The sequence below is a fragment of the Chanodichthys erythropterus genome, chromosome 20 (assembly GCF_024489055.1).
Source record: "Chanodichthys erythropterus isolate Z2021 chromosome 20, ASM2448905v1, whole genome shotgun sequence".
NCBI lineage: Eukaryota > Metazoa > Chordata > Actinopteri > Cypriniformes > Xenocyprididae > Chanodichthys > Chanodichthys erythropterus.
This window is the reverse complement of record NC_090240.1, coordinates 8,908,276-9,020,009: the sequence shown is the minus strand read 5'-3', so window position 1 is coordinate 9,020,009 and position 111,734 is coordinate 8,908,276. Positions and strand designations below refer to the sequence as shown.

The 111,734-nt window shown below is 38.4% G+C and overlaps 3 protein-coding genes and 1 long non-coding RNA gene across 8 annotated transcripts; all 4 read right to left on the bottom strand.

Moving 5' to 3' along the window:
- Window positions 1-6,901: 6,901 nt before the first annotated feature.
- On the bottom strand, window positions 6,902-14,405 carry LOC137009731 (complement C1q tumor necrosis factor-related protein 7). Its single transcript, XM_067372188.1, has 3 exons — window positions 14,271-14,405; window positions 11,730-11,969; window positions 6,902-8,531 (listed from the first exon to the last, which is right to left on the bottom strand). Exons 2-3 carry the CDS (start codon window positions 11,959-11,961, stop codon window positions 7,903-7,905), a joined length of 861 nt encoding a protein of 286 aa, XP_067228289.1. The 5' UTR covers window positions 11,962-11,969; window positions 14,271-14,405; the 3' UTR covers window positions 6,902-7,902.
- On the bottom strand, window positions 13,800-28,552 carry LOC137009726 (NACHT, LRR and PYD domains-containing protein 12-like). The gene is made up of 15 exons (XM_067372180.1): window positions 28,486-28,552; window positions 28,192-28,318; window positions 27,132-27,274; window positions 26,898-27,008; window positions 23,651-23,755; window positions 23,484-23,547; window positions 23,189-23,393; window positions 21,299-23,099; window positions 21,034-21,207; window positions 20,774-20,941; window positions 20,228-20,401; window positions 18,946-19,104; window positions 18,553-18,726; window positions 15,231-15,401; window positions 13,800-15,023 (listed from the first exon to the last, which is right to left on the bottom strand). Exons 3-15 carry the CDS (start codon window positions 27,236-27,238, stop codon window positions 14,864-14,866), a joined length of 3,573 nt encoding a protein of 1,190 aa, XP_067228281.1. The 5' UTR covers window positions 27,239-27,274; window positions 28,192-28,318; window positions 28,486-28,552; the 3' UTR covers window positions 13,800-14,863.
- A 424-nt stretch (window positions 28,553-28,976) lies between these two features.
- On the bottom strand, window positions 28,977-67,691 carry cpeb2 (cytoplasmic polyadenylation element binding protein 2). 5 transcript variants are annotated; one of them, XR_010892949.1, is made up of 12 exons: window positions 66,638-67,691; window positions 59,008-59,262; window positions 52,672-52,762; window positions 43,917-43,967; window positions 38,303-38,326; window positions 37,632-37,796; window positions 36,342-36,431; window positions 34,982-35,100; window positions 34,353-34,467; window positions 34,007-34,188; window positions 30,102-32,453; window positions 28,977-30,006 (listed from the first exon to the last, which is right to left on the bottom strand). XR_010892949.1 is itself a non-coding variant. In XM_067372182.1 (11 exons), exons 1-11 carry the CDS (start codon window positions 67,439-67,441, stop codon window positions 32,226-32,228), a joined length of 2,124 nt encoding a protein of 707 aa, XP_067228283.1. In that variant the 5' UTR covers window positions 67,442-67,691; the 3' UTR covers window positions 28,977-32,225. The 5 variants fall into 5 exon arrangements, 3 of the variants coding, with proteins under 3 accessions (XP_067228283.1, XP_067228284.1, XP_067228285.1); XR_010892950.1 differs by having other exon boundaries at window positions 30,108-32,453; XM_067372182.1 differs by having other exon boundaries at window positions 28,977-32,453.
- Window positions 67,692-73,834: 6,143 nt separating this feature from the next.
- Window positions 73,835-75,712, bottom strand: LOC137009498 (uncharacterized). Its single transcript, XR_010892905.1, has 5 exons — window positions 75,645-75,712; window positions 74,917-74,972; window positions 74,590-74,677; window positions 74,015-74,079; window positions 73,835-73,898 (listed from the first exon to the last, which is right to left on the bottom strand). It is a non-coding gene; the product is annotated as an uncharacterized lncRNA (long non-coding RNA).
- Between the last annotated feature and the right edge of the window lie 36,022 nt (window positions 75,713-111,734).

The window sequence follows — 111,734 nt, the reverse complement described above, 5'->3', positions numbered from 1 at the left end:
ATATTAAACTAAAACCAAAAGAACACGTCTGTAATATAGGAAAGAAAACACGTTTAAACACTTTTATTATTCTTGTTTATTTAAACAAAACCAACATTAAAGCAATCACAGTCTGAATGATATTATGATTAAACATTTAAAAAATGTTTAAAATCATATTTTAATAGAGATTTGACTACAGTTCAGTTCCAATAACAAACCTTACAGCCTGTTTTGATTTCATCTATTTATTGGACTGTATATTAAGATCACTAAATCCCTCACAAAAACTACTGCAATGTGCAAACAATCTTAGTGGAAGAAATCTGACCTCATTCAGTATTTTTGCTCCAGAAAATAGGCTCTGAAGCTGTTTCATCTTTTCTTAAAGAATGCAAAACCAACCAATTTGGTGAGTATACATTCACAGATTCTGTATGTTATTTGATCCTGTTCAGATGGTTGTATTTAGAATTCAGAGGGTGTTTTATACCCAGAGCTTTTTTCCCAAATGCACACTGTACCTTTGCATCACTCATATGAAGGCAGTAATACAGTACACTGATATTTAGTGTAAAACATTTTTTTACTATTCAATCTTCTGAAAAATTCTTGCCATAAAAAATTGTCTCACTATTTCTTATATGGTCCTTTCTACAGAATTGGTGCAAACTGCTGTCCCACAACCAAAAAGCACATTTAAAAAGCATTTAAGTAAAATTAACTAATATCCTTCTATTTATCTATTGAATCCCACAATAATATTTAAAATATTATTAAAAATCATCATTTATTGGATACTTTCAATTAGGAGGTGGCTGGTCTGAACCCTAACCCCTAAATTGTGAAAATGATATTGAAATAATTTTTGCAATTTTTTCCATTGTTATTTTTTAAAAATATATTTTATATTTATATTTTTTTAATTTTAGCCCCTTTTTCATAGTAGATAGGGACCATCATTTTGAGTTAAATGTGCTCAAAATCTGAAAATCTGTGGGTAACTTTAAGGAACATCACTACTAAACACCTTATTTTTTTCTTTTCTTTTTTTGCAACTAAGCAAACTTTTTTTGGTGTATTTCCATAAATTTTTGTTTTTATCTGTGTACAATGTCTAGATTACTATTGTAACCCCCGTTCCCTGAAGGAGGGAACGGAGACATTACATTGATACTGACGTAATGGGGGGGTCTTGCTTGGGAGCCCAATCACCTCCAAGGATACAAAACAAGCCAATGGGAATTGTCCAGTGAGATATGCATGCTGGACCACAACCCCGGCATCTGGGTATAAATAGGGCCGGCATACTCACCTTCATTCATATTTTTGCTGAGGTTCCAAGATAGGTATCTGGCCGCTCAGCGGTGACTCAGAGCTATGGCAAGGAGATGTAACATCTCCGTTCCCTCCTTCAGTACTGGACCTAGCACCGGACGACTCCGCCGCTTCTGGCTGCCACAGAATGCAGGAGGAACTCCACAGGGTTCACCATGTAGGGAACTGAACTGATGAGTAGAAAAAAGTGCTCACATTCCCTCATCCGAGGAAAATGGCACAGCAAGCGAACACCCGTGACTACCTACGTGATGACAGCACACGGGTGGACACCGTAATATCTCGCGAATGTGTTCGGTGTCGCCCAGACTGCAGCTCTGCAGATGTCTGCAACAGAGGCGCCGTGCGCCAACGCCCAGGAAGAAGCAACACCCCGAGTGAGCTCGCAACCCGAGGGGGCACGGCTCGCCTTAGGACTAGTAAGGAGGACTAGGACTTGTACCAAGATGATGGCATCCACTATCCAGTGGGCCAACCTCTGTTTGGAAACAGCCTTTCCCTTCTGCTGACCTCCAAAACAGACAAAGAGCTGCTCAGAGTTTCTGAAGCTCTGCATGCGGTCCACATAAATGCGCAAAGCACGAACGGGACACATCAACGCTAAGGCTGGGTTTGCCTCCTCCGGGGGCAGTGCTTGCAAGTTCACCACCTGGTCCCGGAAGGGAGTGGTGGGAACTTTGGGCACATATCCAGGATGAATTCCAGGCACGAATCGCTGACCGAAAATGCTTGTAGGTCCCCAACCCTCTTGAAGGAGGCGAGCGCGGTCAGGAGCACTGTCTTTAAAGACAAATGACTGAGAGGTCCCAAGAGGGAATGAGGTGAGGCATAGGGGGATTTAACCTCCTGGTGCCTCTGAGGAACCTGATGATCAGATCATGCTTTCCCAGTGACCACTCCAAGATGGAGGGGGACAGCCTCCGCTCCAAACCCTCTTGAAGGAAGGAAAGCACGGCACTAACCGGGCATTTCCAGGGGTTCTTCTCGGTGGGAAGAACACCACTCAGTGAACAGACTCCACTTCATGGCATAAGCGCACCTCATAGAGGGGGCTCTAGCCGAAGTGATAGTGTCAACTACCGCGGGCGGTAGGCCACTTAAGTCTTCTGCCTCCCGTCCAGAAACCACACATGGAGGTTGCACAGGTCGGGACATGGGTGCCATATGGTCCCATGTGCCAGGGATAGGCTTAGTTCTGGGAACCAGGTCCGGTTGGGCCAGTACGGCGCAACTAACAAGACCTGCTCCTCGTCCTCCCTGACCTTGCACAGTGTCAGTGCGAGAAGGCTCACTGAGGGAAATGCATATTTGTGTAGGTGTCAGCTGTGTGCCAGTGCATCTGTGCCGAGGGTCCCCTCGGTCAGGGAGTAAAACATCTGGCAGTGGGCAGATTCTTGAGAGGCAAACAGGTCTACCTGTGCCTCCCCGAATCGGCTCCAGATCAGCTGGACCACCTGGGGGTGGAGTCTCCACTCTCCTAGGAGCCTGAGCTGTCGTGAGAGCGCGTCGGCCGCACGATTGAGCTCGCCCGGGATGTAAGTGGCGCGCAGTGACCTGAGTCGGCGCTGACTCTAAAGGAGGAGATGGCGGGTGAGTTGTGACATGCGACGGGAGCGTAGATCACCCTGGTGGTTGATGTACGCTACGGTTGACGTGTTGTCCGTCCGGACTAGTACATGCTTGCCGTGCAGCAGCGGTCAAAACCGGCGCAGGGCAAGGAGTACTGCTAGCAACTTGAGGCAGTTGATGTGCCAGTGGCGTTGGGATCCTGTCCAGGAGCCCGACGCCGACTTACCACTGCATATGGCAGCCCAGCCGGTGGTGGAGGGATCAGTTGTGACAACAACAGGCCCGTAGAAAAGCAAGGTCTGACCACGGGCTGAATGTATGGCGACAACTCGGTGTGACGTCCACACGGAGTGAGCCATGGTGCCATGCCCACCTCGGGACTCGCTGTGAAGCCAGTGCTGAAGCGGTCTCATATGAAGCAATCCAAGCGCCGTGAGCATTGTTTCAGTGGTACTACTGTTTTCCACGAGAACGAGTTCAGGCAGTTCAGCACCCACTGTGCACGTTTGTTGGTGAGACGTGCTGTCATGTTGACCGAGCCCAGCTCCACACCGAGAAAAGAGATGCTCTGCATGGGGCAGAGCTTGCTCTTTTCCCATCTGGCCCAAAGCCCCAACTGGCTGAGGTGACTGAGCACCAAGTCCCTGTGTTCGCACAACTGCTCTCACAATTGGGCCCAAAATGAGCCAGTCGTCGAGGTAGTTGAGTATGTGAACGCCCACTTCCCTGAGCGGGGCAAGGGCCCCCTCTGCGACTTTGGTAAAGACGCGAGGTGACAGGGACAGCCCGAAGGGTAGGACCTTGTACTGATATGTTGACCCCTCGAACGCAAACCGCAGAAATGGTCTGTGTCGAGGGAGGATCAAGACATGAAAGTACGCGTCCTTCAGGTCGATTGCTGCAAACAAATCCTGGGTGCGAACGAATGTGAGGATGCATTTAAGTGTGAGCATCTTGAACGGGAGCCTGTGAAGGGCCCAATTCAAGACACGCAGATCCAAGATTGGCCGTAACCCCCCGCCTTTCTTGGGTACTATGAAGTACAGGCTGTAAAACCCAGATTTCATCTCAGCTGCATGGTCAGTCTCTTGTGTCCTTCGCAAAAAGGACCGCAATCTCCGCCCGCAGGACAGGGGTGTTTAGGCCTGTCACCAAAGTGAACCTGGGGGGACGCCTGGCGAACTGAATCATGTAGCCGAGACTGTCCAAATGAGCCAACGGGACAGTTGGGAAGGCGTAGCCACGCCCCCCCCCCCCCCAGCACCGTACGAGTGGAACCATCCGGACAGCAGAAGTACCCACAGGGGGGCAGCGTGGAGCATACCCCTCACAGTGAGGGCATGTACCATCCACGAGCACTGACTCAGCATGCTGTTTACCCAGACATGTGAGACATCGATCGTGGCCGTCAGAGGTGGTCAGGAAACGACCGCATCCAGAAACACATGGACAAAAAGACATCTTGAAAAAGATGCTGATCGCCTGTGCTTCGCCACCAGCCGAAGCACACAGGGATGAGTGTTGCACCATCCTGTTGATGGATGGTGCAATACCCACCATATGGGCCATCCACCCACCACTGAGCGTGCCTTCCCACCAGCCAGAGAGATCCGAGCAGCCACTGGAACAAAACAGGAAAAGCAATTAAAATTGCTGTTGATAGGAACTTGTCCTAAGCAATTAAAATTGCTGTTTTGCTCTCTCAGTATGAAATTCACTCTTAGAGATGAAAGGAAGATACGAACCGATCAGCTCCGAAGCAAAAGTATGAATGAAGGTGAGTATGCCGGGGGTGTGGTCCGGCATGTAAATCTCACTGGCCAATTCCCATTGGCTTGTTTTGTATCCTTGGAGGTGATTGGGCTCCCAAGCAAGACCCCCCCAGTACATCAGTATCGACGTAACATCAAACGTGAATGACTGAATGGGAACTGTACAGAACTGTGCTAGCTAACCATGTGCTGATTAGCATCTTTGAGCTGGATTCAAAAGTAGGCTACATAAAAAAATAAAGTATATTAAATGATCAAGATGTAATTATAGTGTTTGGTTCAATTTATTTTTTCAACATAATGAATCCTTAACTTTGAAATCAGTATGACAAATTGTATGCCTTTTACAAAGATTAGATTCAAAATACAACAAATCTCATAAATTAAACTTGAAATATTGTTAAAATTGTAATTGTTATTGATAAACTTTTGAAAACTTTTTTTCAAAAAATAGCAAAAAAAAAAAAAAAAAAAACTATTTACAAGGTAAATAATAGGCCAATGTAACTCTTCTTATTAAATTATTTATTATTGTGTTTCGGTAGTGACAAATTTGTGGAGAGGAAAAATATTCCAAAACTTTCTGAAAATAGAAATAACTGCACAATTACTAGAAATCTTTACCTTGGATATTATACAATTTGCATACATAAAAAAATTGTGGATAAAGACATGTTTTTCAAGATGTTTCCAACTCTGACTTTAAACCAATTCTGTAGAATGGCCCATATAGTCGGTGGCATATGGAGAAGAATTACTCACTAAAGGCCAATTCACACCACACAGACAAAATGCCAGTAAACATGTTGTGGTTTGTCTGATCAGTGTTACCCCTGTTGTCGTCTGTTGGTGTTGGTCAGGGTTTGTTTTCACCCGAGTGAACGTTCAATCAGCGTTTGTTGGTGTCAGTGTGAACATGTCAGTTATTTTTCATAAAACTCTAAATCCAATGGCCAGCTTGTTTGTTGGCAGTTGTGGCCGTTTGTCTGTGTGGTGTGAATTGGCCTTTAGTGTGTAATTCTTCTCCATATGCCACCGCCCATGCACAATCAAGTACAGAATTACAGGGATATTGGTCCAAACATCCCATTTATTCAAATTTAATATTTGAAATCAACCTGGAAACAAATGCTTGAATATTTCTTTTTATAAACAGATTTAAAAAAAAAAATAAAAATAAATTATTTTGAAATGTCCAGCATACTGAAAACAAATATTATATTACTCTAACACCCTTAGATCCACAGAGCTTTTGCTCAGGTCAGGGTCTCAGAACAGTCCAGATGGTCGAGATTTTTTCTCAGTCAAACTCCCATGACAAATTAAACTGAACTCAAATTACAAGAAGTGACTCATCGACACAATAAATCTTGCCCATGATACTCATCGACACAATAAATTGTGCCCATGATACCTACCAGAGGGCACTCCTCTAGACTCCTTTGCTTTCCTACCATGAACTAAATTTTCCATAACCCATTGCCTCATTAGGTTCAGCTGTGTCTCATTATCCTAAGCTCAACCTTTTAAAGCCCTGTGTCCTCACTCCCTCTTTGCAAAGTTGTTTTTTGGATTATCTACCCTGTGTTTTGACCATTTGCCTGTTTTTTGGATTATGATTGGAATTATGATTGGATTACCCTAATAAAATTGCATTTGGATCCTTAACCTCCGTGTCAGAGCAGTTTGTGACATATGAAGTCACACAGCAAAAAAATAATGTAGCATTGGCTGCCAAACAATGTCATTATGCATTTATTGGTCAGCAAATCAAACAATATATACTTTTGTACATTTTGTAGATAACCCAAGTTTTATGACAATCTAAATACTTTTACTAATAGATTTGTAACACAAAAAAAGGTAACTGTGAGTTTTTATCTCACAATTCAGACTTTTTTTCTCAGAATTGCGTGATATAAAGTTGCAATTGTAAGTTATAAAGTCAGAATTCTGAGATATAAACTCAATTTTAAGAAAAAAAGTCAGAATTGTAAAATATAAACTCACAATTTTCCAGTAAAAAGTCAAAATTGCAAGAAAATAAATTAGAATTGTGAGATATAAACTCACAATTGCAAGTTATAATTTCAGAATTGCATGATAAACTTGCAATTTTTTTTCACAACTATGAGTTTATATCTCCCAATTCTAACTTCATAAAATGCAACTGTGAGATTTAAACTCAGAGATAAAAAGTCACAATTACCTTTTTTTTCTTCTTTTTTTTTTTTTTTTTTTTTTTACAATTACAACAACTATCGTAAAACATGAAAACAGTCGTGGATCATCCAGGTAATGACAGGTTAAGATTCAAGGGTATGTAAATTTGAGTCAATTTTTATAAATTCAGTCATTTTGTCTTGTGGAGTATATGTAAACATCTGTTATGTGAAATAGCTTATTCAGTAAAATGCTAAATAATAACATGCAATTTTTATGATCCCTCTTATTTTGTTAAAATTATTAAAATGTTGCATATTCTGCAAGGATATGAAACTTAGGAGTAGAAATGTTGCTTAGGATGCTTTTGCAGACTGTCAGAGAATCACCAATTGCTGTTTACATTTATTGCCCATCACAGTTTACATTACTGTTTAAATGAAATAAATGACATCAAAATTCAAAGTAATCAATTTGGTAATCTAAAATACTAGAACTGTAATTTGATTACCACCCATTTAAAATGTAACTGTAATGAAATACAGTTACTCAAAATTAGTATTTTAAATACGTAACTAAGTTACATGTATTTCGTTACTCCCCAACCCTGTGTGTGTGTATATAAAAAGCCCACTTAAAACCGTTAGCATTAGGGATGGGTTCAAAAAGTGTGACATTAAGTGATCATAATTTGAGTGATTACCTTTTTCATATAGATCAATAATCAGCATATAAGAGTGTCAAAAAGGGATCTCATTCTTATTTGTATGATCGGTAATGACATAATTTTCAGCAGAAACTATTTTGTGTCAACAATATACATGGTGACTTCCAGCAAGTCAGATGTTCTTCTGTGCAAAAACAGCTGAATGGAACAGAATTTATGGTTCTTGAAACAAGTTTTGTACTGATTTTTTTTTTTTTTTTTTACATAACAACTGCTTTTTATAAATTAAAACAGTGTCTGGAAATGCAGTGTTCATGGCATGAAATGCTGAAAAAACAGCACAACCAAATCCAGGGTTAAAGACAGGGATGGACTGGCCATGGGTAGCACCATTTATTGGTGTTACCATAGCTGCTATTTGTAATCTTCTGCCAATGTATCCATATAGTTTGTATCTGCGTAAAGTAAAAACCCAGAGAACAGACTGTCAGTCCAGCTGGGGTCAGCAAACAGGCCATTCTGGTCCCTGTAGAAGATCTCCAGCCATACCTCATCCTCCGGGTTGAGAAACATCACGGTTGAGCCAGATGCCACGTCATGGTTTCCGGTGTTGGCATCAAAAGTCTTTATCCGGTACTGTCCGTTCTGGACCAGCCCAATGGCCAGGTGCTTGTTGGCCAGAGTGATGTCATAAGAAAAGTAGTATATTCCTGGGTATGCACAGATAAATTTTCCTGTCTCAGGGTTGTAGTGGCCACCTTCATTAAACAGGACTTTATTGAACTTGATAGGTGCTTGTTCAGTGGGGTAGCTACTGGTGATGCCTACAGAGAAAGCGGATTTGGGAACCAAACTTCCACATCTGCAGATACCTGGTTCTCCTGGAGGGCCACGTTTGCCCTTGTCACCCTTCTGTCCAAGACGTCCTGGAGGACCAGGAGGCCCCAAATCTCCAGGATCACCCTCAGGTCCACGCTTCCCAATGAAACCTCTCTCCCCACGCTCTCCAAGTTTTCCCGTTGGCCCGACTCGACCTCTAAGCCCTGAAACAAACATAGGCCTTTTAAAGATGCTGTTTTAGCAAAACCCTCTTAATCTACTTTGCATTTGCACTGGCCCAGTCTGAAATGATTGCCATTAATAATAAAAACCATCATGCTGTAACGATAGTGGTGTAGGCAACATGCATAAAAAATTAATATTTTAAATAGTCTTTAATAATAAATGCAGGAGGCCGCTAGGAGTACACAGGAGATAAACTACAAGGAACTAAATGAGATACAGTTGATAATTATAAGTAACCATAGAAACAAACAGGGACATAATCAGAATCCAAGAAAACTGAAATTAAAGAAACCAGGGAAAAAGGAACTAAATAAGAGTCCATAGAAACAAACATAGCCATTACTGTAGTCTCCCCCGCCAGAAAATGAATCCTCGCGCTGTAACTGTGAGTCCAAAAGTGTAGGGAGGAAGGGGTGCACTCTTGATGGACAATCTGGTTGGACCCTGGGGACCAACCGACAGAGGTAGAGCCGGAATTTGTGGAGACCCAGGTGGAGCAGACAGGGAGATAGACCAGCATGACATCCACGGCCTAGAAAAGGCTTATGGGACCAAGGTGGAGATGGGGGCTTGGTAAACCGAGGCGGTGACAGAGGGAGAGAGGACAATGGGAAAGTCAGAGGGAAGGAGAAGCCCGGTGGAGCTGAAGGGGTGTTGAATTGAAGCACAGCTAGAGACCTGGAAGACTGTGGTGGCGGCAGAGTGACAACTGACTAAGGCTGAGCCTGAGGATGAGGGAGCCTGGAGGAGTCCTAGGGCTGACAGACCATGGTGGAGACGAGGGAGTGCAGAGCCGACAGGGTGAGAGGCCGAGATGGAGTCATGGGCCTGGAGGAGTGAGGTAAATCTGAGGAATCCACATTATTGCACAGTGCTGGGGATCGGAAGGGCCGAGGCAGAGCCAGAGAGCTGGACTGAGCTGAGGAAGTACTCTGGACGGGACTGGTGGAAAAGGAGAAAGTTCAAGGGGACTAGGATGGGACCTGGATCCGCAGACCACCAATATCAGGCTGTAATCTGCTCTCGGCTCTGTGATGGACTGGGCAGTGGACACAAGCTCTGGGATTGACCTGGTGTCAGGCTCTGGCACCATGGTAGGAGTGGATTCCAGTGCTGGGTCCATGGCGGGCACGGGCGCGGGCTCTATCTCTGGTTCTATCATGGGCGCAGGCACTGGTTTGGAGTTTGAGAAACCCTTCACACACAGGTAAGCAGAAAGATAAGGATGCACCCCTCTCCAAGTGTAGCTCCCCATCTCTGGCAAATCCAAGAACAGGCCACTCTGCATGCTAACCCAATAGATTGTTTTAAGACTTCTGTCATCCAAATAATTTAGCCAGCTTACAAAATTGGAGGGAATATACCTCCTCTTTGTGGTGGAGGTTGGTGAAGGCTGGTGTTAAATCCATCTTTCTTTTTATATTTATACTTGTTTATTGGTCAGTTATTCTGTAATGATAGTGATGTAGGCAACCAGCACGAAAAAGGAATACTTTAAATAGTCTTTCATAATAAATACAGGAGATCACTAGGAGTACACAGGAGGTAAACAACACATGAAATAAAGACGACAATCATAACTGTTACACATATTCAGAATGTCACATGAGGTGATTTGAAAGGGGATGGAAATGTTAACTCGTTCTGGATTTCTAACAGGACTAGAAACCTGTCATTCATATCATAGACAAATTTCTTCAATTCAGTATTACATATCAAAGATTACTGAAGCAAACACAAACCAATGTTCTACTGCAGTGGTTCCCAAACCTGTCCTGGAGGACCCCCAGCCCTGCACATTTTGTGTGTCTCCATATTTCTGACACACCCATTTCAGGTCTTGCTCTCTGTACTAATGAGCACATGAGTTGAATCAGGTGTGATAGATGAGGGAGACATACAAAATGCGCAGGGCTGGGGGTTCTCCAGGACGGGTTTGGGAACCACTGTTCTACTGGGATTACATTTAGAGCAGGGGTGTCCAGTCCTGCTCCTGGAGGGCCACTGTACTACCAAGTCTGGCTTCAATTGAAATTGAACATACCTGAACTGAACCAGCTAATCAATGTCTTCAAGGTCTTCACTAGAAACTTGTGTTGAAGCAAAACTCTGAAAAACATTGGCTCTCCAGGACCAGGATTGGACACCTCTACACAAATGTACACACTTGTAAATAGATTGATCTTAGATCAGTAAGGTAGAGGGTATGTATGTGACGTCACAGGAGTCACTGCACTTACACCAACTGAGTGCAGAAAGAGTGAATGACAGCATTAGTGTTTAGCTTGCCACAGAAAAACCCACCTGAATCATGAAAGAGCCGTTGTGTGATTGACTATACAAATAACTTCAACAAGAAATCAGCCTTTCAACAGGAAATCAATCTTTTTACAGACTGCAGAAAGCTAGAGGAAATAGAAGTAAATGGGTCACTGCAATTCGCATTAACAACACACGTGAATTTGCCATTTTGTGTCATATATGTTGATGTTTGTGGTAAAACCATACCCTAGGTGTATTTATTCTTGGTCCTGGAGGGATACCTTCCTGCAGACTTCAGTTCGAACCCTGATCCAACACACCTGCCTGTCATTTCCAAGTAACTTGGTTATCTGCTTCAGGTGTGTTTGATTGGGGTTGAAGTTGAAGTCTGCAGGACAGTAGCTCACCAGGAGCAGATCTGGAGACCCCTGCCCTAGGTCATATATTGTATTGACTACTCATCAATTAAAAATCGGACATATTATATTTTGTGTAACTGTATTTTTTTTGTCAGAATTTAATATTATTTATTATTATTCGACATGGCAACATAATGATGGTATACTATTTAATAGATATATAAGTGATCCTCTGGCTTAAGGTATAGCTATATTGTACTGTATATATAGTTTTATCTAGTAGATGAAGCTTCAAGCTTCTGCTTGTATTTCCGCAGTGACAAAATCAGGTAACAGGTAATTTCATTGGTGAGGTCAGGGGTGTCCAATCCTGCTCGTGAAAAGCAATTGTCCTGCAGAGTTGAGCTTCAAAACACTTGCCTTGAAGTTTCTAGTGGTTCAAAAGAGCTTGATTAGCTGGTTCAGGTGTGTTTAATTGGAATTGGAGCTAAACTCTGCAGGACGGTGGCCGCCCAGGAGAAGACCGGACACCCCTGGATTAGGTAGTTCCTCTACCTGGGTCTCCTTTTTCTCCCTTTTCCCCCTTCCGTCCATCCCTCCCATCTCTTCCTGGGATTCCGACATGGCCATCCTCCCCAGGAGGCCCAGGGGGGCCGGTCTTTCCTGGTGCCCCTGGCAACCCTGGAATGCTGCAAATGAATTGAGGCAGGGCTCCTTTGGACCTGGCCCCCAGCAGCTGACCCATAATGCACTGAGAGAGACAGACCACACCCACAACTGTCCACATCCTTAGACCTAAGTAAAAAAAAAAAAAAAAAAGAAAAGAAAAGAGAAGGAATAAAAACAATGAACCAAATTGTTCACTCAAAGAAAGAATTTTCATTTTTGGCTGAACTATTCATTTAGTCTACTGATACTCAAATAAACTCTTCCACATGAAGATGAAGAGGATGATTAATGACCTCTAGAAATGAACACACAATAGTGACACTCTTAAAAAGGAAGAACTGCAAGTCTTGAAAGGGATGAAAGAGATGCCTTTTTCAATGGAAAAACAATGACATGAGCAGTTTATTATGATCATACCTCTCACTTTATCCCTGCCAAGTATTCCATAAGATCACATAATGTGTCCTAACGAATTCAGATGTGCACGGGCATGCAATTACCCAAAGCATGTGTTATACGTACACAAATAAGCACATATAAACTCTGAACTATTGCAGGGCTGTCTGTGTGTTGACAGATAACAGCATGGCATGGAGCTGGAGTGACGTTACAGACTCTGAATGATGATATGAGGCTCTGATCCAGCTCATTCCAGAGCTACAACATCACTGAACTGTGTCAGTAAGCAACACCAGTGCAAGACACTGCTAAATACTAGCAAATTATTCTGTTAATACTGCAAAAATAATTTTTTGTCTTGTTTTACTGTAAAAATACCTAAGAGTCCTTAAAATAAGATAGGCCTATATATTTAATCCTATTTTGCATTAAAATGCTATTAAGACTTGTAATTTGATTTTATGCATAAATTCCAGTGACAGTTGGTGAGATGCATGCTTAACACAAGAAAAAAAAGAAAGAAAAGCTTTTGATATTTCAATTTTTTGTGAATTTGTAATATTAACCTTAATTAAACTTTTAATATTTATTGGCAGATTTTCAGTGGTTTCAGTATTCAGGTTTGTAAAAGGCATCTGGTAATGCAAAGAGCAAACAAGCACATGTTGCTGTATTATTGGCCCAGAGAGTTGGACTTCATCCATACTGGTTTGCTCATCTTTGAATTGTCACTTGAATATTGAGATTACCTGATTTCCAGCACTTAACCAACCCCGCAACCTTGAATGCATTCACAATAAATAAATAAATGAATAAATGCACATTTGTATAGGACCATCTAAACAGGGAGGGTTTTAAGTAAAAACTAAACATAGCATTAAAATAACACAAATTAATGGCCAAGCATCCTCTCCGCTGCAGTAGTTTCAAATGATGTAAAACGAGTATGTTTGCATGGCGTTCTTTTGAAACGTTGACGCATTTTGCACTATGTGAAGTCTGTTTTTATATTGTTTATATTTATCAACACATTTACACACATTTTATTTTTTTACTCATTTTTTATTTACTATATGATGGTATATTTTGTTGTTTTTACTTGTTTGCGCACTTAAATTATCAGTAATCGTTATCAGTACACATTATCAGTGTATGACAAATTCATCAATCAGTACTTTTTAATGAATTCTTTAGTGCATTAAAAGTAAAAGTACTCAAGTAAAATTGAAAAGGAGTACTGGAGTAATATTGTAATAGGGCTTTTTCAAGTATTCAAGTACTTGATTTGTGTACATCGTCCACCACTGGTACAGTCTGATGAGTCCAGCACAGCTGTGAGCAACACACACATGTATATGCTCTTAAATCCAGTTTGTGATGGAGAATACAATGAAACATCTGTGATGATCCGCAGAAGTGTGAAACGATAGTACCAAACATCATCCTTTGAGACAAACACTGTTACGATGACAACAGACTCAACTCTGTCCAAACATTAAACTTTAATCTGTTTAAGGAACAGTTCATCCAAAAAAAATCTAATCTCTGTCATCATTTACTCACTCTAATATTGTTCCAACCCCATATGTTTTTTTGTTTTTTTTCTTTGGACCACAGAATGATTGAAAATGTTTTGAAGCAAGGTTTGTTCTTATTTTTTCATATAAAGTTATTTGGAGGCTAGAAAACTCCATGAAAGCACCTTAAAAGTATAACAGTGATCCATATGACTTGTGCTCAATACAGTATTTGCATGAGGAAAAAGACCCAAATCTGAGTTGTTACACATTCATTTCTTTAGTGTTACACAAGAAAAAAGGTCTCATGTGGGTTTGAACAACATGAGGGTGAATGAATTATAATGTGTGTGTAAACACAACACATGAAAAACATGAGACCTAATCTTAGCAAATAAACATCAAAATACAGCTTTTATTGAAAAGTTATAATGCACATCTCACAGTCGATAACAAAAACAGAAAAATACACTTTCTTTCAACTTGTTAAACAACAAGAACAGTAACTTGCCAGTAAGTTGCAGGATTGTTTTCGCCGTCTTGTTTGAGTCTTTCAGTAATGTCCTTTGCTATTTTGAATTCCTTAGTTGGAGCTGTGCCCTATTTTCTCGGCCTCAGATTCTGTTTTTTACTTTTTTTCTTTCTTCTGTACATCCACGATTGAGGCGAATGTTTGCAGCACATATGGCGTAATCATCTCTCTCTCTGACTTCTCTTTAGGGATCCTCATGCTTCTGTCTGTCTCTGAATCAGTGCATCTCTGCGAGATCTTTGCTGTGATTGTTCAGCCTTGCTGATTTACTGACTCTGAGAGACACGCCTCTCAGTGAGGTCACACGCTTGCCATGCCAATCACTCTCTACACAATGAACAATGAAGAATTTACTAACTGAAATTGCTGAGACAATAACATAAGCACAAACTGAAGCTCATTTGTACTTTATTATGTCTTCTGATTCAATGTAATTCTCATTGCATTCTTTTTACATTCTATTCCATTATTTCATGGACATTTTTTGTCTTCTATTTTTCATGTAATAACCGCACTCCCCACCCATTACACATACTTTCTAATTGACCTGTGAAACTACACTTGCATCAAAACTAGAATAAAAAATTGATGTTTGATATAGAACTCAGAAATTGCTCCATCTGCTGGCCGATGGTGTTTCTGCTAAGATCCAGTTCCACAGATACCAACTGAGAGCTGAGAACTGATGCCAGGTATTGACAGCAGCTGTCAGTGAGAGCACAGTTGGATAACCTAAAATGAAGACAAAAGTCATGAAGTTGTTTATATCACTGAACCTGTATTCGCAAATGAGTATTTTAATTATTTAAATTGATTTTTTTTTTTTCAGGGGTGTATTTGTTTTGTTTTCTGTTTTAATGCAGTGTTACTGTTGTTTGTTCACATAGACAAAATGTAAAAAGTAATGAGGGTATTTTGTAAAAGATTATTTAATCTTACTTTAAAGTCTTCAATGCACAACTGCGATCCTGTAGTCCAAGACAGAACAGCCGAACACCCTCATCTTCCAGGCTGTTGTTGCTCATGTTCAACTCCTTCAGACTGATGTTTTGGCTTAGACCTGTAGCTACTAGCCCACACATATCTGGAGTGAGTTTACAAGAGTCCAGACTGCAGGGATAAAGAATCACAACAATTACAATCTTCAGAAACATATTTTCTGTTGATATTTTACATATATCAAAATCTTGTTATGTATTTTATATTGAACTAGTAGCCAGCCCAGTGAGGATAACAATGGAGTAACATGGTCAGTCTTCTTAGCATTAATAAGCATCCTTGCCTATATAAAAGGCATTACAATATTCTAAATGGGAAAAGATAAAAGCATGAATGACTCTTTCCAAATCACTAGCTATTTTTTATTTTTTTTTAAATCTGAAAAGCAGTTTCGAAAAACAGTTTATATCTGTCTATCAAACTTCAAAGAGGAATCAAAAATGACTCCAAAGTTCTTTACTTGACCCTGCAGGTAACTACCATATGGACCTAAGTTATCATTAACAGTCTTATTACAAACTGTACAGCCAAATGTTATTTCTGTTTTCCGTTCATTCAAATGGACAAGATCATCGGCCATCCACCAGGGATGTGACAGTGAGGAAATTTTTCCACAAGTTAATCGATGAGTGACAACACTTGAAATACCGGTTTCCACTTAAGGAATGAGGTGAAATGGACAAAGTGAGGTGAAATCTAAATCCTGCTGCTGATCTGTGCTGTTAGTCTTGTTCTGCTCACGCTGAATTGAGCAGACACGTTCAGTTTTTAATTGAAGTGTCTGTTCTCTAACTGAACTAAATGATTTTTACTTCTATAAAAAAATCAAAATGACGTGAGGGGCAGTGCCGTGGTGGGCAAGTGATGTAATCAGTGTTGCGGCTGAACACCGGTAACTATTGCAACAAGCCTACTGTGGCAAAGGGAGGCGTGGTAATGCAAAGTCTGCAGTGGGAGAACGGGTGCAGTGATGAGAGGGGATAAGGAGGTCAACTACATGATAACTAACACCTGTCTCTAATTCCAGTGACTGGCGGAGAGATGGTATATACAATCAAACCAAAACATTTTTGATACATTTTTACTAGCGGGTGCAGGACACTATAGTTCATTTATGTAAGTGAGGATAGCAAAATAAAGTAAACTGTGACACATTATACCCAAAAATTCTTCATTTAGTGGACTACCAGTAAAATTGATCAAAATTTAGAACCAAAAATTATTCAGACACTTTGAGCTGACCATGTTTTGATTAAGTGTTATCGGACATAATTAAGATTTTTTTTTTTTCTGACACAATTCTGAGATCTTGTCATATTGTATTACAAACCCAATTCCAAAAAAGTTGGGACACTGTACAAATTATGAATAAAATTAAAATGTAAATATTTTATTCAGAATACAACATAGATGACATATCAAATGTTTAAACTGAGAAAATATCATTTTAAGGGAACAATAAGTTGATTTTAAATTTCATGGCATCAACACATCTCAAAAAAGCTGGGACAAAGCCATGTTTACCACTGTGTGGCATCCCCTCTTCTTTTTATAACAGTCTGCAAACGTCTGGGGACTGAGGAGACAAGTTGCTCAAGTATAGGAATAGGAATGTTGTCCCATTCTTGTCTAATACAGTCTTCTAGTTGCTCAACTGTCTTAGGTCTTCTTTGTCGCATCTTCCTCTTTATGATGCGCCAAATGTTTTCTATGGGTGAAAGATCTGGACTGCAGGCTGGCCATTTTAGTACCCGGATCTTTCTTCTACGCAGCCATGATGTTGTAATTGATGCAGTATGTGGTCTGGCATTGTCATGTTGGAAAATGCAAGGTCTTCCCTGAAAGAGACGACGTCTGGATGGGAGCATATGTTGTTCTAGAACTTGGATATACCTTTCAGCATTGATGGTGCCTTTCCATATGTGTAAGCTGCCCATGCCATATGCACTCATGCAACCCCATAGCATCAGAGATGCAGGCTTCTGAACTGAGCGCTGATAACAACTTGGATTGTCCTTTTCCTCTTTAGTCTGGATGACATGGTGTCCCAGTTTTCCAAAAATAACTTCAAATTTTGATTTGTCTAACCACAGAACAGTTTTCCACTTTGCCAAAGTCCATTTTAAATGAGCCTTGGCCCAGAGAAAACGCCTGCGCTTCTGGATCATGTTTAGATATGGCTTCTTTTTTGACCTATAGAGTTTTAGCCGGCAATGGCGAATGGCACGGTGGACTGTGTTCACTGACAATGTATTCTGGAAGTATTCCTGGGCCCATGTTGTGATCTCCATTACAGCTGCATTCCTGTATGTGATGCAGTGCAGTCTAAGGGCCCGAAGATCACGGGCATCCAGTATGGTTTTCCGGTCTTGACCCTTACGCACAGAGATTGTTCCAGATTCTCTGAATCTTTGGATGATATTATGCACTGTAGATGATGATAACTTCAAACTCTTTCAATTTTTCTCTGAGAAACTCCTTTCTGATATTGCTCCACAATTTTTCGCCGCAGCATTGGGGGAATTGGTGATCCTCTGCCCATCTTGACTTCTGAGAGACACTGCCACTCTGAGAGGCTCTTTTTATACCCAATCATGTTGCCAATTGACCTAATAAGTTGCAAATTGGTCCTCCAGCTGTTCCTTACATGTACATTTTCACTTTTCCGGCCTCTTATTGCTACCTGTCCCAACTTTTTGGAATGTGAAGCTCTCATGAAATCCAAAATGATCCAATATTTGGCATGACATTTCAAAATGTCTCACTTTCAACATTTGATATCAACTTTTACTCAACACTGGATTTAACAAAAGGGTATTGGCAGATTCCCTTATCACCATTATCAAAAGAATAAACAGCCTTCACAATATTATTCAGATTACAACAATTTATCACGCCTCCATTTGGATTGTTTGGGGCTCCCACCACCTTTCAGCATTTCATGGACAAAATCCTCCAGCCCCATTCCGTGTATGCCACTGCCTACATTGACAACATTATTATATACAGTAATGATTGGCAGCGACATCTGGAACATTTACACACTGTCCTGAGATTGCTGAGGGTGGTTAATCTCAAGGCAAACCCACAGAAGTGTGCAATTGGGTCTGTGGAGGTATGGTATCTGGGATTTCACTTGGGACATGGGAAGGTGCATCCCCAAATTGATAACACTTGCCCAAGTACCAAGACCAAAAAGGAGGTGAGACAGTTGTTGGGGCTGGTTTTGTTTTTTAAATCTATGATTTTGGCAAATACTGACCACATTTTTTCGAGAGCGCAGCTCTTTTCTCCGAGGACTGTAAAAAGCTGCATTATTCCAGAGCATCCAGGGAAATTTTTGCTCAAATCCAGCTCTTTCAGGCTGGTGGGGTTTGATCTCAGAGCTGAAGCCAGAGATGAGAAACCCTTATCTGTCAGTCTGCAACATGACAGCCTGGAGAATATGAAAAATAGTTTTCAAGGCATCTAGTTACAGAGTATAATACTATGATAATCAATGAGTATCATGGGTAAATATGTAGGAGTTGATTAGTCAATTATTTTACATTAAGAGTACATTACAAAGATAATTTATATATTTTTTAAATCTTTTTTTTTTTCCAACGAGGTGATTAACATAGACAACAAAGTGTTGTGAAAAATGAAGCACAACCTTAATTTCTGAAGTTTACAGGATGGATTCTTCAGTGAGTTCATGAGCTGCTTCATCCCAGTATCCTGCACATCATTGTCAGAAAGATCTAGAGCTGTGAGACGAGAGTGCTCCAGACCAAGTCCACAACTTTTAAATGTAAAATTGCATCTCTCTAATCTGAAAAAAAGAGAAAAAAATGGTAATTTTTGACTTTTGACAAAAACATGGCCCAAAATGCAGCAATTACGTAGCTAAGCATGGCAGCAGATATGTTCTAATTTGAAGGTCACCAACTAAGTTTGTATACTATACAGCTTTATATACTGATGTCCTTGCCATCAATTTGATGTCCTTGCCATCAATTTCATTGATGTGTCACACATGAAGGGTATTTCAAACATATATGAGTAGCTTTTGCCCAGTTGTGACAAATTTGGAGAGGATTTGATGAATGCACTAGGACAACCTTGTAAAATATGATTATGATTATTTAACTATGATACAGCCTCACTTGTGAATTGGTTGTATGACATACATGAACAGTTTGGAATATCAAAAACTTTTGACCACTGTCTCAGTGACTATGTGATGTAATTTTGGGGATGATTAGCATTCTAGGATGAATCTGAAGTATTTTTTCAACAAATTTTTAAAAAGATGTAAAATCAAGTTGGGCATCATTTGAAACAACTGGTATCACTGAATCCAGCATGACCCAAGGTATCAAATTTTTACAAAACCTTATGGTATTTATATGTTCTGAAGATATTCAAAATAAGCAAAAGTGTAATTTTGATTTGCTGTTTGCATTACAGGGTAACAGATTCTCCCTTACAAGAGTAACAAACTTTTAGTCATAATGGTGTCGACTTCTCGGGTGCAAGAATTCAAAGAGTAAACGTTTAGCGGGAGTGAGTTACTTTTGGTTTCCAGTAAAGGATCCAGCACATTGGCTAAAAGCTGCAAAGAATCATAAATTCGGAGAGAACACCACGTTGGACAATCTGAAAAACCTCTGTGTTTGTAGTCAACATTTAGAACAGAATGACTACGAACACAGTGTTTTAGGCTATACGGAGGAGAAAAAACTGCAAAAAATGATGTTCCGCCTTAAGCACAAAGAAGTCGAGAACAGGTAAGAAAACTGCTGCCGTAGTGTTCCATTTTTACCATAATGCTGTTTAAATAATTGAACAAATACAACAGTTGACAACGTACCTTCTGTTCCTGGCCCCTAAACAGTATATAAAACACAAAAAAAAAAAAACATTTTACAGAGATAAGATCGCTGCACACCTACCTCAACTCTTCGAGGTTACAGTTTGGGTTTGCAAGTAAACCAGAAAACAGCCCAACTCCTAAGTCCCAAAGTTTGTTATCACTGAGGTCCAGTTTCTTAAGTTGGCATGGTTTTGAACTCAGAGCAGATGTGAGGAAAGCACAGGCCTCCTTTGTGATCCCACAGCTTGAAAGTCTGTAAGTGACAATGAATATCTCTTGAAAGATGCAAACAATACAGTCAGGGGTCATCAACTCTTTCTACTAGTTCTTCTGGTTTTTAGCAATTTAGGACACTCTGTGCCATGTTACCACTGGTCTGCGTGAGAATGTATTTTCTGCATCGTTTAGTACACAACTAATTGGTCTGTGCTGCGCAGTTTGGTTGGAAAGAACATTTTTGTTACATATTCCAACCCATTCAAAGACAAGTTGACTTCATGAAAGGATTACGGAAAGAATGAATTTGGCCAAAGGATTTCGACCCCTGAACTAAGTTGTTAACTGCCATATCAATATTCATCAAAAAGTAACAGAAAAATAAATAAATAAATAAATAAATAAAGACCTAAGAGTCTCCAGCCCACAGTCAGGCAATACACCCACAATCCAGGTTGCGGCCTCATTTCCGATGTTATTGTAGCTAAGGTCCAGCTCCTTAAGATTTAATGGGTTTGACTCAAGAGCAGCAACAAGCGCTTTACAGCTGTCTCTTCTGAGTCCACAAAACTCCAGTCTAAAAAAAAAAAACAAACAGTTGAGAGGGATAGCCATTTACCAATAATATTGATTCTTAATACTGTAAACAGGATAGAGGCCTAAATGTACTTTAGTGTCTCTAGTTTGCAATGTGGACTCCTCAGCCCAGAGCAGAGACTTTTCACCCCTCTGTCTTCAATCTCATTGAAACTCAGGTCCAGTTCTCTCAGAACATTGGGATTGGACTCAAGAACAGAAGCCAAAGCTGGACAGCTTTCCTTTGTCAGTTTACATGAGGACAATCTAAGAATTGTGAGATGAATATCTTAATACATGTTCAATACTAAACTTTTATTTAGATGCTTTTTGAAGCAAGAAAGTTGATGGCACTTACATAGCAGTCCGGCTGACTTTGATAACAGGATGAAGCTTGAAAAGACAATCATCTGATTTGAAGAATTTTCTCAAGTCAAAAATCTCCAGTCCCTCATCATTGGTGAGCAGCACAAAGACCAGAGCCGACCACTGAGCATTTGAAAGTACCTCCATTGAAAGTCTTCCGAAGTGAAGGTAGGATTGGATTTCCTTGACAAGAGAATGGTCGTTCAGTTCATTGAGGCAGTGGAATAGATTGATGGACCTCTCTGAGCTAAGACCCATCCCAAGCTTATCCTTTATGTACTTGACTGTGTCCTCACTGCTGTGTGTGACATGTCCAATCTGTACTGAAAGGTGTCGAAACAAGGTCTCACTGCGCTCCTGTGAAAGGCCGAGGAGGAAGCGGAGGAAAAGGTCAAAGTGCCCATTCCTCGACTCTAAAGCCTGATTTACAGCACTCTTGTGTAGGTCAAACAGAGACGAATCCATGCAGAGCTTTCCGAAGTCTGTTTCTTGGAATGGTACAGTGAATTCATCGCTACTGGGCTTTTGAGTTGTAAACCAGTGAAGGTGAACAAACAAAGCTGCAAGATACTCTTGGAAACTCAGATGCACAAAACAATAGACCTTCCTTTGGTATAAGCCAAACTCTTCTCTGAAGATCTGGGTGCACAGTCCTGAGTATAGTGATGCGTCCTTGACATCAATGCCACATTCGATCAGGTCTTCTTCATAGAAGATCACAAAACCTTTCCTCAGTTGCTGGAAGGCCAATTTTCCAAGTGACAGAATGTTGTCTCTACTCAAGTGTGGATCCAAGTGATGTTGTTCCCTGTACTTATCTTTCATCTGTAATGTCTGGAAAATCAGGAAGTGTGTGTACATTTCAGTTAGAGACTTGGGGATTTGGCAACTCTCTTTGTCACCCAACATTCTCTCCAGAACAGTGGCTGAAATCCAGCAGAACACTGGGATGTGGCACATGATGTATAGACTTCTTGATGATTTGATGTGTGTGATGATTTTGTTGGCCAGAGTCTGATCAGGTATTCTTTTCCTGAAATACTCAGCCTTCTGTGGGTCGTTGAACCCTCGTACCTCTGTGACCTGGTCGACACACTCAGGAGGGATCTGACTGGTTGCTGCAGGTCGAGAGGTGATCCAGATGAAAGCAGAAGGAAGCAGATTCCCCTTGATGAGATTGGTCAGAAGCACATCAACTGAGGCTGCTTCAGTTACATCAGAGCACCTTGTGTTGTTCCTAAAATCAAGAGATAGTCGACACTCATCCAAACCATCAAAGATGAATATGACTTTGTATTTCTCAAAGTTTGAAATTTTAAATTCCTTAATTTCTCTGAAGAATAAACAAACAAGTTGCTCCAAAGCGTACTGCTCTTTGCCAATCAAATTCAGCTCCCGAAAAAGCAACGGAAATACGAAATGAACATCCTGATTGGCTTTTCCTTCCGCCCAGTCCAGAACAAACTTCTGCACAGAGACTGTTTTTCCAATTCCAGCAACTCCTTTAGTCAGCACAGTTCTGATGCGTTTGTTTTGCCCAGGTAAGACTTTAAAGATGTCATTGCATTTGATCTGTGATTCATGTGTCTCTGGTTTCCAGGATGTTGTCTCAATCTGTCTCACCTCATGCTCATTATTGACCTCTCCACTCCCCCCCTCTGTGATGTAGAGCTCTGTGTAGATCTTCTCGAGTAGAGCTGGATTTCCTTGCTTAGCAATACCTTCAAATACACACTGGCTCCTGTTCTTCAAACTGGATTTAAGCTTTTGCTGACATGCATCAATTTGATGAACTAAATAAAATAGGGAAGATAACAATCAATTTGCTACATTGTCTGTATTTAATGGATAACTATGTTCTACCCATACACACATAACTAACATTGAAGTAGCTTGTCAAAGAGGCTTTGCTCCTTCATACACTTCAGTATGTGTAATGTGATTTTGACTGCCGCTTCTTTGGCTTCAAGAGCATCTTCTTCCCCTTCTGGTTGACTCTCTGTACACTCTGTGAGATCAGGGTCCAAAATGCTGTTGATTTTTCTGAGCTCCTTCTTTACAAAAGTGATCACATTACGTTGAAGTTGCTAAGAAAAAGAAACATATTCAGGCAATATTTTATTCAGTATTATACTGTTCTTTTGAATATGAATGATGTAAAACATAAAAAGGCTAACCCTCAAAATAGCAGCTATTTGTTTCTTTGAGGATGACTGACTGTGCATTTCAACTGGCTGCTCTCTGCAATCAAAGCAATGTATTAAACATAAAAAAAAAAATAAAAAAAAAATGATGATTGAATATTTATGAGGGTCAACATGAATACAAAAAAGACCAGACATACAAGACAGAATCAGCCATATGGAGATTAGTTGGTGGATCCATTGACCAGTTACTCTGAACAGACACATGGGTGTTGGCAGACGAATCAAGCCAGTCTGCTGGAAGACTTTGACAGAACAGAACACACAGTCATTTAATGGCTCAACCTCCTAATTTATGAGTAAAGAAAAGAATGTGAAAACAAATATTTGTGCAGCTCAAATGGTAGAGCATAGCGCAAACAACACAAAGTCATCGGTGTAACTGAACATGAATACTGATAAAATGTACATCTTGAATGACTTAAAGGATTAGTTCACTTTTAAATAAACTTTTGCTTATAATTTACTCACCCCCATGTCATCCAAGATGTCCATGTCCTTCTTTCTTCAGTCAAAAAGAAATTAAGGTTTTTGATGAAAACATTTCAGGATTTTTCTCCATACAATGGGCTTGAATGGGCACCAGACGGTTCAAGGTCCTAAAGACAGTTTCAGTGCAGCTTCAAAGGGCTTTAAACTATACCAGACGATACCAGACGATGAATAAGGGTCTTATCTAGTGAAACGATCAGTCATTTAAAAAAAAAAAAAAAAATTAAGTTTTATAAGCACAAATGTTCTCCTTGCTCTGTTCTCGGATGCGCGTTCGTGACGTCACGTAATACGCAATTACGTTGAAAAGGTCACGCTTGACATAGGCGGAAGTACAGATTCGGTGTTTACAACTTGAACATGGAAATACTAGGTCAAACGCCATTTACAAAAAAAGGTATGGTTAAAACAACAATGTCGGACGAGGAGAAGATGAGTTTTTCGCCTGCCCTACTTTTTGAACTGGAATACACAGAGGAAGAAATTAGGCAGATGGAAGAGACTGCTGCGGCGACACACACCTAGTATCGGGCAGACGAAGATCTAACGAGACGTGGTGGTGCACATGTGGCAAATGCCAACCATAGCCAACAGAGGAAGAATCTAGATGCTGCCACAACTGGACCATTTCAATCCCGCCATTAGAATCAGTCGGTGAGTCCCTGTTTCCATCTCGCTGCATTACCGGACAAAATTTCCACCGTTACTGAGCAACAGCATTTTAAGGGGGTCGCACACCGGACGCGAAGCTCAGCGAGGAGTCTTTAAAATTCAAACGCATTGTTTCCTATGAGTGTACACACCGGCGGCGACATTCGGTGCCTGTCCGCGGCGCACAGGAAGTTGTTCAAAATCCTGCTGCGCCACAGAGCGCCATGTACATTGTTTACATTAAATGTATATTATATTTCTCTCAAATCGTCGTTAATGTACATACTGACTTCATCCTGTGCTGCAAGATACATCAGTTTTACATTCTTAGTTTAACAGCTTGAATAAAGTCTAAAAATGTATAATAAACATAGACTTTTCTTTCTTTTTGCTTTGTTGTGCCATTTTTCCATGTACACTAACCTCAGTGCGAAATATTAAAGCATATGTAATGTTTCCCTGTTGACGTAAAACACTCCCATTGTGCAGCTCTTCTAACAGGAGTCGAGTCAAAATTGAGCTTGCGCGTATATAATGTGTGCGACCCCCTTTAGAGGTGTTTTTGTTCTGATGGAGAAGGGTATGACAGTCTGATGGTACTGACAACACAGGATGGAAGAACCATTAGTTGTTTTACCTTGTTTTTGTAAACGGCGTGTGTCTCAGTCAGCTCCCTAGTTCAGTAGTCAGGGCACTGATCAGGGAATCAGCCACATTCACTTTCATACTGATTCACGACCTAGGGAACTAGGGAGCTGATCGAGACGCAGGGTTAGTATTTGCACGTTCAAGTTGTAAACACCGAATCTGTACTTCCGCCTATGTCAAGCGTGACCTTTTCAACGTAATTGCGTATTACGTTACGTCATGAACGCGCATCCGAGAACAGAGCAAGGAGAACATTTGTGCTTTTAAAACATAAACTTTTTAATTTTTTTTTAAATGACTGATCATTTCGCTAGATAAGACCCTTATTCATCGTCTGGTATAGTTTAAAGCCCTTTGAAGCTGCACTGAAACTGTCTTTAGGACCTTGAACCGCCTGGTGCCCATTCAAGCCCATTGTATGGATAAAAATCCTGAAATGTTTTCATCAAAAACCTTTATTTCTTTTCGACTGAAGAAAGAAGGACATGGACATCCTGGATGACATGGGGGGGGAGTAAATTATCAGTAAAAGTTTATTTAAAAGTGAACTAATCCTTTAAAGTCGTTTGGTTTAAAAGCATCTTGCAATTACCGTATTGTTCCGAATATAAGATAATGTTTTTTTTTGTTGTTGTTGTTGAAATACATATAGAGGTTCGTTTTGTATTCAAAGTCTAGACTTTTATGGCTCATTTACACTGAGCGGTACGGTTCAGTTCAGTACATTGCAGTATGCAATTATTTCTGTTTCCATTGTCAGAAGTTGTGAATGGTACCAAAATACTGAACTGTACCACTTTTTTGGGACCCTTTCATTGAGGTACCTAGCACAGCAGTACCAATAGTACCGGTACCAAAAGGTTAGAACGGCACACTACTACAGAATGTTGATTGATTCACAAAGAACCGTCACTTGCATGTGCTACAAGGGGAATGACAACACAATACTGTTGCAACACAATGTGTATTTTTCAGCTGTTTTTCTTGCAGCCTTCAGCCTTTGCTCAAACAAAGTTGCTGTATGTCTTCCATTGTTGTTTAATGTCACTTTCTCTTTCACGAGAATGACGTTGATCGCTACTTTCCAGCATACACCACGCATATCAAGTAAGGGTACTGTTGACTGTCAGGGTTTACCATACCGAATCATACTGAACTGAACTGTACCACTGGGTGGAAAAAAACCATTACATGTCAATAATACACCTGCAACAATAGGTGGTGCCAAATTTGTGTAAAACGATTGTGCCAAGAAATACAACATCAGAATGTAATGTTAGAAAACCGGGAGTGCAAAAAGACAGTCTTAAAAACGCTAACAGTCAAAGAAAAGCTCACCGTCTAAGAGCCGTGTGACTGTCATGTTTGCGTGCCTTGCTGACGGGACCAAACTTCCCCCGTACGTAATTTAAAAACATAAGACGGTACCCAGATTTCAAATAAGATTTACTTCTACTGTTAATGAAATTTTGGTAGGCTACATGGTGTTCACTATGCGATGGATAGCCTAATTGTTATATAATTCAGATGGGCCACAGATTATTTTAAGGTATGCCATGATGCTTCTAAAATCCTTGCGGAGTAAATGTTCTTTACCATTGCTCTTCCTTCTGGAATTTAATTGGAGGATCCATTGATGCATCACTCTTCATAGAAACACAGCTAAGCACTGGAGAGGCAACTCTCTTCTGCTGATGAACCTCGACACTAGAAAAACACCATTCAATGAGTCAGGTCAATAACCGGAACTCAACAAAGAGGCTGTTTTTAATCACTGTTCTAATCAAAATATTTAAGTATAAAACAATCAAATCAAACAATAGCACATACCTTTGGGATTCAGGGAATATTTGAGGTTCAGTAGGAGAGCAGCTGCCGCTGTCTTTGTCCTCATAGCTGGATGCGACATCATCTTTGATTTCACTAGACTCACTCATGACTGCGTTTTTCAGCACACTTTACTATTCTAAAGTCTACATTGACACAAAACACGCAAAGTGCTTTCTGTCAATTAAACATCATTAACACACACTTCATATTTGCTTGTCTAAGGCAGTATGTGTGTAAATATGAGAGCCACCAGAGTTCGATTTTTTTAAATGTGGATGAGTTTTTGAACATACTGTAAATAAATAAATAAACTAGAGATGCACAAATATATCGGCCAATAATCAGTATCAGCTGATAAAAGCAAATTTTCACACTATCAGACGATAGTTTAAAAACAGCCGATAGTCAGAGCCGATATATTCTGTCAATCAAAAGAGGGCAGGAAAAAGCACTGAATATGAGCTTTGTGTAGACAAAATGCTAAGAAACAAGTTTGATATTCAATATTAATAGTAATCATATGAATTTATGACATTCAGAAAGATAAGAAATATAAATATAATCTTCAGAATTTAGTTAGTGTGTGTTAGGTCTAATATTTATTTGAGTAATGTGTTTGTTTATAACTGATACCAGTTAATTGATTATTGATGAAATGGAGGTCATTTTTTATTTGCATTTCAAAATATAATAATTAAAAATATAATTATTAATTATAATTAAATTATCATAAATTTCAAATGCGGTATAAAAGGCAAAACTCCCAAACTATTAATATGGTTATCGGGCAGTTATCACTCTGAATAATCGGCTATCGGTATCGGTGGAGAAATTTAGTATCTGTGCATCTGTAGAGTAAACCAAACAAATAAAAAAATGGCTTCTATATAGCACATCAACTACATAATATAATATTGAATTAGAACTTCCTTAATATGTCTAGTGTTTAGTTAAGAATAAATGTTTTATTTTCCCAAATAATGAGAAAAAGATTACCCTCCCCCATTCAGTTTGAACACTGGATGACATTCATACAGCATCTTTGAACAAGTAAATAAACCTGAATTTGATCTTCCCGGACATGGTGGTCCTTATTCACTTGAGTTGTCCATTCAGCCGCTTCTGAAACATCTCGTTATTTTTACAGAACGTCACATGACCCGTTTGAATGGCCTTCTTCGCAGTATCTTAAACACAAACACAATTTCCCAGAGTTCCAAAACGTTTCCTGTCATTCTTAGTTTTCCAAGAGGGAAACGCTTAATGTAAAAATATTATCTTCGCCTCTCGTGGAATCTTATTTATTTTACAGGTTTTGCAAAGTCTGAGGGGATGTAAAACTATGTGTATTTACCTTGTTTGTGTCTGTGTGTCGGAGCTACGGTTGTGAGGAAACCTTTTCGCTGCAGTTTCGGTTTCTGTTCTCATTCAGGACTGAACCTGATATGATTTTTGGGCGGAGCCAGGCGCCGTGACGACACAAATAGGCGAGTCAATTCATTGGTCAGAGATTATGTTGTGAACGTGTTTTGAACGTTTTAAACATATACTTGGCCTACATACATTATATATTGCAGCTACTTTTAATACTTTTAATTAATCTACTAATCTACCATTGTTAAAAACAATAACAAAAAATCTTGCGAGTATAGGACACAAGTGTTTTCTCCTCCAGGGGGCGCCTGATGATTCGTAGATTCGAAGCCTCGTATAAATCTTTATAAGACGACTTTAAGAGTGCTTTGTCCAAGAATCACAATAACTATCATATTTCTTTCTTCTTGGGCAAAAAAATAAAAAATAAAAAAATAAAAAAATAACTACAGCTGAGACGTGGCTTGTGTCTGAACAGAATGGGTCTTTATTCAGGAAATGAAAGAAAAAGATTGTAATCAACACCCCATTTAAATACAAAACAAATCAAAATAAGGAACATGATATTCAGTTTGCATATCAAAGAGCCATTCAGTAATAATTACAGTCTGAACACTTCATAAACCACTTGTGTGAATCTATACACAAACTTGATTTAGAAACTAGAACATTAACATTATTACAAAGATTTTAGCTTTAAAAATAATTCAAATTGAAATAATATTTTAGCAGTTAGCATCATAAAATTATATATTCATATCTTTCCACATAAAAATACAAAATAATATTAATGACATATAATATGAAAAATTATCCCAAATATTTCGCTACTATTAGAGTAAAATAAAAAACAAACAAAAAAACAAGAAACAAACCAACAAACACAAAAGAAATAGAAATATGCATGAAAAAGTTTCTCCTTTTGTTAGCAAAACACTATCCAAAATAACTACAATCATTTACATCAGTACAAAGATATCTGGATTTAAAAATAGTTGCAATGAAAAAAAGGGGTTTCATCTTTTCTGACAGTAAAAAATGACACTGTGAATCAGAAATTTGCAAAATATGCAATGAAAAAAATAAATCTGCATTAAAAAGGTATACACTGCAATTCTCACTTTTTTATACAAACATTAGAAACAGTATTGCACGTCACAACACAGATTCGAGGTTAGTAAGCCTTTCAAAATGTGTTATATTCAAGTTTCTGAGTATCAGTGAGGGGAGGGCTGATACCCTCCATCTAACCAGGGAGAGTCTCAAGTGTTTTCCATGAATGCTTCCTTCCTTCAAATAAACTACACCACCAACTTAAATAGTAATCAAATCCATGTGTGCTAAGCAATAATACATAAATAGATTCATACACACACACACACACACACACACTCACACACACAACTGCACGGATGATGATGATGATGATGATTCAAGAAACGGCCTTTTGCGTGTGAACGTAACCATAAATACGTGGGCAAATCAAGTGAGAGTCAGAGGTCTACAGAAATAGAAAAATACAATTTAAATCAAATAGTTATCTGTCTACAAAAATAGTCAAATAAATATGATTTTTCAACGAAAACCCACACATACACGTACGAAGCAACAGTGTTGAACACGGCGTTCAAACGGCGATCTCCTTCCGTTCGCTACTTATTCAGAGCAGATCGCCGTCATCTGGGTCCAGCGTCTTACACAATACATCAAATAAGTTACTATGCAAAAATAAAGATATTTAAATTATCCAATAGACTTAAAATAGGTCGCAATTCTTCTACAATGAAAAAAGTGATCGTGATACAAAATAAAATAAAAGAAAAGAAAAGAGACTGTTTTGCGTTCGACTCCAAACGTCAGGGAAAAAGGGATTGGTTCTCTCAGAGGAGAAATGAGAGGAGAGAAATCGAAAAAGGTAGTGCATCACGTGTCCTCGAGAGTCTGGGACACGTCAACAAATAAATATACACATATATATATACGCAATAAATAAAACACACAATCGCAGCTCACCGTTGACACGTGAAAGGTTAAATCACATACACGACAGTACGACGAGGGCACTGGATTCTTCACCAAACCCGAGAACACAAGTATATATAGAGTGCAAAACAGAAAGAACAGTACAGTACCAAAGGGCCGGTGCTTCTGTAGAGATTGTCCATGAGACCGACAGGCTTCCTTTTCTAACGTCTCTCTCCTCTCTTTTCTCCACGTCTGTTCTTGTCCGGAGAATCTACTAGAAAACACGGAGCTAGGCTCCGCCCACACACAGACAACGACCACAGGTCACGGTTCCTTCGCCATTTCCTACCAACTACATACATGAGCGACTGTCGTAATGAGAGGGGTTCAGGGGTGTTCGGGAAGGGCAAAGGTTAAATGTCGATCCTCTAGATCGTAGAGTTTAAATCGAACTGAAACCTCAATTCATAACTAGACTCACACTGCACGAAGACGAGACACGAAAACCACAGGACAGCACACCGTCTCTTGACTAATTATCGAGTTACAAAATGGCGGAACTCACTACTCTAAAAACTAACGTCACTTCTCTCGTAATAAGTTCGTAAAGGAATCATCACAACAACGCATGCAAAGGTTTTACGAAGAATTTTACACTGTTTTTTTTCTCCTTTCGTTATTAGTATTGATTATCTTATATCTACGAGTCTTTTTCGCCTCATGCTACATAAATTCCTCTGTTTATCGTTAATATGCATCATGTTTTTTTGTTTTTTTCTTTCTTATATGTGCTGGTAACCTTTACACTGCATGCAAATGATGTACAGCCACAAACATGCACGAAAGATTTCACATTCTGTGTTTTCATGTCGTGCGAGAGGGAACGGACTGCATTTCTGTGTGTGACGTCGCCTGTGACGTCACAATGGCGTTTCGTAGAACGCCGACACTATCTATTCGTTATATAGCAGCAAAGCTTCTTCTATAGCTTGTGATTAAATTGCAAGAGTAGAGCAATAACAAGCCAGATTAATATTCTGAGGTATTGTCTTTTTTTCTTTTTTTTTCTTTTTTGCCAGTGGAAAATGGAAAGTCTCAGTAATTCTTTATTGAATCATTCCTATTCCTGCTAAGAGCACATTGGAGCGAAAACATTGGGGAGGGGGGAAATATTACTCTTTTTTAGTATTTGGCGGCAAACGTCTCGTTTTCAGGCCGCGCGTTTTGCTACCTTTGGTTCGAGGTCCAGGGCAGGCATCAGAGATTTCATCATCAAGGGTTTTCCAGAGACAATTGCGCACTTTGCCCACTAGGGGGGGATTTAGCAGCAGACGGACACAGAACGGACAGAACGAATGAACAGAATGGACAGGCTGCCCCCCCAAGCGAAAACATTCTCCTTTCTACTTTTTAAATCTCACATATAAAAATAATTTGAAAAAACTACAAAAAATCAATCTCTTTTTTTGTCTTAATCTCCTTTTTAAAAAACACGAAGGTACCACAAAAACTCTGTTCCGAGCCTGAGATGTACAGGGAGGGAGGAGAAAGAAGTGGTTTGGTGAAATAAACTGAGGCTTGTAGTGTTTCTGGCTGCTACAAAAGATAAAGATATATTTATATATTTATAGTCATATATATTCTCTATATACTGTATACGGTTGAGTACTCTATACTGACAGCTTGTGTTCGGGGGCCAAACTAAGCATCTTTTTTTTTTTCTCCCCACAGCAGACGTTCCCGGCTCTCCCGTCTTTAGTTCCAGCGGAAGTGGATCTGGCGGGGACGGTCGGCTCCCTCTTTGACCAGCGGCTTGTGGAACTCGCGTCCGGCGCGGGAGTGGATGTTCGCCCAGCAGAACTCGCAGTAATACTGCAGGCAGGTGACGTTGGCGCAGAAGAACGGGGCAAACTTTCCGCCACAACGCGCCCCCTGGCATTCGTCACACAGCTGGTCGTCCAGCACGTACGGCTTCACCTCCACCTGTGCCGCACACATGAGCAAAACATGGTTGAGTTAAACAGTTGTTTAACATCATTAAACAGAGCTGTAATTTAGTTCGTGTGGTGAAATAATGATACATTTATAGCCTTGAGTTTCTCAACATCATTACATCATCCAAATGTTATAATAATTTAAAGAAATAGGGTATTATGATATCTAAAACTGAGATGTGATTACATGTAGTTAATGCTCTATACGTCACTGCAATCCCTTATGAAAAAGAAGTGCACTTAATTGTAGTGAATGTGCATTTGTAGTTTACTTCAAATCTTAAAAGTATATTTTTTTAAATAAAAAATGTACTTGCAGATAATATAATAAATGTAGCTGGGAGCAATTATCGGCTTTTTAAAGCCTTTAAGCACTTGCACAAAAAGATATTACGTTTTATTTAGCAAGCATGTGTAACCACTTAAATCATAGAAGAAAAAGACCATTTGCAGTCAATACAGCCAGTTTACCATTGGAAATATATGAGTTTTAAAGCTTTGTAACTGTTAAAGCATCACCTATGGTTCAGTCTGCTTGTTTAGAATCATGTGTCACATGCGCTCACCTATTTTAGAAGTTTTAGACTTTTGTGTGCACTTGGCCACACCCATTTTTTAAACGATCCTGTTACATAAAGTTTTTTTTTTTTTTTTTTATAATTATTGATTAAGAAAGTCCAGAGAATTGTTCTGCACTGGTTCGTTTCCGATCAGGTGAAAAACCTAGGACTAGCTTTTTTTTTTTAGGTTTTTTACATAATCGTAAATATTTAATGAACGATTTGATTGACAGCAGTGGTTCTTGAAGCAAAGTTGTTCAGTATGAGGAGATCTATCAAATGATATGCATATTGTGTGGATGTGTGAAACAACGTGATTACAGAGCCGTAAAACTCATTAGCACCACCTAGTGGCTGATTTCTTTCAAAATTCTCACAGACCTCTAGGACCATGAGTCAAACAGGCCCACCGAGTTTCATTCCTTGTCTAATAGGTGCTTAAAATTAATTGGCCGATGGCGGCCTTGTTTTTTGAGATATGTCAATATTCTCATAGACCATCATGGCTCCTTGGACCAAGACACTGCATGCCAATTTTTTAATCAATCGGACTAACGGTTGCATAGTTATAGTTGTTTTCATGTTTGTTTTTTTTTTTTTTCATGTTATAGCGTCACCAAGTGTCCAATTGCAGAGGTTTTCAAAAAATCCAAAAATCCAAAAATTGTCTTAAAGCATATTAAAAACACCAGATATACATATGAACACTATTAAAAGTTGATTTTCACCACAGGGGGACTTTAAAAGTAAGCTAAACTTCTTCACAAGGGATGCACTTCAATGTATGAACAGGAAGAGATATTAATGAAACTGTGGCATACAGTATTTGTTGTTCTTTGTTATACTACACATTTTGTCAAATCTGTATTTCTGTAGACAGAAAATTTAAAACATGTACAGTATGAACACTATACACTGAACTTGCAAGGGTAGTATGCTAATGTGCTAGTCTCAAAGAATGACGTAAGGGCTGTCTGATTACCCGTTTGTCGATGTCACCGTGCTGCAGCTGGACGAATCGGGCGCTGATGGCAGCGATGTAGCTCTGCTGATTGGAGAAAGCCACACGCCCCGCCCCCTTTGGGTACTTCAGCTCTGGATCCGTGTCAATGCCCGCGTAACACACTCCACCATACAGACGGTCCATGATCATGGCCAGCTCCACTGCAGAGCACACAATAATAAAAACACGCACATTAGCACACTTTTTAATAATTTATTTCTGCTACTGTGAAATGAATTCTGGAATCTTTGTTGCGATTAGTGGCATCTCTTCACAATGCTGACATCCTACGCTGTAATTTAAAACAGGCAGATGTTAGGCGCACCAGCTCTCAGTGGACGAGGAACTCCTCCTACAAAGATGGTCTTGCGAGGGTCCAGCGGCTGAGAGCCATCCATCACAAAATCACTGTCACTCAGGTTCCACGGGCGAATCTGGACCTGAAACAAACACCACACAGATCAAACAAAGATACCCTTACATTTGAATTATAAATGTACATTTAAATATTTACATTTAAAAATGAATATATTTTAATTGTACTAAATTGCAACTTTATCATTAAGTATAGTTTAGTTTACCATAAATACAGTACACTTTAATCATATTTCAATAATTATGAAACTACACATAAAGGCGTCCTGCCTAAGTGGGTCAAAAGCTCTCTATAGTTCGGCTACATGAATTAAAATACATTTAAACTATAACACATTTCCATTTAATTGTAAATAACATGTGTCCGGAGACAAACTTAAGTATGTTATTTCTGTAACAAGTACTCTTTTTGAAAGTATGCTGAAGTGTACTTCTTTTTCACAGTTGAAGCATACTGAAAACTAGAGCTGTGTATTCTCTGTTCTGGAGAACTCAGTACTGTTTTGTAGTGTCACTTCTGGTTTAAAGAGATCTAAGACTCCTGGCGGAGATGTTTATTTGTGCAATATGTGTACTCACAGGTTTGTCTTTGATGGTGGGGCTGGACACACACAGGTAGAGTTTGCCATCCTCCTCCAGACAGGCTTCGATCAGGGCCTGCACTGAGCTCTCCTCTTGGAACAGGAGGAAGGCGTAACCTACACAACAGGAAGGAAGGCTGTAAACATGACCATTTCTGACTGAATGAGCAAAAACTAAAGGTTCGTCCCTAATTGCACACTTGTGCACTATTCTATGCTGTTTTGTAGTATGAATAGTGCGAGTGTGTTCACACTGAAAATATCAAATCGAAAAGGTGCACTTTAAATAAACTAAATTAACTGAAAAAATGAAGTGTGGAATGTTGGACACTTCATGCACTCTGATGTTGAATGACAAAATAACCTTATGAAATTCATACACTACATGATTGAGTACATAGTGTGTAAGTGCATAGTGTATAGTGAGTGATTTGGGACACAACTTAAAGGGAAAGTTCGTGCAAAAATAAAAATTACCCCATGATTTACTCACCCCCAAGCCATCCTATGTGTATATGACTATTTTCTTTCAGACGAATACAATCGGAGATATATTTTAAAAAATCCTGGCTCTTTCAATCTTTATAATGGTAGTGAATGGGGGGTGAGATTTTGAAACCCAAAAAAGCACATCCATCCATCATAAAAGTAATCCATACGACTCCAGGGAGTTAATAAATTATCGTTTTAGACTTCAAATTCGTGACCAGTGTTTTGTTTTGCTCGGTCCTCTGAGCTTCTGCATTCATCATTGCGTCATGCGTCAGGTCAAAGGTCACTCCGCTACTGCTGGAACTCGACTCGCGTACGGTCGTCTGCCGGAAGCTAGTTATTATAGTTTATAAACTTAAAAATATGGGTATTTTTCTTACAAAAACCCATTACTTTGCTTCAGAAGGCACTTATTAACCCCCTGGAGCCATATGAATTACTTTTATGATGGATGAATGCGTTTTTTGGGCTTCAAAATTTCGCCCCATATTCACTGCCATCACAAAGCTTGAAAGAACCAGGATATTTTTTGTAAATGAATCTCCGATTGTGTTTGTCTGAAAGAAGATAGTCATATATACCTAGGATGGCTTGAGGGTGAGTAAATCATGGGATAATTTTAATTTTTGGGTAAACTATCCCTTTAAGGAAGTAGTAAAGGAATAAACAGCATCCACAGGCACTGGGTCATTCTCACTAGTTATAGAGCACACGTTATTCATTATTATATATTCAGTCATTTGATTTCAGTTAATTAATACATTAAAAATGTAACTAATAAGAATGTGAAAACAGTAATAATCCCAGTGCAGTATGCACATACAGATCCTGGATTTCTGTGAATATGGTAATTTTTCTAGAAGTACCTTTAGGCGGGAAGTAAGACTTGCTTTCTGCTTTGTGTGGCCAATCAACAACCAGGTGACCAAAGCGCCGAAAACTGCTTGTGATTTCATCTGTGTGAGAGACGAGACAATGAGAATCAGAGAGAGCTGCAGGAACGTTTGCAGAAGCTTTTTCATACAGGAAACATCATGATTTTAATCTACATGTGTAAACATTGGGTAAAAGTGGAACTTTTCTTTTGCAGCTTGTTTCAATATATCTGTGAGGTGAGGGATCAGTTCACATTCTCCTCAGACTGACAGTAAATCAACATCTCTCATCAGTGGCAGCCATTTTGTTTGCAGATCTGTTTAAGGTTTTATGTGTCTCAGTGCTGTTATCAAGTAATCTACTACCAGAGAGATGGTGGAAAGATTTCAGTGGCGTCCTGCTTCATGAAACATCTAGACAGAGTTCAATAATAATATAATATAATATAATATAATATAATATAATATAATATAATATAATATAATATAATATAATATAATATAATATAATATAATATAATATAATATAATAATATTTATATTATATTTTTAGATTGAATTTTAGAAACATTTTATATTAAAATATAATATTATATATAATACAATAAGTGAAATATGAGAGAAATATAATATTATAAAATAAAATAATACAATAAAATAATTTGAATACATTATTGTACATTCTCCAATATAATATAATATAATATAATAAAAACTTTTTTAGAATCATTTTTATATTTTAGATTGAATTTTAGAAACACTTTATATTATAATGTAATATTATATATAATATAATGCGTGAAATATGAGAGAAATATATGAGCGAAATATAATATTATAAAATATAATATAATAAAATACTTTGAATCCATTATTATACATTCTCCAATATAATATAATATAATATAATATAATATAATATAATATAATATAATATAATATAATATAATATAATATAATATAATATAATGAGTGAAATATGAGAGAAATCTAATATTTTAAAATAAAATAACAATATAATAATTTAAGAATTAATTATTATTATTATTATAATACCATTTTTTAAATGAATTCAAATAATTGGACTGCCAAGCAGAGGAGGTGTACAAACAAAAACTGCCTTCAAAAACATCTAGACTTTTAAAAAAATAAAATAAAAATGTTTAGAATATAATATTATTGATTTTTAAAAATTTAGCATGGCATTTTAAACATCACATACAATTACATTTGAGTATGTCACAAAAATGTGAGACAGTTCAAGGCCTCTCTGACACGAACCTTCGTCGATGTCGGGGGGCAGGCCGCCCACAAACACCTTGCGGGAGAACCTCTCAATGCGCTCCCCGTTCTGATGGGGGTAACAGTGAGGAGAGCCCAGCACCCCCTGGTTGCCATGGCCGTCGTCTAGGAGACCGTCATCAATGGGGAAGAGGGAGGAGCGTCCTGTCGAAAAGAGAAAGATGTGAGACACCTACACTATTAATATCAAGCTTGGGTGATCTGATCTCAAATGCCACTCTTCTGACATGGGAAAGTGTCAAACAAGGGCCCTTGTTTTGGTGTACTCAATATACACCGTGTTAGTAAGCAGTTATTCATGTCTAAGGTGCAACAGGACACAAACTCGTTCAGCGTAGCACACTTGTTTCTGACTACCTCTGAATGTGGTTTGAGAGATCTGAACCCTGTTGTATTTAGCGCTGTCCAGTTGTGATCAGACCACCCGAGACAGGATCATTCATTTATGTGTGTCAATGCCTGTGTGCATCATGGGATGTGCAGTTTTCAGTCATTATAAGCACACGTAACCATACCGAGAACTGATCAAGTTATTTCTATTGGTCAATGAAGATAGAAATGTCACAGCGTTTGAATACACAGAGAGTAGCATACACACTTACACCGTACACAGACACATGCCACACAGATAGCGTAACGAACAGATTTACCTCGTCGTCTCCCATAGCTCCTCGCTGCATGTGAACACAAACAACACAGAACACTGTGAATCAGCTGACTGAACGCTTCACTTCATGACTGTCAATACAGGCAAAGGTTTATTGAAGAAATATTCACTACAGCTGCTCATTATGCTCCACTAGCTAGACCTAGGGATGGTCCATAAGACCGATCATGATATCATTATTTTTGCTGGAAATAAGGCTGTTACCACACCAAAATGTTTGACAATTTAAATACCAAAGCAAAAACTAATACTTTTACAAGCCGTTCTAACAGAAGTATTGAGGTAAGAAATACTGCAGAAACTGAATGAAGTAATTGGATATAAAATAAAACACTGATGGTCTTCACTGTATTAAACGCATTGATTCTTGTTCTATTAGGCTGCTGTCACTTTAAGAGCTAATGCACAGATCCAATATCCTGACACACATCAGCTGTTTACGATGAAGACCTCACTGTATTCATGTGAATTCTCACCAAGACAAGCATTTTGACATGTTTTAGTGCATTTGGGCGCAACCTGATTTTACTACAAATCGTACTGAAAAATGTGATTTATAGGATAAGTTAGCATCAACCTATCCAAAATCATACAAATTCACATGATTTTGCTGAAAAGTAAAATAGAGAGACTTTGTTGGAAAGCTGCAGCAGACTTCATTTCCCGACAATCACGATTGTTCAAAGAACTGAACGATGAACGGTGAAATAGTTGAAAATTTTCTATCGGGTTTTCACTTATAAGTTCAAGTTGAGCTTTATTGTCATTTCGCTACATGTGGTGACATACAGTGGAACGAAATGTCATGCCTCACAGGACCACGGTGCTACATACATACAGACAGTATAAACACAAGTAACCGTTATACCACCCACACCTAGCTAGACCAGCATCAAAACCAGCATAAACTGCTCTTTTCAGACAAATGAAGGTTTAATATAAGGTTGTGCTGAAGATTTTAGCTGTGATAGTTTCTCTTAAAGGGTTAGGTCACCCAAAAGTGAACATTCTGTCATCATTTACTCACCATCATGTCGTTCCACACCCGTAAGACCTTCGTTCATATTCAGAACATAAATTAAGATATTTTTTATGAATAAAAGCCTGAATTCAATCTGGTCATCATATAAAGTGATCGTGTCTCTTCAGAAAATTTGGAGTAAACCACCAGATTCATATGGATTAGTTTTATGATTTCTTTATGAACTTTTTCAAGCATCAAAGTGTCAGTTGCGTTACGGAAGAGGATTAGGACCAAGCAATAATAAAAAAATAAAACCATCTCAAGATTAAAGTTGTTAAATTATAAGAAAAAACTTGTTAAATTTCGAGAAAAAAGTCAAGATAAAATGTTGAGAATAAACTCATTAAATTATGAGAATAAAGTCATTAAATTACAAGAAAAAAGTCGTTAAATTATGAGAACAAATTCGTAATTTAACAAATTTGTTCTCGTAATTTAGCGGCTTTTTTCTCATAATTTAATGAGTTTATTCTCAACATTTTATCTCGACTTTTTTCTCGAAATGTAACATTTTTCTCATAATTTAACGGAACTGTTCTCGTAATTTAACGACTTTTTTCTCGTAATTTAATGACTTTATTCTCAACATTTTATCTCAACTTTTTTCTTGAAATTTAATGAGTTTTTTCTCGTAATTTAATGAGTTTATTCTCAACATTTTATCTTGACGTTTTTCTCGAAATTTAACATTTTTCTCATAATTAACGAATTTGTTCTCGTAATTTAACAACTTTTTTCTCGTAATTTAACGACTTTTTTCTCGTAATTTAATGACTTTATTCTCAACATTTTATCTCAACTTTTTTCTTGAAATTTAATGAGTTTTTTCTCGTAATTTAATGAGTTTATTCTCAACATTTTATCTTGACGTTTTTCTCGAAATTTAACAACATTTTTCTCATAATTAACGAATTTGTTCTCGTAATTTAACAACTTTTTTCTCGTAATTTAACGACTTTTTTCTTGTAATTTAACGACTTTTTTCTCGTAATTTAATGACTTTATTCTCAACATTTTATCTCAACTTTTTTCTTGAAATTTAATGAGTTTTTTCTCGTAATTTATTGACTTTATTCTCAACATTTTCTTTCAACTTTTTTTCTCGAAATTTAACAACTTTAATCTCGAGATGAGTTTTATTTTTTTTATTATTGCTTGGCCCTAATCCTCTTCCGTAGTTGTGTAGCTGTCCATGGAGGAACATAAATTTCTCAGATTTCATCAAAAAGATCTTCATTTGTGAAGATGAACGAAAGTGTGGGTGTGGAGCGACATGAGGATGAGTGAATGATGACAAGAAGAGCGTTTAAGAAGAGCGTTTGTTCTGAAACCAAAATGAAGCTTCACTGCTGTCATTCCTCAAATCACAATATTTTAGAAAACCTCTTCCCGTGTCACTCCATATAAATCACATGACGGACAGCACATGTTCCAGTGGATCAGCTGACCAACATTAGTGACTGCTCCTAGAAATCATGTGTCGTCCTTCACGCTCATGTGACCCAGTAAAACCAGTTAATCAGCACCAGTGTTGCCAGACGTACACTAATTATCGTATTTGTATGATAATTTTGACCTCTGTACGATGTACGATCAATAATGAAAAAAATCCCATAATGTACAATCATTTCAGAATTTTGTGACACTTCAAATGATGGTTGTTATAATCGGCTTATACTCATTGATCTAGCCGTGGATCCTCTTGTCTAAATCATGATTGTAAGGAGAACGTGAACGATGTAAGGCATGTCTTCCATCTCATCTCATACATCTTCTCGGCCAATCATCATGGAGAATGACTCTCTCTCACAAGCACAAGTTAACGTTCCTGCCGGAGCGCTTTTAGGTCAGTTGTTTCCCACTAAGGTACACCTAGTTTTTTTTTTTTCTATTGTGGTAATTTGCAGGTCATGTCAAAAAGTTGTTGGTCTAGATAATTAGCTGTATTCTGTATGTTTGACTCGGCAAGTCACCTTTATTTATATAGCGCTTTTTACAATGCAGATTGTGTCAAAGTATAATATAATATAATATAAAGTATATATATAATTTTGGCTGTCCAGCAGCCGAAATAGTGTGATTGTTAAGTAAGTTCAGTACTGATTCATTCCTTTGTAAAAATCATTAGTTATTAATTTAGTTCATACGATTAACTGTACGATCATTTTCTTGCAAATTCGATAATTTTGAGCTTCTGGTACGATACTTGGACATTTCCAATCTGGCAACACTGAACAGCACTGTCAGAGTCCCATTACCCCAAATATCTCTGTCTACACTTCATTTTCATATAAAATAAGAACAATTAAAGCATAAAAACACAAGACGGTGGAAGCATCATGCCGAAATAGTTTGATTGTTTTACTTGCTACAAAATGTTTTATTTTCTGCAGAATATATGCTTCCCGCCACAATGCAATAGTTTGTAACTATTTCTCCATGTTCCCCTCAGTCTTTTTACACAGCTCAGGGTTCAAGCCTTTCAGAGAGAACTCTATGAGTGCAGATGGACACTTTCTAGCTAGTGGACCTGTCAAATCACTTGCATATGCACTGTTTTAGCTTGTCAAATTACAATTTCAGAGTAGCTTCCCCAACACTAATCATATCGTAACATGTATAACGGCCATCGGCCACCCTGCTTTCTAAGATATTGGCATTAGCCATCAAAAAAAAAAAATCTATACTAGTCAATGACTGGACCAATTCCAAGTCCATTCCTCAAACTGATAACCTGTTCTCCAGATATGGCTCAGGTCATTCCACCAGTGTAAATCTATGGGGGGTTGTATTTGTAATTATTCTGGTTAGGGGTTAGTTCAGATTACTCACCCTAAATATGAGCAGTAGTAATAGTGATGCTTGACTGATTAAAGACACAAAGCAAACAAAATGAAGCCTTTTGGCTACAATGACAGTTATTTTTAGAGTATAATCTATGATGATCCAATTATCCAAAAAAGAAAGCAACAGCTGTTTCAGAAACATGGCATCACCAGAGAGCAAACCATAGCTTCAGAGATCTAAAGTGAGCGCAGCGAATCAAGCGAGAGTTCAGTTGCAATGGAGGCAGATGCACCGTCTGGATGCTGATTGGTCAACCAAGACTGCTATACTTTGCATACAATGCAAACTGCAAAAGCAACAGCAATATTACACAAACATAAGTGCAAAGAAAGCCAACTGTGGTTATATGACTAGCATGTATGAAAGACTTTAAACCTTTAAGACTTTCAGATCCACGGATAAAGACATCTAACTACACTGGGGCCTCAATTATAAAACATTAGATATTTATTAAACACTTTCTTAACATCTTTAAAATCATTTATTTTGGTCCAAAGTTGCAGTGACCTTCAATGTCATTTAGAATAGGCAGAACGTTTAAAGGTTTAGCAGCATTTCTCCAACCATTAAAGGTGCCCTAGAAGTTTTTTTTAAAAGATGTAATATAAGGTGTCCCCATAGATAAAATACCCCATAGATTTTTTTTTTATAAATTTTTTTAACTGCCTATTTTGGGGCATAATTAGAAATGAGCTGATTCAGGGTGTGTGGCCCTCATGCTCCACGCCCCAAGAGCTCGCGCTTGCCTTAAACAACATAAAAAAAAGTTCAAACAGCTAATATAACCCTCAAAACGGATCTTTACAAAGTGTTCGTCATGCAGCATGTCTAATCACGTAAGTACAGTGTTTATTTGGATGTTTACATTTATTCTGAATGAGTTTGAGGCTATACTCCGTGGCTAACGGCTAATGCTACACTGTTGGAGAGATTTATAAAGAATGAAGTTGTGTTTATGAATTATACAGACTGCTAGTATTTAATAATGAAAATAACGACATGGCTCTTGTCTCCGTGAATACAGTAATAAACGATGGTAACTTTAACCACATTTAACAGTACATTAGCAACATGCTAACAAAACATTTAGAAAGACAATTCACAAATATCACTAAAAATATCATGTTATCATGGATCATGTCAGTTATTATTGCTCCATCTGCCATTTTTTGCTAATGTCCTTGCTTGCTTACATAGTCTGTTGATTCAGCTGTGCACATCCAGATGTTCTGCCCTTGTCTAATGCCTTTCATCCAGACGTTAATACTGGCTGCCCTTGTGTAATGCCTCAATCATGGGCTGGCATATGCAAATATGGGGGGGTACACCCCGACTGTTACGTCACAGTCGGTGTTATGTTGAGATTCACCTGTTTTTCGGAGGTCTTTTAAACAAATGAGATTTATATAAGAAGGAGGAAACAATGTTTGAGACTCACTGTATGTCTTTTCCATGTGCTGAACTCTTGTTATTTAACTATGCCAAGGTAAATTCCATTTTGGAATCTAGGGCACCTTTAAATAGTAATGTAACTACTATATTAATAATAATAGTCCTGGATGCTAACAGACATCCAGTCACGCTGAAGCACACAGTACAGTAAGGGTTTGTCACATCATCACACATATCTAGATTCCCAGGCCTGTTCTCAAGATGGCCTCTGCTACACATGAGCATATTACAGACAGAAGGAAAACAACAAACTGAAGCTCGCTGTCATAATTACCATTGAGCATGAGTAGACCGTCAGCGCCGGGGTGGGGACATCCCACACGGCCTGAACATGAGAGAAGAGACAGAAGAGAGCAGTATGAAACATGTGTCAGTGTCCCAACACCTAGACAGCTGCCTATGTAGGGAGCAGATTTAGACATCTAGAGAAGGTAAACCCAGATCACATTGTCACAAGCACAGTGGAACAGACCAGCTGACAACCTTTGCATTGTTATGATTGATACATCATATCATTAGCTTAGCAAACATGCTAACAACAGAGAAGTTTTCGCTTGCCGTTATGAAGCTAGCATCCACATTAGACATAGAGCAACAGTCGGGTTCCGAGAGTAAAAACACATTTTTTTTCCATTGGAAAACAGATTTTTAACAATAACTTGTAAACCTTTAATGACAGAACTACTGTGAACTCAGAGGTTGTTAATGGATGGTATTTGCTTCGTTGAAGTCATCAGCCCACATTCTTTCAACTTTTTTTAAATAATTGTGTTTAAAAGCTAAATTTGTGATGAAAAACTACATTTCACATGATGCTGTTCAGAAAATGCCACTAATCAGAGACTCGCAGTGAGCAAATCACACCAAAAAAGCTCTTTAGCTCCACCCACTCCCATGACGCACCATGAATGACGTAAATGACTCAGCCTCGCTATGCTGATATTTATGAATCTATATATATATATATATATATATATATATACATATACAATGGTGTGCAGTGGTGTTCTGAAATGAGGAGGCACATTTTTTATTTATTTATGATTTAATGTAAATTCATGCATTACTCTTACCGTTGACACATCTTCCTTGTTAAATGAACATTACTTTACATTACATCAAAAAAGAAAAAAAGAAACCAAAGACAATTCTATTTTGCAATTTTACATTAACTATGTAATGTTCTATTTATCAAAACCAAGTCAATCTCATCAAGTTAGTGTTTTAAGCATTTCTACATTCATTCCAAAGTAATAACTAAAGGCAATAATAATTTAAACAATATATTTTATTTGTGTATTAATGTTTTTCTTTTTAATTGTCGACTTAGGCTATTTTGGATCATCAGTCATGCTCCGTAAACACCATCTGTCACAGACACGAATTGTATGCTTTCAGTGAAATGGACATGCTTTCAGTCCATTTCAAGTTTGATTTTGACATTGATTGTGACATAAAGCGGTGATATCTAACTTGGTGATCTGTTTACTTCCTTTTCAATTAGTCTTCCCATTGATGCCATCATTTGTTCAGTCAAACTGAAGCGCAGAACATGCACGTCAACAAGAGGCGGGATTTATCGCACAAATCAATCATATCCAACCATAACCAATTACATCCAATCATAATGCGATGAAGACATTGCCTCCTCTCACGTGACTTTCCCCCATTCACTCTCAATTTCCCCCCACAAAACCCACTGCACGGCAGGGATTATATATAAAATCAACAACTTGAAATTAAATTAGTTTCTCTATTTCTCCATAGTAGTTTTTTCCCTCACTAAAGCCATTAAAGTAGACAGTACTGTGCCTTTTTGTCTGATTTTCTAATGCTTTTTTATAATGTTGTGATTGGTTTGAGTCATGGCTTATAACCTATGGGAAAAATGAATGGGAAAAATACTTCTGGAACCAAAGCAGCTGAAAAAGTGGCAGCACTGATGCACTATATTAAAAGCCCGTTCACACCATGGATGATAACTATTAATTTAATAATCATTTTAATTCTATGAGAATAGTGAAGTCCACATCACAGCTATAATAATAAGGACACAGAGGAATGATATCACAGGGAATCACTTTCAGAATTACTTTTTTTCAGCAGATTAATAATAAAAACAGTGACAGCGAATCAGAACTTGATTCTAAAGAGCTCGGGCATTAAAGCAACAGACGTCAGAACTGCAGAATGTTCTTATAATACACAGAACGTTAACGTTTGCTTGTGTGGAGCTAATATAGCTATGGTTCTTTGTGTGAATGGCCTGAAGTGGGTCTATTTCTGTTAGGATTCTGCCTGAGAAGTGTCTCAACAGGTTTTGAAACAGAGCCCCGTCTTTCATGAGGAATGTAAGGTCACCCTTAAGTTTGACCCCAGCCACATGACAGATGCAAACAGTGTGTTGAATCTGAAGCTCTGTCACATGACACATCCCAGTTAAACATGTGAGCACTTAAGACACAGAAATATTCACTTCAAATGTATAGTCGATGATTAGTAGTAGATGATTCCAGGGGCCCGGATAAAGAGAGGGGAAAAAATATATTCCTTTCTTTTTAAAGAAAAAGAACTGTAAAGAAAACATTTAAAGCAAAAGATATAAATATCTACAAATATATAATATTGCAGTGAATGTTGGCAAAAAAGTCTTTTTTTTCTGTATTTTCTCTATGCAAAATTTATTCCAAATATTTTTCCTTTTGATTTTGGGGGTCAAATGTGACCTGGACATGTTGTCGTGAGATTTATCCATAATCTAGTCTGACAGATTTTTTAGAAAACGTCCAGGTACACAGACAATCAGTTGTAATTCTTCCAAGTCCTCACACACACACACACACACCATCTGTTGTCCAATTATTAAATGCGGAAGCTCCTAGAGACATTGCAGTGTTTCACAGAGCTCTCATCATCCGTCCACAGTAAACCAAACCATTGTTGCGTTTCATCTGCTTTGTTATTACATAAAATAACATCACAAGACAAACCAATACTGTATAGTGGTCCGTATCTGTGCCAAGTGTTTAATATTTCAACAGCAGTGTTTTGTTTCGAGCGTTTCAGCTAATGTCAGCACATTCCCTGATGCTGGCAACCACTAGTGACGAGCCATTAACTGAGCCATCGTTTATTAAGCAGGTTTCTTAGCAGTGGTTTGCTCAGCACATCTCCCACATCTGATCGATTGAGCGAACGTCGGCATGTAAGAAGAGCTAAAGCACATGAAATGCACAGGTAGCTCAGCTACACCGCAACTACTAAACATCTAGATCATAATTTGGTGGTTTCCTACTGTTAACCCCACAATTCCCATTTTAAAGTCAACCTAAAATGGCATTTGAAAGCTGTATTACTTCCATAATGTGATATTCCTTACTGAAACAGGATATTCCAGAGCATCTCAGTGTATCCTAATGATAATGTTTCAAATTATTTGCAGTTATTTTCATAACCTTTATTACATTTAGTACAGAAACCAACATTAAAGTCTACATGAAATGAAAATTGACATTTCTTGTTTTTTTTTATGGAATATTGCAGTGTTTATTCTAAATTATTTATCATGTACATGATTATTGTTTTAAATTCATGTTCTTCATAATCTTGAATCAGAATAACTTCCTCTCCGTCTTGCAGCGACATCTTCTCTTCTCTGATGATGAGGGCGGGGCAACCTGTCACTCATATGAGATCCACCAATAGCAAACCACAACCATCCAATCAATTCCCCACAGACAAAATCAAGCCCCGTCCTACATTTGTTCTTGTTCCTGAAGTGTTTCACTTGGATATACGACACAATAGAGAGGAAAAGACTAGTGCAACTTCTGTTTTATGCTGATTTTAAATTACAGTGTTAACTGCAGCAATATTTTAGAAAGGCTGCATTATCAATTATGCAAAATAAGACCAGGATCGAAATTAATGTAAATAAGGTCAATTTTGACTTCATGCTGACTTTAAAGGGGTCATGACAGATGTGCATCCAGTTTCTGAAGCCATTATAATGACTGACGCTGTCTAAACTGATACAGTATACAGATGTGTGTTCAGTTTCTGAAATCATTATAATTCTTCATAAATCATTATAATTCATTATAAATAACTGACGCTGTCTACACTGATACAGTATACAGATGTGCATTGTTTCTGAAGTCATTATTATGATTGACGTTGTATACAGTATACAGATGTGTTCAGTTTCTGAAGTCATTATAATCACTGACACTGTCTACGCTAATACAGTATACAGAGTTCAGTTTCTGAAGTCATTATGACTGACACTGTCTGCGCTGATACAGTATACAGATGTGTGTTCAGTTTCTGACATATTCCACACGCTTGAGTCTGTCGACAACAGGACAAATGGAAGAGTGAAAGAACGTTCAATTTGACGTGTCCAGTTTAAAGAGCTGGTTTTTGTCTCTGTAGAGACTTCAGAAGTATCCCAGTGTCAGAAACAAGAGGATGGTTTATTTTAATGAAGACCCTGATCGCGTTGGGCGATTGTTTTGTTCTGAGCATTACATTTTGTAAACAAGGCGCAGTTTAAGAAACATCTGTTGACAGATGAAGCAGCCGTCTGTATTGAATCTGACAGCAGCTACATCACAAACTGCAAGTAAATGATTTTATAATGCTTTGTTGATAAATGATGACTTTATATGGATAATGTTTTCAAAACATGTATTCACGTGCAATAGTGAGTGGCCGTTGTTACTATTTCCTGTGGAATGACGTTGGCTAATCATAACAGTGGCTGTTTACTGACAAGCCTTAAATGAGCCGCACATTAAAATGGATCATTTCAGACAGAGGCTCCAAATAAAGGTTAAAAATTATTGTTTTTCCACATATATATTTGTTTTATATCATTTTATTTTATTTTACAAAAAAACTTTAATAATATTATAAGTGTAACAAAACATTTAAATAATTTTAAAAAATCCATGTCATGACCCCTTTAAAGGAGGGCCTGTAGATACTGTAGAGAGCCCCATTCACTCTCCTGCTCTTTATCTGTCACACACAGGGTGGCAGAGTGTGTCCTGTACTAAATATAGTCCGTACCCACGCCCTTCCCTCTCTCTGCAGTAAGTGCCGCCCCATGTGTCTGGTCCATCTGCTCCAGCAGGCTGAGCGAGAAGCTCCAGTGAGAGAGAGAGAGAGAGAGAGAGAGACTGTAGCGCAGTGCCACGCCCAGATCCACAGCACCACACGCCGCTTTCTGCCCACCCGTGACAGAGAAACACGCTACTCTTCTGGGATTCAACACAAAAACAGCTTGGACACAACGATCATTGACTCATTAACCATTTCAGTTGTATCCAACTCATACTGATTCTATGGCCATATCCTGCCATACACCAGAGACTGTCCATGAATTCTCTTGGTCATGATTTTTCCAGAGTAGGACACCTGTCTTTCCTATATATTTCTTCCAAGGGTTTTTTTCCCTCCTAGGACTTTTTTCCCAGTGCTAGCACGCTGGGGTTTTCTCCTAGGGGGTTTTTTCCACCCCTGGGAGTCAGCCGACATTGGCTTAATGTAGCACCATCTTGTATATGTTACATATTACCACGCTTGCTTGTACAGCTTATTTTTAACCACTTCTCTTTTTTTCTGTGCTTCTAATATGTAAAGCTGCTTTGAAACAATTACCAATTGTAAAAAGCACTATATAAATAAATTTGACTTGACTTGACTTTCCCCAACCACCCTCATTACATGGCTTGGGACTCAGACACACACACGCATTCACACCTTAATTTAGCGGGTCCAATTCACCTATATTGCATGTCTTTGGATTGTGGGGGAAACCGGAGCACCTGGAGGAAACCCACACAGACACAGGGAGAACATGCAAACTCTACAAGGATTGGCCTCCTGGCTCAGCAGGGACTCAAACCAGGGACCTCCTGGCTGTGAGGCAACAGTGCTACACACTGAGCCACTGTGTCACCAGACACAAAGATACTTGGGTGATTTTTACCCCAATTAGGTATGACATGGAGGGCTTGAATCCTCCAACATGAAATGCTGTTAGAAACCTATTTTACAATAAGATATTTTATGTGAAGAAAAAAAAAGAAAAAAAAGAAGTGAGAGTGAACTTGTACATTAGGAATTGACTAGATTGTGAAAAGTGGGCGTAAAATACCAGAACGGACTGAGGAGTTTGAAGGGGAACAGTTGGAAACTAAGAGGGATTTGTGATGTCATCCAAATGGAAAGCCGTTTCAGAAGCAGAAAAGTGCACTTAATTGTATTGAATGTTCATATATATATATATATATATATATATATATATATATATATATATATATATATATATATATATATATATATATATATATATATAAACTATGCTTACAGATAATATAATACTAATGAAGGCCACTTAAGTGTACTTAAAGAGAGCACACTTTCATGACTATGTTTTTTAACACATTTAAGTACACTTTTAAAAAGTGCACTTTGACAAATGTCAAATTAAATGTTTACTTTACATTTTTAGTACATTTAGTTTTAATATTTTGTTTGGAAGTAATTATGAAATTACATATAAATATGTACTTAAGTTCTACTTAAAACTGTTTTTGACCTATTTAAAGGGGACCTATTATGCAAAATTCACTTTTGCATGGTGTTTGGCTATAAATCTGTGTTGGCAGTGTGTACACAACCACCCTATAATGATAAAAATCCAACCACTCCTTTTTTTTAATCCCCATAAATCATAAGCAGTGTCTCAGAACAAGCCGTTTCCAGATCCCTGGCAGTGTGATAGCCACAGGCCCCGCCCACGAATGTTGACAGACACCGTTTTAACATAGAACCGCCCTGAGCGAGTTCACAGCGAGTTGTACAGTCCACCATTGCTGCACTGAAACAATGTCTACCAAGCGTTTTAGGTGTTCTGTAGCTGGATGGATTAATCAACATAGCTCTCTCCATTTACTCCCTAAATCTGAGCCGCTGAAGAAGAGGTGGATTAATTTTGTTTTCGAAGAAAATGCTCCCTCAACTCTACCGAAATTCGTTTATGTCTGCACAAATCATTTCACACCTGTTTGTGATCAAGCTTACAGTCTCCAGAGTGATAATGGATACAGAAGTAATAAAGGTTAGAGAGTTGAAAGTTGATTTACGGATATAAAGTTTACCAGTTTATTAAGCACCACACAAAAAGGCATAAGGTCTTTATATATTTGTTTACTGTTAGTTGTAATGATTGTTTCTGAGTAATTTGCTGTGTATGTTGATGATAATGTAAGGGAGAGAGAGAGTTTATGGATAATATTTTAATGCACACATGCACTGTGTTTTATTAAGCTCTTACAAAGATTTTCTAGAGTGAAAACGGATGCTTCATCTTTTGTGTGAAGTACAATAAACATCATAAAACTCATCTGTAAAGTTTTGGCCATCATTCAGATGGGGTCTGGTACAACAGGCTTGTACTAATATAGTGGAAGAAGACAATATAAGTTATAACCATAATTGAACTAAACTATACCTGTTCTATCTCCATGCAGCATGTATTCACAGTTTCTGACATTATAGTGCGTCCTGACTGAATCCTGACACCTAAGAATCAGCTCTTGAAGCTCCGCCCTCTTAGGCCGAGCGCAGCAGCTCATTTGCATTTAAAGGGCACACACTGAAACGGCACGTTTTTGCTCAACCCCAAAAAGTGGCAAATTTAATATGCTATAAAAACATTTCTGTGGGGTACTTTGAGCCAAAACTTCACATACACACTTCAGAGACTTATTTAACATCTTGTAAAATGGGGCATAATATGTCCCCTTTAAGTTTAGATAATTAAAATTAATATACATTTAAACTATAATACATTTTCATTTCACTGCAAGTAACATTTAAGTGTCAGAAAACATTGCATTCATTTTGCATTTAAGTATATTCTTTTATAGTATATTATTTCCATAACAAGAAGGATATTCTTTTTCACAAGGGAAGTTGATCAGTCTTGATGAAATATGATAAAGATACTTTTTAACATGCACTGTTGAGTATGGCAAAATATTGACAGCTTCAAGTAGCTTACTGTTTTTCTTAGACTAATTTATTAATAACAACAATCTTGCAAGACACTGTCAAAAAAGTGGATTATTATCATTTAACTGTTGTGTGTCCATCGGTGTGCATATATTAGCTATTTTACAACCGCTTTGAACATCATCATGGATATAAATGTGTGTTGGCAGTGTGTGAACACAACCACCCTACAATGATAAAAATCCACCCACTCCTTTTTTTTGTTTAAAATCCCCATTAAACCAAAGAGCCCCGGACATGACATGCAGGAAAAAAATAGTAGGCTAAATCGAGCAATTTACTAAAACATATAGTAATATATCTAATATACACATACGATTTCTATAACGTTGCCTGCTATTTACATTCACAGACATAACTGACTGTGTTTAAGTGAACTGTGTGTGTATAATAAACTTTAATGATAAAAGAAACTATGCTATCCACGAGAGTGTTCGCAATATAGATGATAATCAAAACCAAGCAGATGTCTTGTATTTGGCAGGAACTGTGATCGTAGAGAGGGGGCGGGGCACAGCAGCTCATTTGCATTTAAAGGCACATGCATGAAAACAGCCTGTTCTTGACTGTAGTCAGAAACGGGTATTTACAACATGGATTTATAAATGATCTGTGAGGTATTTTAATCTGAAACTTCACAGACATATTCTGGGGACACCTGAGACTTAAATTAAGAAACATTTATTTCTAGAACCAAAAGTGACTAGAATCAAAAAGTTCAACACAACCCTCTCAGTTATATCCTACTTTAATTTCCCTGAATCAAATGTACAGAAAATAAGCTAAATTAGAACGAAACACTTGTTCTTAGATAGTGACCTTATATGAACCATGTACAACATGTGCAATCTGCCCTCTGCTTCCTCAATGCACATGTAGTCTGCCTTCCAAAACCTTATGAGACTCCCATGACATCAGAACTGTGAGCAGGAAATGGATCTTACCCTTCAGAGGGTCCTGCTCCGCCCTCATGATGTCGATCAGGGAGCTCTCCAGTGAATGCATGTTCAAGCTGTCATACATCCTGGACCGATCCTGAGGAACAGAGTTGAGGAATGTGTCAATATATGTGCAATACAGATGTTTGCTGTGGAATTATGGGATTACATGCAGCACACTAATGCAATCAAAAGCAAACACGGAACGCAGGGAACGGCATTCTTTCCGAGCTGATCGCTCTAAGCAGGAATAGAGCGTGTTTGTGTCACCCCTGAATCCCTGGAATCCTGCGTCAGACCGGATTCTGGGTCACGCTCAGAATTCCAGCCCTGCGGAATGTTGTTTGTAGAGCTGTCACGAGTGGAATTAACCAGGCAGGTTTGTTAGCTTTACTGTATTTTGGACTGAAAGTTCAGCCAAACCATTCTCGGAGCGTGGCTGTTTTAAGGCAGAATGAATCCGACGTTCGTGTGTGTGTGTGTGTTGCTTGCTTTTGTGATTCAGCTGCATCACGAGAATATCCCTCTTCCCTCCAGTAGGGGCGTCCCGTCTCCCAATCACAACACCTGCCTAACAACATACCACAGATATCTGTGTCATTACCGCAATGAGACCAAGAAGGAATGTGAACATAAACACAGCCATCCGCCACCCGGCAACCCTGTCAGACCTGTGTGTGCACTGTGGGAAACGCATGACGACTGATACAAACAAGACCAACACCACAAGCTCCAGGCTTAACACAGAGACCCTCATCATCTCCAACCTCGAGAAAAAGATAACATTTACAGATAACATTTATGAAATAAAAGTCCACTTAAGTTCACTTAAAGAAAGCACACTTTCATACTATGTTTCTTAACACCCTTAAAGGATTAGTCCACTTTTAAATAAAGTTTTCATGATAATTCTACTTATGGAACGAACGCGGCGCCAGTTTAGTTTTTTTTCCGTAAGTAGAATAAGGAAGGTGTAGGACATACTGTGTAAGGCGCCGTTCACACAGAACACATCTTTGCATCTAAAAACGCGAGACGCAGCGCTCAGGAGTGGTTTAAAAAAAAGTGCAGCATAGAACGCGAGAGTCTCGAGAGCACCTTTGAGACGTGATGCAATAACGACAATAACGGAAATAATAGAAATAGGCAAACTTTGAATTTACAGATACAAGTTTTGACATGGAAAAAAATAAAATAAGATAATAATGAGTGCCTCCTCCGCCATGTTGCCATTATATAAAACAGTTGTCATGCCAACTCGCAACGCTTGCCCCGCCTCCAAGTTCTTCTGATTGGTCCACTGTTTTGGAACTGACATTGATAAGCGGCGCTGCGTGTAAAAGTTGAAATTCTTTTAACTTGACACGGCAACTTAAAAACGTGGCACTCGTGTGTGAGGCAAAAGACGCGAGCGTAACGGTCATGCACGTCCGTCAAGCGCGTGTTTACATAGAAAAACAATGGAAAAATTAGCGCATTGGAATAGAAAAACGCGTTCTATGTGAACGGCCCCTAAGCGTTTTGGAGAATACGGAAAGTGGTTAATTTGTGTTTATAAAGCATATGCACTTTCGAAAATGACCGATTGTTTCGCTAGATAAGACCCTTATTCCTCGTCTGGTATCGTTTAAAGCCCTTTGAAACTGCACTGAAACTGTAATTTTGACCTTCAACCATCTGGAGGCCATTGAAGTCCACTATAAGGAGAATAATCCTGGAATGTTTTCATCAAAAGCCTTCATTTCTTTTTGACTGAAGAGAGAAAGACATGAACATCTTGGATGACATTGGGGTGAGTCAATTATCAAGAAAATTTTATTTAAAAGTGGACTAATCCTTTAAAGGATTAGTTCACTTTAAAATGAAAATTAGCCCAAGCTTTACTCACACTCAAGCCATCTTAGCTTTATATGACTTTCTTCTTTCTGATGAACATGATTGGAGATATATTAATAAACATCCTGACACATCTGATCTTTATAATGGCAGTGAACAGGGTTCATGAGTATGAGCTGAAGAAAGTGCTTCCATCCATATCTATCCATCATAAACGTACTCCACACAGCTCCGGGGGGTTAATAAAAAATATCTAGCTTCCGCCAGACTGCCTTCTGTATTCAACGTCGTGTCACTTACACTAGTTTTGTAAGTTGAATTGGGAAGGCTTAGGACGTAGTGTAAACTTTTTGATACAAAGTTTTACGCTTTCTTCGTAAGTTGAATATGGAAGGTGGTCTGGCGGAAGCTAGATTTTGCTTAAATATGAATATTTTTATGCACAAATGCATCGCTTCGCTTCAGAAGGACTTTACTAAGCCCCCGGAGCCGTGTGGAGTACGTTTATGATGGATGGATGTGGATGGAGACACTTTCTTCTGCTTCATATTTGTTGATCCTGTCCACTGCCTTTATAAAGCTCAGATGTGTCAGGATATTTATTAATATAACTCAGATTTTGTTCATCAGAAAGAAGAAAGTCTTACACACCTAGGATGGCTTGAGTGTGAGTGCACTTTGTAATAATGTTAAGTCATTGAATCATGTAACCAAGATCATGTACCCTTTGACATCCAATAAAATCCTGAGGGGTAAAATCAAGTCATTGACTATTCTTTTTCACACTAAATACTCTACAGTAAGAAGTTAAACACTCTGTTCATTGTTGTTTTTTAATATAGTTTATAATGTTTAGTAGTCATCATTTAGTTTATGAACTTTGCTCTTCATAAAGTTGAGCTGCTATAGTTGTACATTACAGAGCAGTTTGAAGTGTTTTAGTATGTGGTCCATCATGGTGAATCTTCAGCAAAAACACATTAACCAACAGCAGCTCCTCTGTGGCAGGATAATACCACATCGCTGCCATCTTGACTTCTTTGCTTGCAAGATTGAACTGAAAGGAGGGAACCAATTAAAAGAGCTGGCCACAACATCTGTTTTTTGTGCTCCGTAACATACAGCTACCCTGACTGACACATAACTGTATATGAAGGACATTGTTTGGAAAGCACACAGGAAGTGTCACGCACAGATGCTTCCAATGGGATCTGTCACGGCCATCTGCCTCCCACAGGTACAGCAGGTTTTTCTATCAGTCCTGAGCTGTTTTCAGCATCCGGTCCGTTCACAGGCGCTCACAGCGCAGCTACAGACAGAAAGAGGCTGGAACAGCTAAATATAGTTTCAGCAACATCACCAGAAATAGTGTCTGAAAAGCAGCTCAGTTCTCCAGAGAAGAACACAGGCCTGAAGTCTCATGCTGATCCCACACTTTGGGTTATTATGCTACCATTCAATATCATTCAAATTCAAAATGTTTATGGAATCACCTTTTTATAGCCTCTTTTCCTTTTCCACTGCCTCTAGTATTTCTTTAAGACCAGCTCATTCCAGTGATTCACGACTGAGACCACATGATCAGTTAATGACTGATGCGTTCACACCAGGACATAATTACCATAATTACCAGATGACAACACGTGGCATTCTACTCTGAATGTCTTCTGAATTATGTGTTTCTATGACAACACTATCAGCGGCAAAATGAATCTGGAGTGGTCAGGTGGTTCAAGTCGGAGCTCTCTGAAAATGTTAAGTTGTAATTAGTTCTATGGGGATGTGAACACTTTTTACATTTACAGTAATTACAACATGGCGTAAACACACCTCGAGTCCATGACCACTTATCATGTGGACCCTGTTCTGATTCAAACACGTCTCGACTACGACACTGTCATTAACATTCAAATTTAAGAGTTCAAAACATTTCTTGGGACATCGAGGGAAATCTTTACAGCCACATTTCATTCTCTGTTCTTTCCTCCCTCCATTTCTGTTTTGTTTCTCTTTTCAGCACATGACGCATTTGATCTCTGGAAGACGAAGCGAACACTGAGCAGGAAGGAGAGGACAGGAGGAGAGAGGAGAGGCGTGAGGAATGCCAGGAATTCAAAACGGAACAATACCATAGATACTATGGAGCTGGACCTGTTTCCTGAATGATGAAGGCCAGAGCACGCTCACCTCAGTTCTGTTAGGCCCGGCTTTACAGAAATGAAGCACAAGCTAACAATGAACACTGAGTTATTCTGTACTTGACCATACCAACAGCTCTTAATGACAGAAAGACATGTTAAATATGTCAAAACTAAACTGCTTTAATTCAGTAACACATCTATAGCCAGCCGCAGAGAGTATGGATGACAAAAATACCAGTAGCCATGTGGCTGATACTAAAATAAAGAGTAAGAACAGCAGAGGTTTAACCCTGAAGTGAGCGGGTGTATCCAGTCATTCACCTGTGAATAACCTGCTGTTTCTGCTCATCTACAGAACAATAGGACAACATGACAAAAATGTGTCACTCTCGCCTCTTCAAGCTCTCACACACTCACACTTTCTCACTTTCAGCTTGAGAGTCAGAAGCTTTCAGACTCTCACTAAAACTTTTGAAGTATAAGCAGGACTGGAGAATATTTTGAATATATTTGCAATCATTTACCTGGTAATATAAAACATTGTGAATATCATAATATCACAGTGCACTCTTGATCATTGTTTTGGGACTTGAGTGTGAGAGCACTGGAGCATTTCAGCAACTCAGCTATTTTAATTTAAAGGTGCCCTAGAACTTTTTTTAAAAGATGTCATATAAGTCTAAGGTGTCCCCTGAATGTGTCTGTGAAGTTTCAGCTCAAAATACCCCATAGATTATTTTTTTTTATTCATTTTTTTAACTGCCTATTTTGGGGCATCATTATAAATGAGCCGATTCAGGGCTACTGGCCCTTTAATTCTCCTGCTCCACGCCCACGGAGCTCGCGCTTGCCTTGAACAGTGCATAAACAAAGTTTACACAGCTAATATAACCCTCAAAATGGATCTTTACAAAGTGTTTGTCATGCATGCGGCATGTATGTGTTGGATTATGTGAGTATTGTTTACTGTTATATTGTTTACATTTGATTCTGAATGAATTTGAGGCTGTGCTCTGTGGCTAACGGCTAATGCTACACTGTTGGAGAGATTTATAAAGAATGAAGTTGTGTTTATGAATTATACAGACTGCAAGTGTTTAATAATGAAAATAACGACATGGCTCTGGTCTCCGTGAATACAGTAATAAACGATGGTAACTTTAACCACATTTAACAGTACATTAGCAACATGCTAACGAAACATTTAGAAAGACAATTTACAAATATCACTAAAAATATCATGATATCATGGATCATGTCGGTTATTATCACTCAATCTGCCATTTTTCGCTATTGTTCTTGCTTGCTTACCTAGTCTGATGATTCACCTGTGCAGATCCAGACTTTCTGCCCTCGTCTAATTCCTTTCATAATGTTGGGATCATGGGCTGGCATATGCAAATATTGGGGCGTACACCCCGACTGTTATGTAACAGTCGGTGTTATGTTGAGATTCGCCTGTTCTTCTGAGGTCTTTTAAACAAATGAGATTTATATAAGAAGGAGGAAACAATGGTGTTTGAGACTCACTGTATGTCATTTCCATGTACTGAACTCTTCTTATTTGACTATTTGACTAATTCAATTTTTCATTCGAGGGCACCTTTAATTTCAGTAGAAAAAATGAGATTTCTGTGTATTGTTTGTTTCAATTAATAATTTTAGTGATTCGTTGGCACCATCTGTGTAGCAATTTAATGTAAAAATAAAAACATACCTGAATTATTTTGTATTGTACTTTGTGCATTAAAATGTATACATTTTCTACAGTAGTTTGGTTGAATATATATATATATATATATATATATATATATATATATATATATATATATATATATATATACACATACACACACACATCCCAGTGGTACGAGGTATTAGAAAGTCTACCTCATAAATAAAGGTTAATATTCAGGTGAACATATGATTGCACTTGAGATTTATGCGATTCATAGGCAATGCATTTAACAGCAAATCAAAGATTAAACAGATTAAATTAATTATTGCAGAAAGCACTAACACCAGACGGGCTCATTTCTCTACTTTTAGACTAAACAAACACTGGCGATAGCAGCGCTCTACTGAACTGTTGATTTTCGTCCAGAATTAAGCTCAGACTGCCTCACAATAATGAAGGGAGAGGACAGGTTCCTTTAGAAGGAAACTGGCAAAACACTGATGACCTCACCGTGAATCATCACTGTCTTCAGATCCTCTACCAGCTCTTGGAGAGTCCTACTGAACACAACAGGGCGTACCGGGTGTACACACAGATACACATACATGTACTGACCAACAATTACATAATAACAGACAGAACTGACCGCCTCCCATCAGCCCATGAACCTGAGAGCACATCCCGTACCTGCAGGGGCAGCAGCGTGTTGCTGTTGTTGTCCGTACGGAACATGTTTTCTTCAATCCAGGATTTGGGTCCTAGCGAGCCAGCGGAGCGGGGGAACTTGGGTGGAGCGATGACGTTACTGGAGAAGGGCTTCTTCATGGGAGAGATCTGGTTGAGCGAGCCTGGCACACGTCGGTGGTCTCTGCCCCAGGACATCCCACCGGAGCTCCAGCCACTGCCCTGATGACTGCCCCACGGAGACTGCTTCATCATGGGCTGCACACACACACAAACACAAACACAAACACGAGATTTGAAGTTCAAGTCGATTTCAAGGCAGGTCGATTCACTCAGCGGCCATCTTGGGATGCATCTATTTTTAGTAATGCCAGTACAGCGTTACTTGCCACACTCACATTCCTATAACATATTTTAAATCAGCAATAAAATCTGACATGAATTGTATTGTAAATGTTGTTTATTACCCTCAACCTGTAGTTTTCAGGTTGATATAGCCAGTGAGTATGTGACTTTAGAGGAAGGAGACATTCTCATTCTAAAAGAGCATTTCACTGGACAAACATCTGGACACTCTTGTAAAACAGAAGTGTGCTTAGTCGTATTGAATGTGCACCTGAGGTTTTCTTGCAGATAATATAATATTAATTAAATGAAAGTCCATTTAAGTGCACTTAAAGAGAGCACACTTTCAAACTATGTTTCTTTATACACTGAATTATGAAATATGTTATTCAATATTACATTTAAAGTGAATATATTTTAAATGTACTAAACTGCAACTTTATCATTAAAAATGTGTAATTACAAATATATTTAAATGCATGATGTATAAGTTTCAATAGAAATTACATTAAAATATTAATTTACCATAAATGCTTATCAGTTCATTCAGCAGTACACTTCAATCATATTTCAAGCACAAAATAATTACAAAATTACATTAAAAAAATGTAGTTAAGTCCTAGTTAAATCGGTCAAGAAGAGCTCTAAAGTTCAACTAGTTTTAAAGGGGTCATGAACAGAGTTGTTTTATTGTTTTATGTTTCCTGGGGTGCACTTATAATGTTATATGCTTTTTACATTAAAAATTGTCATAATCTAGAAATAAAAGGTATTTTTCCTACCCTGATTTTAGCCCTCTTGTTTGAACGCTCTGTTTTAAGGGGCGGGTCTGCTGTGAGACTGCTGTAAACAGCCACTGCTGTGACTGGTTTCATTTACATTACATTTACATTTGAAATAGCCAAGTATTACTCGAAAACTTTTAGCTCATTTTATACTATTACAGCTCTCAAGGCTAACCAATCATAAAAAAGTGTTGATTATAGCATTACATTTAGTTCTACGGCATCATATTTAGATCGTGGCATGAATGGTTGCAGTGATGAACATTGTATCCAATCACAGACATGTTGTTGAGCGCATGAAAGCAGTGATCTCGTCATTGCAACTCAATTTCCGCACACTAACAAATGCTTTCATCATAACTAAACAGTGCAAATGTGATGTAACTAAGAGATTCGTTGAATAAAGCGGGAGTTTTGGCACGAATCCAGAACTCAGTCACTGATAAACTCACGCTGTTTGATTGACAGCTCCAGTGATTGTAAAGGGAGCGTTCTTTGATTGTTTTCTATGTATAATTTAATCACCAATTAAATAACAGATTATTTTCATCCTGCTAAGAGAAACAATGTGAAGTTGATTGTTTAGTCACTGGTTTTCTTTACTGACACACAGACTAAGAACATCTGACTGTACATGAATCATTACATATCAGATCAGGCATTAGAATTAACACAGTTACTTACAAGTTGTTGCATTACTGTCGAGTCCATATCGTAAAAGTCTGTTTGCAAAGCCTGCGGCGAAATGCAATTGATTTACCAAAGAATCCACATTGAAACGTACTGAATACAAATAAATAAAGCTCAACTGAAACATTCACATTGTTGAAAATAAATAACCAGATTCCCAGCATTAGGATCCTTTGAAAGGTAATGTTATTTTAGTCCTGTATCGCTCTTCTCTCCTCCTCATCTCACTAACACACCAGTGGGCGGGGCTATTGTTGCAATGATGAAGTACGATGACCTCTTATATATCAAAAGCTCAAGGAAAATTTCTTAATTCATGACCCCTTTAATTAAAATTATAATAAAGTTCATTTTTTGCAATTAACATACAATTTAGTATCCAAAAGCATTATGGTCAGTGCACACTTCAGTATAGTCTCTTAAGGTATATTATTTAAGAGCCGTTATTTATGGACTCTTTTTAAAAGTATACTTCTTTTTCACTAGTGATATGCCACACCAATACAAGATGATGACATCAATGCTTCTGTTCTCTTCTTTATTGTTTTCCAAAAAGAGGAAGACTAGACACTGTTATTATTACATATATGTGTCAAAGGTTAACTGCATCAAGGTTCAGCACTAGCATTTTAGATGACCTCAAGCTACAGAAGTAAAGGAAGAGTGTGAGGGAATCTGAATGAGAGTGACTGAAGTAATCGTGTGTGTGTGTGTGTGTGTGTGTGTGTGTGTGTGTGTGTGTGTGTGTGTGTGTGTGTGTGTGTGTGTGTGTGTGTGTGTGTGTGTGTGTGTGTGTGTGTGTGTGTGTGTGTGTGTGTGTGCTTCTTTGAGCGTGGCCAGGCTTTGCCTTTCTGTACAAGTAAGAAGATTTAAAGCTTTACATCCAACACTCCACATCTCGTGAACAAAGTGGCGACAACACACACTGTCTTTATCTGTGGATATAAGCCAGAAAGAATGACAGAAAGAAACACATTTTCACTATCAGCAGGTGTTGTCATTGCACAACTCTCCTCAAACGAGAGTCACACCCATCTCTGTAATGTCTCTGTGTGTAATTGGGTAATGGCCTGAGAGAGTGTGTGTGTTAGTGTTAGTGTGTGTGTGTGTGTGTGTGTGTGTGTGTGTGTGTGTGTGTGTGTGTGTGTGTGTGTGTGTGTGTGTGTGTGTGTGTGTGTGTGTGTGTGTGTGCACATACAATCTGGCTGAGTGTTTAAGGGATAGTGAGAGACAATTAGTGTCTAGACACTGGAAAGATGGTGTAAAGAAGTATGAAGCAGGAAGTAAATCTGCGCTGGCAGATATATGCAACGGACATATTATGTTCACAGGCAAAAGTACCCTGCGAAAGAGATTCCAGACAAGCTTCTGAGGCAGTGTAATGATCTAATGACCTAGAACAAAACAGAAGTTTTGGTGCTAATCGAGCATATATTTAATTACTACAGTGACCGCCAACTACAACTTACAGACGCCATTTTGAGTCTTCAGCTCGAGTGACGTGGAACCACACACACAGGATTGTGGGATATTATACATCAGAAATCAATCAATTGAATGTATCTCAGGAGACAGGATTCATCCAGATCATTGGATTCATCCAGATGCGTCTTGTTGCCTTCCTACATCTGTCTCGGTCATCAATTCTCAACCACAGAATTCTGTTGATATGCTGTGCATATATTGGCTGTTCAAATACGGCCTATCCCATCATAATTTAGATCTATTTATTTCATAATATTAGGTTTACTGATTTGAATGCTTGATTTGAACATAATGTGATGCCAGATTTATCATTTATTGACTATGAATTATCTTATCTTTTGGTTTATGTCAATCAAATTCCAACTAAAATGTGCAAATAATGAATTGAGATAAGTTTTTAAAGTATTTAATTGTCAAAAAAGAAACATGTTTTACCACATAAACCAATTGTTTTGTTTAATTCACAGCAAAACATTGTAATATCTACACTGAGGAAAAGTTTAGGGTCAGAGACGTTTTTGAAGATTTTTGAAAGAAGTCTCTATTGGTCACCAAAGCTTTTATTATTTTTTAATAGTAGTAGTATTATTACAATGTAAAACAGCTGTTTTCTATGTGATTATATAGTAAAGTGTAATTTATTCCTGTGATCAAAGCTGAATTTTCAGCATCATTACTCCAGTCTTCAGTGTCACATGATCCTTCAGAAATCATTCTAATATGCTGATCTGATGCTCAAGAAACATTTATGATTATTATCAATGTTGAAAACAGTTGTGCTGCTTCTGTGGAAACGGTGATCATTTTTATTTTTCATAATTTTTGATGAATAGAACAGCATTTATTTGAAATAGAAATCTTGGTAACACTTTATATTAAGGTGACGTAGTTGCACGTTACTACATGTGCTTACTATAGTAATAACAGTAAATTATGCATAATTACAAGTAACTAACCCTAAACCAAACCCTAATCATAACCATAACTCTATAAGTAAGTACATGTACAATATAACTGTCACCTTAAAATAAAGTGTAAACAAAATCTTTTGTAAAATTATAATTGTTTTTACTGTCAATATAATGCATCATTAAAGGTGCAATATGTAATATTTTCTGTCTGCTAGAGACCTATTCAAAACAAAGGCGTAACTTGATGATGCCAAGTTTGAGAGCGGAATCTTGGGACGTGGTCTTCACATCACAGCCAGTGGAAATAATCGGATAGGACTTGGGAAGAAATCATGTTCATGGATGCGATTTTTAGCATTACTGTAGTATGAAGCAGAGCAGGACCGAGTGTTGTGGGAGCTGAACGAGGCTGCTGGAGTGACTGCGCAACACACGCCTCACGAGCAGCGGAACTTTTATTATGTCACAGTCGCCGACGGCGCTTCCACTTTTGCGGTCATGAGTATGAGGTAATGCAGCTATGTTTAAAATATAAGATATATTTGATTGTGTTGAAAATGATGTTACTCTGAGCCTTCGCTCGGTGGCTGCTGAGAGACACTTGTTTGAGACACACTGCAGTAAGATTAGATCGATTTTAGATTTATATCATATTAATAAATGCTGGATGGCTTATGTTGATAAATTGCAATGAAATTTATTTTAAAACGTATTGTATGATGGAGAAAATGCTGTATTACTGTTACTAAAAATAAAGCTGCATCTGATTATGCTATGTTAGCTACTTCACAAAATAGTGTTTTTCTCTGAGGCATGGTAAAATCATGGTACTCGCAAAAAATCAAGAACATTAAGGCCCGTACACACCGGGACGAATATCGCACGCATTTATCGTCAGCGTTTTTCGAGACGTTTTTGTGTTCACAACCAAGCGATTTTCACCGGCGATGCGCCGAGTGAAAGTGCAAATTCACTCCCTGACAGTATGTGGCACTTGTGCTTAACGGTAGTGCAAATAAACATATGATATTAATAAAGTTTGAAAAAGATTAAAAAAGAATGCATATATAAAATGGCATACATACATATATATATATATATATATATATATATATATATATATATATATATATATAGTGCAAGTGAACGGTAGTGTAAATAAACATATTTATGAAACAGACATTCTCAACTATATTTCTTGAATGTAAAAGGAAAAAAAAGGAAAAATAGTGTGCGTCTCAATCAGCTCTCTACTTCACTAGTCAGGCCACATTCATTTATATGGTATATATATGGTATTATATGGAAGCTAGAGAGCTGTTTGAGATGCAGGGATAGTTTGTAGGGGTCTTCCTCGTCTACTTATTTTCTCTTCATCGTCTTGTGTGCTCGGCAAGACCGTTTTGTGCTTGAGCGCCACCAAGTCATGTTTTACTGTAACTTCAGCAGCTCCAGGCACGTGAAAAAAAGCGCCAATCTCATTGGTCGGCCAGTTTCTAACGCAGCGCGTCAAACCAAAAAAACGAACCCGAGGCATTTTTTAAAAAATGACGCTTTTACGCCTCGCGTTTTTCGCGTCGGTGTGCACACTCACATTGGTGCCCGTTGTTTAGTCTCGAGGCGTTAAACGTCGTCGAAAATCACGCGCGATATTCGTCCCGGTGTGAACAGGCCTTTATTTAAACAATAAGACTAAACATGTTGAGCTATATAACAATAATTTGTTTTCTGTCTATAAATATTTCAAAACAGTTGTTTCATTGTCTATTAAAACATGTAATATATTAAAGCGTCTTTGGTGTTTCCATGGTTTCTACAAAATAAAACTGGAAACCAGGGGTAACGCGGGTATGACGCAATTGACAGGCGACTCCTCACATGTCCCAAGCCTTGGTTAAAATTGCAATTTTCTCACAATTTACAAACAGTTGGAAACATTTGGGGATACTGTAAGTACTCAAGTGAACAAAATATATAACACTGGCATAGCGGTTTTTGGATATTTTACTGCAAAATTCTTACATATTGCACCTTTAATGCTACCCATGACATAAAGTGAGTCGTACAGTGTTATAATGTTATGGCCATTCCTCTCACACACACAGTACAATATTCCTGACTCCTGAAAGAAGGGCGTCTCCAGCTTATCTGTCATATCATGCTCAAATACATTTACTCTAGCAGCTGTTACACCAGCATGACTTCAGATGTAGGAATATCACAATGACAGATATAGGGCCGCTCCTAAACCATGTGACCGTCTCCCCTCCACCCCACCCCCACACAGAGACATTTCAGATCTGCAGCGACACAGTTTGCATCTAAAACACTAAATGTGAGTTTTCTGTGGGAAACAGATGTTAGATTGATTCAAATTAGTATCTCGAGTCTTTTATTTGTTAATCTGACTAAACTGTATGATTGTCATTGCTAGGGAAGACGACACAATAAAAGATATGCTGTGTATTTATTGTTTTTGTGTTTTTTGCTCAATTCAGACTGCAAATGTTGTAATTCTGCTGCACAAAATTTGTTTTGTGCCGTTGTAGATTCAGTAGCAGTGCGGCAAACACTGTCATAAATGTGGAATATCTAATATAATATCAAAGAAATGCTGAAATGCAAAGGAATAGTAAAATTCACCAAAATGGCCACCATCATAGTGCAGCTCTGACTGCAGATTACTGTGATAAACACTTTCTCAGACACTGCTGTACACTCTCAATGACAGATGTCACTGAACACACTGCTGTCCCCTCCACAAAACACATGGAAAACATAATACTATATTCTATTTCTGCATTATTCAGAGTGAAAATCATCTACATCTGCCAAAAAATGTGTAGTATAAGCTGTTCAGTATCCCACAATGCACTGAACTCTGACCTTATATTTTCACTGTGACTCATTATTTGATTATACTACCACAACTTATTATGACATTACACCAAATTACATTGAAAAGCACAAAATGGCAGTTATTATTTCTAAGATTATAACTGAAAGCCATTCACAATGTTTCATACTGCAATACTAAACATTCACCGCTGCATAGTACATACTATGACACATACTGGGATCATCAGTCTTTAATGTTTTGTTTTATTCAAACAAAAATACAGTAATATTGTGAAGTACTGCTATTATATGTTATTATTATAACGTTACAAAAATACTAATACTAGTAATTCACATACTAATTTCGTAGTGTACACTGCGTAGTGTGCAGTCAGTGCAGGCCGCATTTATATTCTACGCACAGACGTCACAATGGCTGCATTATGACGCAACAGTAGCCGTTTGAAGGCCGCGATTGCGTCACAATGACAGTTTAACAGCCAATTCATCTTTAGTATTCTACACATTTAACGCGTATTGTGCTTATGTTCTAGTGTGTATGTAGTATGGCTCGCTCACCTGGTGGTGGTGGTTGTAGTTGTTCCTCTGCTGCAGGAACGCGCCCTGCTGCGGGGGGATCTGCGGGCTGACCGGGGACCGGCGGCTCTGCGGCGGCTGCGGGGGCACGTTGATCTGCGGGGGAAAGGGACTGCTGAACCCCTGCACCGGGCACGGGTTGGCCGAGAAGCTCTGGAAGAAGCCGGGGTTGATGGAGGAGGGGATGCCCGGGTAGAAGTTGTCCGGCTCGGTGGTGGGGATCGGGTTTATTGCGTTCGCGGAATTGGAGACGGGCGGAGGAGGGGAGCTCGTCTGCACCGACCACGGCGTTCCGAAAGCGGGCAGGGTGGGAGAAGCTGAGCCGCCTCCGCCCCCGGGGTTCTGCATCTCCGGGAACGCGGCCGCGAGCATGTTATTGCCGCCGGTGCCGTTGTTGATGTGGTGGGCGCTGGGGGACTCCATCGGGATCTTCACCTTGGACGATGGCGCATCGGCGTCCAGGCCCGTGGAGGAGGAGTACGGCTGCTGCTGCGGCGGCTCAGCCTGCTGATGTATGTTCCGGTCGTGCTGAAGGTCACCGGCTGTCTGCGCGTGACCTACAGCGGAGAAACGGCTCTGCTCGCTGGACTGAGAGGCTGTCAACCCCGCAGGCTCATCCTGCATGTTGCGCTGATGTGACGGGAAAAGAGGGGACACCAGAGGCGAGCTGCTCGGGCACACCGGGGACGGGCTGGAGTAGGGTGTGAACGCGCCTCCGCCGAACAGTGTGGAGCTGCTGCTGCTGATGTTCGCTGTCTGCAACAAGCCGAACCCGTAATCACCCATTTAATTGCGTCAAAACAGCGCAGCTCTCGTATTCCCAGGCCTGGTCAGGAACAATAAGAGACGCGCAGTGTCCTGTAACTTCCTAAAGCCTGTGTGGAGCGAGAGAGGAGGAGCTTTCGGTCGAGTCGGTCACCTTTTTGCACACTATAAATATTGTTCGCGGATTTAATTGTCTGCGGCTTTTTTTAGCCGTTCTATCCGTCCGTCCGTCCGACCGACCGCGCATCCCCCTCCTCGCGTTACCGGCTGATCTGCTGCTGCGGCAGAGGATTAAAACTCCTGCATGCGCGTCACCGCCGCGTCATAATTCATGCGCGAGCCCGCCCTCCTCTCAGCCGCAGAGCGAGCCGCAATGTGCGCCTCACTCATTCATTATTCAGGAGGTGCAGCAGAGCAGACCGGTCCGCCCGGCCCGAATGACAGTGTCGGAAAGATGGCAGCTGTTTGTCAACTGCTCAGTCGGGTGTCTTCCAGTCTTTCCACCTTTAGCCCTTATAATCTGCCGTACTCATGACCATAACACACTGCGTACTGTGCTTAGTAGCCAGACGAAATAATGAACGTCGACCACATATCATATTACAGGCCGGACCTTCTGTGGCAGTATAGCATTTGCAGTACATAGTATGCAGTGAATTCTATATAGCATACTAGATAGAGATGTTTAGCTAGATAGGCTTATTTAGTATCCTACATTGTATAGTGTATATTATAGGCCTAGTGTAGTATATTATATATAATATAGTATTCAGTACATAGTAAGTACTGTAGTATATTCTATATAGTGTACTATACAATATAGATCATACATTTAGTATTCAGTATTATGTTCTATGTCGTGCTCTATATAGTAGGCAGTTGTCTGTTATTTAATATATGTGTAGTGTACAATATATAGTGTAGTATATTTTATACAGTGCACTAAACAATATAGATTATATATTTTGTATTCAGTACATAGTAAGTACTCTAGTATATTCTATATAGTGTACTATACAATATAGATCATACATTTAGTATTCAGTAGTATGTTCTATGTAGTGCTCTATATAGTAGGCAGCTGTCTGTTATTTAATATATGTGTAGTTACAATACATAGTGTATATTTTATACAGTGCACTATACAATATAGATTATATATTTTGTATTCAGTACATAGTAAGTACTGTAGTACGTTCTATGTACTACGTTCTATGTAGTGCTCTATATAGTAGGCAGTTGTCTGTTATTTACACTAGTATGTAGTACAGTAGTATATCATTACACTATATATGTGTAGTGTATACTTTATAGTGTGGTATATTCTATATAATGTACTATACATTCTAGATTACACCATAGTATTCAGTAGGCTACATATACTGTATTACAGTATATTCTATGTAGTGCACTATATTGTATGCAGTTTTTTTTTTATTTTAATATATTGTGTTGTGTATCCTATAAAGTGTATTATATTCTATGTAGTGCATTACATAGTATGCAGTCCTTTTAGTATATTGTGTCCTTGTTACACGTTACATGTACTTAATATAGTAATAGTAAATTATGCATAATTACAAGCAAACAACCCTAAACCAAACCTAATCCTAATCCTTTAGTAAGTACATGTTGTTAATTAATATTACTCGGTACTTAATTGTATAATTACACTGTAACAAGGACACAAAATAAAATGTAATCAGATATTCTACATACTGTAGCATTTAATATATCATAGTGCAGTTATAGAATATAGTTTAGTACATACTCTAGTGTATACTTGAGTATATAGTGTGAGTGAAAGGAGATAAGTGAAGATGCGATGTGCGCAGTGACGATGGGATCTAAAAATATCTCATTAAAATGCACCCGGGTGTCAAGGAGATTAATTCCTTATGCATGCTTAAACAGCATCCTCGTGCTCCTAACGAGGGGACGTTATTCTGTCCCTCTAGTCTTTGTCCACCTTTTAAAGCATCTGATCCCGTTTGACAGCTGGTGGTGTTTGTACCTCCCACGTCAAATGTGGCATTTGTTTTAAGCACTTCAGCCCCTCTCTCTCTCTCTCAGCCCTGATCAATAATGAGCACTTTTAATGGATGTATATGGAATGGGTTATTCCATCAATAAGCACAATTAATTAGGGTTAAATCAAGCACAAGAGCCTACGGAATCCCTTTCAAAATTCCCAGAAATGTCTTATTTTTCCACTGATGCAATCACTGAGGACAGATTAATCATATAATCATTGATCTAAGCCCATCACAGCTTCACCTCAATGCAGCGGCTATTGTGACAGTTACAAATTAACCAACACGTCTCAATTGATCAAAGTCTACTCATGCCTGCTGCGTGCAGCATCATTATTCCTGAAGTTTTTCATGCTCCCAAAATGCAGTTTGGAACTAAAGGACATGTCCTGTGATTTGTTATAGGAATTCACAGGCTTCAGTCCTTGTGTCCTTAAAGGGTTAGTTCACCCAAAAATGAAAATAATGTAATTTATTACTCACCGTCATGTCGTTTCACACCCTTAAGACATTCGTTCATCTTCGGAACACAAATGAAGATATTTTTGATTAAATCCGATGGCTCAGTGAGGCCTGCATCACCAGCAATAGTACTTCCTCTCTCAAGATCCATTAATGTACTAAAATCATATTTAAATCATTCCATGTTAGTACAGTGGTTCAATATTAATATTATAAAGCAACGAAAATATTTTTTGTGCGGCAAAAAAACAAAATAACGACTTTTTAACAATATCTAGTGAAGGCCGATTTCAAAACACTACTTCAGGAAGCTTCGGAGCATTACAAATCTTTTGTGTCGAATCAGTGGTTCGGATCGCATGTCAAACCGCCAAACTGCTGAAATCACGTGACTTTGGTGCTCCAAACCACTGATTTGATTCGTAAAACTCCGAAGCTTCTTGAAGGAGTGTTTTGAAATTGGCCATCACTAGATATTGTTGAAAAGTCGTTATTTTGTTTTTTTGGTGCACAAATATATTCTTGTCGCTTTATAATAATAAGATTATGAACTGATTTAAATATGTTTTTAGTACCTTTATGGATCTTGAGAGAGGAAGTACCATTGCTGGCAATGCAGGCCTCACTGAGCCATCGGATTTCATCAAAAATATCTTAATTTGTGTTCAGAAGATAAACAAAGGTCTTACGGTTGTGGAACGCCATGAGGGTGAGTATAAATAAATGACATTATTTTTTATTTTTGGGTGAACTAACCCTTTAAACACAAGCATCAAATCCTGCATGCTGCCTATGTCATTGGTCATTCCTGGCTGGAGATACAGTAAACTGAAATGACCAAGCGTAGCAGCTGACCAGATGTAATTATCCTCTTTGAAATTCATTTCAAAAACAAAAACCTGTATAGTAACAGAGATGGATGATTGTGTTTGTATGTGGACACAGACAGATGAGATAAGGGAAACAGAGTTAGTCAGGAATGGGATTGTGGGATATGGGGGTGTAGAGTCTCAGAGATACGGCCAACAGACATTGTACACAATCTAATTTGCTGATTACCACCGTATAGATTTCAACCTACAACTAAACACCAGCTGGCCTTTTAAGTGTGTGTGTGTGTGTGTGTGAGAGAGAGCATCAGTGCTCCCTGGTTTTCATGGTGCATACACTCTAAAAAATGCTGGGTTAAAAACAACCCAAGTTGGGTTGAAAATGGACAAACCCAGCGATTGGGTTGTTTTAACCCAGCGGTTGGGTTAAATTTTAAACTATTGTTTAAAAATTGTTAAATGGCTAGCTTAAAATGAACCCAAAATAGTTGGGAAATTAAAAACCAGATGCAATTAGAGGCAACAATAATAGACAAAAGGTGAATGTTTATTAATAAGCTTTAATATTTTATTAATATAAATTTAATAGTTTATTAATATAAATTTATTAATAAGCAATTTAATAAATGTTTATTGTTTAATAATTATTCATTGAACATTAATAAATGTTCATTTCCAACATACACTCTAAAGAAAAATGGTGCTATATAGCACCAAAAATGGTTCTTTGGCTCGTAATCATAGCGGAACCTTTTTTGGTGCTATATAGCACCTATCTTTAAAGGTGCTATATGGCACCTTGTCGTATGGTGCTATATAGAACCATAAGAGGTGCCATATAGCACCAGCAGTGGTTCTTTGGCTCGTTATGATAGGGGAACCTTTTCTGGTGCTATATAGCACCTATTCTTATAGTTTTCTAGCACATTTGTCAAATTAGAGGTGCCATATATTGTTTTTTGAGCTAGCAGGGCCCGTTATCATGCCAGGTACTACTGTAGATGAGTCAATATGCTTCTAAATTACACTTTTATGAACGATAATTAATAATTTCTTACCAAATCATGACTTCAAAGATTCAAAATCATGTACTAAATGCTTACTGAAAAACAAAATACATTACACTTTCAAAACCTTTTAATTTATTTCTTTCAGCAGCAAATACACTCACATTATACTCCCCTTTTATACAAAATAATGCAACAAGCTTGAAATATGTACATTTTTGAAGACAATAGTCCTGTTTTTACATACTGAGTTATGCTCTGAAGTCCTGCAGTTTCTTTTTTGTCCTTCGGGATTTCAAAAAAAATATAGAAACTGGAACTTAAACCATAAGAAAGGGAGCAAGAGAGAGTATTGACTCCAAAAGTCTACTCACAGATTGAGTTGTACACTCATTTTACAGTGACAGGAAGTCCGACTGCATCCTTCAATTTCAAAACAACATACTTCAAAAAGGTCAGTGTCTTTTTCAGTCCTTTAGGGCACTGGATTGGATTCGATTCCAAACGCAAAATATACACACAGGATGAGGCCCAGTGCCATCAAGATGTCCTCACTCTACTCTGTGATTAACTGGCCATCCAACGTGAACAAAATGTGGTCATACTGCATGAGATGATCCTCCTGCAGGCTTTAGGCACTATCTTAGGTGTTGGGACGACAGGAGGGCTGGTCTGAGCATGGCCCTGGAGAAGAGGGGATAATAGCATTAACCATCTTCACATATTTATTTGAAAGGCAAACCTTATAAGCTAAATTATAACAAAATGTGCAATAAGTACTTCGTGCTTTGATTAGATTGTGCTTCACACACTGTAGTCACCTGTTCATGGCTCACCTCAATGTCAAACAGCAACCCCAGGTCCACCTTGAACAGTGCAGGCAAGAGGAGAACAGCTGCTTCCAACTGTAGGCCTTTCAACAAAATAACATCATTAGGTTAACATAACACGGGGGATACTTTTACCCAATACTTTTTTGTTTTGCTTTTTAAACATTCATTACTGTGTGTAAAGCCCAAAGTATACTTCGTATTTTATGCGTATGCTTTTTCTGAACTCAAAACAAATTAAGATCTTTTTGATGAAGTCTGAGAGGTTTCTGTTCCTCCAATGATGAGGGTAAGTAATTAATGACAGAATTTTCATTTTTGGGTAAACTAATCCTTTAAAGGTGATTACCCTTGCACAAATCAAAGCAATTCTCAAACAACACAACTGGATATTCATACAACTTCACATTTGTACGAGACACACACTAGAGCTGCAGGATTCTGGATGAAATGAGAATCATGATATTTTGGTTTCAAATAGAGATCGCAATTCTCCCACGATTCTAAATAGACAACTAAAAATAACATTTATTTTACTAGTTCTAGCAAAATATTAATAGCTGGACTCTAATTGCCGGAAAATGTTTAATTTGAATGAATTATTTTTAAAAAATGGTTTTGAATATATTAATGGCTCATTAATAAATACTTGTTTCACTACTGGATGAATCAGGGTTTAACCTTATCCAATCTATTGAATGAATGATTCAATGACAATGTCACTGGTTGCCACCTAGTGGCTTAACAAGGTAATTTATATACAACAGTTATTTGAAGCACCATGTTAGTTTCGATTTTCTCTATTTTGATCACTATCTGATGTCCAGTGTTTATATCCTAACTGTAAACTTTTGTCTTATTACTTATGTGATAATTTTAATATTTGTGAAAGAAATCAAATAACCAAATCCTTGAATAACTACAGTGTGGTTCAAAACTGCTGTTTCTGGATCAGTGGCAGCATGAACACCGAATGTTCCGGTAGGATTTTTGTCAAAGGTTTAACAGACGCAGGCGAATCATTGTCATTAATAAAGTAGGATCGCGTGGGTGTTTGAATCGAGATTGCGACCTTTCTACGATAAATTGTGCAGCTCTAACATATACATACAAAGTAAATCAAAGGGGTTTCGGACAAGCCAGGTTGATGATGTATGTCATACCTAGAAGCAGGGCACAAGCTGATGTAACTGAAGTAAGTTGATTCAAAACTTTAACTCCCTCAATGTCAGCAGATGGTTCATGAAGTTCTCCCCTCCTTCCAAATAATGAACATCGCCATGGTGAGCTGCTCCTCAATCATCTGTCTGGTTATCCTAAATAGTAAACATAAAAAAAAAAACAAATTCGGTCACCTTTTGCTAGCATAACTACAAAATACACAAATTTAGACTTATTTTTCTGAAAATAAACCAAAATAGAATATTCTTACGTTCAACTCAGAAAGTACTCCTTGATGAGGTCTTCAGGACTTTCTCTCAGGTGAATGTTTTCAGCCTGTGATAAAGCAATTGTGATTAATTTTCTTAATTAAAAAAAAAAAGCACAATAATCTGTAATAGGAAATCAAATTTTTGCAGATATGCAATAGCAAAGGACAAGAAAAAGTAAATAATTCATATTAATGACTGGCCAAATTTGCAATTAATATATTTATGGACAATACCAGCAACACTTGTGGCGTTGAGGGATCAAACAAACAAATAAATAAAATAAATAAATAAATACAAAGGAGCTAAAAAAAAAAAAATCAATTCTTTATTTTTCCAATGCGTTTCAGCACACAGGCCTTCGTCAGTGCTAAAATACTACAGATTTGCAATTAAGAAATGCATCTGAATCAGTCATTGGTTTCATTTAAAATTATGAATTTATAATATATAATTATAAGTCTGAAAATAAGACATGCATCAATTAATAAATTAGCTTTACACCCTAATATATTTAATCATTCTTGATTAAAGGGATATTTCACGAAAAATGAAAGCTAGCTGTTAATTTACTTACCATCAGGCCAACCAAGTTGACTTTTTTTCTTCAGTAGAACAGTAAAGATTTTTAGCTGGAACTGTGATTAATTTAATGTCAATGGCTACTGTCAAAAAAAAAAAAATTAATACAAAACAACAAGAAAAAAAGTCGCATGCATTTGAGATGGCATAAGAGGGAGTTGATGAATGTTTTGGAATGGATAATTCTTAGTCTAAAGTTTGTTAATGAGGATGACATTCAAGTCAATAGACCACATTAGATGGATTTTATTCAAACATGTCAAACATTGGTAATTCATATTATCTATTAACAATTATAGCCGTTTTTATAGAAATTACTTACCATGTAAAGTTATTGCAAAGTGTCCTTAGTCGTCAAACATTGAGGAGCTTTAGATCCTAAAAGGGAGAGGGGAATCAGTGTTTATAAATGGAAAAAAAAAACTTGTTTGCTGCAGTACAAGTAATTAATTAGTAGTGTAAATACTCAGCCATTTCATTCTACTAAAAAAAAAAAACACCTCGCGCTAGTCAAATGAAGTAACGTTAAGCCTTAAATATGTCTTTACTCACACACTTTATTCGTCATTTTGGTCGAACAAATCAGAGCTAACGTGAAAAAAAGACAACTAAAAGAACTGACAAACATTACTTTAAAAACCTAAACTCAATAATTGTAATGCGAGGATCCCCTCAGCCTCGACTCGAGCGTCTCTCCCGCTCCCCACGCACTTCCTGCCCGCATCATTTCAAATAGCACGCGCTGCTTACACGGTAAAGGAGACGTTTCTTTTAAAAATTATTTAGAGACATATTTACATGGTCCAAACACTACAACAATACATTTCTATAGAATAAAACAAGTAATGCAACATCTTGTATAGAATAGAAATATTCAATTAGCGCTAACCTTTATAACGTTACTGCAGGCCGCGAAAATTCAAAAATTCGGTTAGTTACGATTTCGTTAGTATTCATGTTCACAAACAACGCTAATTAACTCTAAACCGCTAAAACACATGTTCAACCTTTGCATTTTCGAGTATATTAATTAAAACATTTCCAACCTACCTTATTTCATCCGAGTCCAGGGGAAAGAAAATGGCGGCCGAGCAGAAAACTCCAGAAAGTCTCGTGAGTCATGACGTCAGAAAACAACCGTCGGTCACGGGGTCCTTAAAGAGAAATTATCCTTTGGCTGAAAGTGAGATATTTGAGCAGTTGAGTGTAGCCTACTATAATATTGAGAGCAATTCGCAGAAAGACGAAGTAATCAGACTCAAATAGTTATAGCAATCCAACTTACACCCATATTCACTAACAGTGTAGAGGGGCTTGGGGACAAAAAGGTTGAGAACCAGGTTATGTTTAGAAAATACACTGTAATTTAATGTTGTTTTTAATCCTTTCCCCAACTAAACTAAGAGAATAAGAGAGTTAGAGAACCTTTAAAGAACTATACAGAGGCTTAACAGGTTCTTTGTATGGCAGTGGTGCTATATAGCACCTTAACCACAGCAAGGAACCGCTGAAGAACCACTGAAGAACCGCTGAAGAACCATACAGGTGCTTTACTGGTTCTTTATAAGGTAGCGGTGCTATATAGCACCTTAACCACCCCAAAGAACCGCTGAAGAACCGCTGAAGAACCATTTTTTTTTAGAGTGTACTTTGGGTTAATTTTAATTAAGCAATACAGTAATTTTTAAACAATAGTTGAGTTAAATAAAACTACCCAGCAGGTTGGGCAAACATTTAACCCTACCGCTGGGTTAAAACAACCCAATTGCTGGGTTTGTCTATTTTCAACCCAACTTGGGTTGTTTTTAACCCAGAATTTTTTAGAGTGTAGTGGGACTTTTTAGGAAACGAATGTTTCAGTGCACTGGATTGATTTTATGATTGGGACAGGGCTTCAAATGGCTGACTCCCTGATCAGTGCCCTGACTACTGAACTAGGGAGCTGACTGAGACGCACGCTAGATATTAGTTTGTGTTTGGCTAAGACTTAAAGCCACAATGCTAACAGATCAGTGTTTTTAGCATGTAGCTATGCGGTTGCAAGCAATGGTATTCTGGTCTCTAAATATGGCCCTAAATAAGACCCCCATTATTGTTTTATTGTTTATCAAGTTAATTCCCTTACAATATCAACAGCACCTCTCAACTGTAAGTCACATGATTTGAGGCATCATTCATGTGAGTAGCAGCGACAAGTTATATAGTCACTTTCAAACCAAGCAGCGTTCTGTTGGTCAACACGATGAATTCGAGTGACAAACTTGAACACTTAAAATATGCGTGCGGAAATCTTCCTCCTTCATGCTAAACTCCCGATCGCACAGATTCCTATTGGAATGACTGGATCAACAAATGACGATAAATGTGACCGCACCTTTAGAGTTAGGGGTTTAAATGTGGAATCATCAGTATGAGTAAAAGTAAAGGCTTGCTCTATTCTCATCCTTGTTAGTCCAATAAACACTTTTATTGACACCAGGCCCATCGAACGACTGATCCTGGAATGTGCCTATCTATGACATAGATGGGTGAAACTCTGCCTCCACAGACGAAATCAACGCCTACTTCATCATTGCAATGTTAATCCCACCCACTGGCATGTTAGTGAGATGAGGAGGAGAGAAGAGCGATACAGGACTAAAAATAGCATTACCTTTCAAAGGATCCTAATGCTGGGAATATAGTTATTTATTTTCAACAAATTGAATGTCTCAGTTGAGCTTTATGTATTTGTATTCGGTACATTTCACCATGGATTGTTTGGTAAATCAATAGAATTTCGGCGCAGGCTTTGCAAACAGACGTTTACGATATATGGACTCAACAGTAATGCAACAACATGTAAGTAACTGTGTTAATTCTAATACTTGATCTGATATGTAATGATTCATGTACAGTCAGATGTTCTTTGTCTGTGTGTCAGTAAAGAAAACCAGTGATGACTTAACGGTCAACTTCACATTGTTTCTCATAGTTGGATGAAAATAATCTGTTATTTAAACGGTGATTAAATTATATAAAGAAGCGATCAAAGAACGCTCCCTTTACAATCACTGGAGCTGTCAATCAAACAGCGTGAGTTTATCAGTGACTGAGTTCTGGACTCGCGCTAAAACTCCTGCTTTATTCAACGAATCTCTTCGGTTTTTTTGCGTTTTCACTGTTGGTTATGATGAAAGCATTCGTTAGTGTGCGGAAATTGAGTTGCAATGATAAGATCACTGCTCTCATGCGCTCAACAACATTTAATGCTATAATCAGCACTTTTTTACGATTGGTTAACCTTGATAGCTGTAATAGTAAAAACGTGCTAAAAGTTTTCGAGAGAGTAATACTTATAGCCTGGGTGCCAGCCCGAACCCCGCCCACAACATTTTTTGGACGGGAAGTTCGGTCTGGACTCGATCCATTGTGGAGTAATTATGCTCGGCTCCCAGAAGGCCGAGCCAATCAAATTGCCAGGGCGGGCTTTAATCGATGATGGACAGGCTATCTGTTACGTAACCACCACGTCATCAAAGAGCGCTTGGGTTGATTTGGTTTTCACCAACGATGACTGCAGCTGGAGAAGTAAGATGTTTAGATTCCACTATCACGTCTGTAATAAAAGAAATCGACAGCGCATTAATTTTAAAAGACGAACAAAGAACCGCAATCAAGGCATTTGTCGATGGGAAAGATGTGTTTGCCGTCCTTCCAACGGGATTCGGCAAAAGTTTAAGTACAAGTTCAACATACGTCACTTACTGCGTTGCTCTGATTGGTTATAGGTCTATCCAATTGAGTGCAGAGTTTTTTTTTTTACTGGTTCGGTTAAGACACGCCCCATAATTCAAGTGCAATGGAGCAGTATCAGACTCACATTCTGCCTAGAATACGAGTATGACGAAGTCAGGCTATAATACTTAGGTATTTCAAATGGAAAGATCTCAGCCAATCACAGCAGTGGGCGTTTACACTGAAGTCTCACAGCAGACACGCCCCTTAAAACAGAGGGCTAAAATCAGGGTAGGAAAAATGCCTTTTATATCTAAATTATGACAATTTTTGATGTAAATATCATACTAACATTATAAGTGCACCCCAGAAAACATTATAAAACAATAAAACAATGCAGTTCATGACTCCTTTTAAAAATATCCTGGCACTTCCAAGCTTTATAATGGGAGTGAATGGGGGGTGAGATTTTGAAGCCCAAAAAGCGCATCCATCCATCATAAAAGTAATCCATACGGCACCAGGGGGTTAATACATTTTCGTTTTAGACTTCTAATTCGTGACCGATGTTTTGTTTTGCTCTATCCTTTGAGCTTCTGCGTTCAGGGGGTTAATAAAGGCCTTCTGAAGCGAAGCCATGGTTTTTTGTAAGAAAAAATCCATATTTAAAAAAACTTATATTTAAAAATATAATAACTGGCTTCCAGTAATGGTCATACGCAAGTCGAGTTCTGGCAGAAGAGTGACCCGAGGCATTACCCAGGATTTAGGAGTAGCGTAAGCTTAGACACTTCTCGCGGTTCAAACAAACTTTAGCTCCTCTTCTCTTATATTGAAATCCTCCAACATTTCTCTTAAAAATGATAATTTTAGACTTCTAATTTGTGACCAGTGTTTGGTTTTGCTCTATCCTCTGCGCTTGCGTCGGATCAGAGTTCACTCTTTTGCCACTAATCGATGTGTACGGCCGTCTGCTGGAAGCTAGTTATTATAGTTTTAAATATGGACATTTTTCTTACAAAAAACCATTGCTTCAACTCAGAAGGCCTTTATTAACACCCTGGAGTCATATGAATTACTTTTATGATGGATGGATGCACTTTTTGGGATTTAAAATCCCCCCATTCATTCACATTATAAAGCTTGGAAGAGCCAGGACATTTTTTTAAATAAATCTCCAATTGTGTTCGTCTGAAAGAAGATATAGTCATATACACCTAGGATGGCTTGAGGGTGAGTAAATCATGAGATAATTTTCATTTTTGGGTGAACTCTCCCTTTAATGCTTGCCTTAGAAGCTAGAAACACAGCTAGAAACAATGTATTTCTGTGCTTCACAATGTTTTGTTTAATGGAACACTCCACTTTTTTTGAAAATAGGCTCATTTTCCAACTCCCCTAGAGTTAAACAGTTGAGTTTTACCGTTTTTGAATCCATTCAGCCGATCTCCGGTTCTGGCGGTACCACTTTTAGCAAAGCTTAGCATAGTTCATTGAATCTGATTAGACCGTTAGCATCGCGCTTAAAAATGACCAAAGAGTTTTGATATTTTTCCTATTTAAAACTTGACTCTTCTGTAGTTAAATCGTGTAGTAAGACCGACAGAAAATGAAAAGTTGCGATTTTCTAGGCTGATATGGCTAGGAACTATACTCTCATTCAGGCGTAATAATCAAAGAACTTTGCTGCCGTATCATGGCTGCAGCAGACGCAATAATATTACGCAGCGTCTCTCACATACGTCTCCATGATTGCAAGGCACGTTCCCTGTGCAAGCAGGGGCTCACGGGCGCTGCGTAATATCATTGCACTGCTGCAGCCATGGAACGGCAGCAAAGTTCCTTGATTATTACGCCTGAATGAGAGTATAGTTCCTAGCCATATCAGCCTAGAAAATCGCAACTTTTTATTTTCCGTCGGTCTTACTACACGATTTAACTACAGAAGAGTCAAGTTTTAAATAGGAAAAATATCAAAACTCTTTGGTCATTTTTAAGCGCGATGCTAACGGTCTAATCAGATTCAATGAACTATGCTAAGCTATGCTAAAAGTGGTACCGCCAGAACCGGAGATTGGCTGAATGGATTCGAGAACGGTAAAACTCAACTGTTTAACTCTAGGGGAGTTGGAAAATTAGCCTATTTTCAAAAAAAGTGGAGTGTTCCTTTAACAGTGAGAAAAACAAATGGGAAATTCATGCTGTTCGCTGAAAGGTAATAGATTAAAAAAAGGAAATTTCACCAGCTGATCTCTGCAAAGATGACACAGCATATTCCCTTGAGGCCTAACACACACACACACACACACACACACACATTGTATATATGGTTTATGGGGACTCTCCATAGACGTAATGGTTTTTATACTGTACAAACTGTACATTCTATCCCCCTACATCTAAAATTACCCATCACAGAAAACATTCTGCATTTTTGGAATTTCAAAAAAACACTGTTTAGTATGTATTTCAAGCCATTAGGTTTACGAGGACACAGGCAGTGTCCTTGTAAACCATGTTTATGTTGTAATACCCATGTCATTATACACATTTGTGTCCTCATAAACCATATATACAAGAACACACACACATCTTCGTCATCACTTGTATCCTCTTGAGATCTCTCTTTTTCATCCCCCTTCCTCCACGTTCCTCTTCAGCTGTTGGGCCCATAAACTCCTCCTGCTCTTGTTGCCCAGATGGGGCAGTTCTACCAGTTCAAGGGCAGGTGTGGCGGCCCTGGCCGGTGCTGAGCAATCATTGGCTGTGATTAGTGTGTGTGATTTCTGGGTGAGGTTGAGTGTGTGTATGCGGTGGCGGGGGGAGGGCGGTTATAATAGGGCAAGCTGCCAGCTGCTGTCCCCTTCCCAATGTATAGCCTTCTTAAACAGGATAGGGGGTTGTATATGTGTGTGTGTCAGCTGCCACAGAACTGAATGTGACACCTCAATCTGATGATGAGCACATACTATGGCTGTGTTCCAAAACCTAGCAAGCCGCCATACTGTCTACTGGCTATGTGCCTACCTGGCAACCATAATGGAACCTTAAAAGTGACTGATGTGGAGCACTGTTCAATGGCAGCCGCACACAAACTAGCATGTTTCACGTGAGACAATTCAATACAGTCTAAAGTTAGCATGTTGCTAAGCTAACAACGCGTCACTCAAACAGTGCGGTCACATTTACTGTTGTTCTGTGAATTTTTGTGGGCGAAATACAGTCACTTGCATAGGAATCCACACGATTGGGAAATTTGCAAAATTTGCTCTATACTTAGTATTCAAGCATATTTTTTGATACTAATTTCACTTGACCTCTCCGCCATCTTGGATGGATATTTTTCTATGCGCTGTCAGTGATGGAGGACGCAGTTATAACAGTTCCTTCAGCAGGCATTTTTTGGGCAGAGCTTCTCGGGACGGGGGACACTCTCTGTGAGTTGGCGTAATTGTTGTGCAGAGCAAACCTATATTTAGATCGACGGTGAACTTGCTTACCAGACGGGCTATTTTCAGATTTCTGAGAAGACCTCTGTCTCGCTCCCTCCAATCGTCTGAACATGCAATGAAGACTGAACCACTGAACTAATGTTTATATTGATGTTGTTTATGATATGAGATTGAGATGTGTATCTGGGTTTATATGCTTGAGTTCATAATAATTAACTGAATGTAGTCAAGGTAGATGGCATATTTAATTCATGCAAATGAAAACATAGACATACAGTCTGTTTTGTAGTTTTATGGTCATAGGCACTTCATGTTTTCCAGAATTTTTTGTCCAGTTTTAGCCAAATGATCAACACAACAGTACAACCCATTGAACAGACTGTACTTTTATTCCTCTCTCTCTCTCTCTCTCTCTCTCTCTCTCTCTCTCTCTCTCACACACACACACACACACACACACACACACACACACACACACACACACACACACACACACACACACACACACACACACACACGTTTGTTTTTGTGAATTGTGGGGACATTCCATAGGCGTAATGATTTTTATACTATACAAACCGTATTTTCTATCCCCCTACACTACCCCTACCCTTAAACCTACCCATCACAGGAAACTGTACACATTTTACTTTCTCAAAAAAAAAAACTCATTCTGTATGATTTAAAAGCCTTTTGAAAAATGGGGACATGGGGTAATGTCCTCATAAGTCACCCTCTCCTTGTAATACCTATGTCATACCCATGTTATTATACAAATGTGTGTCCTGATATGTCACAAAAACGCACACACACACACACACACACACACACACACACACACACACACACACACACACACACACACATAATATAAGTGTGTTTAGAGGCTCTTTAAGAGGCAGCTGTATCAGTTTAAGGGTGAGGAGTGTAATCAGTGTTGAGCACATTGGTTCCTTCTTCTCCTTTAAACAATCAGACAAATTCTGAACAAAGCATATGGTCTTTTGTTTGAATCCTGATCCTGTAAAATCAGCAAAATCTGTAGCTCTGAAACCACATCTTAACCTGACATGAATTTGTTACAATACAACTCATTTCAGGTTTTTATTTTTATTATCCTAATGACAACAGCAATCAAATAATCACAGTCACCCAACATTAAGTGTTTATCACTAAAGTAATGACTCGTTTGCACGTACTCAAATCATTAGTGGCGTTTGTTAAGGCAAGCAGTGTTATTACTTGCTTATAATTAGTGTAAAAGAGATTGTTGTCCAGTTTTTTGGGCACACAAATCATTAAATTTGTTGTTGCATAAGGCCAAATGTGTTTAACTGGTTTAATGACCTGTACATCCCAGTGACAGAGTGTAATGTACAACTGCTGACAGTGTTCACAAGTTCATGACATCATCATGTGAGGCTCAGAGATATGTCAGTACAAGACATGTTTTGAATCTATATGAACATTTCTCATAACAATTTCACTTCCATTTCATTGGAATGAATCTGACTAATTTAAAACCCCTTTGGAAAGTTGCATTGGTTTTGTTATGATTGGGTTCTTTTAAAAAAGATTTGTGTGCTTAGCTAAACTGAGCTAATAAATGACAGATTAAATGAATCCAGTAGAGTCTAGAGTTTAGTCCAGTATAGTAAAGAGTCTGTTCTCTTTCTGTTAAAGATCACATTAGAAAAAATAGACTGGTGAATGAATGAGTATATTGAGACAGACACAGCTGTTGAAACTCTATGAAGACTTCACAAGTGAACAAATCTTCTACTCAGAGAAGCAGAACAAAAGACACAGCATCATCCATAATATCTGTATATGAACCCATAGATATGTTGTGATATGTTAAAAGTCAACATATATATATATATATATATATATATATATATATATATATATATATATATATATATATATATATATATATATATATATACACAGTATCTCACAGAAGTGAGTACACCCCTCACATCTTTGTAAATATTTTATTATATCTTTTCATGTGACAACACTGAAGAAATGACACTTTGCTACAATGTAAAGTAGTGAGTGTACAACTTGTATAACAGTGTAAATTTGCTCTTCCCTCAAAATATCTCAACACACAGCCATTAATGTCTAAACCGCTGGCCACAAAAGTGAGTACACCCCTAAGTGAAAATGTCCAAATTGGGCCCAAAGTGTCAATATTTTTTGTGGCTACCATTATTTTTTATACCAACCCTCTTGGGCATGAAGTTCACCAGAGCTTCACAGGTTGCCACAAGAGTCCTCTTCCACTCCTCCATGACAACATCACGGAGCTGGTGGATGTTAGAGACCTTGCGCTCCTTCACCTTCCGCTCCTCCACCAAGTGGCTGTCTTGGAGGTTGTTTGGGCCCAGTCTCTGAAGGGAGGGGATCATGCTCTGCTCATTCATGGTTCCCTCAATGAACTGTAGCTCCCCAGTGACGGCAGCACTCATGCAGCCCCAGACCATGACACTCCCTACACCATGCTTGACTGTAGGCAAGACACACTTGTCTTTGTACGCCTCACCTGGTTGCCGTCACACACACTTGACACCATCTGAACCACATAAGTTTATCTTGGTCTCATCAGACCACAGGACATGGTTCCAGTAATCCATGTCCTTAGTCTGCTTGTCTTCAGCAATCTATTTGCGGGTTTTCTTGTGCATCATCTTTAGAAGAGGCTTCCTTCTGGGACGACAGCCATGCAGACCAATTTGATGCAGTGTGCGGCGTATGGTCTGAGCACTGACACCGCTGACCCCCCACCCCTTCAACCTCTGCAGCAATACTGGCAGCACTCATATGTCTATTTTCCAAACACAACCTCTGGATATGACGCTGAGCACGTGCACTCAACTTCTTTGGTCGACCATGGCGAGGCCTGTTCTGAGTGGAAACTGACCCATTAAACCGCTGTATGGTCTTGGCCACCGTGGTGCAGCTCAGTTTCAGGGTCTTGGCAATCTTCTTGTAGCCTACGACATCTTTATGTAGAGCAACAATTCTTTTTTTCAGATCCTCAGAGAGTTCTTTGCCATGAGGTGCCATGTTGAACTTCTAGTGACCAGTATGAGAGAGTGAGAGCGATAACACCAAATTGAACACACCTGCTCCCCATTCACACCTGCGACCTTGTAACACTAACAAGTCACATGACACCGGGGAGAGAAAATGGCTAATTGGGCCCAATTTGGACATTTTCACTTAATCCGCACACACACTTAACGATTGTAAGGCCGATTATGAATGTAAATTGATACTTATGACTGATCGCGCTCAAACACGTCCAGTCAGAGCCAGGTGCGTTCAGTCTGCGATTACAGTCGGTGTTCAAATTCCATGTGTAAGTATATAAATCGGCTCCAGACGAAGGAAACAATCGGTATGTGTGTTCAGTTCAGTCTTAGAATGTTTCAGCTAATCGTCAGGTGTGTCCCCGGCTTTAGGGGTGTACTCACATTTGTGGCCAGCGGTTTAGACATTAATGGCTGTGTGTTGAGTTATTTTGAGGGGACAGCAAATTTACACAGTTATACAAGCTGTACACTCACTACTTTACATTGAAGCAAAGTGTCATTTTTTTCAGTGTTGTCTCATGAAAAGATGTAATAAAATATTTACAAAAATTTGAGGGGTGAGGATCATACAAAATGCATATTATTTTTTGTTTAGTATTGTCCTGAGTAAGATATTTGACGTAAAAGATGTTTATATATAGTCCACAAGAAAAAAAAAAAGAAAAAAAAAAAGCTGAATTTATTAAAATGTCCCTGTTCAAAAGTATGTGAACCCTTGATTCTTAATCCTGTGTGTGGTTACATGGATGATCTACGACTGTTCTTTTGTTTTGTGATGGTTCTTTATGAGTCCCTTGTTTGTCCTGAGCAGTTAAACTGAGCTCTGTTCTTCAGAAAAATCCTCCAGGTCATACAGATTCTTCAGTTTTCAAGCATTTTTTGCATATTTGAACAATTTCCAGCAGTGATGATTTTGAGATCCATCTTTTCACAATGAGGACAACTAAAGGACTCAAACACGACTATTAAAGGTGCCCTAGAACGTTCTTTCACAAGATGTAATATAAGTCTAAGGTGTCCCCTGAATGTGTCTGTGAAGTTTCAGCTCAAAATACCCCATAGATTTTTTTTTTCATTAATTTCTTTAACTGCCTATTTTGGGGCATCATTAACTATGCACCAATTCACCGCGTGGCCCGTTTAAATCTTGCGCTCACTGCCCCCGAGCTCTTGACTATAAGACAGTGCATAAACAAAGTTCACACAGCTAATATAACCCTCAAATGGATCTTTACAAAATGTTCGTCATGCATGCTGCGTGCATGCTTCGGATCATGTGAGTATAGTATTTATTTGGATGTTTACATTTGATTCTAAATGAGTTTGAGGCTGTGCTCCATGGCTAACGGCTAATGCTACACTGTTGGAGAGATTTGTAAAAAATGAAGTTGTGTTTAAGAATTATACTGACTGCAAATGTTTAAAAATGGAAATAGCGCAGCTTTCTTGTCTCCGTGTACAGTAATAAACGATGGTAACTTTAACCACATTTAACATTAGCAACATGCTAACAAAACATTTAGAAAGACAATTTACAAATATCACTAAAAATATCATGATATCATGGATCATGTCAGTTATTATTGCTCCATCTGCCATTTTTCAGTATTGTCCTTGCTTGCTTACCTAGTCTGTTGATTCAGCTGTGCACAGATCCCGACGTTAATACTGCCTTGTCTAATTCCTTGAACATGGGCTGGCATATGCAAATATTGGGGGCGTACATATTAATGCAATTTATATAAGAAGGAGGAAACAATGGTGTTTGAGACTCACATATATCATTTCCATGCACTGAACTCTAGTTATTCAACTATGCCAAGGTAAATTCAATTTTCCATTCGATGGCACCTTTAAAAAAAGTTCAAACATTCACCGATGCTACAACATCTTTTATGTAAAATATCTTACCCAGGACATTTATTGATTAAGCAAGTGGTTCACATACATTTTCTTGCAACTGTATATATATATTATATATATATATATATGGGTATGATTCTCTCTTGTGAGCGGTCCCAAGTTCAAATCCCAGACGAGCCCCCATTAATATTCAAGGGGAATTAGGTTGCAATTACACAATTAAAAAAAACTGTATTTTAAAAGTACTGGGAGGCACTTACACAAGATGAATTTAAATTAGGTAAAGTATTAGGATTTATTACAAAGTATAAATGGAAAAAAGATAACAATTAGTTAGCCTCATAGCATAATTGCCCAGATCATATTTCAAAGGCAGATATCACAATTTGGCCAAAAAATGACTTAGGTAATTATGCTATGAGGCTAACGAATTGATATATATATTATAAAAAATAGAAATAGAGTATATTTCCATAAATTTACAATAGGCCTATATAATTCAACAAAACTAACATACAGCCAAAGGAAAGGAAACCCTTCTAAACTAACTCAACACACAAAGAAATCAAAACTTCAGGGTTTACGATGCCAAGTAAACTGCTATCACTACAAACCAAAATTAAAATACAAGGGGTGTCACGTGTCCCTAACCTAGTGTTTTATACACCACGTTTACATCACAATGATGATAAAAACAGAAACGTTTCATTTGCATTTATCACATACAGATGACAACATTGTCAAAATGATCCCTGTTCACACAGACCTGCAAAAATGACTAAGGGTGCTTTCACATTAGCACTTTTTTTTTTTTTTTTTGAAGATTTTTTTATTTTTATTAAGAACATTATGTAGACAAAAAACGAAGCAGTCACAATGTAGGACAAATAACAAAATATAAAATAAAATAAAATAAAATAAAATAAAATAAAATAAAATAAAAGGTACAAGACAGGGGTATATAACTAAACACAGAAGATCACCTTAAAGGAAAAGATTAAAAAACGTACAAATTTTGATTTTAAAGCCTTTTTAAAGCCTTCTTGTTACAAGAGTTAAGGATAGTTCCAATGTAATGCTGCAGTTCAGCAAGCAAAACACAAAAAAAATGGTTTCTGACCTGAACATTTACATTTATGTATATAAAATTTTGTTAATAAAATAAGAAAATTTAGTAAGTATAACTTGTTTTCCACTAAATGCTCTTTTTTCCAATTAACAAATCCAAACAAAACATTTTCCCAAAGTAAGGAGAAATCCTTATCAATGTGCTCAATAACAAAAAGGGAAAAGTCTTTCCACAATCTTTTAGAGTAATGGCAAAGCCAGAACAAATGTACTATGGTCTCTGGGTGTTGTTTGCAAAAAGAACAATTTGTGTCAATATCTTTTTTAAATATCTTCATGAAAGTATTAACAGGATATACACGATGGATAATACGAAATGAAACTTCTCTTATCTTATTAGTAATTAAGTATCTATTTGGGATCAGCCAAACTTTCCTCCAGGCAATATCAAAAATAAAGGTATTCCAATAAACTGTGACATTCACATTAGCACTTTTGGTGCGCACCCGCCTTCAACTGACGTCAGAGTTTGGATGATGTGAACACGGTCTTCTGAACTCGGGTGCGCACCCGCGAACCACCCGAGTCCGCTTCAAAAGGGTGGTCTGGGGTGCGGTTCAAATGAACTCCGATACGGTTCCTCTCTGATATGAATGCAAACGTACCAAATTGCGGAAGTGAACCGCTATTAACGCCGTATTATTAGATGATAATGTGGGTTTGTGTGTGTGTTTCACTCACTTTCCCGACGAGCGTGACTGACGTGCTGCAACAGAGAGCTGTAGCGTAGCTTTTCTCATTTCTGCTCGCCTTCAGCATTCTACATTCGCGGCAGATAGAGGCAAGAGACGTTATGAACAAAACCAACGGTTCAAAAACAAAAATATAAAAGTGAGGAGAGCAACGTTATGCTTTTTGCCGCCTTATCCTGCGCCATCGTTACTAAGCAGCGTAGTAAACAGCTGCTGGTTTGATCCAGCAGTGGGGGCAGGGGGAGGGGGGAGCAACCGAACTCGGGTTCGGTCCAGGCAATCGAACCAAGTGTGAAAGCACCCTCGAATGCTGTATTATTCATGCCAGTCCAGAGTATAGCCATGTCACATTGTAAAGAAACACTACATGCCTAGACTGAACATGTAACACAAGAGCACGACATCACCGTTTTCACAAATTCACGTTTTTTACATGGAGACGATAACGCTTTAGTTTTCAAAAACTTGCTCTTTGAAACCCATTTTCAAAAGTTTGTGTTCTCAGGCCCCAAAAACACTGTTGTAGTGTAAATGAATGGCCAAAACGCATTTAAAGTTTTCAGTTTTTAGGTGAAATCGGTGTCATGTAAATGGCCCCCAGTACATGTACATCATGTGGTATCTTACTTTTCTTTTCCACTGTTCTTTTATTTGTTCTCTTTTCCTTTGTTTTTGTTTTTTACAACACATTGCCGAAGACAGTAAATTAACATTAATAAAAGGAATGAATGAGCCACCATAGCCTACACTAAGAGTCATTAAAACACAGACTTTACCAAAATAATACCAACAAAATCAATCAACATGATACAGATTAATGAAGACTGTGAATGGTGTTCGTGTGGACTTTAATGAATTTTTAAGGTGTGTCTGTATTTGTGAGACTGTCCTCTGAGGTGTGTCTCTGTGAGTAAGTGTGTGTGTGTGTGTGTGTGTGTGTGTGTGTGTGTGTGTGTGTGTGTGTGTGTGTGTGTGTGTGTGTGTGTGTGTGTGTGTGTGTGTGTGTGTGTGTTGAGGTGGTGGGGGTTAAGGGTTTGGCTTCGTTATCACCCATTTTTAAACTCGTCAATGAAGCAATCTGTTGTGAGGATTAAGACTAAGACACACGCGTGCTTTCTGCACACTCAGAGGAAGATACACTTGTGTGTTTTGTTGTGTGTGTGTGTTCTGCTCTGTTTGCATGTGTGTGGGAGTGTTTGGCAGGATTTGTTTATTTATTACTGGGGTTTACCGAGGTTCACCTGACTATTAGGATTGCAGATTGAGATTAGTGATTTGAACAAACCTGTAAACCAGTTTTTAAAATCAAAAATTAAAATTGCGTGCATTACTCATCCTTCATAATTTGTGGTACAGACATGAATCATGTAGCTTGTGGAGGAGAGGTGTGCTGGTATTTCTATAAGCTACATCTAACGACCCAGAACACCCTAGCAACTGCAACAGTCTAACAAGCATATTAGCAACCACATATAGCAACACCCTGGCCAGTACAGACACACACACACACACACTTTTTTTCTCTTGTTGTGAAGAACATTATTTGGGCAATTCTACAGAATTGGTTCAAAGTCAGAGTTGGAAACGTCTTGAACATTTTTTGCATGTACACAAATTGTATAATATCCAAGGTACACATTTCTAGTAATTGTACAGTTAATTCTCATATTGTATTTTCAGAAAGTTTTGGAATATGTTTCCTCTCCCCAAATTTGTCACTACCGAAAAACAATAATAAAAAATTTAATAACAAGGGTTACATTGAGCTATTTTTTATGATGAACATTTTGTTTACATCTACCTTGGAAATGTATATTTTTTGGTATTTTTTTAATAAAAGTTTTCAAAGGTAAATCAATAAAAATTACAATTTTAACAATATTTCAAGTGTAATTTATGAGATTTGTTGTTTTGAATCCAATCTTTCTTTGTAAAAGGCATAAAGTTAATCATACTGATTTCAAAGTTAAGGATTCATTAGTTTGAATATCCATTGAACCAAACACTATAATAACATCTTAGCTGATAATTATTTTTGACAAAACATCCCATGTTTCGGTCGTGACTGCACATTTTTGGTAGTGACAGTAATGTGTTGGTAGTGACCACATCACATTACAGGATTTTAACTCACATTCTAAAACATACTAAAATACTAATGATTTGCAAAATTTTGTTTATTTCCCCCAAATAAATGATTATGTGTTCCCTTTTATCACTACCAAAACAATGATGACATGTTTCGGTCATGACTGTTTCGGTAGTGACAATTTTAGTTACCTTTAAGCCTAGCTCAAAGATGCTAATCAGCACATACTTAGCTAGCACAGTTCTGAACAGTTGGACACACATAAAAATTAACTGTCACAGTCTGTTTTTGCCTAACTTTCAGTTTGTTGTCATTCGTCACATGTTCCTTTGTTCAGTTCCCGCTTCTCATCTGTATCCTTGGTTACCGTCATCATTAGTTAATATATGTCAGCTGTGTTCTATTAATTATCCTCTGTTGTGTTTGGTATTTAAGTTCCTCCTGCTCACTCTGTCTCTGTCCGATCACTGTTTATGTGTGTTGCATCTTATCACCTGCCTGTTGGAATTATCATTAAAACCTGCCTTTTGGATTTATTATCTTCTTCTGTGTCTGCCTTCCTGCATCCACCCGTGACAGATGATCGGACTGCCTAATTTTGATGAATGGGCCAAGTTTATCACTGTGGCCTAGGAAAGCCATGACTTATTTTCTTTTGTTAAGAACTTTTGTATTTTGGCCAGCCATAGCAGTTTGGAGGACAATACCCTTAACACCCTGTTCTGGATTGGGGCCAACTTCCACAACACCAATCACCTTCCAGACACCACCAAACTTAGTTGGAGGGAAGCCGTCTTGAGGTATTCTTAGGGTTTTTGTGCCAATCTTTTCCAGACATCCGCCAAGCCTGCCACCCAGTCATCATCGTCTCCCATCAGTCCCACTATGTCACCACATCCTCCTCTCAGTGGCGAGGTTACATCGTGGTCCTGCTGGGAGCCTACTCCTGGGCGTTACAAGCCTGTGGCTCTCCAGCCTCGTCGCGCTCTCTCCCGCCTCGACCCGTTGACCTTGCCCCTGCGCCTACACTCCTCCTCCCCTCGACTCCGGCATCGACCATTGAGCATTCGGCCTCACCGGGCTCCCTCGGACCGTCGGCTCCCCCTGGGTCGGACATCGCCAAGCCTCCACTGTGGACCTGCAGGCCGTCTCTTGCTCCCCGGCCCTCCACCCTTTTGGCTTCGGCAAGCTCCGCCCTCCTTCAGGCTCCACCTCCGCACTCGGTCGCACCAGCTCATCTTCTGCTCTCTGGATCGCCACCTTCGCCTCAGAGAGTCGTCGCTGCAGCCCCGTCGCGGCCGCCCAGGTCATCGGCATTCCATCACCACCTCGAACTTCCATCTGCGCGGTGGGCTCCACCGCCCCATGCTCTGTCGCCCCATGCTCATGGCACCGTCATGGCTGAGCTCTGGGTCAATTCCACCTGGCCACTCCTACCTTCGCCTCCATGGATGCTACCTCCTCCTACTCCACCCTGGTCCTCCGTCTGCCCACCTGCCCCTGGCCACATCCTTGTCCTCCTCCCAAGCCACCTCCATCTTCCCTCCACGGCATAAGGCAATGAAATATTTTCACTACCGAAACTTGACCACATGTTTCGGTCATGATTGCTTTAGTAGTGACCATTTTAGATACTAATGCTAGATGCTAATCAGCACATGGTTACCTAACACAGTTCTGAACAGTTGAAACTAAAGTTCTGAACTATAAAAACTAAATTTTATGGAATAACCCCAAAAAAGTTTGCTTAATTACAGAAAAAAAGGTGTCTGGTAGTGATGTTACTTAAAATTACACACAGATTTTTCAGACTTTTGAACACATTTAACTCAAAATGATAGTCCCTATCTACTATGAAAGAGAGGCTATGAGGGGGAGGGACACAGGAATATTTCCTGATTTAGATATAGAAGTGTGGTAAAAATCAGTCTCAGCCAATGGACTAAAACATACACTGTTTCAGTAGTGACATCAAAATGCGGGACACTTTTTTTTTTTTCTTTTTTTTTTTTTTTACACAAAGTTTCATGATTTAAAATTCAAATATAAAATATATTTTTTTTAAAAATATTTCAATATCATTTTCACAAGTTGAAATTTAGGGGTTAGGGTTCGGGACAGCCACCTCCCAATTGAAATTTCCCAAAAAATGATGATTTTTATATCTATCAATCTTACTGATATTTAAAATATTATTGTGTGATTCAATAGATAATAGAAGGATCTTAGTAAACATCTAAAATTTGAATGCTTAAATGCTTTTTAAATTGGTTGTGGGACAGCAGTTTGCACCAATTCTGTATGGCCCATATAATCTCTGTAGATCACAGCATGATCTGCAGTATTTGAGGAGGGTGAGGGGAGATCGACCTGTGAGAGAGGAAGAGGGGGATGGTGATGAGAGGAAGATCAGGGTGAAGGTGTCAGATGTGTCTTCCTCTCATCACCAGAAGGCAAAATCAAACATTCAATCACTTAGATCTAAACAAGCGTGACTAAGAAACAACCAGCAGAATATGCAGACAACTCTTCTGAAGAGAGTGAATGTGCTGCTCATTCACACCAGACCAAAGGCATGAAACATCACATCATCATATCAGAATGATTTCTGAAGGATCATGTGACACTGAAGACTGGAGTAATGATGCTGAAAATTATATATATATATATTTCACACAGTAAACTGTTGAAATAGTAATAATTTCTATTCCTTTAAGAATAACACAAATGACTCCAGCAAAGATGTCATCATCCCATCCTTATCATCACCGCTACCTCTTATTGTTTTTATTATGAAAATGATCCTGTGGTTTTTGCCATCTCACATGTGTTGATTGAGTTTGACAGCGAGATCACAGATCTGATGAGTGTGTGTTTGACACATGGCTACTGGACACCTGTTTACACAGCACACAAACACCTTTATCTACAACTAACACAACAAACAATCATCTGCTTCAGAGAGCACATTTAAAGGGACAGTTCAACCTAAACACAGTTCTGACATTGATGATGATCTATTAATGCTGTTTCAAACCTTTTATTGCTCTTTCTCACATCAAACCTCACTGCTTCTTGCATGTCTTGTGAATGATCACGCAACAGTTTATTTAAATTCAATTTTAGACCTACAGCAGAAGGGAACATTTTCAGTTTTTTAACAGACTGTGGCAGACTTTTGGTATGAAACAAAGTCTCAGATTTCAAATGTTGTCATTTTTTAAGAAATTCAAACAATAAATACTGTTTAGTGTCTCTTTAATAATGTGTGGTGATGGATCGCTGTAACGTCTCAGTTCAAGCGGCTTGTGAACCGATCATCTCTTTACTACGAAATAAACATGAATGAACAGCAGAAGGAATGTTGTTTATGATTGGTCAGATTGCCTGTCAATCAAACTCCTTGCAAATGGTGAATTGTGAAAAAAAGTCTGAATTGATAAGCAGGTCACAATAGTGAGAAAAAAAAAATGAATTGCAAGTTTACATCTCATAATTCTGACTTTTTCTCACAGTTGTGAGATTTAAACAACCTGGGCTGGATTTCCAGATAACGTTTTCTCTTAGCGTGCTTCAAAGACTCTAAAGGTAGACCTTAACTGAAGATATACTGTTTCTAGGCGTGTTCCCCTGACTATACCTTAGGAGGTTGCTTAAGGTATATCTTGCTAAGTGCGACATTACCAGGTGCTGTCCATGGTGGCTAGAGAATTGATAATACACTCTATACAGGGGCTGCTTCACTGCATTGTGTGAGAAATCAGTGTTCTTTATTAAAAAGAAGTAGCTTACTTCAGAAGTAAAAAATGCATTTTATTTATTTGTTATAAAAGTAATCCAAATTGCAAACTAAATTTATATTGTAATTTATCTATATTCTGGGGGCACGGAGCCCCCATCAGCGTGAGTTTAATTTGAACGTTATTTTAGAACATGTAGGTATCACTTTTATATCGTTTTTTCATTTTTTATTCTTGTTAACTATATCATTTCAAACTTGTTAACTATATCATGAATTTTATGATAGGCTATTCCGCTTGTAAAATATGTGGAAGTGAATGTGTTTTGTCGCGCGGTGAGTTTGCAGGGCAATTCAGAGCTGTCGGATTTACGAAATCTTCCCCGAAATACAGTCTTTTTTATGCAGTAGCCTACTTAACTCAAATGTGTATTTAAATGTCTGAAACCTAAAATAAACCTGATGAGGTTAAAAACACCGAATAGTTGTGATACATGAAAAGCGCGGAGCGCGCGTCTGTCTCTGGTTCAGCGCCAAAGCACATTTGAATTTAGCAATGAATCTTTGCATTTTATTCTTTGCCATTTATCCTAATCGAACACTGGGTGTATTACAACTTCAGAATTATATTCGTATTGACTGACAACAGTGATAAGCGTAATAAGCTTGCTCGGTAGCTCAGCTGATATGGAGTTGGATTTAGGATGAGGAAGCCTTGGGTATGAATCCAGGGAAAAACGAGTCATGAGTCATCTCAAAGATGAGAGATCAAAACAAGCTAAAACGGCACGATTACGAATGCTTTTTATGTCACATTTGCTTTTGTTAACACTATTGGGTAAGTGTAGGTGAGGTGTTAAATAAAGGAGCACTACACTTTTAGCACCACTCACCGAACAAAATTTCAAATCAGAACTGCGGTGATTAGTATAAAAACCAGCGTCATAAAAACGTACCATATTAACTTTTATCTGTTGTATGCTTTTTCACATTGAAACGGCAGTGATATGTACATATTGGTACGTATTTTGCAACTCGCGAAAACGTTCCTACAGGTACATTTTTCTAATAAGAGCAGGCTCGATATAAACTTGTAATTGCAAGTTATAAAGTCCGAATTGCGAGATAAAAACACGATGTTCTGAGAAAAAAGTCAGAATTTTGAGCTAAAAAGTCACAATTACTTTATTGTACTTTTTATTCCATGTCAAAAACAAACTTCCGTACAAACCTGTCCACTGTATAGAAAAAAAGCAGCGCGAACATTCTTCTAAATATCTCTTTCTGTATTTTTCAGAGGAAAGAAGGTTTTTTAGAAAAAAGAAAATTATGAAAGAACTTTCATTTTTTAAGAACTATTTCTCCAAATCCTTGTTATACACACATTTTATGGTTACCGAAATTCTCAAGGTTTATTCATACAGGAAGCAAGCAAGATTTGAGCAAGACTCAGAAAAGACTCACATGATACACAAAAGAGTTTGATTCAAAAACAGCTTTAATTTTTTTCCCAGTTGTTGAACGTTTGCCAAAAAAAGCCCACGGACAGGTCTGAGTGTGTTAATTACTCCTCTGCTCATGTGTCAGTGTGCGACCTCACCGCTCCAGCTGGAGGTCAGAGGTCAATCGTGACAGGTGTCTACAGCTCCAGATGCATTCTGGGTGCTCGGCAGGTGCAGCGAAAGGCTATTGTGCCTTTATTAAATGAAAAACAGATTATGCAGAGTAAACAAAAACATCTCTGTGTGTCGAAGCCTCGAAGCTTGCTGGAGAAGACAGACCTCCCCGAAGCCACAGCGTTTGGTTTATTTACGATCTGTTTGTCTTATAAACAATAGATGTCATTAGGTGAAATGCTCCTTATTTGGTTTCACGATGAAGCTCAGCTGATATAAAATGACCGCACAAATCACAAACTGGTTACTGCGTGATTTTACACATCATGAAATAAAATGACCTCATGAAATATAAAATAAAACAAACAAATATTCTTTTGGACCTGTATTGAAAACAGATTTTTTTGAGTTTCAAGATGTAAATGTTCTCTCTGTGTCTGTCAGTGTGACTCTGGGGTTTTATGTGTTTTTCTGTATGAGTAAAGATATGCAGGTAGTTATTTATTTATAAATGAATCTGTTGTCTTATGGTCAGTTACAGTGTATAACTACAGGCAGAGAAACGGTCACTGCCTCTCAATAATGTATCTGGAAACTCAAGCTTCACACAGTGAATTATACATTAAGACAGACAGACACACACACACTGACACAGATACACTAGCATTATAGAGACAATGGGGAAGTGTGTGTGTGTGTGTGTGTGTGTGTGTGTGTGTGTGTGTGTGTGTGATGGGTAGGTTTAGGGGTAGGTTTGGGGTTAGGGGAGATAATGTACAGTATATACAATATAAATGATGTAAAAAATGGTTCATCCATTATTATTATTATTATTAAGTGAAACTGGGTTGAATGAGCACACTTCTGAATCTAAACCTCTGCACACACACACACACACACACACACACACACACACACACACACACACACACACACACACACACACACACACACACACACACACACACACACACACACACACACAAATTTAATTTGATCAGTTGTCATAATGAATGTTTTTTTTTTTCTTTTTTCACTATTTAACCTTGGATCCTTGTACTATTTACAGTTTTTTAAATTTCTTACACACAAAATCCTTACTTGTCACAAACATTCTGAAACCTGAAACTCAAACACCAGAACCACATACACCAAGTCTGCAAAACCATACACTAATTCTCAGCCTTTGACTCAGATTTCAATTTCATAAAACACTTTTTGTAAAACACAACACACAATTCTCTATGTAACACACAAAAATCTAACCGGAAGTATCTTGATCTCCTTTTTCAAACAGAACCATTGTTTCCGTCCAACTACACATGGTTGATGTATTACTTTTTTTCCATACTGTGTAATACTGTATTCACAACCACAATGCTTACAGTAAAAAAAGAAATAGTTTGGTTTCAATCTTGCTTTTGTGTTTACCATGAATTTTTCAACATCTCTCTGCCAATTACTTTCAGTCTTGTACAGAAATGTACATATGAGCTCATGAAAGAAGAGCTTTAGGTTTGGAATAACTGTGTGTATATATCCAAAATGGCAAAGGCGTTTGCAACGTAAGACAAATGTTTGCTTTTGAGATTTTAATGCAGTGATTCATTTTGCAAGAGATGTGAGGCATTTTGCATTTTGTGTATTCCAATTCTTGGATTTGTGTGTAAAGTTTTGAAGGGAAAAAAAAGAGGCAAAGGTTTGAAAATGTGTGTAAGCAGTTGAAAAGAAAACTGCAACAGATCATTGGAGATGAAAATCAATTGTGTTTTGTCTCTCTCTACTGGTGAAAACAGACAGTACAATCTTCAAATTCCACTAGTCTGTATACTGTATGTTGATCATAATCTGCCATAAATTGTTAAGATGATATAAATGTTTATGTAAATGTTACCTAAGTGTTATTTTATTTTAAAAGCTACTTGAAAACAGAAAGCAGTTAATAATATTAATAATAATATAATATAATAAAACAATAATAGATCAGAGTATAGTAGGTTATAATATAATAGGCTAATTTAATTCTGTAAGTGATTTTTTTTAAAGGCGTTATGCAATACACAAAAATATACGACGAAATATATTATTAATTTTAATCATCTTTATATTACTATTTATATATTGAGTATGAGCACTAACTACACCATGGATAATATTGTGTTTCTGTGGGCAGTAGTGTCAGTAATCTGATATCTTTATGTTACACTAGACGAGGAAGTACTTTTCTGAAAGTTCTGCTTAATGTGTAACAATAACGGTTCCTCAGCTGCTCAGGTCACATGATGAGGAGGCGCTGCGATTCAAACATCATTATATCTCACCAAAACAGAACAATGATAAGGGTGCTAATTCCATACCCATCATGATGATGTAGTAAAACTAGTTATTTACAGTGGTGTATAAAGTACTCGAAAACCTTAATTGAGTAAAAGTATAGATATCTTATCAGAAAATGACTTTGGTAGAAGTCAAAGTCACTGTTTAGAATGTTAAAGTTTTAAAGTAGGCTATGTGATATTTTTTGTACTCAAGTATGGAAAGTATTTTTTTTAATATTAAATATACTTAAGTATTGAAAGTAAAATTACAAGTAAATGTTTAAATGCTTAAAAATTACCATCTTTACACACAATGGCATAGCATGGGTCTATTATATGTATACATTCACACATTATTTGCCTCTATTTTAGAAAACTTGATGGTTATCTAATCAAAATATGTGTTACAATGCCTATAAAAAAATAACTGAAATCGAATACATCGAATACATACACTGATTTATGTTTTTGTCGCTGCATGAAGAGAATACAGTTTAAATATATAACTTCGATGGATAATGAATGCATAACAGCGAAAAAATGGATATAAACTGATGCAAATGAATGGTAACAATCGTGAAAATATAGCTGCAAGCAGCAATTATGGGGCCAAGCACAAAAACGGCACAAGAAACCAGCCAACACGGCTGGGAGCATCAGACCAACTGCAACAGTGAACAATTAAAGACGTATTAAGATCATTTTAGGCATAAGAGCTGAAAAATTATCAAAAATGAGGATTTACTGGTTCATAACTTTCGACCAATAGGTGGCGCTGTGTCCAAATTGTTGTGGTATGGTCAGAGTGAGGTGACAATGACACTTCCAAAGTTTGGTGTCAATATGTCAAAGCACTGAAGAGATACAGCTTCAAGAGTCATTTTTGAATCATGCCTCAAATTCTTTGCTCTGGTATACAAAAACGGTTTGACATATGGACTTGAAATCCATAACTTTTTGTCGGCATGGTCTGAAGATGACACGGTTCAATTTTGGTGAAAATCGGAGCAACGGTCTAGGAGGAGTTCGAAAAGTAGGTTTTTAAAGAAAAACAATATGGCGGACAGGACGTTTAGCTGACTATGGCAAATTTGATATCTATGTTCTCAGCATAACCCAAGGAATCTACAGAGACCAGTTTCATTACAATTGGTTAATATAGACAAAAGTTATTAGCATTTTTGTAAATTTTGTTATAACTTTTGACCACGAGGTGGCGCTGGTCCGAAACTTCTCAGGCTCCTTCAGGGCATTGTCCTGATGACCCATACCAAATTTATGAATTTTGGTCAAACTCATCAGAAGTTATGAGCAAAATAACAATTTTTCATATCTCCACTCCAGTAGGTGGCGCTGCACCGAAACACTGTATAATGCCTCAGGTCATGCTTGTGATGACATGTACCAAGTTTGGTCTAAATATGTCAAAGCATTGTAGAGATACAGCTTCAAGGGTAATTTTTGCATCACATCTCAAATTCTTTGCTCTGGTATACGAAAACGGTTTGACTTATCGACTTGAAATCCATAACTTTTTGTCGGCATGGTCTGAAGATGACACGGTTCAATTTTGGTGAAAATTGGAGCAACGGTCTAGGAGGAGTTCGAAAAAGTAGGTTTTTGAAGAAAAACAATATGGCGGACAGCAAGTTTAGCTGACTATAGCAAATGTGATATCTATGTTCTCAGCATGACCCAAGGAATCTACTGAGACCAGTTTCATTACAATTGGTGAATACAGTCAAAAGTTATTAGCATTTTTGTAAATTTTGTTATAACTTTTGACCACAAGGTGGCGCTGTGCCGAAACTTCTCAGGCTCCTTCAGGGCATTGTGCTGATGACCCATACCAAGTTTTGTAAAGATACGTTAATGCGTTCGTAAAATACAGCATTTTAGCACAAAATTCAAAATGGCCGACGGCCAAAATGGCCGATATGGGAAAATTGGATATCATTCGACTCGGCATGATTCCCCGAATCCAACGAGACCAAATTTATGATTTTTGGACAAACCCATCAGAAGTTATAAGCAAAAATACCCATTTTTCATATCTCCGCACCAGTAGGTGGCGCTGCGCCGAAACACTGCATGGTACCTCAGATCATGCTTGTGATGACATGTACCAAGTTTGGTCTGAATACGATAAAGCGTTGCGGAGATACAGCCTTACTTCTGTTTTCGCAAGCACTACGTACAATTCGTTCGTGAGTTTATCGAAAACGGTTTGAGGAATCAACTTGAATTCCATAACTTTTTGTCAGCATGGTCTGAAGATGATCTGATTCAATTTTCATGAAAATCGGAGTAACGGCCTAGGAGGAGTTCGAAAAAGTAAGTTTTTCAGAAAATTCAAAATGGCGGAAAAATTTTCATGACGGAAAATGACGTCATAGGGTGCGATCGATTCGTCTTGACCCAAGGAATCAGAGGAAAAAAGAATTTTGTTTCTAGCCCTTACGGTCAAGTTATTAACATAAACATAAGTGCAACTTTGGACAGCTGGTGGCGCTAGAGGGATTGAGATAGAGACTCCAAATTTGCTGTGGACAAAGGTCAGACTGTCCTCTAACTGTGTGCCAAATTTAACAACTTTACCGCAAGCGGTTCTATGGGTTGCCATAGACTTCAAGAGCGGAAGAAGAAGAAGAAGAAGAAGAAGAAGAAGAAGAAGAAGAAGAAGAAGAAGAAAAAAAAAAAGAAAAAAAAAAGAACGCCAACAATAACAATAGGTGCCTCCGCACCTTCGGTGCTTGGCCCCTAATTAAACAGTTGGTGTTTTTGTCACATTGTTTTAACCGCTTGAGGTAATAATGTTAGCATCCTCTCAGCCTCGACGGCAAACAACTGTTCTCCACTAATGCAGCATCTAGCCAACAAACTAATTACTTTATAATGATGAAAACATGTAGGCTACTGTTGTGTACACTATAACATACCGTTTTAAATCTTTTTTGAAATGTCCTGCTCTGTGCAGCTCTCACAGCCTCACGTCACGTGTCAAAACAAACTCTTCGAGGCATCAGTGATAGTTTTTATTTCGCCTCTAGAGGTCGCTCTTGTACTGTGTAATGACAGCGCACTTTTCTCAGCCACTCCAGCAACGGACGCAAACCGGAAAATGCCCGAGCACTTGTTTGCACACTCCTGCTTGCAGTCTGTGTTCTTCCAACTTTATTTTGTAGTAAGTAACGAAAATGCTTTGGGAAAATGTATTGGAGTAAAAGTAAAAGTTGACAGAAATATAAAAACTCAAGTGAAGTACAGATTCTCCCAAATTATATATTATATTATTATTACTTCGTTACATTACACCACTGGTTATTTATTAAAGCTAAAGTTTAGATTACTAGTCAAGGTTGCTTTAAATTCTTAAGATAGTCCCCTAAACTGATATATCAGGGGGTTTGAATGATGGCAAGAGTTTAAACGTTCGCTCTCGTTTTTTCATACAAATAATTGAGAACTGTCTGATTAATAATCATATTGAATTAGGCCTCTGTGGAAAAGCCTTCAGCTTTGACACCATATTGAATTTAATGTGGCATGCACTGTAGGCAATAAAGATCCTAGATCACGTCATTTTCACAACGCACAACGTTTAAACACGTTTCATCATCTGAACAGTGAGGATGTAAACTACAATACAATCCATTGAACGCACTGTATTCTGTCCCTCACAACCTCTTTTGAGGAGCAACAGCCACTAGAGGGAGACACAGTCCTGTCAAACGTGTCACAGAGACCAGCTGAAAGCGTCAGCTGACTGCCTCACTGCTCCATCAGGTGATGACTTCACATTTCTGACAGATTTCTGAAGCAGCATAACATTTCTATGATATACAACAAAAAAGAGAAGAGCATTGGTGAAAAAAAAGTGAATATTTAATTAGTAGTATTATTTAAATAGTAGGGAGAGTGGGGTAAGATGAGCCATTTTTTACTTATGGTCCTCAAGATAAGAGAAAATGCATTTAAAGTAATTTCAGGATGTTTCCATCATGACAAAGGGTTAAAAATATGGCTTTTTATAAAAAAAAAAAAGTGTTCCTCTGGCACAATTACCCTAGGTTAGGGGTAAGTTGAGCCGAGTCAGTAGGTGGGTGTAATTTACAGATATTTATTTTTTAAAAGCTAAATGAAACAACATAAAACCAACCAAATGAAGTTGAAATTTCAATATCTTTAATTGTTTGCATTTCTGAAACAACATGTTGAACATCAAAGATGTAACCCTCCCATAAACAGACTAAACAGAGAATTTGTTCAGTAAAATTAAAAAAAAAAACTAAATATGAATGAATAAACGTCACTGAAACTAATAAACATTTTAGTCAAAAGGTTCTTGCCATGATAGTTTTTCTGCTATGTTGACCGTGTTAGGCCATTAGATACTACAGGTGCAAAGATATATACGATTAAACATCCTCTGGTTCATTTCAGAAAAGGATTTGTTGTACTTGTACACTGTTCAAATAAACTAAAAAATAAAGATAAACTAAACCAGTTGCGTAATATTAAATTGAAATGACACCAGTTTATACTTCAGATTTAACTTGAATTCATTGCCTTATGGTGGGGTAAGTTAAAACGCTGGCTCAATTTACCCCACAGCATTTGGCTCACTTTGCCCCAGAGCTGACATTTTAGGAAAAGCTAGCTAGCTTACCAGTTCAGAATAATGTTTAGCTAAATGACTTGCATGGTTTTATACATTGCTAAATCACCAATATGCATCATAAATATTTTTAGACATGGACAAATTTGCATCTGTTATGTTAAAATTTTACTTTGACAAGCCAAAAACTGTTTTTAAAGTAAATAAGCGACTTCCGCTCCTCCCAAGTGCTTCTCCTTTTCACATTCTGGCAGAAATGATGGGTGGTTCTAAAATATATGCTCACATGACAATAAAATGGTACGGTTGCCAAGATACAGGGGGTGGGTCACCTTACCCACTGGCTCATCTTACCCCACTCTCCCCTATACTAATTTTTCTCTATAAAATACATAAACAGATGCTTTGATTCAGACGTGTTTCCTGCCTCTGTATGCCGCCTGTGCAGGGAGCATTTTCCCGCTTTCGGACGCAGCCGCTGAGTTTGTTCTGCATGCGGTCAAACTAACTCAACTCAAACCTGGTATTAATCATGTTGCTGAAGGTCCATCATGTTGTAGTTAACAGGTAAACTGACCCACATGTTCTTCCTCCTATTGCCAACATCACAAATCAACAGCAGAAGAGGTTGTTGTTCAAATGATGTGTTCACAACAGTTTAGGCACAAACAAACAGTGTCCGCGGCATCAATAATCAACAGATATCTAGTTTGTCCTCTGGAAACAGTTTTTGGTATAAATTTTAGAGACGGATAAAATCCTTTGCACTTTGAAAACACAGACATGAACATTTCTTTCATTTGTTTTATCAATCGGCAGTATAGTGTAAATATAAACTTATATGGCAAGTGTTTAATGTGTAATTCTCAACTCTTATCCCATGTTCACAGTTTCCGTTTGTTTACAATCTGTAAACTGGTTACATGTAAAGATGTTTACTCTCTTAAGCTACAGATGTGCAGATGTGTGTATAAAGCGGACGTTCAGTTGATTGTAGTGTGTTACGCCTTTTCACAGACATCTGTTTTTGGGAGAGAAAAAACCACACAGAAAACACAAAGTTCTTTGAAAACAGACGGAGGCTACGCTCTGTTCCAGACACTGTGAACCTCATGAACCTGAGTCAGCATTTACAGCAAAGAGCCGAGCTCACAACGACACATCTCAGTCATACGTTACAGAAGTAAAAAATAACTATATTATCCGATTCACACAAAATATTGAGACACTCCTGACAAAAAAGTTAAAGGGTTATTGAAAATTCTGTCATTTATTACTCACCCTCATGCCGATCCACACCCATAAGACCTTCGTTTATCTTTGGAATGCAAATTAAGAAATTTTTGTTGAAATCCAATGACTTAGTGAGGCCTGAATAGCCAGCAATGACATTTCCTCTCTCAAGATCCATTAATGTACTAAAAACATATTTAAATCAGTTCATTTGAGTACAGTGGTTCAATATTAATATTATAAAGCGATGATAATATTTTTGGTGCACAAAAAAAACTAAATAATGACTTATTTAGTGATGGCCGATTTCAAAACACTGCTTCATGAAGCTTCAGAGCACAATGAATCAGTGTAGCGAATCAGCGGTTCTGAGCGCCAAAGTCACGTGATTTCAGCAGTTTGGCAGTTTGACACACAATCCGAATCATGATTCGATGCAGAAGAATCATAACGCTCCAAAGCTTACTGAAGCAGTGTTTTGAAATCGACCATCACTAAATAAGTTGTTATCTATGTTATGTACTCACCTGAACTGATTTAAATATGTTTTTAGTACCTTTAGGGATCTTGAGAGAGGAAATGTCATTGCGGGCTATGAAGGCCTCACTGAGCCATCGGATTTCATCAAAAATATCTTAATTTTTGTTCCAAAGATTAACAAATGTCTTATGGGTATGGAACGGCATGAGGGTGAGTAATAAATGACATTATTTTCATTTTTGGGTGAACTAACCTTTTAACAGAAGAATTTAGCTTTTAAAAGTAAGATTTTTTAATTAAAAATATCCAAAAAACACTAGAACAGTGTTAGATATTTTGACTTGTGTACTTTTACATTATCCCAGATGTTTCTAAGATTTAATATATTATGTGTTTTATTAGACAGGTGAGCAACTGTTTGGTTGGATACATTCATCTACAGAAAACTAATCATGTTATATATCTCAACACAGTAAGGCTTATTATCAATTTCTCCAGTGGCCTCGTTCAACTCCAACACCCTGCTTCATACTACAGTAATGTTAATATATCTTTAATACTTTAGCTCATCCATGAATATGATATATGATATTTTGCCTGAGTCTCGTCAGATTCTTTTCCACCGGCTGTAGACATGAAGACAACACCTCCCATGATTTCCCTAAATCAAGGCATTTTGAGAAAACACATCACTTCTCAGTCAATCTAATGCCGATTCAAGACGTTCAATCTGCGAAAACGAGCTCCAACAGACACCAACACACACTGACGGGTTACACACTGATCCGACAAAACCCAATAAAGTGTCTGTTGCCGTCAGTGTGAACTGGCCTTAAGACAAGTTCCTGAATCAACAGATCCTGGAACAATGATTTCTGTACTGAAAATTTACAAATCCCTACCCCTAAACCGTCCTGGGACACACTAGATGATTTTTAAATCTTATACTATTTTAAAACTGTGAGAGACCACTGACATAATGACAGTTTCAAACGATTTTTAACATTATAATCCTCTGAACACACAGACTAGATGATTCGACCGGACTGCGAGACCACACACCTGTTGATTTCAGGAACGAGATCAAATGTGACTTGAGAATAAAAACAAATGCAGGACAATCAATGTTGTCAGCAGGTTCTCCTTCTACGGGTTCTGCTTTACAATTAAAAAAAAAAAAAAAAAAGATAAAATGAATATGGGCGATCTTCTTCCTCAATACTGTATTTTCGTGGCATGTTTGTGGCTGCCAAGTTTCAGCTAAAGTAGCACGCAACATCCGATGATGCTTGCTCACTCTCATCACGGGTATCACGTCAGAGGCAGCCTGATCAAGGGTCGTAAACGTGTTTGAGATTGGGTACACTCTGTCTTCATCGAGAGCAGTTAAATAATCACGGTTAGTTCCTGTCCTTGATTCTGATTGGTCAATAGCTGTTTTATTCACGATAAAACACGGCTACGACCGCTTCACCCAACAGTTCTGTGTATCACTACACAACATCCTTAGTAACCACTCTTAGCAATGAAAACTGTTTGTTCTCAATTGATATTGTTCATTGAAGCTTATTTTATTATGTAGAAGAGTATTGTGAGAAAAAGATTGAGTGAGCGAGTTTATTAATTGCATTCAGATTAAGCATTTTCCTTCAGGTCAGTCCTATGTTCGTAATAAAAATCTGTTTTAATGTCCGATGTATTATCTTGTCCTTTTAACAGTTAAGGGGTTTTCCCGTGACTGACGGCACTAGTCAAAGCATTTGTCAGTTGCGTCTTGTTCCGTGTTCACAACAATTCAGTCAGTTTTCAATGTAAAAGTCTTCGCCACTGACTGACACACTCATAACACACTTTTTGCCGCCATCTAATGGCGTAATAATGTAACTTCTGTTGCCGTTCACGGTCAGGGACTATTTTTTCCAGCGGAAGGAAGGCTTTTAGTTAAAGTTTACTTCATGAAAGTTGCATTAATACATATTTTGTTTATTCCGCTTTGCATCGTGCCTAACAACGCCCTTCAGCCGTGACTTATTCACGATACAGCACAGCTTCTCATACTTTATTGCTTACTTAAATTTCATTCTTCTCTAATCTTCTTCTTCATTTTTTTCTTATTTTTTCTGCCCTATAGCCTAAGTGTCTCTCAGAGTCTATTAATCACACTCCTCCTAGACTGTTGGTCAGATGTGCAAAAAGTTTGTGAATCATCGTCTCAAGACCCTTATGACCAAAAAAAAAAAAAAAAAAGTTTATTTAAGTGTTGCGACTTCCTGCACTTTGTTATTCTTCTATTTGTGGCTACAGAATCGGAAGTCTCGCACATTCACAGAAAACAGCTTACTTCAAAATTTAAAAACAAGGTGAATAAGCCATTTTAACTAATAGTCTTACATCTGCCGAAGTCCAAACTTAACAGAACTTGACACATGATGTCAATCTCTGCTCATGCAATATGATGCTCGGGGGCTCACAGCACATTCTGTGTAAATGACAGATGAAGGGCTGTAATTTTCCCACAATAAATCCTTTTAGATCTAATCTTTTACCATCAGTTTAAATGCTTTTATTTATTTAGAAGTCAGTCATGTCTTGTAAGCTGTTTCACCAAACTTCATCAGAATATCAGTGAAGGTTCAAGACTGTTGACTTCACAGTACATAATTTCTGGAAAGATACATGTCAGTTGATTCACCCAATCATCCATTTGAGTCACTGGTGCTTGGACTCCCGTTTGCGGCTGATAGAGAGATTCATCTTTGCCATCAACACACACATTTGAGCAGTAACGCTTCACATATGTGTGTGTGTTTTTAGTTAATGAGTCACAGAGACCCAGAGCTTCATTCATGTTTCAGATCGCTGCTTCCCGCAGAGATCACACATCACAGACACGCAGCTGTCTGATTGGATAATGAGATCAAACTCTGCTCTGATTGGATAATGACATGAATAAGCCGTCGTTGTGGCATCTGGATCCAATTGAGGCTCTTCTTCCACTTTAATTCCCATTCTGCCTCTTTTCCATCTCTTCCTCTCAAGAGAGAGCTAGTTTTGAAGAGAAAAGCTAATTTTAGAAACAGTCAACAAACAGGAGAGCAGTGCATTTTTGTTAGTGCATATAATCATGTCTCTCTGCTTATGAGGAACTTATGTGAGTCATAAAGACACATAAAGTGCAATTTGATGACTGAATAAATGCAATTCAGCTTTATTCCTCAAGGTGGCAATATCTGATACACAATGATGACCTGATGTTTCACTCATAATTACAGCAGGCATTAAACAAAAGAATACACAAAAGAAGTATCATTAGCAAAACTATCACTGTTACTCGATGGTGGAAGCTGTCAGTGATCTAAATATTGATTTTGAACACACTGAAATCAATAGTTTTGAGAATATAGTTGAGATTGTGAATATGAGCCATGTTCTAGTTGAGTTTTAGCATGTTGCTGTGTGGTTACTAGTTGATGCTTACTGGCCCAAGTTTCTATAGATATGGTTCCATCCAAGTTGTTGATTAAATTTGTTAAAAATCTGATATTGCAAAAGCAGAGTGATTTGTTGAGGCAAAATCACATGACTTTCTTTTTTTTCATGTGCAACAATGAATTTATTCAGTGAATGTGTCTCCATCATAGTTTCTGCACAACACTCTTTAAGCAGCGCACGATTTCAGGTGTCGTTCATGTCCGCAGCACAAACAGTTTAGGTAGTTAACAACCTCAATGCGGGTGGTAAGTAAAAGCCAGGGAGGGTGAGGTCAAAGGTCACGCATTGTGTCAGTCAGAACAGGAAGAGGAAACCGTAAACATCCTGAAATGTTTACTGAAGGGCTTGTTGTCATGGTGAAAGTGTCTATGAGGTTAATGACTAGAATGTGTGTGTGTTTGTGTGTGTGTCTCATTCATGACAGCATTCCATAGCTAGAGAGAAGCACTTCACGATAAGACTGTGTGTGTGTGTGTGTGTGTGTTATAACACTCTCTTCAGCATGTCTCTGTTTTCCGTCTCCAGCATCTCTCATATCGAGTTTACGGTGTGAATATCTTCTTCCACTCTCTGCTACAATCCTCAGTGTCAGGACACTCATATCTCCACTCTACTGAGTCCTTCTACAGACTGATCTGGTTTAATGGTTATCAGTATAAATACAGTACATGCCTTTACATGGAGATGAATGGATTAAGCTTCATCTTCATGGTCTGAAAGACACAGAGGCCCTTTTAGAAGCTCAACAATATTTAATGTTGAATGTGACGAGCAGGGCGGGCGAAAGCCGTGAGAGAACGGCGCGAGGCCGGTGACGCAAGTGATAATGAGCATCACCTGCGAGGCACGCCGGCCTCAAGTCTCTCACGGAGGAGCTCCGGAGGCATAAAAGGAGGAGCGACGACAGTGAAGGACGAGAGAGGACCAGGCCTGGATATTATTTTATGTTTTATTATGTTTGTGTGGCCGGCAGACGTCCGTGAGGGTCTGCCGGCATTACTTTCGTTTTGTTCTTTTTTTATTTTGAATTAAAGTTTTGTTGAATGTTCGCCGGTTCCTGCCTCCTTCTTCCCATATTTACGAACTGTGTTACATTGGTGCCGAAACCCGGGAGGAAGGAGGGACATGCTGTCGGAGAGCCCTCGCTGCTGAGGGGGTTCGCGGTGCTGCGTAGTTCGGGCAGCGCGGGAGTGTGAAGACCGCAAGAGGCTGCCCGAGGCGGTGGTGCTGGAGCCTAGTGACAGGTGGGACGAAGAGCTCGGTGCCATGCCCCTGGGACGAGGTGGGGTGGCTGCCGTCCAAAGGGGGAGCGGAGGATTCGCCGCCGTTCGCCGGAGCCTGCTGCCGTCCGCCATGAAGGGGAGGAGCAGGGAACGGGGGACTCGCTGCCGGCTGCCCTCAGTCGGAGGAGCCATCGCCGGCCGCCAGGGGGATTGAGCCGTCCACGGAGCATCTAGTACCATCGCATGACACCGCAAGGAAGAGCCTCTCGGCTGGCTGAGGACAAAGCGGCAGTGTGTCTGGGAACTGGACCAAGAATTTTTTTTTTCTCTTTTTCCTCTCTCCCCTCTCTCGTTCTGTCGCTACCCTTGCTTCCGTCTCCTTTTTCTCGTCTCATCTGTCCTTACCCCCAGGTGCTGCGGCCGCCGAGACAGGCCCCGGTGGGGAGTAGAGCGCAGTCTCGGGAGTACCCCCCGGCCTGCGAGGGGCGATGGGGGTATGTGACGAGCAGGGCGGGCGAGAGCCATGAGGGAACAGTGCGAGGCCGGTGACGCAAGTGATAATGAGCATCACCGGCCTCACGGCAACCTCGAGCCTCTCATGGAGGAGCTCCGGAGGCATAAAAGGAGGAGCGACGACAGTGAAGGACGAGAGAGGACCAAGCCTGGATATTATTTGATGTTTTATTATGTTTGTGTGGCATTACTTTCGTTTTGTTCTTTGTTTATTTTGAATTAAAGTTTCGTTGGATGTTCGCCGGTTCCCACCTCCTTCTTACCATATTTACGAAACTGTGTTACATTGAACAATCATGTCAATGGAACTTCGTTATTTTCAAGACACTCTAAGAAAAGTGTTTCTCACAGGTGTTTCACCATTATTGTGAACTGTGTTGCATTTTAGGTTTAGGAAATGTTTATAAAATAATGTCCATCAATTCAGCAAAACATAAAGTATTTACAAACTGACGCCTGGAATGAAGTATCTGAGGTGTGCTGTTAGGTTATTTTGACCAAGAGGACGATGATAAAATCCCATAGATTTACACTGAAGGAGGGATCCGAGTCAGAATGTCACAGGGACTCTGGCTGGGATTTCTTTATCTCTTTTGACCTGTAAGCAACAACCTAGCAATGCCAAGCCAGCATAGCAACACCCTGGCAACCAGCCACAACACCAGTGTTTTCTTCAGAAAATGGAAAAATCTTAATTTAGATTTAGTGTGTTTTTCGACAAATCCCTTGTAAAAATGAAGTACACTTTAGCGTACTTTTAAAAAAGAACACTTATTACAGAAAGAATATACTTTTAATGAATGTATTTGTGCCAACTGAATGTTTTCGAACACTTAATTGCATGTGATTTACGAGTAGATAAAAAAGTTTGTCAAGACAAACTTTGAAGTTGGCTTGAGAAAGCCAGACCAGAAAGTTTGAAGAAGTTTTAAAAGCTTTAAGTATTCCATGATGTGAATCTCCCGTTTCAGCACATCCCAAAGCGATCTGGTGACTGTGGAGGCCGTTTGAGTTTAGTGAACTCACTGTCATGATCAAGAATCCAGTTTGAGATGATTTGAGCTTTGTGACATGGTGTTTTATCCTGTTGGAAGTAGATCAGAAGATGGTCTCTGTGGTCATGAAGGGATGGACATGGTCAGAAACAATACTGTGGCTGTGGTGTTTAAATGATGCTCAGCTGGTACAAAGAGGTTCAAAGTGTGAAAATATCCTCCACACCATTACACCACCTGAACCATTGATTCAAGTCAGGATGGATCTGTGCTTTCATGTGGTTTACTACATACCAAATTCTGACCCCAACATCTGAATGTTGCAGCAGAAATCCAGACTCAACAGACCAGGCAATGTTTTTCCAGTCTTCTATTGTCCAGCTTCAGTGGAGCTGTGTGAACTGAAGCCTCAGTTTGCTGTTCTCAGCTGACAGGACTGTCACCGGTGTGTCTTCTGCTGCTGGAGCTCATCTGCTTCAAGGTTGGACACGTTGTGCATTCATCTTACCCCAAGGGTCTAATTTTATATTTTATCTTCAAAATATATATTTTTTTACTCCACAAATCCTAAAGACACAAAAACACTCTGATATTCAACATAATACAATGTCATAATCACTATTTTCCAGAGACACAAAATTAGATCAATTAACCTCAAAACTGTTTCGGTTGAATAAATTCTCTTAAAAGATGATATTCAGATGAAATGACAAAATTAAAAATGGTGTAGCCATTTATCAAAGTACTGAGATCTATATTCAGGAGAAAAATATATACAAATTGTGTATATTTGGGGTCAATTTAACCCCAGCAAAAGCATAACCTTGTGAAACGTGTGCTTAAAGGATTAGTCCACTTTCAAATAAAA

Coding starts and splice junctions, on each gene's coding strand:
- LOC137009731 (XM_067372188.1), bottom strand. CDS start 11,961: ATGTGGACAGTTGTGGGTGTGGTCTGTCTCTCTCAGTGCATTATGGGT. Junction 8,532..11,729: donor GGGAGAAAAAGGAGACCCAG/GTAGAGGAACTA, acceptor TGTTTGTTTCAG/GGCTTAGAGGTCGAGTCGGG.
- LOC137009726 (XM_067372180.1), bottom strand. CDS start 27,238: ATGAGTGAGTCTAGTGAAATCAAAGATGATGTCGCATCCAGCTATGAG. Junction 27,009..27,131: donor ATATTCCCTGAATCCCAAAG/GTATGTGCTATT, acceptor GTGTTTTTCTAG/TGTCGAGGTTCATCAGCAGA. Junction 23,394..23,483: donor AAATAGCTGCTATTTTGAGG/GTTAGCCTTTTT, acceptor TCTTTTTCTTAG/CAACTTCAACGTAATGTGAT.
- cpeb2 (XM_067372182.1), bottom strand. CDS start 67,441: ATGGGTGATTACGGGTTCGGCTTGTTGCAGACAGCGAACATCAGCAGC. Junction 36,432..37,631: donor GCCCCCCGACATCGACGAAG/GTTCGTGTCAGA, acceptor TCTCTCACACAG/ATGAAATCACAAGCAGTTTT. Junction 34,189..34,352: donor TCCTCGTCCACTGAGAGCTG/GTGCGCCTAACA, acceptor TGTGCTCTGCAG/TGGAGCTGGCCATGATCATG.